At 45.8% G+C, this 144,179-nt stretch overlaps 1 protein-coding gene across 1 annotated transcript; it reads left to right on the forward strand.

Annotated features, from left to right (window-relative positions):
- The first annotated feature begins 34,776 nt into the window (after nt 1-34,776).
- LOC119402008 (potassium voltage-gated channel subfamily KQT member 1) lies at nt 34,777-107,677 on the forward strand. Its single transcript, XM_037669041.2, has 16 exons — nt 34,777-35,137; nt 58,424-58,549; nt 76,674-76,764; nt 78,069-78,195; nt 81,170-81,248; nt 82,015-82,111; nt 83,209-83,349; nt 95,601-95,711; nt 97,926-98,021; nt 98,487-98,600; nt 99,362-99,485; nt 99,963-100,062; nt 100,749-100,824; nt 103,993-104,087; nt 105,545-105,641; nt 107,251-107,677. The coding sequence occupies exons 1-16, from the start codon at nt 34,980-34,982 to the stop codon at nt 107,347-107,349; spliced, it is 1,731 nt and encodes a 576-aa protein (XP_037524969.1). The 5' UTR covers nt 34,777-34,979; the 3' UTR covers nt 107,350-107,677.
- The last annotated feature ends 36,502 nt before the right edge of the window (nt 107,678-144,179 follow it).

Consider the following 144,179-nt stretch of genomic DNA (forward strand, 5'->3'; position numbering starts at 1 on the left):
TCCGGGCAAAAGAAAGGATCCCCTTGATTGGAGGTGTCCCGTCTCTCTCCACCGTGGTTGCTTTAGTAGACGCTCAGGGACACTGCCGTGACGATGACGGCTGCCGAACATGCCAGACCGCACACGCATAACGCGCGGTGACTCGCCTTCTTGAGGCTGAGGGAACTGCGGGCCTTTGCCGTTCTGACGACGCGTCTAATGTGTAGGCTCTGCACGGTGATGATGATGATGATTATTATGCTCCTTGGATGATGGCACCTACCCACTCAGGGGGATCGGCCAAGAGTCGGGCGGATCATAAAGTCTGAAAATTTTAAGGGCTCATAGACGATACTGTATCAATTAAAATGAAACGTCTTTTTTTATTGAATTTCAGTTTTCGATTAGACCGTGTTGCATAATCTGCCAAATGGCCAAATTGTTTATGTCATTACGACAATTTTAAAAATTATTAGCGGTTGATGTGTCGAATAAGACGATTTGATTCGCATATGAATTTTTCGATAGCACTGCAAATATTCCCGTCCGAGTGCCCCAGCACAGAAGCCCCAAATGATAACAGTATAGTTGACGTAACTGGCAGATCAAGGTGCCTCATTACAATTTCAATTGTTCGTTTTCTGAGAGAGGAAAAACGTCGGCATTCCAGCAAGAAATGTTCGATTGTTTCTGCCTCATTGCAAAAGGAACATGTAGGAGAGATCGCCAGACCAGCTCTGTGCATGTATAAATTAAGAGTTGGGATCCTACAGCGCAATCTTGTCATTGCTACTTCTATCTGCCTTGTTTTACACCATTTTCTGCTCCAAGGGAACTGAAGGTGTTGAAAATCTCGTGATGAAGCGAGACTAGGAGTAAGCAATGATAAAGCGTGCTTTCTAAATCTGGCCGCAGCGACGAACGCCGTAACTGGAAGTAGATCAAGGACTGGGCCTGCAAGGGAAGCCTTTGCCGAAGTGTCCGCAACTTCATTCAATACTATCCCTTTATGCACCGAAACCCATACTAACCGCAGGCTTCGCAAATGCTGTGGACCAAGTGCGCGCAATAATCTCAGAGTATGTGATTCAGCTGGGGTTGTTAAAGCAGAACACAATGATAATGAATCGGTTACTATAGGCACTGAAGTTATGGAGCCGGGAAGTTTACGCAGGGCCAAAATGACAGCTAAGAATTCAGCCAAAAATATTGGTGTATGATCAGGGAGTCTTACAGAAAAGGACCAGTCTAGATGTGTGGAAAAAATTCCAACACCGGCCTTTTCCTCACACTGCGAAGCATCAGTTGCTGTCACAACATTCGTGCTAATCTGATTTAAGTGATCTTAAAAAAGTCCATTCAGTACATTCCAAGGAAGTAACTTCGCGTTGTACGGTATCAAGCGCCGCGTCCGTCATTCCTTCTTCTTCTTCTTCTGCATGGGATGGTTGTGATCATGACTCCAGCGATGACACAAACCCACAAGGTGGGTCAAGCTACAAATCGGGCGTTAATAATGAATGAAGGAGTGAATTTTTATGCCAGCAAATTACAGGAAATGGGTCTCCCCGTACAAAAATTTATGTAGACAGTCTATAGACTGTCTACATTTTTGTAACCCATTTTTGTAAGGGTCCAGCGAAAAACTACGCCGGTATTTACTCGTGGACAACTTTTCTAGGCAATGAAAGGAAAGCTACGGTGACGGAGCTTCTGCACACGTACTCCTACGCCAAGTAGTCTGGTATGGTGCGCGTTTCGGACCGTTGTGGAAAACGATGGCTGCACGCAATCAGCCTTTCGTATCGACGCAAACGCCGCTTAGAGTTTGAGGTACACGTAAAAGGAGCAACTTCCCCGCGCTTGCAAAAACGTATTGTGGCAACGTATAACATAAAACAAATACAAATATATCACTGGTTCGAGCTGCACCCTGTCGCAAAGAGCTAGAAATACAAAATAAGGCAGTATTTTTCATATCTCCCGCAGAAAATGCGGGCACACTTGCGGGACTGCATTCACTGTACCCTTACACGAAATCTTATGGAAAAATTATTGAAAAAGCTTTGATCAATGTTGACATATAATATTGAAGAGAAATTGTATGTCCATTGAATAATAATTGATATCAATGTTGAGAACTATGGAAAATTGGCCGATGATATTTTACAACCATTTTATTGAGAGAGAAGTTGTTGAACCATGGTGGACATGTTATTTAAAGTACATTGTGCATTGAGAATTCTTCCTGACTCTTCCGTTGAATAATTATTGAGCTACAATTGAAAGCAGCATTGAAATTTGATAATGTATTGAAAGTACACAAACAGTATGTTTTAATAGTTGATTTTTTGCAGACATACAAGTGAAAGACGCTACCTGAGTACGAGCAGTGCCTACAGAGGCACGTGCCTCAGTACTACTGAGGCCCGTGCCAGAGTAGGCATTGTTCAAAAGGTCTTATACAGAACCTTTTGAAGAATACCTACTAAGACAGGTGGTTACAATATGTATTGCAATTCCCCATTGTATGCCTGGGGTTCATATACACTTTTCGTAACTTGAATAAAAGCTTCTGGGTGCACTTTCGTGGGTGTATATGAGCACACAGCGGTCTACATGTGCACTGCTGATGTATGCTTGCATAAAGAACTACAGGAGGACTGCACAGTTTGAGTGTAATGACAGACTATGCCAACTCAGTCTGGACGGGAAACGGCAAGCTACATGTACCCAAAACGCAAAGAATAAGTTAAATCAGCTCAGTTTACTTTCACTACAGCTGAATTACAGTAGGTAAGGCACAACTGCACGGAGGCAGATCGCGATTTCAATAACTGCAAAAGCAAACACTTTTTATCGCCTGCTATAACGCTTCTATTTAAAATGCGCGTAAACCTGAAAGCAAGGTAATCTGGGCGAGAAATAAAATACCAGGACACGGGCACATAAGTCAACTGAATGACACACACACAGACACTGGGAGAAGTCAACTCTTTTATAAGTTCGGTGACCTTTCGTTTTCTTTCAAGACCCCAAGGAAAAGAAGAAAAGCGCGACCAATAAAAGTCAGTACGTTCTAAAGTGAAGGGAAATCGTAACCTACATTTATATTAGGACAGTGTAATCATGCATGCCGCAAAAATTACGCAGTCACGTACTTCTTAAACATTTTGCGCATGTAGCCCGTGATGCAACAAAACACGCATTTTTCATGGTTTTCGAATACAATTGTGCACAGGTAAAGAAAATGAACTTACCTTCAACAAGGACAGAGGCCTGTAGGCAAAGAATCCACAAATCCAAACAACGGTAAACGCACATCAAGGTGATCGCGTCCGTCCCTCCATCTAAGCAGAAATGAAGATGCGAGAGTCTCGCACCCAAACTGAGACGTCCATTTCTCCGCAGGAAATGTTCCGGGACTAGGCTTAACTTCAGTCCGCGTATAACGGCCATTAACAGTCCCTCCAGAGGTACGTCGTACTTGCATGCAGGTACACGAGTGCTGAACATGCCGCGAAGTAGCTTCTTCACAGCTCCGTTAATAATTTCCGTGAATCACGGCACTCCCAGAGCACGAAATAAAGCGAGAGGAGACCAGCGCGGCGAGCGCGACCCGCACGTCCGAATTCTGCGTACTCGACTGACGTCACACAACGGCGCGGATGGATACACTGGATACAGCACCAGCGCTACAAAGCCCGTCACGAAGTTAGTCGGTAATTGCTATTATTAAGTTACGTAAAGCTTGCTGGTAAACAACCTTCGCACTCTGCATGTTTGTTGACGCAATGCAACACAACAAATTTATTATTCTTTTGGTGGTATTTTCTTCGTCGCAATAAGACATGGCGCCAAGCTCGAGTTCAAGCGTTCAAGTTTCAACGTGTTTTGCATGGAGAAAACGGCGCGGGGGCGTACGTTTGCGACAGCGGGGATTGTAATAAATTAAAATGAAAAGGAAAGATAGTCGCTGGTACATCACGTTCTTCTGATAGATGTATGCGGTGAGGATTGAGATAATGGTTTAGTCGACACCCCGTACAGGCAGGCGCTGTATTACGCGCCGCGGCCCCCACCATCCATAGGTAGATAATTTTACGTCATGCCCGCGATAGCGATAAAGAGCTCGTTTCGCAGAAATTCCGGTGTCGGCGGCGGCTTCTTTGGTTGCGAGCGAAAAAGCAGCGTTGGCCGTGAGCGAAAATTTGAGGTAGATGAAAAAGATATCAGCCAGGGGGCACCGTACTTTGGCTTTTCTTGCGGCACGGTTTGGGTCTACCGAGAAGCGAAGGCAGGCTAGCGATCGGCAAGTCGATACTCACCCGTATACATTGGACACACAAAATATTGTCGCCATAAATGTCCTGTTGAAGAGGGCGCAAACCTTTACCTTTGCAATACGTATTTCGTGTGTGTGCGTGCGTGCGGATATCGCTATCACGTTCAAGCTGAACGGTTTATCAATGTTTTGTTACTGGCATGCCTCCACGGCGGTACATGAATGGTACCTATCCTTAAACACTGCTTATGACCGTTAAATCCTCAAACGAATCTTCCTTTGGGGCCGCCGTGGTGGTAAATTGGTTACTGCGCTCGGGCTGCTGACCCCAAGATCGCTGGTTCCATCCCGGCCGCGGCGGTCGCATTTTTAATGGAGGCGAAAGTGCTAAAAGTCAATTTACTTCAATCTAGGTGCACGTTAAAAAACCCCAGGTGTCTCATATTTCCGGATATGAGCTCTCCACAACGGAGTGACTTATAATCATATTGAGGTTTTGGCCCATAAAACCCCAGTAATTTATTATTTAGTTTTCTTTGTGTATTCAGCTGCAGTACAGTTTCTGCGCACTGTATATTGTGTACTAGGAGGTTACCGTTACCTGCGTTGCTCTGGGTACTAAAGCAAGAAGTCAGCAATGCTTTGTTGCCGCATGAAGAGTTATGTATTGGGTCATTCGGTTAGAGCTAATTAAAACGGGACAGGCTTCAGAATACATGTTGCCGAAGGTAGATAGTAATATAATAACACGTAGGGACCGCCAGACCACACTTGAGGGCCCAATCGCGAGCACACTGGATGGTCAGGGTTTGGTTATTGAGTTCGGGGCTTCGCAAGCCTCATGCGCTTCTGATAATCAGTCACCATTGCTACATCTCTGCATTACTGTACAAGGTTGCGTAAAATGTGGAGTAGTATTTAAAAATAAAATTGTATTTTTTGGAATTTATTACATTACTTGCAGCAGCAAGTTCTGCATATGCTTAAAAGAAAGTTTTCCTTTATATTAGCTGACACATACAGAGCGTCCTTGATGCAAGTAGTGTTGCAGTGTTGATGGTGTGCAAGAGTATTTGTTGCTTGCAGGAAATTAAATGTCATGTATGCCGGCTACCAAAGAAAGGCAAATAAACATACTATATGCGCATGTATACCTGGGTTTCTTAATAAGATGGCAGGAGTGCTCGCGATATTATCTGTAATAAGTTTCACGCCCACCTTCATACGTTGGCCGGCCGGCTCTAAACTCAACCACCGTACAACATAAGATCAACAAAAGATCAATATATCTTTCAACATGTACTTTTTATTGAAAAGAATCAATGACAATTTCGTTGTCTAGTCATTGAGAAGATTCAACGACATTTGACATTTAGTTGAAAAGTCACTGATTCAACCATTCGTCAATCATTTCTCAACAGTTACTAAATAGTCATTTTTATAAGGGCTAGGACGCCCATGTTGGCAAACTCTTGTCGCACGACGGCTTGAATGAGCGATATTGTTGCCAAGTTGTCTTGCGCAGGGTGGCTGATAAGTTGCGGGGGCCATGGGTCCCAGCTCCTCACGAACAATCCTTGTGATGTTGGTAGAATTCGCGAATCGACGCGGCGCCAATATCATAATCATCACCCAGCGCATGGAGTAGCGTGTCAGGCGAATAACCAGGCTAACGTCTCAAGTATTTCAATAAAGCATTTCTTTAAATCTCTCTCTTTCTTTCCTTGTACCCTGTGCCAATCGTGTGCTCGGCTAACCCGACGGTGACTCTGCAAGACCGACGAACGAATGCTTCAGGGCTTCGCTGTAATAAACTAACGAAGCTACGCAGGACAAACAAAACCGCAGCGCGAAAAGTCCACAAAAACCCACGTCAAATCCTCCCAAGTCCCCTTTGAACTATTACTATCCTATATTCTTCATTCGCTCTAACCCTCTTTCTATCTCTCTATCCTCTTTGAAGGAGCTGGCGATCTCAATATCTGGTTCACCTGGTAAAGACGGGTCGTGCTTGTTTGCAAGACAATTGCGCCTGCAGGAGAGGCCAACTTGACTGAGCTAGTGAGATGGGAGGAGCAACGGCGGGGAGCATCGGCGTCACTGCGGAGGGCCTTTCTTGCGAAACGCGCTCTGTCTTCGACCGCTCGGCGAGAAGTCAATAGACCCGCAGTACAGAACAGGTTCACGCGGTTCGCGCGAAATGTGGCGGCTGGCAGACGACTAAGACCCGCGTCGATGGAGTCTCTCCAAGACCAACCTACGCGTAGCTAGCTCGATACGTCGATAAGAGTAGCGGCCACTAACCCGTCTTTTAGATGGCAGAAAAGAAAACGCGAAGCATCGCAATACCCAAGCTGCGGCTGTGTTTTTGCGGCGGCCAGTCAGTCTGCGCGTGTGACAGGCCGCTTATTACGCCTCTTCGCTGCTTATGACGGCAGCTGGCGTGGCAAGTGCGCAGAGGTGCTTTGAGAAATGTCCCGGTGTGTATTGAGCGGTACGTCGACACCTTTTATTAGCTTGTGGCACTTTGGCGTTCCCAAGGATACCTAAGTGCTCTGTCATGTACCGCGCCCTACACTTTGTAGCGAGTAATGGATACATAAAATGATGATGCCTCAGCTTATTTACTGCTAGTGTCTGCCCGTTCTTAACATTGGACGTCATTGTGAACCTAGGGCCCTACTTGTGCAGAAGGCTACAAACTCTGGCATAAATACTCGCAGTTTACTTCTGATTCTTTCAACTTCGAGTGCGATAGAGAGTGGTGAGTGCCGCTAAACTTGGTTCGCTTTTCCTTAAACCTAGCAAGAGCAAAGACAAATTTCGCTGTATATTTCAACACTCTCTCAATTACTGCGCAAAATACTGCATTTAGGGCAATGCCGAACATATTGCGTACCGCACTGAAAGCTGTAGCTTCGCCAATTTATCATTTGCGTTTGGATTATTTCCATTCTAATTGCTCTCGGATAAAGAGTTTAAAAATTTCAGAATCGAGCCCGATCGAGATTTGTCCGGACGAGTTTTGTATGATGGCTGCAGAAACATCGTGGCCGGCAGCTATTTCAAAATTGATATATTTTACATTCATCTTTTCTTCTGACGAGAACTTTAGCTTCAAATGACAACATCAACTATGGAAGAGATGCTAAAGGCAATGCCAATAAGGTAAAAGCTTCCGCTAGTGAGAAGTTATACAAGGCATCGCAGACAAGCTTATTGAAGTCAATAGTAAGGATCCCTTTTTCTTTTCTTTTCGTTGTTTTTATTTTTACTGTCGTTGGGAGGAGACGCTCATAGCACGCATGTTAGGCGGCTGCCCTCCCCATAACCTGCAGAGATGGTCACTCGCCATTGGCCTAGCTTGCCTTGGCCATACGCCGATGTAAGTAGTAACCATTCTGGAATGTTTTCGTCAGAAGTCATTGCAGTAAGGGTGACGAAGGAATTGTTGATATTTTTTAAAAAAAAACAACAGAGCAGCAGAAGCGGCTGTACACCAATTGTGTTTATCGTTATTGGCAAGTGATTCTTGACGTTTTGTATGTGCTCCCCGTCTGTGTTTCTCACTCTCTCACCCTCTACACTCTGCACCTTTAAACTCCCCCACCCCCTTCCCCAGTGTATGGTAGCGTGCGGTTATTCAGATCTGGTTAACCTCTCTGCCATTCCCTTATCTCCTGTTTCCTCCTTTTTTTTTCACTGTCTTTGTTTACTCTTGCAATCTCTCGATCTTTCGGTTCTTTTGCCAGTATTTACATTTATAATCCCATATTGAATGCGTATTTTCATCTGCTCGCACTGATGCTGTGTGGTGATCAAAAGCATTCATCAACAAAAGAGAGGTGTAGGACATATTTAGAGGTCCTTAGAGATTGGGTGGAGTCCCAATTCCGGAACACTATTGGTTGAAGCCGCCGCCCTGGCTCTCTGTACCAAGGCCTGCTGCGCCTGAAGGTCTGAGCAGTCGAGCAGAGCTGCCTCCCAGTCATCTCGTGTAGGGTTTGGGTGAGGAGTAAGGGCTGTGTTGTTTTGACAGGTATGGTGGGTGTCCGCCACCTACCCACAGTGCGGGCACTGTCCTCTGACCGTAGGGTCGAAATGTTCTATTATTGCAGGACATAGCATCCTAGTGGTCTCGCCCCGACAACTATCCCTCCGTGCTTCGTCAGAACAAACGAAGACAAACACTTTCTTCTTTTTTTAATTTTACTAATACGCTGTCTATTGTAATTTATGCCGAATGCTACGTATATAAATGTACTTCGCGAGTTCCCGCAAGGCGCGCCGGATAATTTCAACTGATATGCATACAAGCAAATCACGTTTTCTTTTAACGTTCCTCCTTTGTGTCTTGCATTTCTTTTTTAGACACTCGCACATGTCCGTGGAATTTCTTGGGCCATATGCGAGGAAATTACGCGCTCCTCATTTCAAAGTGCCTTTGGGCTTTGCCGTCTTTTCTTATCTCCTTGGGCGCATTGACGGTAGCTTCGTTTGACGCTAAGTCTCCGGATTTTTGTGCTGCATTCCATTTTAGAAATGAGATGAAACGGACCAGTGCAACGATGAAGAAAGCGGCAGTCAACTGATGGAGACAAAACCGTTTATTGGGCTATCTTGTTCCCAGAAGGCTAAGAAACTCGAAGTACAAGCAAAGCACGCTGTACACTGATGGCTGCAATCAGAGTCGTCGGTCATCGGTGATCTTCTCGTCTGTGAAATGCGTCGGCTCTTACAGATGCCTTATCCGACCTTCCAGCGCTATCGCTAGTGCTCGCGTTTCCTCTAGAATAAAGTCGGTTAGCTCGTATCGTGGGCGTAATCTTAACAGAACAGTCTGAGACAATCGGAAACTTTCTAAACAATGTGGCATGGCATGCGACAAGCGGTGCTAACAGTTTTTGTGGTTGAAAACCGACCACATCAAAACATAAAGGAATACGCGCGCGCAGCAATACCATTTACAAGACAATCTCACATAAGGTACATTGAACGCCGCATATATGTATTTTTACAATGTTGTCATCATTATAAATATATTCTGACACTTCGCTGTAACGCAGTGTAAAAGCAGCATCCAATGAGCTCCCAAATACGCTTGCCGTATCCACAAGTAGCGATAAGTACATTAATGTTCCTGCTGAAACGTTTGGTCCTCAACGCGCTTTCTTCCAAACAGCTCTCCACACCCTAGGTTCCAGAAAAAAATTACGCCAGGCGGATGCGTGCGCTGTCAATATTTTCATGCTGTTGTCTGGCGAATGGCGAACGTCAGAACCACTTAAAGAAGAGAAGAGTGGTCGCTCGCGCGAAAACGCTTTCCGGGGCTTGAATTTTTATGGAAACCATGACTGAGTGCGACCACATCTCGGCTGCGCATCAATACGACAGGGGTTCTAGAGGAAGCAACAAAAGTCAGAAAAGAACCAACGATCAAAAGCCATTGGGATGCTGATGACGTGCGCAGGGCCAAAATTAGCGTGAATACTTGTCGCTGCGATGCTGTTCTAAGCGCTGTCAACGAAGTCGACGTGGAAGCCAGGCTGACCTTTCTGGCTTGCTTTCGAAATTGGTGCTCTTGTCTCATTTGCCAACACGTGGCCGTCTGAAGCGTGTGGGCGCTCAGAACAACTGTACTTCAGTGTGAACCGTGTTTTCCGTCGAACGGAATTGATTGGAGTGGTGTGCGTTCCCTGCAGAATGAAGCAGTTGTGTTTAGCAGAGCCTGCGTCGACTTTCAGATGAGTGTCTCGACCCTCTGGAACACAATTTGTGGGCGCGCGAACTGATTTCGTTTCTCTTTCTTTTTTACATGACTTCTGCGTTAAGCATCTGTTTATTCCACTAGCTTGTGGTGAACCTTGTTCTGAACGAGCCTCCCTGGGGGAGGAGTAGGCAGTCTGGAAGAGTGGGCACTGAACATGCCCCTAGTTATGAGGTTGCACAGCAGCCCAATGTAATTTATGGAGGTCCAACGAAATAGTCTAATGCGGAGGTCCTACAATACCCAAGTGCAAGAACGGCTACTGATCAGGCTATGATATATTGCAAGACGAGATGAATGCAACTCAACCGCCAAACGGCTGCCCTACAACCACCGAGTTCGAGTACACCCCTATGGCGCCCCCTCTTAGTTTACTCACGTTTTTTTGCAGTTGAACTAAGTTACTTTTCTTTCTTAAAGAAAAAAATTGACGAAGCTTGCACTAAGCCGCGCAAGACTTGAAACAGCGAAACAGTACGATTCTGAAGACTAATCTGGTTGCTTATAGGTTGTTTCTAGGCCTTAGATAGGTGATGCAGGTTGTTCCTAGGTTGCTTCTAGGTCGTTACAAAGTTCGAGTTAAACCACAAACAGTCACAGATACGACACGGATGTCCAAACTGCAGAGACAGAACCTCGCACTGAAACCAAGCGTTCGCATCTCTCATAGATATGCGGGCACGCCGTCGTTGGCGTAGGCCTTCCATCACTTCGGGGACTTCTCGCAGCCGCCGTTGCCTTTACCGCTCCCTAGTATTTTCTGGTTGTACGTACTCGAGGTCTTCGGCTCAACACCGTTGCCTTCTTCATTTTTAGTGGACCGGTGGTGAGTAGTAAGATTTACCCAATTTCTGTGGCACATGCCCATTTATGATGATGATAGTTTTTTGCTTCGCCGGACAAGGAAGGATTTGCTAAAATGCTTCACTGTTGAAGGTTGAACCAGTTCCACACTGTGAAAACTGTAGAAGATGCAGAGCAGAGCTCTAGTTGTGCCTCCCTCTGTTGACGCTTGGACTGTGTTTGAGTCGAAGCTGCGAGTTTGCCGGTCTTTGTTGGCGCTCGGCTTGAGTCTGAGTCTTCCGAAGCCGAGGTTTACCCTGCATATGATGGTGTTTTGCCTCCGGTTCTCTCTTCCGTATATGTGCGTCTACGGCGCTGGCGTTTTGTTATGGCTTCGCTAGCTCGACAGACGAATTAGCCCTTCGGTGGCGCTGGCGTTCACAGGCAAGCGCACACTGCCGTTCCAAACGTGCACCCTGATCAGCGTGCATGGCGGGAAAGGAAACCTTCATTTGTGATGCGCTGGCGTCTTCTTTTGATCTATTTTGGTATTGACTTCACCTGTAGCGGCCTCTTTTGACCTATTTTGGTACTTTGGGTGTGATTAGCTCCGCGATTAGCTCCGGCAACGCGCGATGGCGCGCTGCCGGAGCCAAAACGCTGCTTCGCATCGCGTCATGGTTCTCTTTAGCGGGAGATGGTGTGATTTCTTTTAAAGACGATACTCTTTCTTGAGATACTTGAACGCAGTAATTTTGGTCTGTCTTTCTGTCTGTCACACAATACAGCCACCCGGCCAAAGTTCAAGCATTTGCTGCCCGCCCAGCCATATTGACCTGGTAGCTGCGTTCATACTTCTGAACATTATCAATCAAAAAGCAAATATTACGCATATCTGAGGCGCAAAATCAACACGTAAGTAATAGGTGGTGTGTTCCTTTACTAGAAAATACATAGATACATAATTCTAAAGACCCTAGCGTTTTTTAGGCTGCGCTGAAAATGTGACGCTATGCGCGGAAAAGCCCTCTGCCGACGATATGGTGCTGCCACCTGACCCCCTGGGGGGTGGTACTGCCACCCTGGGAACAGCATCACGGATGCCGCGGATAACACCAGGACCACGGTGCAAGATATATACTCTTTAGGTGAGGACACTCGCGAGACGCGATCGACCAGATAAAGTAACAACGCCGAGAGGCCGTCGGACCGCTGACGGCAGCGGATACCTACCGGCAGGATGATGCAACTTCAATACAAAAACGCGTTCCCGTAGCAACTGGCGCTTCGCGGGAAATCTGAATTTCCTAGTCACCGAACGCGGCTACGGCACGCCAGCAACTCAAGTTAGAAACGCATATCGCGTTTTTCACGAGCGAAAAACAAGACATGCAGCGGACGCCGGCGTTGCCGCCGACTGCGTCGGTTGCTATAGCAACGGTGCAGAAAGCATTTTCTCTCTTTAAGTTGCGTCTTCCCGCCGCTAGATACCCGCTGCGGTCACCGGACCAACAGACGCGCGCCGTTGTTACTTTATCTGGTCGAACGCGCTCTGCATGCAAGCCGAGAAGTGTCCACACCTAAACAGTATATATCTTACACCGTGACCAGGACTCATGTAGTACGGCCGGCAGAAGCCTCGTCTTTCGACGAAATTTTCAGCGAAGCACGCAGATACGAGGCCAATTTTAGATGCGAATTATCTCTTGCTCGGGTCTATGTCCCGCGGCGTCGGATTCTGCACTCACACTACGCATGCGCAAATCTCCTCCTTCACTCTGTCCAACAATTGCTCGTTACTCTCTCCACTTCTCTCCTACCACCTGCTTGCGCTTCTCCTGCTTTCTCGCTTCTGCTCTCGCGGCGCATGCGCGACTCTCCTCCTCTAGTCTTCTCTCCTTCAAGTCTGATTATGAAGCGGGTAGAGCGCTGCGCGCGTTCAGTTCAGCGCTTGCTTCGGTTCACTCCGCTTGACACCGCTGATACTTCCGATGAAGTGTGATGGTCCGATGAAGTGTGACGCGGGCTCGACATGCCGAAATTCTCTCCTGCGCAGCGCCGCGATGAGCGCCAGCGCATGCGCGTCCGCTCCCGCTCTCTCTCCTCTCCAGCGCTGCCCCCCTCTCGCGCGCCTATCGACCACGTTCCCCGCTCGCCCTGTGAGGATTAACGGCCAGGCTAGACGGAAGACACAACGCGCGTAGCGTTCCTCTTCGCGTTCCACGACGCGAGGTCTGTAGCATGCCCGAGGTCGGTAGCATGGCCAACGAACGCCAACTAACAAAATCGTGCAAGTGCACCGGCTTCGCATCGCCTCATGGTCCCTTTTAGCGGGAGATGGTGTAATTTTAAATGTGCACGCGCTTCGATGGTGACTGAATGAGAAAACTGTGCGTCCTTCCATCCAGCCGTGCCTCAGTCACCTAAGATTAACCATTAGAAAGAAATATGTCTATAAAATAAAAGTTGGGACCATTCCACTCCGTGCAGGTGGGTGAGCAGCAGAGAGGTGCCCGCCGGCGTCCTTCATAAGCGCGCTGCTCGCCGGGCGCTTTCACAATGAGCGGCTACGTGTCCTCAACAAGGAGGTTAAAAAAATTCCTGGAGTGGCGATTATTGCGCAATAGTGAAGCCGTGCCCACCAAAAGATGGCGGTTGCACCCGCCATCTTAGTAGGGGCACAATAAACCATCGGCGTTTGGCGAAGGAAAGCGAGCGTTTTCCACGCACGCCAGAGAAGTTTAATGTGGCAACTTTTACGGGTCAGATACTGCTGCAAGTGTGTCTTTCTGTTACTAGTTTTCGTAAATAAGCCTCAAAGTTATGGCAAATTTTATTGGATATGAATCGCTAATACTCCTCTCGACGGGTTACTTATGTCGGCAACAACGATCTTTTATTTTATAATTAACGTAGCTCCTACACTAACAGATCAAAGCCATTTGATCTCTAAGTAGGCACCACCAGAAAAGAGCATGTTTCCGAGCTCTTTGGTGGGCAAAAGCTGGCTTCACTTTCACTGGCAAGGCGTTTCGAGAGCTTCCACTCCAGAATTTTTTTAAAATCTGTCCTCAACCCGGAGCGAGCTTTAGCCCTAAGCCGAATATATGAAGGCGCTTCTAGATTAAGTCATGCTGAAAAGCCCCCATGCTTAATCTGGTTATATTTCAGAATTCTACTGCCTATGTAAACAGTTCTACTCATAAGCTGCGCAACAAAACGCATTGCGAAAAAGAAATTAAGATTGCATTTGATCCTTTATTCAAACACTGCAAGGTAGTAAAAATGCCTGGAATGGTGTCATTTCAATATCTGCTACGGACAGATTCCTCTCCAAGCAAGGGGATTGTCTTCAGCCAAAAGAAGCACTGAGAGCCATAGCAATGAATGAATCGAACAAATCAACCAATCAATCAATGACAGAAAACTCCGGCAGATCCGACTGACTCCCTGTGGGAATCGATTTCATGCGAAGCAGTGAGTAAGTAGATCTGGGTGTGTCCAGATAAGATCGAACACGGGGTCCCGGTCACCATTCCCGATTTTGATAAAACTTGCTGTAGGCCTAGGCATTACACCCAGAACAATGATTTCGAAGTTAGTTTCGCGAAAAAAAATTTGTTCGCCTGAAAACAAATATACAAATTTGGCCGCAAAAAACACTTTTCCGCCAAATTCGCGATTTCTGAAATTTGAGCGCACCTAGGCAAAAAACGGTGCACTTCTTGGTCACAATATTTACCCCTCAAAGAACAAGTGAAATACAATCTTATGAGTCTATTATTTTTCTTGGTTGTCGAAACACTTTTGAATAAAAAAATAACAAACTTGGCAAATCGCACAAAATACCTGTGCTTGAGGAATATATTGCTTGAAACATATTAAATTGAGGATAATAAAAATCGGTACATATTAACTTTGATACTTTCGCTCCCTTTTAGAATAATTTTCGTCGTTTTATCGCGCTCTATTTTATTCAATATTTGGGCTGAAACATAAGTTATTTACCGTAAAGGCCGAAATTTGAAAATAGCTTTCTCAAAAAGGCCATTTTTAATTTTTTAAAAATCCCTCTGATCGAATTCAAGGACGTCATCTATCATTCTGCATTAAAAAACGTTGCATTATTTTGGTTGCTAACAAGTTATAATGCGTCAAATGTGACCAAGTCAGTCTAGCGGCCGCGTCGTTCGTTATGTGCTGAAACTCCAATATAAGTTGTTTAAAATACTCGTATGTGACATAATCACAAATTAGCAGCTCCACACCCAATAATACGCAGCCAGGTGTCATGGTTCAGCAAGCTTTGTCATGCGATCAGCCGCTTCACAAACCCGCAGCAGCGGCCGCTCGATGCTGCGGGCGCTCACATTACGTGAGAGCCGCTTCGACTGCGGTTGAGCTCCACTTGCGCGCCAAACTACGCTCAGAGGAAGCACGAGAGAAGGAATGCATCACTGTGAAAGTTAAAGGCTGTTAAGCGCCGAGAAATGTCATAATATTCAAAGAAAACTCTGCCTGCAATTTCGCAGTGCGCGCTTTCAATGCATGCAGCACGCATGTATTTTTTCCCCTCTTCTTATGCCCGCATCCGCAAAATATCGTGATAAACCCTCGGCTTGCGCGGAATATTATATCGGCGGACGCACGACAATACAATATTGTAAAAGCGGTGCTTTCATGAAGTGAAGGACTTGCACTCACTTATTTTCACAGCCGGCTGACATAAGTGTTCTGGCACGAGACAAAGACGAACTGCAATTTGAGTTGTTCAACCATCGGAAGCACGTACGAGATATTTCTTTAGATATCAATGGCTTGCTTTTGTGTCATATATTGCTGATAGGGTGAACCTAATTTTTTCAGGCCATCAGAAGAGAGAAAGCAACACATGAGCGCTCTACTGGAGGCGCTCACTGCAAGATTACCGGCAGAGTTTTCGTTGTATAATATGGCTTTTGTTGGAACTTAACAGCCTTTAACTTTCACAGTGACGCGTTCCTTCTCTCGTTCGTCCTCTGAGCGCAGTTTGGCGCGCAAGCGGAGCCCAACCGCAGTCGAAGCGGCTCTCATGTAATGTGAGCGCCCGCAGCATCGAGCGGCCGCAGCTGCGGGTTTGTCAAGCGGCTGATGGCATGACAAAGTTTGCTGAACCATGACACCTGGCAGCGCATTTGTTGGCGTGTAGCTGCTAAATTGTGATTATGTCACATACAAGTACGTTGAACAACTTATATTCGATTTCAACACATATCGAACGACGCGGCCGCTAGACTGACTTGGTCACATTTGACACATTATAACTTGCTAGCAACCAAAGTAATGCAACGTTTTTAATGCAGAATGATAGATGACGTCCTTTACTTCAATCAGAGGGATTTAAGAAAAATTAAAAATGGCCTTTCTGAGAAAAATATTTTCAAGGTTCGGCGTTTTTGGTAAATCACTTATGTTTCAGCCCAAATACTGAGTAAAATAGAGCGCGATAAAACGACGAAAATTATTATTAAAAAGAGCGAAAGTATCAGAGTTAATATGCACTGATTTTTATTATCCTCACTTTAATATGTTGGCAGCAATATATTCCTGAAACGCGGGTATTTTGTGCGATTTGCCAAGTTTGTGATTTTTTCTTCAAAAGTGCTTCGACAAGCAAGAAAAATAATAGACTCATAGGATTGTATTTCACTTGTTCATTGAGGGGTAAATATTGTGACCAAGAAGTGCACCGTTTTTTGCCTAGGTGCGCTCAAAATTCACAAATCGCGAAATTGGCGGAAAAGTGTCTCTTGCGGCCGAAATTTGTATATTGTTTTTCAGTCCAACAAAATATTTTTTCGCAAAACTAACTTCGAAACCATTGTTCTGGGTGTAATGCCTAGACATACAGTAAATTTCATCAAAATCGGGAATGGTTACCGGGACCTCGTGTTCGATCTTATCTGGACACACCCAGCTGCTATCATGCCGCATTTTTGGGGGCTTTGAGCGCTGCCTTCTGAGGCGGATCGACATGTACAGGAGGGGGTCAAAAGCCGCCAGGCCGCAACGCCTGGCCGAGGAGCAGCAGCTCGCTGCTGTCGAGTCGCTGCCATCGCAATCACGCCTTGGAGCACGATGGCGTCGAGCGTGTGCGTGTAGGGGGGGGGGGGGGGTCTGCATCCCTCTCCTTTTCTTGCTCGCCTTGATAAGAAAGCGAAGTATAAACATGATGCGTCACGTTCCCTCACTATTCGATCTTCGAATTTTACTGCTGTGCAGCGCTATTTATTCCACTAAGATGTTCCAACTAGCCCCAGCACAAGTTCTTCTCAATGCATTTCGGGCTCCGACCGTGTTCCTATGCATCGAATTGGCCTGCGTAGACGTCTGACAGAGCTCCCGCAGTGCCAGTGGAAAGTTACACGCAAGATATTGTTCTCCAGGAAGCCGAAGACCCCGGTAACGTATACGGTGTCTAGCATATGTGGCCGCAAGCATGATGCGTCAGTTTACGGAACACTGCCGCCTCGCTACGGGCCACACAGTAGTAAAATTCGAAGAGCGAACAGTGAGGGAACGTGACGCATCATGTTTATACCTCGCTTTCTTGTCAAGGAAAGCAAGGAAGGGGGAGGAATGCACCCCCCCCCCCCCTCCACGCATAAGCTCAACGCCCGTGTACGCCAAGGCGTGATTGCGATGACAGCGCCCCGATAGCAGCGAGCTGCCGCTCCTTGGCCGGTCGGTGCGGGCTGGGAACTTTTAACCACCCCTGTATGGTGTAATATGAGTAGTTGCGTGCATGTCGTGGGCTTGTCAGTCACGTTGACTACACTGGTGTATTGCAGCCGCGACAAGCGACGCTAGACTATGGCTTGCTGAGTCTTAATTGTACATACGTAATGTTCATTACAATATTTAAAAGTGTATTCCCAGCACTACAACTACAATGCACGTTCGAAAAGCGCAACCACCAAAACATATGTTAGAAAATCGTTGGTGTAATATATTTATTCTGGATCTGTACCGCGCCGTTGGTGGCTAAGGGTCGTTGCAGCACGTTTGTCAGCATTTGGCCGCGACTATAATATCTCCAGCTATATTAAACGATATGTATTTCCCTTATATATAACGCATGCAACGTGTTTTATCAAGTGTTCAACTTCTGTTTTGGCTGTTCCTTGGTTGATATCAATTGCGAATCAGCTGCGGCGCATACCCTCACACCACGAGCCGTGGTGTTCGGGTAAGTGCCACTCTGCGGTTAAGGGTTTCTTGAGGGATACATGTCACGTTTCAACGCTATAGCGTTAAAGAGCTCGTTTCGCGGAAATTCCGGTGTCGGCATCGGCGTCGGTGTCATTGGTTATGAGAGAAAAATCAGCGTTGTCCGTGGGCGAAAATTTGAGACAGATACAAATAAAGGAATAATAAAGAACTTTCGTCCGAGTTGGAATCGAACCTACGACTTCTGTGTGGCAAGCAAGCGCTCTACCACATAGCCACGCCCATGCTCGAAAGTGCTACGAAAAAAAAACCTATTGGATGTTACGTAAGCCGAGGAGTGTCATTAACAAGTGTAATGCTGCGTGCCAGAAGCGTAGAATTACACCATGAGTAAAAAGGTGTGAATTGCGCAACGTGGGATTGGTTTGAAGACCCATCAATTACAAAGCAGACAAGCTTAATTAATTATTATAATCGACAACACCGTCAAAACGTGTACACATGCACGTGATGCCTTACGGAAGCGTAGTGGGTGCCTGACCAAATCGCAAAAAGGAAGAATTACGTATTTCTGGTCTGCTCAAAATTGCACAATTTTTAATACATTAGATGTCATTTCCTTTTATGCTTGTTATTGTTATATATATATATATATGTATATATATATATATATATATATATATATATATATATATATATATATATATATATATATTATGACGTCTCAGTCGTTACGAGGTTTATTTGGTCGCGACGTCGAGAGTGAACAAGCGCCACGGCCACGATGATCAAGAGCACACACCCGAAGACGATGATGATGAAAGGCAAACGCGTGATGATGATTACAATACTACAGAGATGAGGAAGTGCATAATAGATGCCTACAATATATATATATATATATATATATATATATATATATATATATATATATATATATATATATATATATATATATATATATATATATATACGCATTCTTGAAGGTATCAGAGAGGTTATGACACTCAGTCTTGGCCAATCCGCCAGAGTCGGTAAGTGCCATATTTTTGAGGAAGCAAGCAAGCAAGCATGCTTATCCTTAGGCAGCACTATGTCGTAGCGGGCACTTCGCAACTACAGTTGCTGTAGGCAGTCTAGGAGAGTTTAAAACGGTCAATGTTACACACACCATCGTCCCTTTCAACGCGGCGCGGTTGAGGTGTCCACCGAGAAGCGACGCTAGGCTGGCGATTGAGAAGACACGAACGGGGTCCGATTACGCAATCGCGTTCAACTCTTGAAGGCGAAGCTCTAGCGTCCTCCAAGTTTTTGATGCCACGAACAGCGAATCGTTTTCGCCATGCACCCATGTCCTCTTATGCCAATTTTGGTATACACAAAGCTAAAAAAACGACCACAAGAGCACTCAGACCTAGGCACATAGATAGATAAGAACGCTCAACGTGCCGGTATACTACAGTTTGCTAATAAGTGTTTCAGATTCAAAACTGCTGTGTGTACACGTGCGGCGGCCGAACCGTATGCGACGTGCGCCCAAGTGAGGCGGGCAGGTCACTCAAGCTTAAAATACGTTGCGTTGCCGTACGGTTTCGATGCAGCTCGAGTGTAAGAACTGTTGTGTCGTCACAACACTACGGCTGTGAAAGAGGTGGTAGGTAGGTAAAAATATTTTATTGCGATAGCAATTACATTGATACTCTCGGCTGGTTTTTGCCGTCGCCGTCATGTCCCTTATATGTGTATATATGGTTCTATATATATAAAAGCCACAAAGAAATCTAATTCAGAACATTTTTTTTTCTGAAGCGCGGAATTGAACAGGAGACCTCTCGCTCCGCAGCGCGCGGCGTTAGACGGCTGGGCCACGAGACGTACGTCTTTCAGCGTGCTAACGGCGAGGTATTTATATATACCATTTACTTCAGCGTGCTTTCATGGTCACCAGCGAGATGGCGCTAAGGGCGCGAGGAGCGCCCTTTAAAGGTCGTCACCGAGCTCGTTGAGATGCCCGCGCGCCTCCTGCCTCACCAAGTGCAATTTGTCCTAGAGGGCGTAGTCGCCTGCTCGCGCGCTTATCTCGTGAGGGGGGTGGTTTGTATGTCTTCTGCTTTCACCGCGATGTCCGCGCTGAAGTTACAGAGCGTACGAAGGTCACTTCACTCGCTGCAGCGGCCGCGCTTGCGAAAAGAGCGCACTGTTCAAACAGAAAGAAGTAAAAACTGTGACAGTTGTTAGTTCGCGCTCGTACTGTGTATATCTGTGCGTTAGCTTCCTGCGTCATTCTTTATGTTTGAGCAGCGCGCTTTAGGTGTCGAGCTGTGACACTTGATAGTTCGCGCTCGTCTTGTGCATGTTCTTTTCGTACGTCCTTTGCGCTTGAGCGACGCGCGGGAAATTTTGAGCTGCTTTCTGTTCTCCCCGTTACATTCCAATTTGTTGCTGTCGCATTCATTGTTTCGAAAATGTGACCTTTTTTTTCCTTTTCAAAGGAAAGGGACAGCATAGGGGGAGGTCTCTACGCACGGTAGTCCTCCTCAACTTTAACGAGGTGGGACATTGTAGCGTACATTACAATATACTATCCGACATTGCCCTTCATTTCGCCAACACAAGCCAATATTATTCATCATCTTGCAAACAGCCGCCGGACTTAGCCATAATTTATGCTACACTGTAGCTTGTATGACATGGTTACTCGTAGCGGAAACTGTACAGTCCTGCTTTTGTTCTGCAGTAACGCGGCATTGCCTATAATACCGAAGGTAGGAACCCATGCATCTCTGGGGACAGCAGCGCGTTGCCTTGTGGAGTGACGGTATTTTTTTTTCGTTGGGAAATAGCCCTAGAATGGTTAGACATTTAAAAAAGGCAAGATGCAGCGAGAAGAGTGCGGGAAAAAATCCTGGGGCACAGACATTCATATGGGGACGGATTACCAGTGAAGTTTTATCCGCGTTTCCTCTGTGGACGTCTGTTCGCTTGCCCCTCCGTCGTGAGCGACCGCAGACGGTGACGTCCTTCATCGGACTCGAGGTCTTTGGCCGCGCTGGCCGCTTTTGCACGATGCCGCTTTCGCTGTCGCGGAGAGGAGTAGACGGCGCAGCGGCCGTCTACTCCTCTCCGCTTGTTCCTCTGCCGTGAGGAACAAGCGGTGGAACAAGTGGAGGTGCCAGAACTTAGTGATCATTGTGACACTCTCCAGGCTTACTTCTGTGTTGTGACAAGTGAAATTGGACTGGCCCATTTTGAAAGTAAGAAAGCATCGCTTAAAAAAAAAGTGAATAAAGAAAGGTTGAGGACACAACCGACGACACATGGGTACACAGTGCTGTGTTCTCCTATCTTCTGGTACGTCCGGTTTTAAGCACTGTTTTTTTTTATTTTTCACCTTCACGGCATTTACCAAGTAACCCACTTTTTGTCGCAACATTTTCGGCACAGTGACGGTGAGACTTTGGTTTTGAAGCACCTATATCTCATGTAAGAATGGCGACATGCTTACGCGGGATTTCGCAAACACTTTTACATAAAAAAAAGGATCATGTGTATTCCTGACATCTCTGTGCTTCGTGTAGCTGCGGAGGAATATTTTTAGAAATCCTGCTCTAATTATTGTATGCATCGGATCGAGACTGATATTTATGACCCTTTATGTGCAGTATGTTCTGCGCATCTATGTTACTTTGTTGTGTGTGCGCAGTATGCTCTGAATGAAGTTTAGTTAGGTAGTTAGCGCTCGTTTTGCTCATTTGTAACTACCCTGTAAAAGGTACGCTTGTAAAGTCCGTATGTTACAGTTGTTTGCACGTATGAACCAAAGGGCTCAATAACACGTTATCAAGTTCTGTTAAGTTCTGTTAACAAGTTCTATTAAGTGTGAAAAAGGCCTATACCGTTAGAATTCGTTGATGAGCAGATTGGGATGGCGCTATCATTACATTCTAGTGTGATAATAATTGCCGGTGTTTTACGTCCCATAACCGCGATATGATTATGAGAGGCGCCATAGTGGTGGGCTCCGGAAATTTCGACCACCTGGGGTTCTTTAACATGAACCTATATCTAAGCAAAACGGGGCCTCCCACATTTCGCCTCCACCGAAATACGGCCACACCGGCCGGGATTCCATCGCACGACCATCGGGTTAGCAGTCAAGCAACATAACCACTAGTCCACCATGGCGGATATAATTACATACTACGAAAGAATAGTTTAGAAGGTTGGCACACGATCATTTCGTTTCTCTACCATTATTTAAAGGCTGCCTTTCCTAATTGCTCCAGCGTGCAAGTGATAAGGCTGACAAAGGAAAGAGCCCGAGGTATCCTAACCGCTAGTGCCATTTCTGAAAAAAAAAAAACAGGAGAAAACATTCGCGAACAGTGCATTCAGTGTACTTCATCAAAAAAGCCGAAATGATCAAAATACATCCGCAGCGTCCAACCATGGCGGTTTTCATAACTGACTCAGCGGAGTCCGGACTTGATCAAATCTCTCACTTCTCACTATAGCATGCTAATGCGAGCCCGTTGGTACGTATCTGTAGATCAAAACACCGCAAAAGGAAACACGGACTAGTATACACAAGAGGTGGAGGATGTCGTAGGTTGCCAACGAATCCAGCCTTGTGAGATTTGCAAGCAATTGCCCCGCCCGGTTTCCTGCCTTCCAGCTTACGTTGAAAGCATCATTTTCTTTTAAAGCGAAGCGCAGACAGGCTACGAAGAACACTAGACTAGAGCTAGTACTGTGTGTACTGTTCTATGTTTTATTTCGCGCTCTTTTAAACTGTGAAACTGAGCTCTCAATCCCGTGCATTGTCATTGCTGGTAAAATGGCGCGGCTCTTTGTTTAGCGACCCGAACAAAGCCGCAGGAAAATCTTCGTTTTTATTTCTTAGCCATCGCGCCTTTCATCGCCGCTCTATAAAAGACGAACCGGACTTCGGCCGCAAAATGTCAGAGCCTTCGCCGCCATGATAATGGGCTGGATATTACATCGCGGCTGCCTCAAGCTAGACGGCTCAAACAACAAGGCGCCCGGGATGTCACCCGAGACAAAGCCGCGCAAAAAAAAAAGAACGAGAAAAACTCCGAATGACGAGCAGCGTTTGTTTCAAACGTGCGCTTTCACCGCCGGAGGCAAATAATCCTTGCTTTTGCGCCGTTTTTGTTTCCACGTCACGCACCCGCGGCAACGTATGTATCGCGTCTTCATTGCATTCTGTGACTTGCACCGATCGGGGAAGGAAAGCGCATCTTTCACAATTATGATCGGGACGACATCCAGGACGAGTTCTTGGAGACGATAACTAAAACATGAAAAAAAAGAGACATGATAAATCCCTAAACAGTAGATTCTTTATCGGTGTTCCTTTACACGCCGTCTGTATACTGTTTGATGGGCCGACTTGCAGTGTATTACTTTTGGTTATTTACTTTCCTGGTAACCTTATCTGCAGAGGGAAGTCAGGGAGCTCAACCAGACGCCTGTCCAGCTTGCTATCTTACACTGCCGAAACGAGATAAAAAGATAATACAAAATGTGAGCATACGAAGAATTCCCCTTCATTTGAAAGTGCATATTGACACATAAATAATTCGCTCACATCTCCAGAGATCGGTTTCTGAGCTTAGCGTGGTTAGTGTATGTACGACTTTGTATTCCCCCTATGTTTCTTTTTTTAAATAGAAATCTCTTAGTAGTTTAATTCAACGCTGTACCAACCATACCAACATTTCCACTGGCCAAATTTTTCATTCTATTCTGAGCTTAGGTTGCTGTTTCCTTCGTGTGGGGCTGGGCGCATCACGCTGGGAATACACTTGAGGCCTGCAAACCCAGACGAATACTTCTGAACATGCGACTGGCCAGGTTATTATGGTCGCCAGAAGTTCAACGGTTGATCGAATTGACGGATCGATAACAGCTACGTGGAGCTGTTCGTGAAGAGTTGACGTCGAAGTTTAAGCGGAAGAGCTGGCAGATGTGCCCGTGGAATGCTAGAGGTAACCACGCCCCGCACTTGATCCTTACTTACATCGTCACGTTTTTAACTGGCCATACTATTACACTATTACAAAATATACTATTACAAAATTATACTATTACAAAATATAGAGGCGGCGATGTTTCCTCTCATTTCTAGAAGCGAAGGGGTAGATACTGATAAAACAGAGCAATATACTAAATTGGAGACCTGCGAAAATCTGCAAGACGGCTTTCTTGCAAATGTTTTTTTCAACCGAGGACTCTCGTTAACAGACTGCTTTCCTCGCTCGTTTAAAGTACATAAAAATAACTGTAGTAGCGCCATTCGTGTCAGTGTGCGGGCACCTCCTCTCCCGTGCGCTTTGTAGATGCAAATGAAGTTAGTTGAGCTGCGATACTCGAGGAACATGGCTATTGGCCGGAAAGAGGGGCTTGTGTAATTCTTCCTCTATAGCGCCTGAGGGCGCTGCGGTGCTAAGTGACGCAGCGGGAAAAGTACGCGAAAGAAAGAGTAGGAAACGTAGCGATAAATACGACAATGTAATGTATACAGAATCAAGTGGCCTATTTTCATGGTGTCCGACAGCATAAAAATCTACGGTATATAATCTGCTAGTGCGCGAAAGCGCTAGCTCCTGATGGTAGCGCTACTGCAAACTCGGCGGCGCTAAGAAATCGCCAGTTCTCATGAGTGGCCCACTAGTGTTTTGGAAGATAGTGCGAGCGCCAACTTGTTCGTCCGCGTCTGGGTTGTTTACTTGATCGGTGCATTGTCCGTGGTCTACCGCGCTTAAGTCTGTTCGTACGGTGGTTCTGGATGCTTCGGTATGCCGACCTGCTGTGCCAGTGATAGCAAAGACATGTACAACAGCGGAAAGAAGCTGTTTTTTGTTACAGCGGGAGAAATCTATAGTTTCCTGCAGAACACGCTAGAGGCGCTGCTGCAGCTGCTAGAAGAGGAGGCAGAGGCGAAGGGACGAAGTTGGCGCTACCTTATATATTTCAGGAACTGTACGCTCATTGTGCTATTGGCACCCCTAATTGCGATGAATGTACGCGAACACTGCAATTGTTTTTGTTTTCGGAAAGTACTAAGGGATTGTCACGCCTCATTGTTGCCTCTCAGCCTAAACATTATGAACGTGGAACCTCTCGTTCGGGGGACGCACTTTCACTGGAACTGCTGGGAGCGGCAAAAGCAAATGGAGCGAGAAAAGCAGTATGTGAACGAGAGCGCTTGATTCACACATGCACATAACGAAACACAAATTAGTGGCTTGTGATTTTTGTGGGTGCCTCTCTTTTTTTTTTCCTCGCCAGCAATGAGTGGCATTGAATACCGTGATATTAGGGTGAAAAATATAGTTAAACGTTCTCTTCGTTGGTTTAATGACGTCGCGAAAATTTACAGCCGAGCCTTTACTTTTCTTCCTCCATCAAGTATTTCTTTGAAATGGAAGTACCTTACTGAAACATGTAAGGTTCAAGCACACTTATACATAAAGATCAATTACATTTGGCTCGCCTTTCTTGTACGCTACGGAGAGCACACGCCAGAAGACAAAAAAAGCTGCAAAACGTTATTTTATTTTATTCGCAATACAATATGAAAATTTAATAACACATTTCGTTTATTGGAGTATCCAAAAGTCACAACTATACCGTGATATCACAGACGAAACTATGGGATCAGCCATGAGCGTCGCGCTCAAACAGTCATATATTACCATCCACCATAGCGTATCTTGTGTTATGCATTTGAAATCGCAGGGTACGAAGCACTGCTACTGGAAGCAGTGATGTGAAGGTCATCGATATTGTCACGCAATTGTTGCGGGGAAGAAAACCGAACGCAGTCGGTAAAGATGAAACGCATTATTGGGCGCACTAGCGCCCAGTACAAGAAAGACTCAAACTACAAGCGGCATTCGCTGCAGAATGATAACGGCGAGCAGGACGTCGGGCGTCGACTAATCAGCTCGTCTGTGAAATTCGTCGGCTTTTATACGTGATTTTATCGAACCTTCGGCCGTTATCGCCCGTTCTCGCGTTAGCTCTAGAAGAAACTTCGTTACTCGCGTCCTGTGCGCAATCTTAACAGTCTGAAACAATGGCGAAGTTTCGAAACGTCGCGGCGCGACCTGCGACGAGCGGTGATAACAGGTAACAGGCTTTTGTGGGTGAAGCCCGACCCCATTAAATCAAAGGAAGTAAGCGCGCGGAGCAATATAGATGGTTCACCCACTGATATTTCGGCGTTGTTAGTCTGGATAGTGTAATAACATTGCAGACTGCATAGCTATAGTTCTATAAAGCAGCAACAAAACTGAATTTTGAGTGATTTGGGTGACTATGTTGTAATCACCGCTCACGCAAAGCCAAAAAAAAGAAAACCGCAAATTTGACAAGCACGCGCTGACTTGCAATAGTTTACTTTCTCGGACAATTCAGTACATATCGGCTGTAGCTGTCTACACTAAGCATGTCCAGAACGTATTTGGAAAGTTACAAAAGCATACAGAGGTAGCAAAGCTCCACGCAGAGCCTAACGAAATTGCTGCAATCAGTGACACTGAACCGGCTTTCTAAATATCGAGCGAGGTTTTGCTATCTGTGTCTCTTCTTCTAGCTTTCGAGATCCATTCTGAACATGCCCAATTCACTACCGCGATGACAACAAACCTGAACAGAAGAAAGCACGCCTTTGACCATGATCAGCTCCGCCTAGAGTCGGTCGCCTAGTCCGAAGATACGTGCCGAACTCCGATGTGCCTTCACAACTCTGTGCTTTCCGTCGGCGTTACCGTAGTGTTGTTCTGGCTGGAATTAGGCATTGCGCGTAGGCACACGCGGTGAGATAGTGCGATGGTGATACCAACTGAAACAGCGGATTTGCATAGCCATAAACCAAGGTCAAAAGTAAGAAGACGCCGACCAAAAACTTAAAAAATAACAATTTGTTATTTTTTAAGTTCTTGGTCGGCGTCTTCTTACCTTTGACTATGATTGTTCCCGACCAGACGAGTTTTCGTCGAACTCTTGATTTCATTAGCCATAAACCAAGACATATCGGAGTTGGACACGTGTCCTCGAACTAGCCGAGCCTACGTTAGGCTCCGCTGACGGTGCTGAAAGCCACGCTTTCCGACGTCCGCTTTTCTTTTGATCGCGACAGTACATAGCTGTAGCCTATATGTTTTCCTGGTTATACTTAAACGAATTCTGATGTGTTAAGTGTGAAGTTCGTGATATGATTATTAGGCATGCCGTATATGGTGATCTCGGATCGATTTTGCCACCTACAGTTCTCTAACATGCACCTAAACTTAAACACAAGCACCCTTTTTCATCTAACCCTCATCAAAATGTGGCTGCCGTGGCTCGAAATAAAATGTAGGCTATCGAGCTCAGCCGCGAAGCAACTCAGCCACTAAGCTCATGCGGGGGGTTTTGAATGACTTCACGGAAGGAGGAGAAGGAAGGAAAAGGATGGAAGGCAGGCAGGTCAACCATACGCGCGTCTGCTTTGCTACTCTGCGCATAGGGGGAAGGGATTGAAAGAAAGAAAGAAAGAAAGAAAGAAGAGGAAAGAAAGCACTGTCAGGGTGCATATGCGCCCGTTCATTGCTCGCCTACAAGCGGACGCTCAAGCCGGTAGATTTTAAAAACAGTACCAATGCTCGCGTCGCTTTGGTGGCCTGCGACGCGTAGGGCCACGATCCGAGGATCTTCTCTGCGGAAGGCTGTCCGTCGTCCAGGTTGTTCAGCGCAATGCGTAGAACGTTGCGTTCGTTCATAAAAGGATCGCAGAACCATTGTAGACGATCTACCGTTTCGTCACTATTGCACGAGTCGCATTTGGAGGTGTCTGCCATTCCTATGCGCAAAACGTACGCCTTCGAGAAAGCTACTCATAACCACAGGCGGCACAATAAAGTTGCATCACGGTGGGAGAAGTGTGATGGAATTGGAGCTTCCTCGATCAGTCTAGTTTATGCAGGCGACGGTTCCCGACACTGGGCTGCTCAAAAAGGTTTGCGACCTTGCGCCAATGAACGAGCGAAGGCCTCTTGCAGCGTCTGTTCTCGACAAGGGTATCAGAAAAGAAAAAGAAACTCACAGGGTTCCTTATGCGTTCCCCTAAGAGGACTCGAAGGCAACAGCCGCCTTCTATTTCTTTTTCTTATCAGTCTATCCTATTCATCCGCTCGCCCTCGAAAGCTATCTGCACCTAGCCTGGTTTTCGCTGCCTTTGGGATTGCCCCACATATGACCACGCGACGATCTCACGTGATGACGTCATCGTGTGACGCCATGTTATGTTACGCCGCAGTGACGTCACTACGATGTCATGGTGGCGTCATAAAATTTAGATTTGGGATGTCGCGATGATGTCATAGGGTGACGTCATAAGATATTTATTGCATCACTCGTGTTGACAGCGACGGCCACTTTTTGTGTTTTTAGAGACATCTAACGCTTTCGCCTTATAAAAAAGGGAGTTGCGAGACAGTGCTCCGCATTTATGTACGAAGAAAAGAAAAAAGACCACACTGCGTATTTTTTTCCTTCGTGCGCACTGCTAATTCCCATGCATAGGAGTACTAGTCTGCGAAAAGCAATAATGCTTTTCGTTCCAGGGATTGCCTGTGTAAGCTTCTTTGGAGGAGCGAGCTGAGGCATTCGCGCGGTTTCGTCAACGTTGGGCTTGCTCACACACTTTCTTCTTCGCGTGTCCGTCTCTGCCGCCTGCTGTTTGCGAAAGGGCCCGCCCTGGCCAACGCCCTGCAACCAGCACGGCTCGTTGCTTAGGAAAATTCAGCCGTCCTCGGATCAGCGCTCTCTGACAACGGCTTCCTGCGGCAGCCCAGCTCTGATCCGAGAGTGGCCTTTCTCGCGGCTACTGAGGTTGAACAGAAAAAAAAAAGACAGTGTCATCCTCAGGGGCACGAAGAACGTAATAAACACCCCCAAAAAATGACACAAACTGCAAGTTCAGCATGGTGCCTCAGACGCCAGACATTTGATGTCATCGTGGACGTCAATCTCTTCCCGTGGCGCCGCACTTTTGCCTGTTCTTACACAATGCTGTTGTAGCCACTGCTGCTGAGATCTAAAGCTCACAGAAATATATGAAGGCGAAAACCATAGATGTCTCATCAAACGCGAAAAGTGACCGTCAGCGTCAACAGGAGTGATGCCAAAAATCATCACGTAATAACATCACCCTGTGACGCAGTCCCGCAGCCAGGAATTTTTTTCGGGGGGGGGGGGGGGGGCACTTTTGAAAACCTTTGCTATTTGAGAAAAATACCTATTTTTATTATGCATTTTCGGTAAAACAGCCCCCACAACCAAAATTTCCGGGGGTGGGCTAGGTCCCTTCCCCCTGGCTATGGGCCTGCTGTGACGTCACCATGCCGTCACTATAACGTAACATGATAATGTCATTACACGAAATCGTCGCTTGGTCATAGGTGAGCCGATCCCGGAGGCACTCCAAAGGCACTTGAGCTGCGGAAAGCTTTTAATGCCTCCGACCCCGGAGCCAGTGCAAAGCCACTTTGGGGGGAGGGGCGGGGGGGGGGGGACCAATACAATCGGTCTTTAAGCCAACAAAAACCAATATATATAGCGCGTCTAAGTGTTCTGTACACTTTTTTTTTCACGTTCCCACAAGCGGAAGCATGCTACACACTCAGTGTCGATGGAAATGTTATTTTGAAGAAGGGGAGGACCAATACAATCGACTAAGAAGAAAAATAAGGTGGCTTTCACCTTCGAGTCATCACGGTCAAATGGATAAGGGGCCATGTGAGTTCTTCATAACTGGTGTTTTATGCATTTCCGTGGATTATCTGCTTGAATTCAATTTAACTCTGAGCTTTTACGTGTCGAAACCACGATATCATTTATGACATATGCCATATTGAAGGACTACGGGTTAATTTTGCTCACTTGGTGTTCTTTGGCGTGCAGCCTAATTTAACTGCGCGAGGGGTTCATTTTAAAGTTTCGACCTAATCGAAATGTTTCACCGTGGCCGGTAGCCGAGCCCATGTCCTCCAGATTAGCACCGCACACCTCAGCGTCTAAGCTACTACGGCGGATGTAGTCGCTGCAGTTGAGGCCTTTGATCTATACTTTGAAAAAATATACGTATTTCGTAGAATTAAACCACTTTGCGCATGGTCTCGCTTTTCTATGGCGCGCTTGTACATCGCATGTATTTTTCAGAGGATTCTTTCATTTCAATCGCCTCGGCCAAAAAAGTCCGACGTCATGCTTTGATAAATCTTTCTCAAGTGTTACACAGGATGGGATTTCGCCGTCGTCGTTTTCTCTACTGCAGGATCGCTAGTGCAATCCTTCGCATCTGTAATGAACCTTCACCAGCTATCATTAATTCGTGTCGTCCTCATTTTCTTCAGCACTGTAAAAAGCTAGAGCGCACTTACTAAAGCGTGTATACCTCTATTTTTCCTATGTGTAGGTTATGTCTCTCCTCTCGAAGGATATGTTCTTAATAAGTTAGGTTGGCCCTTAGAATTGTCTACATTTTGTCCCGTCGTTCTCTTTTCAGCACACGTACTACGACAGCACTTTGCCAGCCTAGACTTTGACTATTGGTTTGCTACGAGGTAGCACACATAGTTGCCTTCAATCTATTACTCACTGTCATATCATAACAATAACCCCCTTCAGCCGTTTTCGCTTTGAATATCTCCAGCCTAGCATTCGCCTAAGCAAGCCTGCGCACGTACACAGTGTTTATTGGCTCGCCCAGTACGCCACTTTATCTTCAGTTTTTTGGAGGATAGAGAATCAGCGGAAGGATGGTGCTACGGTAGATTAATTGGCAAGTCATCGCAAGCAGTATGTGGAAGACGCAAGCTCTACGGCCATCTATGGCAGTTTATCTTCGCTCGTGAAGCAATTTTATTGATTTATTACAGTTCTGACGTTTTTGTTAAGTGGGAGTACTATTTTCTCTCCTACGCTTTTCCTGAATCTTTTCGTTTTTTTTGTTTGTTTCTTGGTATCGGTTCCACTAACAACGTCAGGTGCCTTTATTCTTACTACTCCGGTGTTTTGGCAGTTGTAGAAAAAAATATAATAAAATGCAGTGTTGTTTCATTGATAATACTTGAAAGATTAACATAGTGACTAAAATTTCTTTGGTTCAAGATAAAATAACACGTATAGTATTTTTATAGGAGGAGAGAGATGCAAGATTAATGATGTTCTGTAGATGTGACCCTGCCCTACTGATACGTTCTCTATGCTATTTTAAAATTAGATGGGATTTACAATAAGTCTAAAAAGAAATGTACGTGTTTCGTGTGTAATTCAGTCAGTACGAGTCGTACAGAATATACACGAAATTATTGGCATGGCAGACGAAATGTTTCGGTAGGGCGGTTGAGCGCATGGTTCGGTACTTGAGGTGCCGGGCTATAGCTATACTGTAAAATGAGCCCATAGACACATGAATAGCATATGCAATCACAAACGCAAATACACAAAAGAGTTATTCAACTCGATTAATGTGGAGATCAGCGCCCTCATCCTTCATAACTGTTTTTTAAAGCTCCAGTTTCAACTGTTGCGGTTGGTCTCGCCAGCGTTTATCCACCGCCATGTCTACCCTATGGGAAATTGGTGGAACATCCATTTTAATAATCCACCATTACGATGGAATGTCTACCATCATGATGGTGGGTATTGTAGTAGACAAGGAACAGGTGAGTGATGCTGTGTTCTACTCCGAGCAGGTGAGAAACCTATACCTCTGCGTCCACCTGAGTACTCTGAGCCGGGACCGACAAGAAGCAGATAATGAAATCAACAGATGCACACGGCAGGCGTCTCCTCTGACCCAGAGAAGGCGTTTAGCGTGTGCGCCTGTTCCTGTGAACTGATGCTTCCTTCAGAGCCCCCCCCCCCCCCCCCCCCGTTCAGGGTTATCAACTCCACGCAGACGCAAACGTTTCCCATTTGTTCAGGGTGGTAGGAAGGACGGTTTAATCCGCAATAATTGTGCATTGAGCGAAGCCTACAGCAACACCTACGTTTACTCCACCGTGTCCACTACAATACCCATCATTATGATAAAGAAAATTCTGTCATAACGGTGGATTACGGTAAGAGATGATGGACAAATTTTCTATTGGCTAACCGTTAAAATCATCACAACTATAACCCCGCTGGCGGCTATGAAACCTCAAGCATAAACTTCGTTAGCGCACTGCGACACGTCCCACAATTAAGCACGAAAATTATCCCCCTAATTTGATTTTACAAGTCCACGCCAGCAAAAAAAAAGACAATTTTTTAGTACCACAGTTGCACCGGTACAACTGCGCTACAACAGGCGAGGGCCGTACGAAACTTTAGCGTTGCATGCTGCGGAAGCAAGGCACGACGCTTCTGTTTTCTGCAGGAATTTGTCTTGTTGATACAAGATAACTGGGGCTGCTGTATAGTTCTCAAGCATTTTGCGCGTTATAGAATATTCAAATCTGCACTGTGTAAATGAAGAGGTCATTCGGGACTAACGTCATGCTTATAGGGGCCCTGAACCACTTTTCCAAGAAATGACAGACGGCGCGTTCCAATACGTGAGTACAGCGCAATTTGCAGAGTGGCGAAACCAAGTTGTGCACTGCATAGAACTAGGTGTACGGGAGGCAATCAGGTATCTTGTCGGTTGGCATCAGCCGGGGCCAGCTGACATAAGATAGGGGGCAATAAGAGATGGCTGTGAACAGCGTTTGGACTGGAGTGAGCGCAGGATAAGTTAATGTTCTCGATTACGCTTTTCGAGTCCCCTCACTGCTCGAGCGCTGTTTTCACGAGGTGTTGTAGTTTAGGCCTCAGCGTTTGGACTGGAGTGAGCGCAGGATAAGTTAATGTTCTCGATTACGCTTTTCGAGTCGCCTCACTGCTCGAGCGCTGTTTTCACGAGGTGTTGTAGTTTAGGCCTCCAGGCTGTATTCACGGCGTCAACATCTCTCGCGGCAAGGCTGGCAGGTCTGCGGCCAATGGGTTTTCCTGCGAGGACGTGTGGACAGCGGGAGGGAGCGCAGTCGACAGCAAGCGTCGCGGATCACCGGAGAAGATTGATCGCGCGGCCCTTCCACGCCTGTGAACGAGGAGCGGCGTATTTGCGTTTCTCGTCACTTGCTTTCAGGGGACGGGATTGTTCGATTGTTCCATCTTGTTCAGCGCACCGTCGCGCGAGCCGACAGGGATAAGGGGAGTCAGGACAGCGACCCGTCGAGGACACGCCGGCTTAATCGAAAGCTCGCGTTGCGGAAAATGGCACGTCCTTCGCACACCGCCGAATGATTGAAGAATTGCGCCGACGAGACAAAGTCAACAAAGGGAAATCGGGATTGTCTTCTGTAATGGAGGGCCCTTGGGCAGTGGAATAGGTTATGTGATATGTTTAGCGTGCTGCATCTCTCAGCCGCCCTGCTCAGCGCAGGATTGGTTGGTAGAATTGAACAAGGGGATAGTCTGCGTTTTTCTTTTTTTTTTCCGTATATGCAGTTTTATTATTTTGTTGCTGTTCCTTTTTTCTTGTTTCAAAAGCTCCTCCTTAGGCAGTGTAGACAAGTGTGTCAAAAATGCAGCAACGAACGTTGTTCTTCCAGAATCGCTTTTTATTTGCTTGTTATTTGCTTGCAGCCAACATTAGATTCACTGACTTCTAAGATGGACTAGTTCAAAGTAGGTCGATGTTTCTTACAGGAAAACGCTAGGTAAGTGAACGTAGGTAACCGAAGAAGTCGCCAACCCTGCACTTATTTAACTATCACACAGCGCCGATATTCGTCAGAACAGGCACTGTTCCGCGGACGTCAAGCCTCTTATGTTGCTGTAATTACGACAAGCAAGCGATTTGATATCAGGGTGGTTATCGCCTGTATAAGTCGTTTATTATGTGGCAGTGGCCTGTTCGCTCTCTTCTAGGCAGATTGAACGCTCCTATAACGGCCGTTCCAATCGTTATGATTTTCACGAGTGACCTACAGTGTTCCACACATAATCGAACTTCTTGATACGCCTCAGCATGTTTGTGCTTGTTCTACAATGACCATCTTAAGCGTGATGTTACAGTTCTGCATAAGTATGCAGGAAAGTGAAAGCCGCACTAGCCACAGGGAACCAGCTGTAGAGCCTGGCAATGATATTTCAATTTGCGGATATGTACAGTGCGCCCGTGCTCATCATGAATGTCTTCTGTTCAGGAGTACATTTAACGGCTACATTACCTACTGCAGCCCGTCGCACAATGTACAAAGCTGCTCAGCTTTTTGCAGCTTGTTTAAGGACACCATACTTGCACAAATGGCTGTGGCCTCCATTCGCACTTCTAGTGATAGGCAAGCAAGCAAGAACACGGGGAAGGAGGAAACTTGAAGTGATGGAAAACTGTTGAAGGATAAATGTCGCTGAAGCCGAAGTTTTGACAAGAGGACATCTCTTCGTCAGGGACAAAGACAAGCCATTCTGTGATAGACAAGTGATACACGGCGTGTAAGAATAGTCACCGGCGTGTATTGGGAGCCTCTCTGGCTTTTTTTTTTCTCACACTCTTCTCCATTATCTTTAAACCTTTCCCTTCGCTGTTCGGCAGTGTTTGAAAGCGCACAAAAATCTCCTCTCTATGTATTTCTCGCTAGATAAAGCATGTGTAGTACGATGTAGCTAACTCTGCAATCTCTTTTTCCAAATGTCTGAACGCAGGTAAGACAAAGTGGAGACCACCTCTCTTCTGCAGCGAAGGATTATCCTCAGTGCAGCGAGGACAACTCGAACAAGTGAATATGGCGGCCATGTTCGCTCCGACGCCATTCTGGTTGACTCCCGGCCAAGTGGTTACCTAAGAAACGCTGAAGACTTCGGCGAACAGAAGGCGCGCTAGGCGTCAGTAGTGTGCGGTGCTGGCCGGAAATGACGAACAAAGTTCCCGGTGACCAGTTGCTGCCCGTTATGGACGCCGGGCTAAGACCGGAGCCGCAACATCAGTACGAAATGGAGGGCAAGGCGTCTCTCTTGGGTTACTCGCCATTTTGCAGCCCGATGGTCGATGACCGCAACTCATACGCCAGGTAAGCTTGGAAAGCTTGCTGTACAATTTCTTTGTTTTCTACTTCTTAGCTATTTGTCCTGTGATTCGAGGTTGGAGGAATAACAGAAACAGCGGTACCTTCATTCGATACACAGCGAACACTTTTGATGTCCTCGCCGAGAAAACTGTGACACCTCAGCGAACATTGATTTTATTTATGGACATTTCATTTGTGTGAATATTTGCGTTTTGTAAACATTTGTGCTGAGTGGATACCTTATTGAACTGAAGAATTAGGACTAAGTGTGTGAGTATTCTTCTATATGCTTTTGTATGATGTTGTGCTTGTTCCCAATTTTGCGACGGCTACTATTACGCAATAGAAGAGGCGCAGTGGTACCAACCTCTCCTTGTGTACATTTAATAAAAAAAGACATGAAACGCTGACAGGTCCAAAATGACCATCCAAATTACCCGATTACTTCGTGACATTGCGAGGTTCACCTCTGCTTGCGAAAGCACCTTGTCTCGGACTCAGAAAAGTAAACGTGGTACCATTCTGCACTTGAATATCTTCTACAGACCAACATCATGGAAACTGAAGCCTAGTAACGTGTCACACAAATTCATATTACAAATTATTTTTTATCATTTGACGCTATCTTAATCGTACGGCTGAAGTAAACGGATTACCGAAATCAGAAATGCTCTTTTATGAAATGTCAGCTCCAATAGATGAAAGTTACATTCTGCACCACACTGCAAGAACCACGACGTAGGTACCAACGACCTAAATCATTACGACGAATGAGAGACATCGGTTCTGATCAGGTAACACAAAAATGAAACCCAAGTTTCGTTTATCTAACTTTATATTGAGTGAGAGGACTTCCAACAACACGTGTGTTTAAGCACTTCCTAAATTATTAAAATTATTCACAAGCTCCCCAGAAGGACCAAGAGCTGTTCCTTGATTAATGAGCGGTTAAATCTTTTATGAATGAATCGCGTGGTCACATGACGTTGTCCGACGCACTGTTCGAGGAAAAATATCAGTTGCTAATATTGAGAACACATGAAGCTTCAATTTGTTTCTTATTTCCGTGGCAGACGGTGTAATGAGGACGTTGTTCATCCATATCCCAGCCGTTGCAAGTCGTTTTGGGCCCTCCTTTACTTCTATTGAACCCATAATCTACTTTAATAAGGAAACTGTAACTAACGCCCCTGCGTGTTTCTTGACTTTGTTATGTGTTTTATGCCTGTGCCCAACGAAAAAAGCTCCATAGATCAGTTGCCATTATTCCGTTGGTAATCGAAAAAGCTACTCAATCACTCGGATTATTATATTATGTAGGGGTGGTAACATACTTGCTTCTAGAAATATCACACTGTCTGCTCACGCTCCAGAATAAGGCGGAAAACGTCCTTATTTTTCAGATCTGTGCCCCAATTTATCTGTCGCGAACATGCGCGTGACATTTGGAATATGAATTGGCTTTCTCTTCATTTCTGCCATTGAAACAATGATTACAGTTAAAGTCAACGTTATTTCAAAACAACGTTTTAATAGAAGTAGCCAGGCCCGAAGGCCTGAAGTAGTCAGTTGTCGTGTCATTGGCTGTTACCGTCATTTCAGGGTTACGAAGCTTCCCACGAATCAAGTGCATTGTATTCCAACCTATGCCACTGCCTTTGTAAATGCGCCCATTGTGATTTGAACTACACTGACTGTGCGTATTGATGTTTGTCACTTCGCAGCCCAGTTGTGGAAGATAAGCCAGGTATCAGGTAACAGGTAGTGTAGCAATGCTTGTAGAGATTGCAGCGCTGTAGTGATATCGTAGTTCACAGAGTCTAGGCCGCTTGCTCATTCTTTAATAAACTAGTTATCTACACAATTCATTTTTCATTCCGCAGCCTGATGCTGGAGAAGAAGGCCTCGGCCAGGTAAAGCACAGAGTAGCAAAAAATACCGTTTAAGGTCAGTGCAGCATATCCGACCACGTAAGATGCAGCTGCCATTAACTTTCTCTCGTTGTCTGCACTTATTACTTACCATATGAAGCTTAACTTGCCAAATATAGCATCTTGAGTGTTTTTTTACGTTCTAGATTTTGAATTATTACTTCAAACTTTGCGTATCACTAAAACTTTATATACCGGATGTCGCTGCCTTTGGACCCTGGTGGTGACGGGGCTAGTCAAGCTGTAGATATTGCGGATTTTACCCTGCTGTCATGACTATAAATGGCACATTTATGATGTTTAAAATGTACCGATGTGGCGACATAAACTAAATCTCAGATCTGAAGCTGCCCGCCAAGGGAGAACCTATTTGCCCTAAATAAGGGCCAGCTAGCTGCTGGCAGTGACACGCAAATGTAATAGCACACATAACTTCCCTTCCTTGAATTAGAATTAAAATCGTTAATTTCAATTATCGCGTTCGTTATGACTAAAATGCAAATATACAGCTTTTTTCTAAGCAATGTATAAGCCAAGAAATGTTTCTAAGTGCGCTGCTCAGTTCGGGCCTGGACAAGCAACTCTGGGCGATCCAGCAGGCCGAGGAAGCTGCTCGGGGACACGGTGTCTCCGTTAGCTCCTAGGTGGGAGCACAGCCCAGCAATCTGCCGGAAATGAATGAAAGCTTCTTCTTCTTCTTCTATACCGAAAAGGGGGTTAAATGCAGTATCGCGAACGCAAGAAACGTTTGTAGTGTTTCTATGCTAGTAATATGCACAAAAATTGTTCAAGTGTAATAGTGATGGGTTGCCTTCTGGCTAATACGTTTACATTCGAGGCTGTCACCTTTCCCTGCACATGACTGGGAGGTCAGAGAACACTCGCGATTAGACAAGCCGCAGTTAAACACTCCGTATATATATACGTTCTACAAGTTTTACGCGCTGTAATACCTGACCTATGCCAGAGTGCAGGTGATAGCTGCTAATCTATGATGTGTCCACATCAACTAGCGTGGTGCATGCCTCGATAGCTGTTAAGATTATTTTATTCAGTTTTTTTTTCTGTTCTGCCATTTAATTTATAAAGTAAAGGTAGTAAAAAGGAAGAATTCATTTATACCCACCAATGATTTTATCCCACCGCTTAATGTAAATGTACTTGCCCTGGGGCACATAATCTTCAGTAAAGGTGCGAAATACCCTCTGCTTACATAGCCTTTGCATACGATTGTAATGAAATAGTTAAGGACCAACCTAGAATACGTATTGCCTTATTCACATTATATCTTGTACATGTCCAGCATGTAAGCCACCTCCATGCTAACTCCAGTTGCCTTGCCCTCCACTGAAGTGGGCGAAGGTAAATCAAAACTTCAGAAAAAGTGAAACTATTAGCATTCCTTTCTCTTTTTCTGTGTACTTTCCCTAAAGGAGTATCCGCCCCTATAACATTTGAAGACCGCCGAGTGTTTAACTCACTGGTGGCCATTTAATAGGGGCGAAGCAATTTAGGGTCTCGGCGTGTCGGCGTGCATCGCGCATCGTCGTCTGCTGTCGCATGTGCATTGTCACCTGCTCCATTTGCTTGAGCACAACACATTGCGCCACCGCCTCAGCGCTCGTCGTGTGGCGAACAGAGCGAGCAGCACGCGTTGACTATGAAAACGCTCTTTTACGATGAACGCTGAACTACCAGCTCGCGGGGAACGAGAACGCGCGCTCGCCCGCGAGAGACAACGCCGACGCAGGCAGCGCCTGCTAGCCACTTTCTTGATTAGAAAAACCGACTGCTCGTGCTGCACAACCGTTCATCGGCCATCCCTTGACCTACAATGTAGTGCCAGTGAGCCATTTCTCTTGTTCGTAGTTGAACAATAAAAGTTCGCAGCGCGCACATTAAAAGCGGACTGTGGGTCTCTGTGTCTAGTCTTTTTTCGGTCTCTCATTGCCCATTAGCAGTTATTTTGCAGTGGGAAACACCGGAAGCACCCTTGCTACATGCTTCGCCCCTCCCAATTTTTTCTTTTGTCTAGGCTTAATAAAATGCGTGATATGAGATACGTTGCACCCTTACTTCAGCAGAACCCGTGAGAGAGCCTGAGTTCATTTTTAAATTTTGAAGACACCTCCCCGTGCGCTGCTTGAAAACAGAGAAATCGTTGCCCCTGCACAGGCTGGGAGGAATGGCTCAAAAGCATTCTTTTAAGAAACAAAATGGTGGAAAGTCGCATCTTCATGTAAAGCTTACGCTTTGGCCCTCCTAATTAAATCGCCAATTTGTTCCCGCGACATACATGCTTCGTACCACTGGAAGACTTGGCTGGTAAATTTGAAAGCCAGGCGGTAATGTGAACATCATTCTTTGGAACGACAGAAAGTTAAGCTAGTTGGTAGTGAGTTCGTTGTAGAAGAAGGCAAGGCTCCTGAACGTACGCAGACACACACACACACGCACGATATGTACGACAAACAACAGTGCGGTATCTTCCTCTTTTCATGTACCCGCGTTTGCGCGCGTTTCCTAAACGATAAAGCAGTATTTGGCTCGAAAACTGAGTTTTACTTTATCGCCTATTGAGCAGCGTTCGCCGCTTACGATTGTATGCCCTCGGTCGTCCTCAGCCGCATGTCACCAGATGCTTTGATCCGTACGACGCCATCAGAGGACGCTGCCCTCCATTCAATCTGTCAATAAATCAATCAACAATTTGCCTAGAGTTGCTAAATATGCTAACTTTAGGTAGCCCAGTAGCGCGTGTGTTCTACAAATAAAAATAAAAATTGTTAAAATTTTACGTCCCAAAACCACAATACGATTATGAGAGACGGCGTAGCGGACGGGGGCTCCGGTAATTCGGACCACCTGTAATTCATGAACGTGCACCTAAATCTAAGCAGTCGATTCAACACAGAAATTTGGGCTAGGCGGTGGGTGTAGAACTTGTGCATCATAGCAAATGCGACAGAACAAACACGGAAGAAAGAGACACGTAAACAGGACGAGCGCAAGACATCAACTGAAGGTTCACTGCCGTAAAACGATTGAAATGTATACAAAGATGCCCAGAACCCACCAAGGGGTGCAGACGGCGCTACTGCATGAGTATAGAAGCTGGTAAATGTGTGAGTATACCTTCACTGGCTTTGCATGCGAAAGAAACAGTTTATCTGAAACGACATTGCAGGTATCTGCGTTAGTAGCGCCGTCTGGACCTCTTGGTGGGTTCTGCGCATCTTTGTACATTTCAATCGTTTTATGGCGGTAAACCTTCAGTTGATGTCTAGCGCTCGTCCTGTTTACGTGTGTCTTTTTTCTGTGTTTGGTCTGTTGCGTTTGGTAAGATGAAAAGTTCTAAATCTAAGCTTTAGCATATCGCCTCCGTCGGAATGCGGCCGCCGCGACCGGGATAGCGCCAGGGTAGTGGCCGTTTTCCAAAAGCCACTGCCAACCGTGCATTGCAGAGATGCCGATGCACGGGCCAATTTCTGTAATTCCTGACGCCGCCGCTGCAGCGAACTAGATAGGCTTACTACGCATGTCCATCGGTGAAACGCCAGGCATGTCGCCTGCAAAAACAGAGTGCGGCTTCGCCACATAGCCATGATTGCTAACCAGGCAAGAAGGCGGACCTACTCGCAACCCTGCTACCGAAAGATGCAGTAACTCTACATTCGACCGGACGTCAGCGCCATATTGTTGGGCCAGGAGGAGAAGGAATGTCCGAATTCAAACTTGTTAGTAGATTCTCCAAATCTTCAAAAGCGCTCTGTAGCTCCTTGCTACCTTTGTGTCAATCGGTTGGCGGGTGTAGCCAAGCTGCAGATATGCAGCCTTTTCCTGCTATCCTCGCCATAGCAAGCGTATTCTACTTCCTAAGCCTAAAATTACAGCATCAGTACTTATGTGCTAATGCACTGATGCGGTGAAACAAGACAAAATTTCAAGAATCTTGAAATCTCAAAAAATTGGAGGCGACCTTGCTCCTTCAATTAGGTGTTCGGTAGTGGCACTGGCACCTGGGCGTTCGTGTGCCCATGTGGATCTCAGAGGCCACGTAGAAAGAAGCACGCTCTTCGCATCTGCGCCGCCAGGTGGCCCGACGATCCCAGCAGCCCTAAAGTCCCTGAAAAATAACTAAAGTAGTGCGATTCGTGTCAGTGTACAGGCGCCTCCTCACACGTGCGCTTTGTAGATTGCAGTTGAAGTTAGTTGAGCTGCGAAGCTCCCAGAGCATCTCTTGGCCGGAAAGAGAGGCTTGTGAAATTATTCCGCTAGAGCGCCCGAGGGCGCTGCAGTTCTAAGTGACGCAATTGGAAAAGTCCGCGAAATAAAGGGTATGAAAAAAAAATCTCGCCATATCCACGAATTCAATGATGATTGAGCAGCTGGCTCAGAGAAGATCGGGAAAACCCGTGAATCTTCCGTCTTCCGTACAAGTCCTCTACCATCATATGAAGAAGTGACACACATTGTTATATATACATATATACACAAGGTTTGATTATTTTCAATTTTATTGAACTATATACACAATTTACAATTATATACATATTGATGAAGCATATATACAAGAAACATCTAAGAGAGTCTGATTCTCCATTGTCGACACTTGCAGACGCAACGCTCCTAATGTTCTTTGAATTTGAAAACTGCCCTCGAGAAGCGCACGACAAAGTGGCCCTAAAAATAGCTGTCCGACGCTCGCCTGGCTGTCGACCGTGTTGCCCGCTCGCCCTGTGAGAATTAACGGCCAGGCTAGAGGGAAGACACGACGTGCGTAGCGTTCCTCTTCGCGTTCCACGACGTTTTGAATGGGTGGATGCAGGTTACGGCGCGGAACTTCGCCCCAGCTTAAGAACCCGGCAAGCCAGCTCCTAATAGCGATAAATGCGGCAATATAATGTATACCGAAGCAAGTGGCGTCTTTTCATAGTGTCTGACAGCATAAAATTTACGGGACATAATCTTTTAGTACGCAAAAGTGCTCGCTCCTGATGACAGCGCCACTGCAAACTCGGCGGCGGTAAGAAATCGCTAGAGTGGCGCACTAGATTTTTAGAAGGTTGTCCGAACCAACGTTACTAGAACAAACTCAGTTTAAAAGCTCCGCCGGTGAGGCGGTCCGCGTGGCGGTCGTGAGAATTAGTGGCGCTGCAGTCACGTCAAGCTCCCGCGTCAAGCTCCCGCGTCAAGCTCAGAGAAGACATTTATTCGATGTAATCGCACACTGAGATTTCATTTACCGAGTTCTCGTAAAATTTTCCGAGTTTGGGTGAGCGTCCCTTTAACCGCCGCGAAGACGTGTCTTCTAAACATTGCAAAGCATTGCTGATGTTTTTCGAGAAAGTGTTTTTCAATAAAATGTAGAAACATGAGTACTGTTTTTCTTGAACCTTTTTACGTACGAATAAGTACGCTTCTTTGTGCACTATAAAGGCTTTTACAAACGTGTTGGGTTGTTCTTGGTCTAGATAAAACGGCAGCGGCTAAAATTGTGGTGGTAGTTATAAAAATTACTCTGAAAACCCTCATTCGCTTAGAAACTCCTATGCTTGGAAGTTAAGCGCAATGCAGACAGCTCAAATATTGTCACAGGGTCGTGACGTCGACGAAGGCAGCAGTCAGCAGGTCCGAGATGAAACTCTTTATTTGGCCGAACTTGTGGCCAGAAACTGAAAGTCAAACTACAGCAATACACTGATAGCGGTGAACAGAGCGTCGACCGTCCATCAACTGACAAGTAGTCAAGCGCGTCGGCTTTTATACAGGCGCTATCAAACTTTCCAGCGATATCGCTGGTGGCGGCGTTATCTCTCGACAAAGCTGGAACATTCGCATACAGCGCGCAATCTTACCAAAACGATCTATTACTATCGCGAAGCTTCTCGAACACTGCTTCGCGGACAGCGTCGAGCGTTGATAACCATCCTTGCTGGTCAAACCCGAATACATCAAAATAAAACAAGAAGTGGGCGTGGCAATATAGACCGAACATCGATTCTTAGCCAATCAATGAACAACACACGCGGGCCAATGCATACAGACGACCTTATGCATATCCACATAAGTATCCACCTAACTAGTAGAATAAGAAAGTTGCGCAACTGCACGGCGGACCGCAGCGTTATGCCGTGGCAGCAGACGACGCGCCGATAGTGGCGCAAGACGGAACTGCAGCGCCGCTAGTTCTCGCGACCGCCGTTCGGACCACCCTCCTCCGCTGGCGGAGATACGGAGCTTTGAAACTGAGTTTGTTCTAGTAACGTTGGTCCGAACGCTATCTTGTTCGTCCTCGTCTGGGTTGTTTACTTGATGGGTGCACGGTGCGTGGTCGACCGCGCTTGAGTCAGTTCGTACTGTGGTTCTGGATGCTTCAGGATGCCGACCTACTGTGCCAGTGGCACCAACCACAGGTACAACAGCAGAAAGAAGAGGTTTTCACTACAGCGGGTAAAATCTGTAGCTTCCCGGAGGACACCCTAGAGGCGTTGCTGCAGCTGCTAGGAGAGGAGGCAGAGGCGAAGGGACGCAGTTGGCGCTACTTTATATTTTCAGGCACTTTAAGCAGCCCACAAGAAAACCGTCTGTGTGTTCAGAAAAAGTGTTACACGATTAGGAGTACTTCGTACAGCACTACTGGAGAGCATCAAGCCGTCCCAGACACCAACCGAAGGTAACCTTCCTCTTTTAAGCAACTGCTCCAGTTAATGCAAGTTGTCATTCGTGGTCGTCAACCATGCATCGTTTGTCAGTACGACCACTGCACAAGCACCGGTTAACGATCCTATTCTCTACAAGATTACGGAATAAATTAACAAGAGCTACACAGGTACTTTCACTACAACGATTATGCAGGGCTATGCACTCCGTTAATTTATTATAGCTACGAACTTTCGTGATGCGTGCGTAGTCGCATCAAAAATCATCTGTGTTGAATCCTGAAAATCGTCCCCCTTTTTTTTTAGTTGCACGAGCACAGAATAGCACGCTTGTTTTTCTGCCAAGCGCTTCCGGTTGAACACTTACTTCTGGTTTTCCGAATATTCGTGAAAAACGTCTTCTGTAATAAACACCAAAGATTATGGTTCAAATTATATTTAATACATATGATATCAAAGCATAGCCTGACTTAAGATGGGGGCTAACGGTCTGTATGAATAATTATTGAAAATAATAGATTGAATTCATTGAATGAGTATGATAACCTGCGATTTTTGCGGCACCTGGCGGAGAAGATCTCAACCACGCGCTTCTGTCTACGTGGTCTCTGTGATACTCTTCGGCAGCGGGCAAAAAACAAGGTTTACCAGAGGAATACACCTGAGCACACGAACGCCGACATGTGGGCACCAGTGCCAGACACCTAGTGGCGAATTCCACTGGGAGATCAAAGATTAAGTTCGGCTCCAGATTGGTTTTTAGGGGCGAAGCTCCTTATAGCGCCACCCGTTCGTCCCCGTCGTAGTAGTGTGTAACCAGTCTTAAAAACGGAGGGGGCGTGCACACATGAAGGCTCCCTAAAGACAATGCGCTGCGACAGTACGTGATATGTATCGCCCTCTCCTCTCCTACGCTTCCCCCTCTTTCTGCTCTCCTACTGTCCCCCCCCCCCCCTTTCTTGCCTCGCAGCGCAGCGGCGCCGACACAGGCAGCGTCGCGAGGCAGCGTCGCGGCAGTGTCTTGATTGAAAAAACCGACCGCTCGCGCTGCACAACCGTTCACTGACCACCCCTTATATATAGGCACTGGATTTTGACCTCCAAGGTAGTGCGTGTGTGCGATTTCTCCTGTGCGTGATTAAACAATGAAAATTCACAGCGTACATGTAAAATTAAAGTGAGCTGCAAGTCGTCATAACTCTCATCGAACCTTTTTATAGGCACCGTTCAGTCGAGTTTGCCAGTCTGACTGCAGCGCCAGAATACATAGCCTAGCGGATAAAAAAAGCAACCTTGAGACGGCCTCAATGAAATTGGAACGCGACGCGCGCGTTTCGCGCCCTGCATCTGTCGGCGGATTGAGGCCGGGATCCGTGGCCGGGATACATGGGGACGCGAGCACGCGTCTATTTTCTGCGAGCCCCTAACGGTGAATGTCGAAGACTTTGAGACGGGGCAGTGTGAGCAACGCAGCTCCATCTGGTCAGTGTGCGGTGCCTATAAACGCGCCCGATCTCACGTCGGTAATGATGTACTGGGCAGAATTCACGGAAGATTCACGGTTTACCGATGAACCTCCGCAGCTTCGCCCACTCATCATCATTCACTCCGTGGATATGCTGTGATTTTTTTTTAGGTTTCAAGCGCTCTATGCACTCGGGTTGTCGGCGTCTCCTGTCGTCGTAGCCGGTCACGATTCCTGTCGTCGCTCGTGACGGTAAAGCAAGTGGAGAATAAGAAAGCGTGTTCGCTCAGGAAAAGCTCGCGAGAACGCTCACTCGCCCGCGAGAGACAACGCCAAGTGCGCTTCTCCGAGTGGCACATAAGACGGCGCGTCGGCTCAGGAAAAGCCCAGTTTCTGCGATGGATGTTGCCTCCGACGCTGCCTACAGCACTGAGAGGACGCTGTCCTCCCATTGCTATCGACGTGTCCCTCTACGAAACACCGGTGCTTCGCACCTCCCCAGGTTTCAGGTCAGTGGAGCTGTTTATGCAACAACCGATTACTGTGCACAGTAGTCAACGTCTACAAGCAATGGACCACTGGAATTTTTTTTGGTGGGGGAGGAGCTTACTTGGAGGGCAAACGTGTCGATTACTGACCGTGTAACAACGTTCAGCAAAAAAAAATACATAAAAATTCAGAAGCGCTTGCCCTATTGCGAAAGTGGGGGAAGCGAAGCTTGCCAAGTGCCTGACGTTCGTTCTTTCTTTCCCGCTTTCTTTCTTTCTTCCTTTCTTTCTTTCTTTCTTCCTTTCTTTCAACCTTTCTTTCTTTCTTTCCTTCTTTCGTTCTTCCTTTCTTTCTTTCTTTCTTTCTTTCTTCCTTTCTTTCGTTCTTACTTTCTTTCTTTCTTTCTCTCTTTCTTTCTTCCTTTTTTTCTTTCTTTCTTTCGTCCTTTCCTTCCTTCTTAATTTCTTTCTTTCTTTCTTTCTTTCTTTCTCTCTTTCTTCATTTCTTTCTCTCTTTCTTTCTTTGTTCCTTTCGTTCTTTCTTTCGTTCTTACGTTCTTCCTTTCTTTCTTTCTTTCTTTCTTACTTTCTGTTTTTATTTCTTTCTCTCTTTCGTTCTTACTTTCTCTCTTTCTTTATTTCTTTCTCTCTTTCTTTCTTTCTTTCTTCCTTTATCTCTTTCTTTATTTCTTTCTCTCTTTCTTCCTTTCTTCCTTTCTTTCTTTCGTTGTTTATTTCGTTCTTACTTTCTTTCTTTATCTCTTTCTTCATTTCTTTCTCTCTTTCTTTCTTTCTTTCTTTCTGTTGCATTACGCAACGCTTCCTCCTAACTGTTGTCGTTCTCAATGCCAGGAATTGTACCGTCATGCACGCGCTTAACAGCGCAACATTTCTGTTACTACCGGCTACAACGGCGGTCATGCGTTCATATCCAGGCAACAATGAAATGTGGCAACGTGTAGTGACAAGTGACCTCGACAAAACATCGAATTGCCGTATCAGAAACGGTTGTACGCCGACATGCCCACGATCGAGAGAGCATCAATTATTTCAAAATGGCGTACACATATACAAACCTGACCGGCGCACCAACGAGTGCTGCATTCCTTCCCACTCGTCGCTTTTTTTTTTGCCGTTCTTTCTTTTCTTTCAGTCACGCCAACAACGGCAAGGACACTTGTGAGGCGATACAGGCTTCGCTTGAAAAATGAAGTGGGCTTAGAGAAAAGAGCGATGACACTCTACTATTTATTCTGCCATGAGAGAGAGCAAGAAGCTATCACTAACCGCAGCCCCACAGGCAGCGCATAAAGGGAAGTATACTCCGCTTCACACATCAGGTGAAATGCTGTGGAAGCTATGCAAGACGTTCGGTCAGCAATAACTTGGAAGACGCTTGAGCTTCGCTTTCAAGAGTAGAATGCGAAAGCCTAAATGGACCGTGTTCATATCGCCTTCCCAATCGCTAGAATAGCTTCGCTTCTCGGGGGACACTCGGAGGAAAGCCAAAGTGCGAGCGGAGCAGGAGCCTACGCGCGACGCGTCGCGACGGGCTTCAAGTGAAATACCTAAATATGAAAGCAACTGGATGCTCAGCGATACAGCTGCATAGTAACAGACGCATAACGGCGTTTGTTTCTTTGCAAGGCACTAAACACATTCATTCACTACTCACCGTGAAAATGAAAAGAAAATCTTATTCTGGTTGGCAACAAGGTTGAACTACTACTTAATATGAATCCGCCCACTGGAAGAAGTCTCGCTAGCTTCATGGCATTGCGACTGATATGTGTGTTTAGAAAAATTTATTATCACAGACGCTTCACATCAATAACAATTCAACGTAACATTTGCTTGCTAGACATACGTTTACGAGATTGACAAAACAAACTTCAGTTACATGGAACAAAACACGAAATGACGGAGGCAACACGTACAATCGATGATTCACATATGTATAAACACACACAAATTTGTCACAAAAGGATGGATATACATATGTACATTACATGGCAAACAAAAAGCACAAATAAAACGTGAATATGTACATTTTGCGTATTTACATGGTATTTCGGCCGGCACCAAAAGAGACATCAGCCTACCAGAACCAGGAAGGCCGAAAGACAAGCTTCACGCGTCTGTCACAGACCAACACAAAAGGGCAAGACCACTGCCTGAGGAATTCCTCCTCCCCGAGAAAGAAGAGCTCCTCTGACAGAACAGACAGAAGCTCCGAGTACAGTCTCTCTAGGATCGGGAAGAGAGCGCGACGGCGACGGCCTGCTGCAACCGCCTCGCAGCGGTTGCGCCAAAGACAGAAAGCACCGGCAACAACGAGAAGGCAGGCGAAGCGGCCTCGAGAACAACGCCCAGAAGAAACGAAGCGAGCTACTCCGAGCCCGCGAAATCCAGCATGCACGGCCCTCCAGAAAATACGAGCAATAACACATTGCTTCAGAACATGCTGATTTGTTTCCTGAAGGGAGCAGTTCGGGCATGTTGCGGACTGGACCATTCTCCACCGCTCGAGGCGGTCGAGAGTGGGAAGCACACCCCACCCCAGGCGCCACACGAAGTCCCGGAGGTGGCCAGGCAGAAAAGATGCCGTTAGCGCGCTCCAAGACACACGACTAGAGCGAGCACGGCGAGCCGGAGGAACTAACGGGAGCAACAAAGCAGCTGTTGTGTTAACAATAGGATTGTTTTGCACATCTACTCCAGGACAGGTCAACTGGACATGGCGAAAAAATGCAACAGCTGTTGCATAAAATGCAGGGAGTGTTATTGACTGAGGGCCCCTGTTAAGATGCATATTAGGCATCAAATGCCGGAGGTGAGTGCCCAGAAAGTAATACGCAAGAGTACGCGCGGGCGATTCTTCCCCTTGTACAAGGCGCAACAGGAAGCGCAGTGCCAGCAGCCGGCAGCGTATAGACACCGAAGGGAAAGCAAAGCCTCCCTGGGCGCGCTGCTGTCCTAGTGCCGCGCGAGAGACCAACTCAGTGCCACCTGACCAAAAAAAGGAACACAATGCCGACTGCAGCGATCGCACGATACGTAAAGGCGGCTGCACCACGTGACAGAGGTACCAAATACGACCGCAAAATACAGTCTGCGCAAGGTACCTTCGCTCGAGAAGCGGAAAGTCGAAATCCCGTGCGTCCTGAATTTTTTGTCTTACTTCTTCGAGAGCGGTTGACCAAACGGAGTCACAAATGCCATAGTGGGTGTATAATATACCTAAAATACGAAGGGACGTGGCCGGTTGAATAGGGTAAACGGAGCTAAGTCTGGAGTTTGGAGAGCCAATGAACAGATACCGGGATTTGGAGAAGTTCAGTACTGCACCTGAAATGTCACCGTACTCGAAGAATAAACGCAGGCTGTGTGAAACACTATCTTCATCTGAAAGGTACAGGGTTATGTCGTCAGCAAAAGCTGTCACTTTCACAACATTGCTGCCAGGAAGCGCAAGACCCCGTACGCGCGAATCCGCGTCTAAAGCACACAAGAATGGCTCAATGCTGAGGATAAATAGCACAGGAGACAATGGACATCCCTGACGAACCCCACGTGTAATGGGAAAGGCAGCACTTTCCCAACCATCCAGAACCAGTGTGCTTTTTATATGAGTGTAGGTATTCCTAATTAATTCCACAAATGAATTAGGAAAGCCGAAGGCTGTGAGCACGTTGAAGATATACGCATGCTCCAGTCGGTCAAATGCTTTATCCTGGTCCAAAGAAACAAGCAGACCACGCGCTGACCGCGACAGCGTATAGGCTATTACATCACGGGTGGTAAAGGACAAGCTGTGTATTTCTCGTCCAGGCACTGATGAAGCTTGGTGATTACCCACCAGTGAGTTTAAGAGAGCCCTCAAACGTTGAACGATTACCGTCGCGAAGATCTTATAGTCAACATTAAGGAGCGTGATAGGCCTCCAATCTTCAGGACTAACAGAGGAAGCGTCTCCTTTTGGGATAAGTATAATGCGGCCATCTCGAAAACTGGACGGAAAGACGCCATCATCAAAACACCGCCGGATAACCGCGGTAAAGGCAGCACCGATTTCATTCCAAAATGTCAAGTAAAACTCAACCGGAAAACCGTCTGGCCCGGGGGCCGTTCCACGTTTCATGGACTGCAGTGCGGCCTTTACCTCTTCGGGTGATGGAGGGGCATGCAGAGAATCAGCGGCTTCTTGAGAAATGCGGGGTAACCCCCTAAGCATGGGCGGTAATATGTCACAGTTTGTCTGCATGGTCGAACATGACATCGCTTCGAAATGCGCCAAGAAAAGAGACCGGTCACGCGTAGGAAGCGGCTGCGCAGGTGGTATCTGTGTGGTCATAGAGGGAGAGGGCTGCGACTGCCCAAAAAACGAATGCCTCGCATAGCGTAGTACTTCAGGATGTGCAGAGGGGTTGCGCCTACAGCGCCATGCTGCCGCCGCCAAAGACGAGGCAGCAATCAAGCGCTGGAAGCGTTCACGTAACTCACGCTGCCAAGCTCGCATCAGGGGAGACGCCGTTTCGGCCCGCAGGGCGATGCGCAACTTCGTTGCAGTAGCGGCCAGCTCCTCAGAAACGCGACGACGCAGCGAACGGCCTTGAACTGAACAGTGTAGACGCCACTGCGTTTTAAGAGCGTCCCAATCAGCTGGGCTAGATGTAGCGAGCGACAGCACGTATTGCACGTGACAAATCCGACCGTGAGCGCGCGTCTTGGAGGACGCGAACATCAAGGCGCCATGGTTTTTCCGAAAAAGAAAATGGAATTTTGAGCTCCAGGACAATAGGACGATGATCAGAGATGTACACGGGAGAAGGGGGAAAGGGCGGAACATGGAAATCGGAGACAAACGCCTCTAAGGCACGCGGAATATAAGCCCGGTCGAGCCTACTGGAGGACGGTCCGCGTCGCCATGTCCAAACAAAGGCATTGCCGTGCACGACATTGTGCGCATCCAATAATGAAAAGTGCTGAACAAGGCGGCACAACTCGCGTGAATTCCATGCAGGCCGACCCCAGCCAGGACCCTGTACATCGGTTCGCGTATTCAACACACAATTAAAGTCGCCAATTAAAATAACGTGACGACCGTCGAGAAAAAAACCATCCAGGTCCTTAAAAAAGTCATTAGACTGCCCGCCTTGTGCTGGCCCATACACGCATAGTATTCGTAATCTAAAAGCAAAGTAAACGCAGTCTAAAGCCAAAACCCTTCCCACGCCGTCGTAGAAAACGTGGTGATCCCTCAATAAAGCCCGATTAAATATGATAATTCCTACTCCCGTAAAACGAGATGTAGCGTAAGAGAAATAACAATCGAGGTTGAACTTTCGTTTGAAGGCCAGCACGTCGGATAGCGAGAAGAAATTGGTTTCCTGCAGGCACAAAACATCACAATTTGCAGCACGGGCTACACTAATCACTTCAGCCTGTTTTGCCGTACTGCGAAAACCTTGAACATTCAAAGAAATTATATTTAGTATAGCAGCCATAATGAAAAGCAAAGACTAACCTGGACGTATAGTTCTAGACGGTGTCAAGGAAAGTGTCCAGGGGACACTTTCTTAACCATGTCACGACTCACAGTTCGACCCTCCGGAAGAGGGTCGAGGTTTTTTGGGCCGTTGGGATTCAGAACGGCCATCGCTGACTTCATCCGAGCAAGAACCAGAAGTATGCCCACGCTTGACTTCACGTTGAGCTCCCATTTCGACGTCAAATTCACCAACACTAGACAGTCCGATGCTACTGTCCAGTCCCAGGCTGAAGCTGTCCTCCGAAGACGTGTCCTGTGGAGGTAGAGGCTGAGCCGCCGGTAAGCTTGGGTCCACATTCTCGATGGTAGCAGCACGTTCCATGTCTCCGCGGGCCGGTGTAAGTAGCTTTCGTGCAGGTGATTTTTTAGGTGCACGGCGCGACGCCGAAGCAGCGACGGCAGAGGTTGCGATATCCTCCTGAGCACCCGATGAACTGGCACCGTCGTTCCGTGAAGCAGATGTCCGAGGGGTAACACCAGCAGCAGCAGCCTCAGAGCCAGGCTCACTTGAACACGGAACATCAGAAAGCACAGGAGGATGAACGCAGACACCGTTATCCGGAGCGCGCGCTGCGTCGGCCAAAGCGCACGCTTCCTGCATCGGCGGGGAGGTCGACGCACATGGCGTCGCATCGACAATCAAGTCTTCATCTTGCGATTCGCTCGGCGGAACGTGAAGAGGCGAGGCCAACACAGTATCTGTCACCTCCTCTCTGTCCCCCGAGGCTGTCGTCGGTACTGGCGCTGGTTTCAGTGGTGGGAATTCACCAGTGGTGGCGTCTGAGTACGAGCGACGGACGGGGCAAACGACAGTGGGGTGGCCGTCCCCACAACGTCGGCACGGGCGATCACATCCGTCGCTTACGTGACCATGTACACCGCAGCGACCACAGTAAGGTGCTGTGTACTGGGCTCGGAGATGATCACTAGAACCACATCTTCGACATACACTCTGGAGGCCACGGTAATCGAACGTGGCACGATGACCGGAGATACGTAGGTAGTTCGGCACAGGATTAGCGGCGTTCATCTCCATTCGAATGTAGCGCGTTCCCGTGAGTACTCCTCGCCGCGCACTCATTAAACCACTGGTGACAGTGAGCACCTTGCCGTATGGAGACAAGGCCTGCACAAGAGCTTCGTTGGAGACGAACGATGGCAGGAACAGGCAGGCGACGTTGGTCACTTGAGGGCCAACGGGGACGACTTGGACACGCTCGCCGCCGATGACCAGGCAGCCAGCATTGACGATGAGAGACATGGAAGCCATGCTCTTAACAGTGACTTGGAAGTTGTGAGCTCCCTGATGCTGTACGCAGTACACCTCTGAGAGGCCGACTATTGAGGCCGTCGCATCAACGATGGTCTCGGGACTAGTCCCCGTAGGGACAACAACGTCGAAGACGAGTGCCTTCGAAGGCGTCCAAGAGGCGACAGGCGCCATGGCTCGAACTGATGGACGCCCCTGACGTGCAACACGCAGGGACGTCACAGAGCACGGATGTCAGGGCACGTCTTATGCTCCGTCATTCGCGTAATAAGGCAATGCGAATCTCCAGTTGTTACCAGCTTCTACTGCAGACGTATACTATTTATTTGTCTCGTCGTCTATAGTTCCCTAATATGGTCGATACTATGGCGCCAGTTTCGTTTCGCAGCATAAAGTTATATGTAGAAACAATTCGACGGATCCCACGCCTTCAGGATCGGGGGCACCTCACCCTTATAGCTATGACACTTCCTCTCTCATTCAAGAGGTGGTATTCTAATCTTTGGAATTGGTACAAAACACTGTTGGGAAGGTGGATGCTTGTCGACCATTTTTTTTTTGTTGTTATTGTTTCCTTCTTGAAGTTACTGATCGCGGGACGCTAGGTTAACTTGCGTCTTTAGGGCAGCCGCAGCGCACGAAAAAGAAAGAATTACTTTACTTTTCTTGCTATATATCGTAAGCAACGGTTTGAAGCCAAGCAATGGAAACTGCGACGTCCAGAGGTCAGACAGCGAGTATCGAGGAAAGAGAGGTCAAGGCTCGCTGAAACAGGCACGTGCACATTTTAGGGCTTCAGATTAGGGGACGCTGTATGAGTAAGCCAATAAAACAGGGCTCATTTCCTCTTCATATTTTTCCATCTTTGAAATCCGTTTTCGCTCGCGTCGAAAGGCAGCGCTGCCTGTCCCTTTCATGCCGAAGTTGACTAGGTCAGGCAATCGGTGCCAAGGCGACGCAGTGTTATTCGCTTAGCAATACGTTTTGCCAACTCGGCAGAAAACATTACGCCTCCGTTCCATCTTTTGAAAGCCTTGAGTCCAGTGGCGCTGTTAGACAAGCGTCACTACGATTTATTATAATTTGTTATACTAGCACCATCCCTACAACTAATGTTAGTCAACCAACATTATCACTTCTGATGTAACACTTTCATTTACGATTTCTACCGCGTGGATGGTTACTGTGGGTCGTTAAGGCACGAAAGTCGGCACTTTTCTCTGGCGATCGACACAAAGCACCTCAGTTCGTCAGGATTTGTCATGTTTGAGTTATGTGTGCTTTAAAACCGCCGATTAGAACATCCGGTATGTTTTAATAGCGGAGGTATTTAGGCTTTTCGTTGCGCCTAGTAGTGCCAACAGAAACTATCGTCATCATGAATCGGCACGTACTCTCTTCTTCCTCTTCTTCCTCTCAGTCCTCTTCTTAATCTTTTGCTTCGCTCCCAAAAGACGTGCGCCGATTTTACCGGCGCGGGATGGAATAGCTTTAATGGGTGAGAGAACGATTACAGCGAGAGAAAAAGAAAGTGAAATAAAGAGACAGAGAAAGAGAGAAATTCGTGGCAAAAGAAAAACTTGGCAAGGCGGGATTCGAACTCGCGCACTTACGATTCGAAGACGAGCGTCGTAACCACTCGGCTATCTAGGCACGCTAGCAGAGCATAGCATAGCCTTGTATAGTATAGTATAGCTTGGTGGCTGGAAAATAAGGTGACGGTGACGAGAAGAGGTTTGAGGATGAGGAGAAGGTAGAGGAGTAGGGGAGAGAGTAAAGCGTAGCATAGAAAGAAAGAGAAATAGACAGAAAGAAACAAACAGGGGGAGAAAGACAGAAAGAAAAAGGAAGCGAGAAATAGAGTGAGAGAGAGAGAACGAAAGACAAGAAAGAAGAGATAGAAAGTGCAAAAAAGACAAAGGAAATACAGAGATATCCGAGAAAGAGAAATAAACATAGGAAGAAAGAAATAGGGAAAAAAGGGGGGAAAAAAGACCGCCCAGCCCCGAACTTCCTTCAGGCTGGGCATAACCAGTGCGAAGGTGCCTTCATTTTCTTCTTGTTTACGATCAGAAAGTGTTTTCACATAAGTGTTTAATTCTCTATACCCGCTATTCCTCGGTTGATGCTTGACGGTGAAATTCTTGAGGCCCGTGTGCTTAGGTTTAAGTGCATTTTAAAGAACACCAGATGATGAAAATTTCCGGAGCCCTCCACTACGGCGTCCCTCATAATCATATCGTGGGTTTGGGGCGTCACACCACAGCCATTATTATTATATACGCAGTCTAAAGATCAACGTGCCTTCACCGTTGGCGAGTACCAGCATACCCCGATGCGTGATTGGTAATGGAATGTAACTGTTTACGGTCTGTATCAACCCAGGAATAGCCTAAATAAACACTACAATTTTTACGAGAATACACTTTGCATAAGTAATACAAAAGAAATACGTTATAGTTGCAGATCTTAGTGTGCACATCACGCAAACAGACAAACGCAAGGAGATCTGACGATTCTCGTTTTTATGTTTGCGTAGTGCCGATCCTCAGAGAAAATTTTAGACTGTCATGATGTAAAGGCACCAAGCCACACATTACGCGGCACTGATCCTAAATGAAAGAACCAGCAGTTCTGTTGGTTTTGTAGTACCAGTTGGGGTAACGTGTTTGTCTAACAAACAATAATTAACCGTGATGGCGCTTGTCTACAATATCGCTGTCCAAATACTTTCACGGGGTGAAATGGAGGCGGAATGTTTAAGACGCTCGTCAGAAAGCGTACACGGCATCACACAATTATTCGACTAAAAAATTGCAATGGCTTAGCTCGGCTATGCCAGGATATACGTAGCGTTAGCAAAGGTTCAGCTGATTATTCTGAGCTTTCCAGATTGTCTAGGATTAGCTTGATTGTCATGCTTAGTGCTGCTCCAATGACACACATTCGGCCACATCGTTCAGAACCGGTAGACCTGGCGGCATGGCCGGGTAACGATACCCATTGGTAACGCTAAAGAGCGGAATGCTCTGCTTAACGAGAAAGTTCTTGCACGTTGTACAAACCCGTGCCACGGTTTCACCCCACTCAGGCGCCGCCACTAAACTCAACGCTTCACGCATGGCACTACTTAGCGGCGTCAAGTCTTTCATGTGCCATATAGTCTTTCACACACATCGCACACGCATCCAAACGGAATGTTTACGAAGTCCGTCTCGAAGGTCCGAGTCGCACTGGCGCTTTCGCTAAGTTTCACAGTATAGGCAGTCGATCGGCGAGCCTTACGTCATCGACGGCGTCTTGTTGCTGCTGCAGAGATGATCGGGCACGTCGCTCAGCATCCTCGCGACGCCGCTTTGCTCGACGTTCCTCCCTTTCCTCCAGTGTCTCAGCAGCACGTTTAGCCTTCCTCTGCTCATTCTTCGTACGCTGAACCGCTAATTGCCGGGCAACCACTTCGGGATCCGATGACATAAGCTTCTCGGCTCTTCTGCGCCGCTGAGCAGCATTCGGGCTCTCCTTCTACATGGCGTTACCCACCTGCAAACGACAGTCAGAGGCGCTATCAAGCGGCACCAGCGCATCGTCAGACGGCGACTGCACAGCGAAGGCGAATAGCTGCGCGCGCCATGGCTACGTCACCCCTCTCGAATGCGCAGAGCAGCAGCGGCGAGTCGCGCGCGCCGGCGCTAGTCTGTCTGCCCGGCCGACGTCACTCCTCTCGCTCTCCGCCACCAGCAGCGGCGGTGGCTGAGAGCGCGTGAGATGCCGGCTCCGCACTCATCCTCGCGCATGCGCAGCACGGCTCATATGACCCACGCGAAACCGGCTCCGGCCAGGCAAGTGTAGCTAACGCTACAAAACGTTGTATGTGACGATCATAAAGCATCTATATTCGACGTCCTTCGTCAAGCCAAATTATTGTGTTTGCCCCTGCAGTTATTGATGAGCTTCTCCTGCGTACTACAAAATAAAATATTCTGTAAAGCGTGCTCTTTGTTTTGTTTTGTAGTATGTAGGAGAAGCTCATCAATTACTGCAGGGGCAAGGCCGCTTTACAGGATATTTTATTTCAACCGTTCTTTCCTATCTGCGAGTGATGATCGACATTACAGTACTGAAATACTCTAACGCCACTTCGACTCAATTCTGTTGAAGTACAATAAATTTAAGTTGCCGCGACTGTTTGCATCCAGGGACGAGGCGGACACATCAAATTAATTAGCAATGACTGCCTACGAACATCTGCTTTATTAAAGGAATTGTGCTCTTTGTCAAGAATATCTCTCTATTGAGATAATCAGAATACTCCGTCATATAGTCTTTAACTGCATGGAGCAAACTGGTGTAGTCAACCAGCCCAATTGTAGAGGTAGTTAAGATTGGGTTAGCAAGATACACGGCTCACTCCAGATGTTGCCGTATTCGCCTTCTCGGTCGCTTTCAAGATTACGATAGCAGGAGCACGTGTTGTGACCCAAGAAACTTCTGGTCCCTACAATTACCACCCTCTAACACCGAAGGAGAAAGCGTGTTTCTTAAGTTGTGCCAGAGTAAGGAGACTCTTTTTCCGCTTTCAGCTACAAGGAAGGCGCTTAATGTTTAGCGCTAACTCTTATAACATTGTGTGTCCAGCTTACAATAATAATTATTTAAAGTATCTGTCCAGACACGGGGAGAAAACGTGTTGAAAATGTGCGGGCTACTCGTTAAGGCTTTTGCCGGCCGGAATTCCTTGAGAAACGGCAGCAGCAAGGGCTTGGCTGATGATGTCCTGTTGGACGTTGGGGTCGGGGCTGCAGAGAAGGGCCTTCCAGGATTCTAGTGTGTGCGAGCCATTATACTGAGCCGGACATGTCCACACCATGGGGACCAAATTTCTGCCTCATCACAAAATTTGCACTTTGACAAGTGCAGCCATCAGGAAAAATCTGGCTTTGCGAAAATTCGATGCGAAACATGAGTTTTGCCTGCCCTCTTATGGCGCCGCTCAAGAGACTGACAGACGCAAGAAAGAAGGCGCAGTGCCGATGGCCCCCTAGGGAAGGTCGACATTTACCACAGACACGCCGCACCACAACACCTTTTCAACAGGTTTCAAAATCGTTATTTCGAACCTAATGCCAGCGTCATGATTCGTGCACAACTGAGGTGTTTTGAGAATTAGCAGGCTTGACGTCTGAAACTGCAGAATATGCCCTAATTAGCAGCATCACAGCTAATTTAGAGATTCTATTTATGAACTCAGTATGATTATACCACTTGCGCTGAAATTAGATGTTTCGAGATTTAGCAAGCTTGACTGCAGAATGTGTCCTAAATAGTAGCTTCATAGATCATTTACAGATTCGATCTAGGAATTTAGTATGGTCACGTGTGGTTCACTCTATTTTTCGCCACCCTCGAAACATAACAGATAATGAATACATTACGAATATATCAGTCTAATGAATTGTGCTTATGACAATGCGAAAACACGTGTAACATTACTGCGTTGTGAAAAACACGTGCTCTACTATTTATTATACATGAGCTCATAAAGGATCGTATTGCTCCAAAGCTTAAGTTTCGTATTCGGCGCTTTTATTCGTAAATTCTGTTTTTGGAGGCATTCTCAGTTATCATCACAAGGACACAAACCTCCTCGCTCCCCCGTTCGCCCTCGCCGCTTCCACCCTCGTCGATGTCTGTAAGAAAAAAAAGCTCACGCGATCGAATTTCCGTTGAAGTCACTTTTTTGTTGTTGTTCCTTTCAAAGCTTTTAATGAACAGCCATTTACAAAGGCTAGAAAAAATTTCTACATGGGCGCTGTACCTTCTCGTCCCCAAAGCCTTAATACATCACCCATGCTTTCCATCCATTTTTCGCTTAAATGCGTCATCTCTATTCGCTTATTTTTTTTTTCCATTATTCTATTTCAGGACAAACCTGGGAGTCTTTCCTTTCCGGGATGGCTGCAAAAAGGGAAAGATGACCTTCCAGGGAAAGGTGTACAATTTCCTCGAAAGACCGACGGGCTGGAAGTGCTTCCTCTACCATTTCTCAGTGTAAGTTTTCCTAAATACTCATTATTCTTGATTAAACGACACCTTCCTTTCCCCGCCGTCGCAGCCTAGCGACAGTGGTGTACTGGTTGGATACAGGATGCGGGCTCACTTCACAGCTGCCGCCATTTCGACGGAGGAGAAATTCAAGAATACCCGTGGAGTTGTATCTAGGTACATGTTAAAGCAATCAAGGTAGTCGAAATTAATCCGCAGGCGCGAACAACGTCACCCTTGTTAAACGATATTGCTTTGTTTGCCCGAAAACCACATATCTTTTTGTGACAATTTTCTGTCCCGAGTTTTGTGCGTTTTATTCGCATATTCTACGAACAGCAAACACTGCTGTGAACAGTTCAGCCAATTATTGTAGTCGTGCGCGGCACGCAGAGTTTACAAGCGGACTGCGAAGTTCCCGCATTCTCAAGTGCCCTCTGTCCACACAGGGGCCCCAACTTCATATCCTTCTGTGGGCGGGGCGCCAGCTGTATATCGCCAAACAGCAGATTACGGCTATTGGATGATACCGGACATAAATAAGTGGCGGCGTTTGGCACGGATGCGCTTCGTACCACGGGGTGTCACCACGTGCCGGCGCCGCGCTCTACAGTGGGCTAAAGTTATATAGCAGCAACACTAGCGCACACAGGAATCGCAAAGAGAGAGAGAGAGAGCGTCGTAGCTTGATAGAATGCTAGCTTGGGCTAGTTGGTGATTCAATATCGACATGCTTGCACAGCGCAAATTGAAGGAGGACAGAGGGGAGGACACAACACAGAATGATCGCCTTTCGTTAAGGACTCTTAAGTTATATGGACTGGACAGATGCATAGTGACGTCACAGATTTTCGTGTTGGCGTATATGGCGACTACTTCATACCACACATAGTACGTACTATCCGCACCCTTAGCTCTCAATTTATTGTAAGCGTCGCTCAATACTAGCATTTCAATAAAGCTTGCAGCCATGCTGGCGTTCTTATTCTTCTTACGTGATCCATATCGCATCTGCAAAGAAGCGAGGTAGCTAAACGTACGAAACTCTTCACCGTGGGTTCTTTCATCATTTATAAGGACAGCTGTTCTGCATATGTAATTGAGAAAAGGTGCTTCAAAGTAGTAACCAATCAGAAACAGATAATTGACAGTGTATCACATATATAAAATACTTTGCAAAGATCCTTCTTCTCAGCTGTGGATTGCACATGAATCTGTTGGACAACGTAATCGGAGCCTTTACCTGTTCTTTTTCTTCATTCTATATTCTTCAATGAAAGCAGCGCAAATCAAATCTCATTCGAGAAGGGCGGCCTCTCAGAAAATCTAGACAGCCGCGAAACAAAAGGAAAAAAAATCACAGGGTCCCTTAAGCGTTCACCTAAGACGACTCGAAGACGAACACCAACTCCTTTTAGATGCGAAGTATCTTATGGCGGAGTTCAATCCGGTGCTGGTGGTGGTGTGCGGCGTGACCACTCTTATTGCGCATGCGCATACCCTCTCCACACACCTCCTCTCCACTACCCCTCACAATTCCTCCTCTCCCCTTCCCCCTCTCCACTCACCCTCTCCCCTATCCACTTCCCCTCTCCCATACCCCTCTCTACTTCCCTTCTCCCCTCCCCCTTTCCACACTTCCTCTGAAACGCGGGCTAGACATGCCGAAATTCTCTACTGCGCAACGCCGCGATGAGCATCTGCGCATGCGCGTCCCCTCCATCTCTCTCTCCTCTCCTATGCTGCCGCCCTCTCGCCCGCCTGTCGACCGCGTTCCCCGCTCGCCCTGTGAGAATTAACGGCCAGGCTAGATGGAACATACGACGCGCGTACCGTTTCTCTTCGCGTTCCACGACGCGAGGTCGGTAGCATGCCCAACGAACGCCAACGGAACGCGATCGTGCCAGTGCTCCGGCTTCGCATCGCCTCATGGTCCCCTTTAGCGGGAAATGGTGTAATTTTTTCTTCTCAGTAAATTTACTGATCCTGCTCCGCTACTCACCGAAAGCTTTCCGCGCCAAACGTGGTTTGGCACGGCCTCCAGGATCAGAGGCACCTCACCTTGTTTTGCTCTGCCTCCGTTATTGGCCCCCCTTCGACCAAGCTACGGCCCCACGCGATGACGCCATCATGTGACGTCATTGTCACGCCATATTTACGTCATCATGGCGTCATGTGGTGACGTAATCACGTGATGATGATCTTTCCTTCACTCGTGTTGGCGCCTACGTTGCGGGATGCCGTTCGATTCGCGCGTTCGGTGAGACATCTAAGGCTTTTTATAAAGTGGGTGCATAGAAGTTTCTAAGAATACGAAGGCGAAAGCCTAGTAAGACCTCCCGTTGATATGCGGTTGAACTTCCTGTTCAACTTTCTGTTCAAGTCTGTGTTGAAATACCTGCACAGTGTTCTAGCGATTATGGTGCTCGACTGCTGAACCGAAGGTCGCGGAAACAAATACCGGCCGCGGCGGCCCCATTTCAATGGAGGCGAAATACTAGAGGCCCCTGTACTTTAATTTACGTGCACGTTCAAGAACACCTCATGGTCAAAATTTCCGGAGCCCTCCTCTACGGCGTCTCTCATAATCATATCTTCGTTTTGCTACTTAAAACCCCAACAATTATTATTATTAATTATATTCCATTGATCTTTCCACTAGGGGTGTTCGAATATTCGAAAATTATGAATAGCGAATCGAATAGCGTTCTATTCGATTCAGTACTCGAATCGAATAGTGCATATTCGACATACCCAAAATTTTTCGGATTGTTTTCCAATAGGTTTCGAGTAACAAGAAAAGACAAAAAACAACAGCATATCCACGGAGTGAATGATGATGAGTGGGCGAAGCTGCGGAGGTTCATCGGTAAACCGTGAATCTTCCGTGAATTCTGCCCAGTACATCATCACCGACGTGAGATCGGGCGCGTTTATACTAAAGGTTCGATGAGTTATGACGACTTGCAGCTCACTTTAATTTTACATGTACGCTGTGAATTTTCATTGTTTAGAAAACCATTGCTTTAGAAAACATGTGGCGTCTTTCGTTAAGCAGCTGGCGTCTTTTCGCTTTGCTTTAGAAACATCTGGCGTTCTTTCGTTTTGCTTTTACAAAACATCTGGCGTCTTTGGTTGGTTTATTTCATCAATCAACGGCGTTTTGAACAAAATTTTTATTGTTTAATCACGCACAGGAGAAATCTCACCAGGCACTACCTTGGAGGTAAACAATGGCTGCTAATGGGAATGAGAGACAGAAGAAGTCGGCTTTTAGCTAACACTTACACTTCTACTTCTACTAACGTTTCCTACTGGAACATGCCAATGGCTGCTAATGGGGAATGAGAGACAGAAGAATTCGGCTTTTAGTTAACGCGCACGCTGCGAATTTTTTATTGTTCAACAACGCACAGGAAAAATCTCCCACCGGCACCACCTTGGAGGTCAAAGCGTAAGACTTGTTACGCACTACTACTACGACTACGACTACGAGGGACGAACGGGTGCCGCCTTAAGGAGCTTCGCCCCTAAAATGCTCGACGGAAAGGGACGTGGGAACAGCGAGGGATAAGTGTTCTTGTTTTCACCATGGAATTACCCAGTTGCATGCAGCCCATGCTCTTAAGCCACTATCGACGCCATACAGATCAAAGATGAAGACGTTTTGCTTAGAACTCCCGTGACGAGCAGCGCGCTTATTAAGAACACCGGCGGGAGCCTCTCTGCTGCTCACCCACCTGCACTGAGTGGAATGGTCTTAACTTTTATTTTATAGACATATTTATTTCGAATGATTATCCTTACACGACTGAGGTACGGGTGGTGGATGGACGGACGCACAGTTTTCTCATTCAGTCGGCTTCGAAACGCGTACATATAAAAACAACCCCCCTATCTTTTTAGAATGAACACTTACCAACTAGCTCAGCTCTCTGTTATTCTAAGGCATTTCATCGTTTCACCGTTTATTGCAGGTTGCGTTTCATCTCCGCCGCGGTGCTCTTCGGGACACATTTGCGCTCTCCCATAGTAGAGCCATGTAGAGCCCATAGTGCTCCTACACTCCGTTCCATAGATGTGGTGCAACGCTGTGGAGACAAAAACACATTTATTCATAAAAATAAACTTCACCGACGACTACGACAATCCCTAATGCTAATTCTGAGCGCAGATTCGTGTTGGGACAACGCCAACTGTGTTAGAAGTGTTGGCTACCCGCGTTTGTAGCAATGCAACATTCTTTATATATTGCCACAGAAACTGATAGTGCTCCAGTGCTACACACACCCTTTTGTGCATAGGAGGCGTCGCGAACCAAGGCAAACGCCAATATCCCGTTACGACAAGCGAAGCCAGCTGCAGTGCACGTGCCAGCCCTGCATTCGCACGAGAGCTCCGAGCGAGGGGCCAGCGCGCGTGACAGAGGAAGAAAGCGAGGTTACAGGCCAGTGGTTCGTGATATCGACAGACTCTGCATTTGCTCTCTTTCGTACTCGTTCGCTCTTTCTGTTACGCGACAACGCCAATGGGGACGCCACGCAACGCAGGAACGGCCGCCTAAGAGCTGCGCTCTAAATAGTGGTTCATTGCAGGTGGGGCCCTTCTTCCAAGGCTTCACTGGCTATAGCGGCTCGCCGGGCCTGACCTAGGGTCGCTAGTTCGCTTCTCAGGGTCCACTCAGCGAGTCGCGGCTCCCACGACCGCGTGCGGAGGCTAGTGAGACTTCTTGCAGTAGATGCGTTCTTACATAGAAATAGTGCAATGATTTTACCGCCCGTAATGTGATTTTTTTTGTTTTAGGCTGCGCAATAAATGAAGGTGCTTTGTGCATTTTAATGAAAAATTAGATCATCTCCCGCTAAAGGGGAACATGAGGCGATGCGAAGCCGGAGCACTTGCACGATCGCGTTCCGTTGACGTTCGCTGGGCATGCTACCGACCTCGCGTCGTGGAACGCGAAGAGGAACGCTACGCCCGTCGTGTCTTCCCTCTAGCCTGGCCGTTAATTTTCACAGGGCGAGCGGGGAACGCAGTCGACAGGCGCGCGAGATGGGGCAGCGCAGGAGAGGAGACAGAGGGAGAGGGGACGCGCATGCGCTGGCGCTCATCGCGGCGCTGCGCAGGAGAGAATGAGGCGCGCGAGAGGGGGGGAGCGTAGGAATTGAAAGGAGGGGGAGGAGGATGCGCATGCGCATTAAGGGTGGTCACGCCCCACACCACTGCCACCACCGGATTGAACTCCGCCATAAGATGCTTCGCATCTAAAAAAATTGTAGTGCGTAGCTCGACTATGCCACGGTACACGTAGCGTGAGCTAAGGTTCAGCTGATTATTCTTAGCTCTCCTGGTTGTCTAGGATTTGCTTGATTATCATGCTTACTGCTGCTTGAATGACACACACATGGTGTACGCATTATGTGCCACATGTACATTTATTTTTTGCTTAACGCCATTTTTCTATTGCCACAAGGACGGCTCGGGGGTCAGTGCACGAGACGCTGCCGTCTCTATGACAGCGTCTCGTACCCGTTCAACACCGCGCAGTGGGGTCGTGCGGGGACCCTGGGACGTACGTGTCCAAATCCCTTGGTCAAATAAAGTTTTACCTCCTCCTCCACCTAGAGAACAGAAGGCCTGTGCACTCCCTCCGTGATGTCACAGACGTTGCCCGACGGAGAGGGACGCTATCGCCCGTGGCGCAGTTTGCGCGTTCATGCAGTCGATGCAGTGGACGCACTCGGTCCGTCGACGCTGCACACGCGACAGGGACGCGATCAGGCCGCCTGCATGCCACGGGCCCATAGGGATAGTGTTCCAGCGTTCCGGTGCGCCAGCTGTGTGACATCACTGCTCCTGGCGCATGCACAGCACGGCTCTTGTAGGAGCACGAGAAACCGCGTGGCCCTGGGAGAGAGAGGAGGGAGGGAGATGAGAGGTCTGCTGCCGGCACGAGACGAGCCGAGCATGCAAGGGAGGGAGAGTAGAGGCTTGATGCCGGCCCGAGACGAGCCGATCGAGCATGCGCAGTTGGGATGTGGACCCCGCCGCCGACGCCACAGGTGCGACTAAGAAATGCTCCGCATTTAAATATCATCATCACATGATGACGTAATCATGACGTCACGTTAAGCGACGTCACACAATGAAGCCATCGCGTGACATCGTCGCTTGGTCAAAGGTGGGTCGATCACGAAGGAAAGGGGAAACCAGGTGAGATGCAGAAAGCTTGCAATGCCTCTGATCCCGGAGGCTGTGCAAAACCACGTCAGGTGCAGAGAGGTTGGGGGATGTTTAATACGTCGAGCGAGAAGAAAAAGAAGAAGGCGACAGCTTTCGGCTTCGAGTCGTCTTAGGCGAATGCATAAGAGACCCGGTGAATTTTTATCGACAGCGAAGCTATTCTAGCTCAGAGTAATGTGTCGTGACCCAAAATTATCATCATCATCGGGAACCCGCACACGCTCTCTTTCTCCTTTTCGTCCCCTTCTTCATCTTCTGCTTCGCTCCCAGTACACGTGCGCCGACATGTCCGGCGTATGCAAGGGGGTAGCACAAAGCGAAGGAGAGATGTGAGGGTCAGGAGGTGGGCGAAATAGAAGGAGAAAAGGAGAGAAACAGAAAGAAAAATATAAACGAAGAGAAAATCTTGGCGAAAAAAATACCTCATGAGGCGGCAGGATACGAACCCGCGTACCCACGAGCCAAAGACGAGCGTTTTAACCACTCGGCTATCCAGGCATGCCGACAGAATATAGCACAGCCTTGTATAGTATCGTATAGCAAGGACCTAGAAAAGAGAAGTGAGGGTGTGGAGGGCAAGGAGGAGGAGAAAGAGTAAAGTGCATCATATGGAAAATGAGAAAGTAGCAACAGAGAGAAAAGAAATGCAACAAGAGAAATAAAGAGCGAAAGATAGAGAATCAAGGAAAGAGAAAGAAAGAAATCGAGAGAGAAGGAGATAAAGATAGGAAAGAAGGATAAGGAAAGAGAGAGAGGTAGAAAAAAAACAGAATGAACAGAGACAAAAAATACAGAAAAAAACAGAGAGAAGAGAGAGAGAGAGAGAAATAGGGAGAAAAAGAAAACTAAGGAGAAGCAAGGAAGGTCGCCCAGCTATATAGAGAAATAGAGAAACTGGTTGCCCGTGCTTCGTTGTGCCAAAGCTCTGTACGACGTAGTGCAAACTTCCCGCATTATTTTGTTATCCTGTCAATAAAGGGCGCGCGTAACCGCGGCCGGCGGTTCAGCGTACGTAGTTGCTGCCGCAGCCACGTGGACCACTCTCCACCCCCCCCCCCACCTTATGGGCCTTTCACAAGATGATAGACGGCCGGCGTGTTTCCTCTCGCTTAAGCCGCGATCGTCGGCTGTGCTGGCACGCCTTTACTCGCACATAGAACACTACTACGTGCGCGGCGATGCTATTGTCCTTGGAGTTTATGCGGAACCTCACGGCGACGGCAACGCTGGGGGCAGAAATGCACCTGGAGTCAACTGTAAGAAAACGCGGCAGCTACGCACTAGTGGAGCGAAGACTGAGGAAATAGCGGACCTGGTGGCCTTCCCCTCCTCCTCTCCCTTACTTCCCTTTCCCACCTTCTAGATACACTACTCTATACAACACTATGCTATGTTTTATCGTATCACCTCCTCCTCTCCCTCACTTTTCTACCCTAAGCTTGCTATACTATGGTTGGATATGCTTGCTCTCTCTCTCTCTTCTATCTCATTTTTGTGTTTGTTTATCTCTTACTCTGTGTCTTTTTCTTTCTTTGTCTTTCTATATCTCTTTCTTCTGTCCCTTTCTTTCTATCTCTCTCTCTCTCCGTACTCGTTTTCTCGCCTTCTATCTTTTTCTTTCTTTCTCTTCTCTCTTTCTCTTTCTGTAACCTTCTTTCTCGCTCTCTATTTCTGTGTACTCGTTCTCTGGCCCACTAGAGTTATTGCATCCGACGCCGGACAAATCGGCGCAGGTGTTCTGGGAGCGAAGGGGAAAACGAAGAGGACGACGATGAAGAAGATAATAATAATAATAATAATAATAATAATAATAATAATAATAATAATAATAATAATATCTGGAGTTTAACTTCCCAAAACCACGATATGATTATGAGAGACGCCGTAGTGGAGGGCTCCGGAAATTTCGACCACCTGGGGTTCTTTAACGTGCACCTAAATATGAATACACACAGACAGACAGACAGACAGACAGACAGACAGACAGACAGACAGACAGAGGAACTTTATTGTGTCCTGGGACGAGGGTTCCTAAAAACCCGCGGAGGGCATCGCCCGCGAAGGGGTCGGGAGCCAAAGGCTCCCGATCGCTTCACAGGCTCCCTGGACCGCCCGGAGTTGATTCGCGAGATCCGGACTTGCGATGCATTTTAAGAATTCTGTCTTGTTGATGTGATGCTTTCTTGTGCAAACGCGCAAGCGGGGGCACCGCCACATTAAATGGGAAAAAGTTGCTAGCTGATTGCAAGCTGAGCACTTTGGCGAAATGTCTGTATACACGGCCATAGTGGCCGGCGACGGGAACGATCTAGTCTGGAGGAGTCGGAGGGCGATCTCCTGGTTCCGAGTTAGCTCTCTGTGCGGATCTGGAAAGGATTTCCTGCCTAGCCTATAGTGTGAAGTGACCTCGTGAAAGGTGGTCAACGGGTCTCCGTCGGCGCCATCGCCACCCCCCTCCCCCGCAGCTTGCGGGGGGCTCGTTTGCCCGGGGCGGAGAATGAGTCCTCGCACACGGGCCTGAAACATTTTCTCCTCCATCGAAATTGCAGTCGCCGCGGCCGGGATTCGATTCCAAAAGATGAAGAAGAGATAGAAGAGAGCGCGTGCGTGTTCATAATGATGATAGTTTTCAGGCCACGCCACGCGGCATAACGAAAAGCTTCAGAGCTCCGCTGTAAAAGAGAAGTTACAGTTAAATAAATTGGTCTTAAATTATGGCAAGTGCAAGTGCGGCAAACACGTTGATCTGTGTGCAAGTGAAATTGATCTGGAAAAGTGGAAAGAGCAAAAAAATATAATGACCTGACGAGGTATTGCCCCATTATCTCTCTAGTCACTGCGCTTTGACTGTGCCCTTGTTGTTGTTGTTGTTGTTGTTGTTGTTGTTGTTGTTGTTGTTGTTGTTGTTGTTGTTGTTGTTGTTGTTGTTGTTGTTGTTGTTGTTGTTGTTGTTGTTACCATTGCTCACTCCAACGCCATCGGAATAAACTGTATAGTCAAGGGCAGGGGTCTCAAACACGCTACCCGGCAGCTGCATGCGGCCCGATCCGCGAATGACTGTCTTCGTCCCCTTTTTTTGCATAATAAGTATGTTCACTACCTCCACAGATGTGACTGGTCTCGAACATTTTTTTTTTCTTAAGGCACCCCATCTGTTGTTGAAATATAATTGTGCAAAAAAAGGCGAAGCATGCAATAAGCCGCGCAAGGCTTCAAACAGTGAAATTGGATGCTTCTGAAGACTAATCTGGTTGTTTCGAGGTTGTTTCTAGGCCTCAGCTAATGATGCAGGTTCGAGGTTGCTTCTAGGTTGTTGCTAATGAGTGGCTGTTGTTTATGCGTTGATTCTCAGCGCACATAGGTGCCACTTAAACCACAGACAGTCACAGACACGACGCGGTTGTCCAAACTCCAGAGACGGAAACTGGCGCTGAAACCAAGCGTTCGCATCTCCCATAGATCTACGGACAAGTCGTCGTTGGCGTAGGCCTTCCATCGCTTCGGGGTCTTCTCGTAGCCGCCGTTGCCTTTCGCGTTCCCTCGTGTGTTCTTGTTGTACGTACTTGGTGTCCTCGGCTCGCCACCGTCGATTCGCATCCATTTGTTGGGCTAACTAATTGCCTTCTTCATTTTTAGTGGACCATGCAGCGGGGAGTAGCGGGATTTACCTCATTTCTGTGGCACATACCCGTTTATGATGATGATATTTTTCTGTGTCGACTAACAAGGAATGATTTGCTAAACATCTTGGCTGTGAAAACTCTGTTTTCAGAATCGGCGTCCGCATTTCCAGATATCAGTCATTCTCGAGATCAATGTCGATATGTTTCTCGAAACCTGGCGTCAGATTCCCTTCAGAAATCACCCGTATGTATGAGATACAGAAACGGCCTTCTGTCAAATGGCAGCGTTAGTAGACGTTAGTAGACATGGCAGCGTTAGTAGACGCTACCCATCTACCATTTTGGACGCTACAATCTACTTGCTTAGTCCCAAAAGCTGAGATTCATTTACAGCTGTCAGGCATTGTGATTGGCTGCATAAGCTATGGTTCACAAATTCGCTTTAAAAAAATTATTGGCAGTATGAAAGTCCTAGGTCCCTATACGCATTGTTATCTATGCAATTAAATTTCCGGCAAATGCGGGACGGAGAGCGTATATTATTACGTTAAATTCCGGGGTAAGCATATGAAATACGTAGAGCATTTCTAGGTTGTCATTTCACCGAAATATGAGCGAAATCAAATGACTCCCCTTCTTACTGCAAAACTAACATTCCTACAAGAGCATTCTACGCTCTCTTCTTTATGTTAGTGTTCATCGTGTTGCCTTTTTTTTTCTATCGACAGCCCAGGGTTTTAAAGTTATACTTTTGTTTAAATTTACCCTCAAGGGAAAGGCGCAATCCTTACAATGTGGTAAACATGTCAGTTCTCATTGTTGTTTCGTTTATTTTATCGCCGAGATGAAGCGTAGTAATAAACTTAACGAAGAAGCAGACGCGCCCCTCCTAGAGCTTTAATAAATAATGCGCCGCGCGCGGCAACTTCAAAAAGCAACACCGCGTACACACATACTAGTCGTTCCGCCACTGGCTACATCTTTTATAACTAAACGTGCGCGAAGCGGCCAAACAATTCTGTCAGACACTAGCAGCGATGTCTTGTTTTCTTTTTCAGTGGAGCATAAATATTTTACTCAGCGGGATCCTTTTCGTATACTAGGAAACTCGCTGCCGTTAGCTCCTATTGTCCGGCGTCGTGGATGGAACGGTTTTCGCGCGCCTCATGGCTTACTCGCGGCTCGAGATGTTGGCTGTTTTGACTCTGACTTTAGAAAGTTCACTGATAGGCTGCCTTGACTCACTTCGAAAACTTGTCACTCCGGACTGTTCGTGAAGTAACTGTCGTTACTGGTTTTGGAACTTGGCGGATTAACTGTCATTACTTTGATATTGTAATGTTTCCGAATTTAGTGTCTTGAGTTTATTGTGGGATGTTTGCGGATTTACTGTAATAACTTTCACTTTGTTAAGTTTGCGGATTGACTGCCATGGCATTTAATTTGGACATCTTGGGGATTCGCTATCATGACTTTGACACTGCAAAGCTTGCCGATTGGCTGCCAAGACCTTGATTTTGGAAAGTTGGGGATTGGGTATCATGGTTGTGCCATTGGAACACTTGCGGATTTGGTGTCAATACCTTAATTTTGGAAAGCTTGGGGATTAGCTGCCAAACCTTTTACATAACAAAGCTTGCCCATTGGCCAAGACCTTGATCTTGGAACGTTTGGGTATTGTCTGTCATGATTGACATCGTAAAATTTGCAGATTGGCTGCGAATACCTTGGTTTGGGAAAGTTTGGAGGATGGCTGTCATGATTTTGACATTAGAAAGTTCCCGGAATCGTATATAACCTGGTGTATCACGCGTGCTAGGAAATGAGGGATGAGAAAAATTAGAAGAAAGCGTGGTTTCGCCGTGTACTAAGGCCACGACAACACCACCAACAACATTTGCGAAATGCTGCATTGAGCATCAAATTGAGCGTTGCGGTCACTGGCCGTATCGACGAACATTAGGGCCGCGTTTCATAGCAGCGAATAAAACTTCGAAGGACACAGAAAGTAGACTGATAATGTCAGCTTTGTGCACCGTAACTATCGCCTAATATTTCTTTTTTCCTCGTTCAAGGTAAACCACCAATCTATCATGTCACACCATGCGATATTACACAAAGCTTCTTCTTTTCATGTGATACCAGTAATATAGGGCGTCCAAATTTGAGTTAGCCTAGGTGCCTTTTTTAATTTATGTGCGTTCAATGTTTTTTAATTATTTATTACGGTCCATGGCACCAAAAACATTTCAAGGCAAATGTCTTATTCTGGAAAAGACATTCATAGGCTTTGAAGAACCACTTCGTTCTTTTAGATCGAATGAACAGGCTGGATATTAGTCTTGAATGTTGGACATTTCGTTCACGGTGATACAACTGACACAATCTTGTCTTTATTTTTTATCATTGTTTCTTTGTAAGTGCGCACGCTGTCTATTGGTGCCGTTTTGTATGGTTATACAAAATGTTTCCCGAATACAAATTCAATCAATATTTATGGGTGGTATACAGATCGCGTCACAGAAAGAGAATCCTATGAAAGCCTATTAACTAACATATCTATGTTCTGCACACACTCTTTTACGTTTACATACACGATGCCATTTTCGCCGACGGCATCGCTAATAGAATGTTAGCGGTAAGTTATATTTGTTTCGATAAAACTTGGCTTGACTTCTTAGGTAAAGCGTGTTCATGCTCCCAGCAGGCAGGTGAAGCCCTCTGTAACTGCGAAGCAGCAAATACTGCCGGTAATTGCTTTCGCGGGAGGCGAGCGAGCGTTGCTAAGCCAAGGAAAAAATGCATTATCTGGAGTGCCGTACCCGAATGGAAAATCAGAAGCTTTCTTGCACGAGCGAGACACATTAACATTCTTCGTGTGCAGCGTGCGTGCACTCTAACGAGAATTCATGATCCAAAAGAACCCTGCTTCCGAAGGAATGCAGCGCAGCTAACTACGGCTTTCGTGGCAACGCAAGATTTCGCGTAATGCTCCAAAGTGCAATGCATTCGTTCGCTGTTAAAGGGTGCTGTTTTCCCACCATTTGCTGCCTTTGAGTAAACTGCTGTGCGTCGTGTTGCATGCGTTAAAAATAGTCTATTTGCAGCCAGGTTTGCGTAATTGCGACTGGAATCTAATTGCTTTCCAAGAACATAAAGTATGGTATGGGACATTGTCACGAAGATGCGCCTGGTTTGATGTCGCCGTAACGTTGTTGCTGATGTTTCATGAAACCCACACACCGCGGCCGCATGTTTGCTTTTCTTGTCCTGTCCTTGGAGCTGTTTTATACTTACGATGCCGCACTCCACACTTAACATATATGTGTTCTAGTATTAGGAGTTCTTGTATTAGTATTCGGAGTTCTCTGGTCAGTTATCGTAACTATGAGGTCTCTGAATGTAATACATATCACTAATGAGATTACGTTGCATGCAAAGAAACAAAATAAATTGACTTGACGTGACTTGAGATGTACGAGCTAGTCAGAGTAACAACCTTAGTTATGACCATATGATGTCACGCACATGATATCTCAAAACTGCACCGAATTTTTTTATAGAATTGCGCGTCGTACAAGACAGATTGCTCCACGGCAAAGCTGCATATGCCTACAGGCAAACGAATGCCCGTTGGCAGGTCATTCCTAGCGCCGGTACATGCCACAGAAATTGGGCAATCCCCGTTACCCACAACTGCTTCACAAAAAAAAGAGGATGTGTCCGCGAGCAAAAACGTAGGGGCCACAGAAACTGGTCAAACCCCACTACCATCGCCGGTCCGCTAAAATGTCGCGAAAAGGAAAATGCTGAAAAAATAGGCACGTGGCTTAAATGGCTCCTCAATATCGTGCACAAAACGCCAAGCTCATGCGGCAAGCCTGACAAGACGACGCATGTCGCGGCAAAAAGACGCATGCTGCTCTAATGAAAAATTTTAAAGAAGCATACGCTTCATTTAGAAGGGACTTGCTTTACCGATCCGTACCTTTAATCGATATTCAGTGTTAGCGCTGCGCCGTATGCATACCGGAACCCTTTTTTTTTTTGCTGGTCAACCATCTCAAGGGTGTAATACCCTTGTCACACGGGTAAGCTTAACCGCTGTTATCCCCAACTGCAGTTAACGGACGTAACCACAGTTACCGTAAACCAGACAGAGGCGCTGTCACACGTTTGCAGCGCTTCCAAGCGTTCTTTAGCTGATACGTGGCTGCGTTCGTGCAACACCGCTATTACACCGCCTTGTACAGGGCTTCACACTCGATTACAGACGCGGCAGCAGCGTGTTTTCATGCGCGTCTATCAAATAGCGCGAAGCCCTGTTCAATGAACGAACGCTGCTGTGTATCAATCTCGTGAAATGCACACGATATTTTTGCAGCACGGACAAACTGGTACCTCAAAGCCGGTTATTTATCTTCCCAAATGCGTATCAACACCTCCATCGTCGCAACGGTCCAGTTGACACGCTTGATATTTCGCTGGGAGCCGAGCTGCTCGCGTCCGACATGGGCTGTGTTCCAATTCTGGACAGCATCGTAGACAGTCTACGCTGACAGCTTAGAAGACAGCATCGAGGTCATGTTGTCCGACAAATGGAACGCGTCTAGAAGACGTCTACGCGACGTGACGCCACCTCGCGTCGAGAAGAGAAAGCTAAGAAAAACAAACGTAAATGTTCTTTCTTTAGCCTCTTTTGTGTTCAAACCTATTAAAAAATTAACGTAGCTTACATTGAGCGCCTGGAAACGCGCCTACTGGTGCACAGACGACCATACCGGCGAGATCCGAGCTACGCGAGCATTGCGCTGAGCCGCCATCTTGTTTGGACAGCAAAGTAGCCTGCATCGTTTTTGTCTTTCTCGAAGCTGTCTATTTTGCCGGCTACGTGAGAATTGGAATGGGACTTAAGATGGCCGCTGTCCACTTAGCTGTCTATTTAGCCGTCTACGGTGAGTATTGGAACACACCCATGGAGACAGCCATGTTGTCAGTTTACGGCGCTAACAGAGGTTGCCTACCTCCGTTCACGAAAACGGCCGTTAGCGGATTAACTGCGGTTAGCGTTGTCGTGTGACAAGGTACAACAGCAGTTAGACTTAACGGCCGTCGTACTTAACTGTGGTTAGACGACCCGTGTGACAAGGGTATAAGATTGGTTATCTTTTATTTACCAGCTTTCTTTGTTTACCATTGCCTATTTGTGCTATAGTGCATGCGTGGCCATCCTTGCCAAGACCACCAAGATACGTATGTATCACTGCGAACCATGAGATACGCAATCATTAAATGCAGCTACTAGGAAGAAACGAATCCCAGTATAAATACTGCCACTTATACGGAATCCCTAATGCACGCACAGTTGGTGCTCTCTTACACAAAATGTCGAGAAACGCTTTATCAATCATCCTGAAACCAGCGTCGTAACTCAGGCACCTCAGGGCACTCGTAAGCCTTTCATACTCAACGGTTAGCTTACATAGTTACTAAAGGTATTCTCAGTCAGCGGTTACAAGACATGGCCTCATTTGTGGTGCGCATTGTTACCAGCGTTCCCACTGAAACTTAGCCCGCGCTTTTGTGAATTAGTGCAGACGTGCCGCTTAGCCAGAAAGCAAACGGGCAGATGCAAATTAGTGGTTGGTTGGCTGGACCTTGGCAACCTGGCGCAACCCACTGCGGGGGATCGGCCATGAAACGGGCGGCACCTTATTTTTGAGATAAAATTGTTTTACATTTCAAATATGTTTATAAAAAGGATATGTAAGGAAAAACTCACACTAATAATCGAGGCTAGAAAAAAAAATTAGTGATTGACGCGTGCCAACAATGTTTTCCTCTTCGTCCCCCCCCCCCTTAATTAAACGGGTCACGGTAGCTCGAAGTGATTATCTCAAACTAATTGGCCTACGGGCTTTCCTAACACGGTATTTTTTCTTACATGATAATTGCTGTAGAGAAGCGCTTGAAGTTTCTCCTTGCTCGAGGGGGACCACATCCATTTTACGGGCTCTTAGTATGTATGTGTGCATTTCTCATAGGGGTGGCGCCCTAGCCTGATGATAATACCCCTAACTTTAAGGCCTAACTGCAGGGTGTAGGCAAATAAAATCAATAAAATACCTGAAAACAAAGACGCGGACAGATGGGACTACCAATTAACGGAATTATGTCGGTCGGAGAACTGTGTACACGAGGAAACATAAAGTTCAAACAAAAATAGCTCGTGTAGTCCGCGCTACACAAGCACGGGTGACCTGATACCCGCGGGCTTTTCGGTAAACGACAACCCGCATCACTTCGGCCGCTCACATTAATTAAATGTTTCCATGTTTTAAAATATCTTGGCTTCCTTTCTGTCGATTTTGTTCTGTATGTGCTTCGACCACCTACACTGAGTTTTTAGTGAGTAAAATCTAGCTTTTTTTTTCTATAATTATATCAACTGTCCTGCGAGCAGTCAAGCTGAAAAAACATGCCACACTGAACGAGACGTAGATCCGAATAGATGGAATTCAAAGCTCCCGACATCGTGTCTATGTTTCTATTTGCAGCTGAAACTTAAGATATAAATGACACGCCTGTGCACCGTTGGGTCTTTGTGGCAAGTCGATGGTTATTACGAGCATCTCATGCATAAAACTGTTGCAAGTTCATAGCCACACAACTGCATATTAATACGGCATCTTAACTTAGTGCTTACCTGCCCAATAAGATGTGTTCAGCAATGCCACTGTTAAGAATTCTACGCTCACTGACCAATCAAATCAGCGAGTTACATTTTCGTCATCAGAGGGGGATGTGACCACCACAACTTAATACTGATACATCTATTCGCGGTTTCATTAGGAAGCAACGATGCAACTTTGGCTTCGTTTTAACGTTATAAATAGTTAGCAATATTTTATGGTTCATCGAATTCTCCTTAGAACCCGGTTCCCATGAAAACACCGCTCAGACGACAAAGGCAGTTTGTCTAAAGTGTACTGTGAAATTTACTTAGCGAAAGCATCGCAAAGATCTTTTAACGAGAGGAGCGTTATAAAAGTATTCACATTAAGACGTGCTCTGTATATGCCTTTACCGTACTTCCTGTAGACTTTAGTTACATTTTTGCCTTCGTCCTGCTTCCAAGTTTTCTGGATATTTTCGAAAACTAATGGCTCTTCTTAAATCTGGCGAAAGGATGCCTACATAACTACATTTCCAAAATAAATTTGATTAAGAGCGGAGAGTTTTGCACGGAATAATAAAATAGCACTTTAATAATAAAAGGAAATACATTCGTTCGGTCAAATGGAACGGACAACATTTCGTCGGCACTTAATGGCGCGCAGCTTTACCTTGCTTGCCACTTGAACTCTCTGCTAAAGTTCATTTTGGTGAGCCATTTTACCTCGTGAGTTGTGGCTGGGTGCCACTTTTTGTCAACGCCTGCGTATTCTCATACCCTGATGTCATTTAGTCAGATCTAGGGTTGCATTTGTTTGTCTTTCTTTAAGTCAATCTACGATTAAGGGCTGTGATTAAGGCTGTGACTGTTACACGGAGAAAAAAGGAGCCCCAGTTAAGTCTGCCTCAGAATGCCAGCCACTAGTTTAGCCTGTTTTTCCCATTTATCTACTGGTAATAGTTAGAAACAAGACGCGCGTGTTATGGTTTCCGAGTCACTACTCACGAAATGCTAACCCGCTGGTGTTTATATGAATACAACTTCACTGAAGCCTCCTGTAAACTCAACAATGCTTGTAAAAGATGCAGCGTCAGTAATATGAATGCTGCAGCACCGCGAAGTTGTGACCTGTGTGATTACCAATCATAAATTTTGTATCAGGTTGCACGTTCAAACCCGCCACAATGGTCTAGCGGTTATGGTGATCGACTGCTGACCCAAAGTGTCCGAAGGCCGCTGGATCGAATTTGATGGAGGCTAAAATTTTTGATGGAGGCTAAAATGTTTGAGGTCCCTGTACTTCAATTTAGGTGCACGTTAATGAACCTCTCATGGTCGAAATTTACGGAGCCCTCCACTACGTCGTCTCTCATAATCATATCGTTGTTTTGGGGCGTTATAGGCCAACCATTATTAATGTTCTTGCGCGTTTAAGAGTAGAAAGGTAAGTGTATTTGTACGAGTAGCATTTAGTAGTAGAGCCTAGCTTTTCAAGGCGCAATTCTTTGATTGCAAAGCTTCGCATTTCCACAGTTCTGAGCTTCCCACTAGATGTACATCATGTAAATAGATTCCTGTTATTTTACAGATTTCTAGTTGTATTGATTTGCCTCATCTTCAGCGTCCTGTCCACCATCGACCAATACAGCGATTTCGCCATGTCATCTTTGTACTACATGGTAAGCTATTACTTTTCCTATTAAGCTCTCGTACGCTTAAGCATATAACATTGTAGAATGAGCGCACAACAGCAGATATCGACGATTGCATTCTAATCTGCTGTAGCTTCAGAAATAAGCGCTTGGATATATGATGGAAACGAAACTCATACGCGCAACATTATGAGATAGGAAGACAGCATGTTGAACAGGGAGCAAGAAGGGTAGTCGATATCCTAGAATTTATTAAAAGGGAAATGTGGACCTGGGCACGACACGTCATTACAAGAACAGATAGCGTGTGAATAGTTAGAGCGACGGAGTGGCGAGACATAAGAAGCGCGGCTAAGGATGGCAAATGGGTAGGTATAAGGTAACGAAGCTGAGACATTTTCAGGCGTAAAATGGACTCAGCTCTCGCAGGACCGGGTGGGTTGGACATCATTGGCAGAGACGTTCATCCTGCGGTGGACATAAAATAGGCTGACGATGATGATGACGATTAGTGTGCACAGCTTAAGTCCATTCCTGCGCTTTTCAGCGAAGGAGTACACGAATTTGATGAATGCTACAGTGGAGATAAGGTGCAAATTGAGGACATAGGTGCGTGTCCGAAATAAGGAATTTCCTTACTCAGCACGAATCACATCAGAATTTTGCGTAGCTTTTTATGCACAGCGTAATGAACATTTTAATTGGGAGCACTTAGCGAGTAATTTATTCATGCTGCTATGAACTTATACAAAACCCTAATATATTACTGCGGCTGCGTGGCGTAGCCTTAGCATAATCGAGAATATTCAAGGGCCATAACACTATCGCGACATCATCCTTTTACCGATGAGTCGGCCACAAGTTTGTGCGGAAGTGGCTTCGGCATTAGCGCAACATAACTTCAACGTGCACTTCGTCATCTAAATTTGCACGTCATGGCGTCATTAGCTATGCTTTGAGAAAAATCGAAATCATGTGTGTCAAAATGGTAGTGCATCTTTATTGACGCTCAAGGGCAGATGGCGACCTGCTTATGCCGCAGCCCTATAAGAACGCGGCGTAGCCCAGCAATTCTAGTCAAACTCGTTTCGCCGCACTGTCTTGCTAGTGCAGCAGCGCTGCGTCCCCTGGTCCTTACTTTCATGTGTTTATTTATTGAAAACAGAACAGCGCGTATCGGGAAACCAGGCGGTACTTAGTTAAGAGTGAAGTTCAGGCAACTATACGTATTTGAGAGGTATAATGCACTGCTAACCACAGTCGATCTAGGCGCCACCTTTTACAAAGCGTGGCTTGCATAACTCAACTTGTGTTTTCCGTTTCTTCTTCAGGAGATTTTTCTCGTAGTCTTTTTTGGAATGGAGTACTGCGTCCGGCTTTGGGCAGCCGGATGTCGGAGCAAGTACCTGGGATTCTGGGGCCGGCTGAGGTTTGCTCGAAAGCCCATTTCTATCATCGGTAAGTAGAATACCATGTCTGTTTCAGGCTTGCAGCAGTCACATCACTCAGTGGTGTATTCTACAATGTCCGTTTTGGAAGTGTGTAATGTAAGACTCGTGTTATACGTTGTGTTAAGGAGTCCTGTAGTTCTCTTTCTTTTATTATCAACTCCGAGTCAACTTTTTTTTTTCTTTTCACTGAAAGGAATAAGCAGGAATATTTCCACACCAAGTAATGGCGCTGGTCACACATTTTTATATGCTAGTATCATGGAAACATGCAGCGACTTACGCAACCTCTGATGGCAAAAGAATGCACACTAGGGAATTGCTACACAGCACGACTCTTCATAATACAAAACGCAACGGCAGAAAATACGGCTCAAGCCGTAAGAGAGTCATGGGTAGAATGTAGATGCGCAATATGTCGCGCGAGAAAATGTGCATTCTACGTAATGCATACACACACTGCATATAACGCAATATATACGCCATGGCACTGTATGCAGTGCCATGCCATTTTTATAAGAAAAATTCACCACCTTCGTATTCATCCCCGACATGAGTGTCCCCCAATAAAAATTTTAAAACTAGCTAGCGGACGTTTCGAAAAAGTAGACTTTATCCACAGCCTAAGCAGGTTAAACTGAATGGCATGCGTGCAAATTTAATCAGTATTGACACAGCTGAGTTTATTAGCTTAGTGTTTCATGCAATATAACAATCTCAGCTTCGTTGTCGCTGAGGCTTTCAGGACGACAAATACGATATATACGCCTTTTTAATGGCTCATTCACACTGGGAATCCGCCGGCCACAGCGACCGGAATTCGCGCCGCCGAAATTCAACGTTGCTCACACCGCTTAGCAAGCGCACCGCCGAAACTAGGGCGCCTAGTTGTCATCGTCCCTTCGCGCGAAGGAACGCTGGCATCGACGCGCTCTGCGTTATGTACGCGTTTCGTTATGGCGAAGCGCATAAACAGGAGCAGGGTCGTCCAACTGCTGGGCCTGCTGGAAAGGAACTTTCGGGCGATGTCTAACGAGGAGGAACATGCGTTCGCCGAACAAGAAACGACGCAACAGTCGTGGTTGGTTCGCCCTGATTTGCAAGACGCGAGAAGCTTGATCGAGCCGACATAATGCTACCCGTTTTGCGAGATCGCGATGGTGTATTGCAGAGATGATAATCGCGACAACACTTGGCACTTCTCGAGAGCTACAGGATGATTACAAAAGACTTCGCTGTTGCTGCGGGCTTCGACGACTGCAATATCATAAGCACGCCGCCAGTTTTCGAATGTTCTACTGGCGTTCCGATTGGTTCGCGGTGAGGGAATCCGGCGGCAGCTGCCGCAAAAATCGGTCCAGGACCGATCGACGCGGAAAGGGATTTTCCGGCGGATCTCGCTGCCGCCGAAGCGGATTCCGCGCGTTCTCGCCGCCGAATATGTCAGTGTGAACGCGCCTTAATGGCTCATTCACACTGGGGAATCCGCCGGCCACAGCGACCGGAATTCGCGCGCCGCCGAAAGTCAACATTGTTCACACCGCTTAGCAACCGCACCGCCGAAACTAGGGCGTCTAGTTGTCATCGTCCCTTCGCGCGAAGGAACGCTTGCATCGACGCGCTCTGCGTTGTGTACGCGTTTCGTTATGGCGAAGCGCATAAACAGGAGCAGGGTCGTGGAACTGCTGGGCCTGCTGCAAAGCAACTTTCTGGCGATGTCTGACGAGGATAAACATGCATTCGCCGAACAAAAGAAACGACGCAAGCACTTGTGGTTGGTTCGTCCTGATTTGCAAGACGCGAGAAGCTTGGTCGAGCCGAGGTAATGCTACCTGTTTTGCGAGATCGCGATGATGTATTGCAAAGATGCTAATCGCGACAACACTTGGCAGTTGTCGAGAGCTACAGGATCATAGGAAAGACTTCGCTGTTGCTGCGGGCTTCGACGACTGCGATATCACAAGCGCGCCGCCATTTTTCGAATGTTCGACTCGCGTTCCGATTGGTTCGCAGTGAAGGAATCCGGCGGCAGCTGCCGCAAAAATCGGTCCAGGATCGATCGACGCGGAATGGGCTTTTCCGGCGGATCTCGCTGCCGCCGAAGCGGATTCCGCGCGCTCTGGCCGCCGAATGTCTCAGTGTGAACGCGCCTTAACTGCTCTATGCAGTCTTCATTTCCTTGGCTTCTAATAAAGAATGTAGTTGTACGTAAATACCCAACACATGGTTTCAGGATAGATAGATAGATAGATAGATAGATAGATAGATAGATAGATAGATAGATAGATAGATAGATAGATAGATAGATAGATAGATAGATAGATAGATAGATAGATAGATAGATAGATAGATAGATAGATAGATAGATAGATAGATAGATAGATAGATAGATAGATAGATAGACAGATAGATAGATAGATAGATAGATAGATAGATAGATAGATAGATAGATAGATAGATAGATAGATAGATAGATAGATAGATAGATAGATAGATAGATAGACGTAGAAACACACACACAAATACGGGAGTGACATAATCGTTCAAAGAGGTGGGCTGCTCGCAGAAACTTTGTTTTGTTTTCTTTTTCGACACTATGGCAGATATCCACTCTGGGGTATTCGCCAAGAACTTGTTCAAAACGGCAAGTTGGGCGAGTTGGTAGTTGACCATCGTTTGCTGAGGGCAGCGCGACCCGGACTGAGGACTGAGAGACACGTACACTTGTTGTTTAAAATTTAGAAGATAATTTGAAAAATAAACAACTGCAGCAGCGTCTTCGTCGCTTTCTGGTGGGAAGCGCGAACGTTCCGCCATTCTAAGATCGATGGCTCAGAAAGCGGCTGGTCTTCGAGGCTTGCGAACGCCACCGGAATTTTTGATGGGCTAGCCTGGCGCGGGGGAGACACATCGTTATTGCATTTTCTTGCTAGTGATGTCAAACAGCTCAAACATTTTCTTTTTTGCATTCCTCTTCGTCTCAGATCTCATCGTTGTCGTCGCTTCTGTTGTGGTCCTAGTGGCCGGCTCGAACGGCCAGGTGTTTGCTACCTCAGCAATCAGGTAAGAAGCTGAACATGTCCTGGTAGCGTGATATATATATATATATATATATATATATATATATATATATATATATATATATATATATATATATATATATATATATATATATATATATGCTCGACACGAGCCAAGGAAGACAGCGCCCTGGTGCGCACGTTACGATCGCCATCTGGTTTATGTTTCGCATGGTTGGCATACTGTAAGTTCATAGCAAAGATGCAGCAATTTTAGTAACCCTAAGTGCACGCGTAGATAGGTTACCAACCCATCCGGAACTTAGTTATTTGACAAAGTACCAATATCGCACAAGGGCCTCGGTCTCGTAAGACGTGGCAGCTTAATCCAGGCGGAACAAACTATGCATAGATAAAATACTTGCATATATATATCAGACAGACATTTTAGAATAAGCCAGGCATAAAACAAGAAAACAGATAAATAAGAGTTTGGTGCGCATCACATGGCAAAGCAAATTGAAAGCGGAATACGTAATGAAAGAATCGGGTCAGCTATGCATTGTGTAAGCACTGAACGGGGGAAATTTTTTGAAATATAATACTGTCGGTGTAATGAAGGTATTCCTTGCATTGAAGTGTCATAATTCTTTCAGGGGCGTTGTTGGAAATAAAGGAACGAAGTATTTTTTTTCTTTATGCATCTTCAAATGCTATAAGCGCCGTGAAAGGGCTGACATTAATACGACTAATAGAACTACACCTATCGAAATGCTATATGGACTTCGTACTATTTCTGTTGCGCACAGGGGAATCCGTTTCCTCCAGATACTACGCATGCTTCACGTCGACCGACAGGGAGGCACATGGAGGCTGCTTGGTTCCGTAGTCTTTGTACATAGGCAGGTGAGTGCGCTACTGGTGAGGCCGTACCTGAAAAAAAAGCACAACCTCTCTCTACATCAGTTGAACAGACCGTTGGACTAATGAGACTTGCCTTATAACAAAATCAAATGAGTGCAAGTTAAGACGGACATGGAAATGCGAGGCGGACAAGGGCAGGTGCTGCTAACAAAAGTTTATTGACGAAACACCCACAGAAATATAAAGCATTCTGTCTCGCATGCGCCGTGACACATCATGAAAACGCCGATCTTCCATCTGTGGGACTTCATCTTGTTTTTTTTTTTTTTCGCGGCATTTTCATGACCTGTGACGGTGCATGAGCAACAGAATCTAGATGTTTACAATCGATTAACTTTACTTTATTTCGAACTGATAAATAAGATGGTAACGGGTAAAAAAAGCCGCAGTACTACAGGTTGACAAGGCTCCGGCCCCCCCACAAACTCGAACAGCAAAATCAGCCACAGTGCAAAAAAACAATTGTGCTTGAAATAAAACATGTTTCAACTGAATGCACTTTTACAGAAAAAGGCAAAATACTGCGGCAACGAGAAACAACATGAAAGAGTCCACTCCCCCTCCCCCTTTTTTTATGCGTCATTATACATTGTGACACACGTTGATGTGACAAATGAAAAAAGAAATACACTTTGAAATTGAAAGTAACGTTGCGTATACAACCGAAGTTGACACAGTTGGTGGTTGTTTTCACAAAGAGTTGTGAGACCGCGGTCGAAGTGACGCTAGTGGCTCTTAAATAGCGCTGACTTCTCCCTATATAACTTATTCACAAGTGTCGTGCAAAGGATGGACCAGTTTATGAATTATAATTAATAAGTATCACAGCGAGAACTGCCAAATATACGTTCACAGGCAGCGTAAAATTTCCACAAAAACATACGTTCTTGGCTACGTAATAAAATTTAAGTGCATATGTCGAAGCGCGAATGGTGTCTCCGGGTTGGTGTCAAACACATCATTCGTGAGTAAGCCATTGAAAACTGCTGGAACACGATTATAAACGATGTTTTTTTATGGCAAAGCTTAGTGTGCTCCGTGATTCTGGTTTTGTGTAGCATGATATTATTCAAACGCAGGAGCTCATCACAACGCTGTACATTGGTTTCCTCGGCCTGATCTTCTCATCATATTTCATGTACTTGGCCGAGAAGGACGCGATGGGCATCGAGGGAAAGTCAGATTTTACAAGTTACGCCGATGCACTCTGGTGGGGAGTGGTAAGTGTTCATTGCGTGACCGAGCTCTTCCTTATGCGAACGGCTGCTCCGCCCTTCGTAACTACTGTAGTTGCATATTGCCTTCATCGTTTAGTCAATGCAGGTCTCAGACGTGCGGACAACTCTTCCGCACGTCTGCTACTGTGACAGCAGATTGTGTGCAGACTGCCTTCGTCGCTTGCTCCAAGAAAGGTCAAAGACGTGCGGACGCCTTCTGTGTACTTCGTAACCATTATGTCCTCAAATTTTCTTCCTCGCTTGACCGATGAAAATTGCAAAAGTGAGGACGCCTGCTCCGCATTTTGTTCGAAAATCTTAACTCCTCTCTCTTCTAATATACTAATATTCAATAATCATATACCTAAGTGTCTCTGGGCTCTTCTTGTGCGACACGAACTGCTATGCCAGCACCTTGTCTTCACCGCTTCTTCAATGGAGGTCGCAGACGTGCGGACGCCTTTTCCGCTGTCAGTAACGATACTATGTCGCAGATTGCATTCGTCCTTTAGACAATGTAGGTCTCAGACATGCGGATAACTGCACACCGGACCTGTCGTCAGGTTGTCATTGCCGCTTAGTCGATAGAGGTCACAGACGTGCGTACGACTGTTCCACACTTCGTAACTGCTGTGTCCGCAGATTGTGTTCGTCTAGCTGTTGGTCATTGGGGCTCACAGACGGGATGACGCCTCGGCCACAGTTATCTACAATTTTCTCAGATTAATCGTCGCTGACTCTAGGGAGCGCTCTGTAACTAATGTCTGCGGGCTGTCTTAATCACTTCGTAAACGTCAAGCACGCCGCGGACGCCTTCAGTGCGCTTCGTAACTTCTATGTCCGCAGATTGTCTTCCTCGCTTGGACGATGGAGGTTGCGGATGTGCGGACGCTTGCTCCCCACTTAGTTCGAATCTTTTAACTCCTCCCTCTTCTAATCTTGAATTACCATACTCTCCTCCTGTGTCACGGCGAAATGCTCACTTATAGTTTGGGGAAAACAGCACCACTTTCCTCTCTTTAGCGATAACCCCTCACCCCATCTCCGCTGCCACAGATTTCGATATGGTTTGTATAAGAAAGCTGCAGGCCTACGTACACCAATGATTGTACGTAACATGAATAACAGTATGCCGAGCCGGAACCCACGTGACCACTTTTCAACAATGAAGGCAGACATGACAGCCTTTCACTTACCTAGTGTTTACGCATGATGAATTATGTTCAATTAAAAATACATTGACTCAGGAAATAAATGAAACCTCATTAATGAGGAATCACATTGTTCCTTAGCAATAGCGCGCGATTTATCAATGTGTCAGCTGTATACATAGCATGCACTAGTACAGCTGCCTAAGGTTTTTCGTGTTCAAGGATGCCTAACAGCCTATACAAAAGCAATAAAACATTAAAATGTGAGCAAACTTTGTTTTTATTTTCTCGCAATGCTGCAAGCTACGAAAGATTCTTAACCTTACTGAACAATGTCATAACTTACGCATGCTTTATTTGTTCAAACGATTTCGCAAGAAAACAAGTCTCGGAGGAATAAAACGATCCACTTCGAGCCCATTCGATACAGTCAGCCACCGAATAAAAAATTTCTCGAAACGTCAGCACGACTTCGCTTTTGAAGGTTGCCAGTGGTGTGGGGGAGGTTCGCGCAGCGGCTGCGTGTTCGCAGTGAATGCATAACGGACAGAATTAGAAACCCTTCGTCACGCCATCTCGCTCTGCCGTGCAGAAAACCTCGATTCACGAAACGCGAACCCGCAGAGTGGCTGCGTCTGCGGACACGCTCTATCGGAAAATCGAACTCCATCTCATCGAGAAGACAAAAAATACCACGATAGGAAAAGAAAGGCATTAAGTTTCGAAGTCGTTCAATCTATTCCAGCGAGCATATGCAATCCGGCCTGACGACAAACATGCCACAGGTTGAAGGCGCCTGTTCACAAGCGGCCCGAAAGTGTCCTTCGCACGAAATATCCATGCAGGGCTTTGGCAAATATAGTAGTGGATATTGATCCTAGGATCACTGAAACGGCTATCCATGAAAAGAGATTTTTTTCGAATACTCTGTATACCAGGACTCGCGTAATGGGCACTCAGTCCTGCATGCACTTAGTGGTGAAACGGCTCAAGTAAACAAGTTCCCGCAAGAAGATATCCATCACTTTGTAAAGAGATAAGAAGATATCCACGTGAGATATCCATGAAAGTTCTCGCACTTTAGCCGTAATGTTTATGAAATCCATTAAATTTTATTTACCTTAACGACAAAGTAATAACAATCAATCAATCAATCAATCAATCAATCAATCAATCAATCAATCAATCAATCAATCAATCAATCAATTTCTTCTTCTTGTAAAGAAGAGAGGCAGAAGTTACAGGTCACTTGGGTTGCAGACAGCTTGTGCTCCTAATGCAATTCGGCCCGTAGGGCAAACGCAACGTGTAAGCCATCCGCGCATGCCTATGTCAAATAAGGGGTCGCCGTATGACACGTTGTTTAAAAAGCTCGAAAAGTATAAAATTGCATTTACCTCAAATACAAGTACACCTAAAGACAATACACTGCAAATTTGTACTCAGGATTCGTTCCTGCGGAATATTTGTAGTAATAAGAACAGAAGTGAATGATTTCTTTGAACCCTCTAGAATTTCGTCGTCACGACTATGTAGACGATTTAGTAGTGAAGGCGACTTATAAGAGAGCAGCTCTTTCCAATGATCAGTTCGTAAGCAGCGTTTCCAAACGGTACCCTGGACATGCTATAATTTGTTTTGTTTACTGCAATGCTCAAGTTCAAGCACAGCAAAGCAAAAATGAAAAACGATACATCGAGGATCAACTTTGTTACAATAGGTGCCTCATTAACATATGTAACGTTAACAGCGCTGTGCGTGCTCCTAATCATCACTAATAGGTATTTAGAAGTGCTCGATGTGCTAGATGTGCGCGGTGTTCCTTACGCGGACTGTTCTGAAGTTTCCTGTACCAGATAGCATAATTCTTGCAATGGAACAAGGAAATATCCAGCAGATTGACATTAGTTAGACGAGTGATGGAAATTAACATTCGATTATAGATTGAGCGGTCACTATAAAGTGGAAAGCTTCTCGTTATACTTTGCCGCATATGTTGCAATTCCTGTATTGTAACCTCTGAGTTAGTGAAGTTATATCGGAAAACAGAATGACGTTTCATGACAAAACATCTTTCGAGATATTCATTCCTACTGTTTCCAACAGAATGCCTTGTGTTGCTAATGATCTGTGTTTAACGATTTTATTTAGAATGCAAGCGGAACAGTAGTGCACTGTTGTCGTGAGTTTGACGCCAAATATACTAAAACTGGTACCATGATCAGAATTTTATCCAAGTAGACGTGTCTTCCATACTGTCCGTCTACGATTCGAACTGTCGAGATGTGCTGCAAAATAATTATTTCAATAGTAAATTAATTAAATTTTGTAATTCGTCACATATGTACATTAATTTTGAAGTGAAAAGACTGAATCATTCCTTTTACTATGGTCGCTATTTATAAAAAGTCACAGTTTCGCCGCAAGGGCGAAGCAATGAATGCGACAGCAGGAAATTGGAATGTCACACGAAGAACGAGAAGCAGCTCGATACTTGCAGTATCTGTCTCAGTGGTTACGTCTTTGTGCTTGAGCACCGCACTGCAAGTGTCGACAATTAAGAATCAGATGCTCTTAGAATTTCTTTTCTTTTAAACTGCGGCGCGTGGAGCGACCCACTGCGTTTCTTCCCACACGAGGGCGTCTGATGCAAGGTGTGCCTGGTGTTCTTTGTTTTTTTCTTCTTCCACATTACGAGTGGGTACAGAAAAGGGCCATTTGTCGTGCGCGTCTGAAGAGCAGTTTTCAAACTGAAAGAAAATTAGGAGCGTTGCGTGATAGAAAACGCGCTCAAGCTCCACCGAGATTTGCTTACCACCAGTGGTAAATGGTGTATATAAATAGCTCGCCGTCATTTCGCCGGCGCATGCGGAGTAGTCTAATGCAGCGGGCTGGGGAGCGAAGGGTCGATGGTTCGAATCCCCGGTCTAGTGCTTCGGAATTTTTTCTTCTGCTTTAGTTTTATTTGTGCCTTTTTTATATATATATACATAGATATACATATCCGGGGCATGATGGCGACGGCGACGGCAAAAATCAGCCGAGAGTGTCCATATAATTGCTATCGCAATAATATTTAACCGATGAACTGCCACGCATGATAACTGCGATATCCTACGGCTTGAGAAATTATTTTATTTTATTTATTTCTTCTTTTGTGCAACAATAAAAGATTGTCATGGTGCTTGCGGCAAAAGGTGATGTTGGAAGAAACGTCACCTGACTAGGTAGGCCTCTAGCACCATACACGCATTCACCGCACAGAATAATCGCAAGCGTGCGGTACATAATATACAAAAAGTACTAGCAGTAATAAATAAACAATAGAAATTGCATGTACACAATGGTGGAATTGTGTAACCTTAATAATTGCCTTAATAATTGTTCAAAGGAAATATTATGTTGAAGCGCAATATTTGAACAAGAACTTAATAAAAAAGATTTTAAAAAGTGTTTCTTTACGAACGCTCCGTCTCGAGCTTCCTAGAATAAGTTTTTCCCTTTCGTTTTCCTTCGATTTTTCTGCTTTCTTTCTTTTTATACCCTGTCACGTTGTGTAGGGTAGCAGACCGGATGCGCTTATGGTTCGCTTTTTGTCGTCTCTCTCTCTCTCTCTCTCTTAATAGTAGTCAAGCTTTTTATCCCTTTTGTTAAGCGAAATACCTTGACAAGAGCTTTTGGCGCCATTTGACATTTCCTGGATCGATTCATCGTATTACAGTTCGACACTTTCTCGGTACTTCATTCTTTCTTTTTGGCATCGTCCAAGGAAAACACGGGCGAGCCTTACCGCACTTCTGAGATGTGGAATTAATCACCAATTCCAAGAGAAAAAGAAAGGGAAAGAAAATGGCCCTGCTGAGAAATTGAAGTCATTCATTATGTTGACGCAGCGAGCAGCACATTCCCAGCAGCGCAGGGAACCATGTTGACCGTCCCTGTCATCGCTCAGAGTTCCGGACAGGCTCATTGGGCATGCAGGAGAAGATGGGCTTCCGCGAACGCACTAAAGTCATTGACGAGGTCACAAGGGTCACCCTACAACCCACGGGATTAAGGCGGGGTAACCAGAAGCAGCGAGGTCAGCATTGTGACAGCTTTCCTTATGCAATTCAGCCAGCATGACACGTTGCGAAATCTTTAGCATTTACGTCTAAATGATTTCACCGTTTTGCTTAATGTTCTTCGCTTTTCGGTGCACTCAACTCACCTGGCTTGAAACGGCTTCACTCGTGACAAGTCAAACAAGATTAGGGGAACGAAACACCGTGAATACCGAGATTATCAAGAAGGCAAAGCTCCAAAATACCAAGCAAGATGAACGAATTAACGAAGGCTTTCAGATTGCGAGGGCATTAGGTCAGAGCCCTTCGATAATTAGATGCACGGAATTAGGATCGAAGGGAATTAGGCGTAAGAACTTTTTTGTAGTTACGGTTATTTCGCAGTATTTCGAGCCTGCTGTAGATCAAGGAGAAGTAGAACTAGAATTTTGGGTAGTATAGGTTTTCTGCGTGCGCACAGTTAGGAACAAGAAAAAAACGAACTACTTTGCGCAATACACTGCACAGTAGTAATTTCTACGTTAAAGAAGCGATTATTTTTAGAGGTATAAATGCAGTAAAACAGGTATATCAAAGTCGTCCTTGCAGGGATTCCTAGAAAGAGGAATAGCCTTTGCCACACACTAGCACCAAGCTCTCCCTATATACATTTCATAAAGACAGCGACTTTCTTCCTGAGGTTCTAGGAGCTGTAAGGAATGGCAGGCGGTACGTTTTTCTTTTTTTTTACTAGCTGCTGCAGAAAGTGCTCGTCAATGTGACGAGTTCTTGTGTAAGTGTAATGAGTCGTGCGAGTGTGATTAGTTGTAAGCGTGACGAGGTTGAGGAGCACAGGGGTGTGTTTTTTTGTTAACTGATCTATGCTGCAGCGGTTGCTCAGGGGTTACGGTGCTCGAATGTTGACATGAAAGACACAGGTTCGATTATGGTTCGATCCGCGGTGGTCGCATTTCGCTGGCAGCCAAATGCTAGAAGCCCGTGTACTCTGCAGTGCTAGTGCACTCTAAAGAACACCAGGTGGTCGCAATTATCCGGAGCCCACCACTACACTCTGAAACAGGTCCCGCTTAAAGTGCTAGTTATAGCCAGGAAACCGCACATTTTTCGTCCGGTTTCCTTGATATAGCCAGCATTTATCCAGGACCACATTAAGAGTGTACGACGCGCCTCATAATAATATCGGGGTGTTGGCACGTAAAACCCCAGATATTGTATAGTGTTCTTACTTTTGCACTCACCATGGTGATCTAGTGGTTATGGGCCTCGGCTGCTTGTCCGAAGGTCGCGGGATCGAATCCCGGCCGCAGCGGCCGCATTTCTACGAGGCCAAGACGCTCGAGGCCCGTGTGCTTAGATTTAGGCGCACGTTAAAGAACCCCAGGCGGTCGCAATTTCGGAAGTCCTCCACTACAGAGTCTCTAATAATCATGTCGCAATTTTCGCACATAAAAGCCCAACAGTTATTACTATTACATTAGCAGTCAAGGAAAGCCTTATCCTGCATCTAAAAAATATCCATGGCCCACTACAACTGCTAGCACACGCCTGCTAGGTGCAAAGCAAGAATTGCGATAGTTTTACACTAAGTTGTGCAAAGCTTCGCACAGCGAATCTGGTCTAGTCTTACAAAAATGTATTATGGCAGTCTATAGACTGTGTACACCCATTTTTAGACAATCTATAGACTGTCTAAATCCATTTTGTGAGGGATATGTATATTCTCTAGTTTTCTGGCTAACGCCAGTTACTTTCTTTCCACCTGCTTCTCTCTCTCTCTCTTTAGTTATTTCTTTGTCTTTCTTTGATTCTCCGTCTTCTCTTTCTTTCTCTTTCCATTTATGCATTATTTGCCTTCTTCATTTTTAGTGGACCAGCGGAGAGTAGTGGGATTTGCCAAATTTATGCGGCACATACCAGTTTATTTATTTATTTATTTATTTATTTATTTATTTATTTATTTATTTATTTATTTATTTACAATACTCCCAGTCTCTACTGAGACCGTAGCAGGTGGGGCACTATGTACAGATACTATGAATACTCATGGTATTGACCAATCAGCAATACATAAAAAAAAGAGTAACGTCAACTTTGATCTCTATACATATGCAATTTACACTGCATAATATATAAACAAAATACGAGTAGATGTAAATGATAGATAAACATTACAAGCTGCATACACGACTACATGCACAATGTCCAAGTACATATGCTTGTTGCATGAATGGTGCTACTGACAAATTGAACATATTATAGGATTTTTTCAATGTCTGACTCAAACTGAGACAGTGACTCAGCGTTAGTGACGAGAGGCGCTAACATATTCCATTCACGGATGGCAGCCGGAAAAAAAGGAATATTTAAACACATCACTGTTGCATTTGTACTGTACTAATGTGTTTGTATCTTTGTGCCTGGTAGCTCGAGTTTGTGAGTAGGAAATACAATTTGAAATGTCTATTTTATAATAATGATGATAGTTCATAATTTTAGAGTAATGATGAGTTCATAATGATGATAGTTTTTTGTGTTCATCCATTTTACCTCCAGCTCGAACATTGAAGAGCATCGCTGTTCAAAAGACACAAGTTCCTAAACTACAACTGGTTTCAGGAACAAAGCACAATGTAGCGGTACAGGAACGATTCGTGATTCCTTAGCGCAGGATAAGAAAAGGGAATGAGCGATGATTCTTCAGAGAACGCCCCCATCTATCTTACGTCACTCGCTCTTTCGCCTACTCGCGCGTTTCCTCTTCGGCATAAGGTGGCCTGAAATCGAACGATCAAATTTTTTTCGCTGCCGGTACGCAAAACATTCAGTCTTTGCCACGTGGGCCAAGCGTGGGAGCATTTTCCTGAAAAGCGGAAAAGCTCCCACTTTTCTCAGACGTTCGAGTTTTCCCGGAATTTCATTGCCGGGCCGCTCGTTCTTCGAAGCGACGTGGATGAACTCGCTGCACATCGATCGAGGATGTCCTATTACCACATTTTTTTTTTCTTGGGCTTTTTCACTATTTTGATTTTTTTGTGTTCTCCATCTCAGGCTTGCGGCCACGAGGAACTTAAGAATATGCGACGACGCGCGCTTCGAGGATCTGTCAAGCGTGCAGCAATATAACGGAATACCCGACGGAACGGATCAATATTTTAACTCATTCTTTCCTTTCGCTTTTTGGTTTCTAAAGAAAGATCTCAAGAAAGAGAAAGAAAGTTTCTCAAGAAAGATCGGCGCGTCTTTTAGATACAAGACCCTCGCACGTCAAAGTGGCTGTATTATATAATGACGTCCACCGTTCGTCACTCTTAAGATGACGTCATTGTGCATTCGCGCTAAAGCCGCTATTTGCGTGTAGACAAAGTACCACATGCTCTCGAGCTGTTCTTTCAAGCTATTTAATTGCGTCATCGTTTATCGAGTTTATGCATGAAGTAACGAAGAGGCGTCGATTTCAGTTCCTAGTGGATGACTGATGCGACGTTGAAGAAAATCGTAGTGCTTCCGGTATGGCGCGCACTTAAATCACCATGACGCAAATTATATTTATTTATATAATTTATATATATATATATATATATATATATATATATATAGGGGGTGTTTCACGAAATATGTCCGAAAGTCCTCGAAAATTAGAGCAATGCAATATTTGTTAAGTGCCTTCACAGTTACTTCTTCTGTAGCCACATGCATCTTAAGAAGGCTGAATACATCATGTGGGACAGTAATTGAGAAAGTTCAATGAATTAACTTTTTAATTATTGGAGTTAGGCAGTTATGTCAAACGGGAGAATGGAAGTCCTTCATGCGAAGAACCCATTGCATCTTCGAGATTTAGAAAAAGCGGCCTCTAGTAATGAAATTGCGAAGTAATGAAATTCATCCCAATTCAGCGCTGAAACCCAAACAGAAACACGGAGGAGTGCAACTGTCATATTGATCTGGGACGTCCAGAATCAGTGAGTGTCGTTATATGAACCATCAACCGACTTCGTTGTGTGACTGCGAGCTGCGGTTGCAATTAGAGCACGCATAGATCACGTGCTACGTGACGCCAAAAAAGGCAGAAAAAAGTGTGTTCCACAGTCGCCGCCATGGCTGCGACTGGCGGCCCTGACTAACACTCCTAAGTTTCAATCAACATATATACCCTATAAAGTGGACGGGGAGATGAACGCCGCCGTAGCTCAGTGGTAGAGCATCGGACACGTTATTCGAAGGTCGCAGGTTCGGTCCCTGCCGGCGGCAAGTTATCTTTTCGTCCACTTTATTTCTTCACATTTATATTCTAATTACCACAAATAACATCCCCTATACTTTCCTTGACATTGCTATCTGTTAGTTCTCATTAATATTGTGTGTAACAAACAAAAACGAGCCCTTAAAAGTAATATTACCTCTGTAATCGTTGTCTTTAACGGTGACGTCATTCTTGTCGTCTGCTTGTTGCGCTCATTGGTGCTTCAGTTTCGGTTTCGCCGTTGAATCTGGATGAATTTCATTACGCCACAATAATTACTAGAGGCCGCGTTTTCAATATCTCGAAGCTGCGGTTGGTTCGTCGTATGAACTTCAGTTCTCCCATTTGATAAAAACCGCTTAACTCCACTAATCAAAAAAATTTAATTTATCTTTCTTAATTACTGTTTCAAATGATATCGTCACCCACCTCAAGGCGCCTGCCGCTACATAAAAAGCATCTCTGAAGGCAGAGGGCAAATATCACATTTTCCTTATTTTTGAGGACTTTCGGAGACATTTTTTTAACATCCCATATATATATATATACAGCCATGAACCACACCATGTGGTAATGACCTCGTACAGGCAATGAAGAAGTGCCGAATAACTGCCGAAGTGCGTATTACCAGCGCTCATTACATCTATGTCTGTCAAGGGAACAACAATGTTCCAACCGTGTTACGGGCCCCGCCCACTAAAGCATCCAGAGCTTCTATCCTATACACCACAATGTCTTTGTATACCCACTGCATTGTAGTATTATATAATACCGTGCCTTCTGTGCAGTGACGCGGGCCTTTTGTATTTCCTACAACAAAGTATCGTGCCCTGTGCAGAAGCTTCTGATTCTTTTTTTTATTTAAGTCCTAACCTCCATGCAACTCACGGGACGATGACCTTTCCTTTATATTGTAGGCTTTCGCTCGCTCCATTGTCTGTTCGTTGAATAGACACTGAACTAACAATAAAGTCCATTCGCACTATTAGCGCGATAGCGTTTACGAGCTAGTTTCGCTGAAATTGCGGTGTCAGTGTCGGCGTCGTTGGTTGTAAGCGAAAAATCGGCGTTGTCCGTGAGCGCAAATTTGATATAGATGCAAATAAAGAAATAACCAAAAGCTTCGGTTTGAGTGGCAATCAAACGCAGGACATCTACGTGGCAACCAGATGTTCTACCACAGAGCCACGCCGGTGTTTGAAACTGTTTCGGTAAAAATCCTATAAGAATGCCATGCAGTGGTTGGAGTTTCCTTAACGCAAAGCGCTGTTGGTGGTCTTGAGGAACACTCGACATACCCAAAGTTTGTGAATGACTCTTTTGTGTATATATGTGCGTCTGTGACTGTACGTACTATTTGTGTGATCGTTGTATAATACCGTAGTCATCACCCGACACCTGGAGTAGCAAGCCAGGCGACAAAGCAGGCTAACCTCTACGGGATTTTCATTAAAGATCATCTCTCTTTCTCTTAAGGTATGTAATATTGCTCGGCAAAAGCCTCGAATCGCACCAGGCGTCAAAACATGCGAATTGCGCAACGAGTGGTTCGTTTAAAGGCCCACCAATTACAAAGAGCACAGGGATAGTTAACCATTATGAGCAGCCGCATCAACAAAGTGCACAGTTACGCGTGTTCTCTTAGGACGTGTAGTGGGTACTTCGCCCATTCGAATAAGGAAGAACTATGGCGCAGCGGGCACTTCGCAAATGTACAAGCAGGAGGCATTGTAGGGTAGGATAGCGAAGCAGGTTGCCCATTGAGATGGGGATCCGAAGGGGGACAAACGACGCTTCCACGTTTCACTCTTCAAGGCGGAGCTCACACATCCTCCAAGTTTTCATTTTTTTATTTTTTCTCACAGAATAAAGCATGACAGAAGTCAGGGGCGTAGCCAGATATTTTTGTCGGGGCGCGGGAGGAGGGCTTGGAATGGTGGGGTACAACCAACTTTTATATATGTTGGTGCGTGTATTTGCATGTGTGCATGCGATATACAGATGTACAATTAAAAAAAAAACTCACAGGGTCCCTAATGCATTTACTTAAGACGGCTCGAAGGCGAAAGCCATCTTCTTTTTCTTTTCAGTCGATGTATTGATCCTGCGCCGACGCCCTTCGAAAGTTCTCTGCACCTAACATACTTTCGCGCTGCCTCCAAGATCGGGGGCACCTCACCTGATTTTGCATAGCCTCCGTGATAGGACCGCCTTAGACCAAGCTGGGATGTAATGCGATGACGTCATATGTGACGTTACGTAATGTGACTCAAAAGTGACGTATTGATGACCTCATAATGACGTCACAATTTTGGCGATTTGTGACCTCATTGTGACGTCATATGGTCACGTTCTCACGGGATGATGATTTTTTTTAATCACTCGTCCTCGACGCCGCGGGCCGCCAACGCCAACGGTCAAATTTCGCGTTTGATGAGGCATCTAAGGCTTTCGCCTTAAAGCGTCTGCCACTGGCGTAGCCTCGACCCCCTGGCTACGCCAGTGGCGGAAGTTCAGGAGAACCTGGAAGCTTCAAGAGGTGAAAGAATCCTCGAACAGGGGTTCTCGTTGGAGGCAACGTTTTGACAAGTTGTCCTGTCTTCTTCAAGGCACAACCTTCTACTAGGTGGCGACTGCTTTGAAGACGTTGCTGACTTGAAGAAGACAAGACCACTTCTGAAAGCGTTGATTCCAGCCACACCCCGTCTTCAGTTATTTTTCACCTGAATATAGCATGTGACTTTCTGTTTTTATGATGAAACTATGTGATGTCTCTCTTTCTTATTTTCTACGCAGATAACAGTTACGACCATCGGCTACGGCGACACTGTTCCTAGGACCTGGATGGGGAAGATTGTGGCGTCCTGTTTTTCTGTTTTTGCAATCTCATTCTTCGCGTTACCCGCGGTAAGTGCTGATTTTTTCTTTGCCACGGAAAAGGTACACTTGCAATGCGTAATTTTATTTCCCATGTTTAATTACCAGTGTATGTTTAGTGAATATTATTCAAACTGTAAGAATACGGGCGTATTTAGGAGAACGGGTATAATACATGCAGTTTCTTTGATAGGGCCCATTCAGTTAAATCAAAAATAAATTTAATCAAGATTACCTTCATTAAAGCAGTTCAAAAAATCTGCACATCATAGTAGAGATGTTGCCAGTGACCTGTTCGTTGCCAAGTTATTTTCTGTATCAGATTGCAACGTTGGGAGAGTCGGCGCATGGCCTAAAGAAATATTTGTGGCATAACGAAATATTTCTGGCGCCCTGTCCTGTCATCTCTCGTGTTTCTCCCTCGTCCTGGGTTGCGCCGCAAATATTTCGTTAAGATATTTTCTTTATTTTCGTTTTAGTTCGCTGTGTGATTTTTAATTTGTTATAGATTTTAGTGCAATCACTGGTTTCTTTTTTCTCTTTCTTTTGCTGCAAAACAGAGAGAAATTGCGTAACCGAGAAGCTATATACCTCGATTTTTCCACAGCAATCAAACTTTAACCTAGCGATACATAATAGAACAGGACCAATAGCCCCTTGTCGCTAGTACATGGTCCGTTACAGAAAATGTATAAGCGTAAACCAAGTATACATGTTAGCTCAACGAGTGAGATTATTCTTCACGTGAGCAAAGCATAGGCGTGCGCAGGGGGCGGCGAAGGTTCGTCCCAGCGCCGCCCTCCCATTATGTCAATGTATGGCGCTGACATTGCGGCCCCTCCCCGAGACGCAGCGCCCCCCCCCCTCCCTATTATGTCAGTGTGTACGGTTGACTTCGCGCCTCCCCCTCCCTTAGGTCAAAGCCCCCCGCCCCCCCCCCCCCCGCCCGTGAGCACACCTATGGAGCAAAGTACACTAATCTCATTTGACATTCATCCACAATGCTCTTTCGCTGCGGAGTAGGTATAGTCTAACAAGATTTCAAACGCATCATGAAAACACAGATTCGATGATTTTATCTAAAGGCACTTAGTCCGTGCACACGCTATTTTTAAGCAGCAATTTTTACGTAGATCTGTTCTTCCATTTTTTAAACCTAAGTGTCCCTTAGTAACAAGGTTTTAGTTTGTTTCGAAAAATCTAATAAATGAAATTGAGTTGTCGGCAAGCAAATGCCTATTTTTACGTCGTGTTCTGCAAGAGACGTGCATCAACTCACAATTATTCCATGAATGCAATTCAACGTTCGAAGTATACTTGCTATTATTAGCTAATTGATATGATTCTGCTGCACATCGGTAGGATAATACTTCTTAATGCACATTACTCATCCCGAACCTAAATATACAGATGTACATTAAAGGTGCGGTGCGGGCACAACAGCTCTCATTGTCTTCACTGTCTTCTTTTGATCTCATTGAGAATGAATAATAGCGTATCTCATGTTTCCCTTGCAGGAGCACGGGCTGCTAATTAACAAACTGTAATTAACATATGATTCAATAAGCGTGAACTGAGGTTGCTTTTTCATCTTGAACGCAGGCAGCACCTAAATTTTGTATTCGCTCCAGCAGATTGAGAATCTTCGAACGGACATTTTCAACGCACTCTGTGGGTTAAAGGTATTGATTCAAAGGAGCACCGAGAAATATATATACAGGTTTAGCGGGGTCAGAGTATGTATTTTTGCGGTATAACTTACTTTGACTCCGAATAATATGTTTTAGGTTCTTGTAGGGCAACTGTTCTTTAGGGTTACGACATCTTGCTCAATTTTTTCTTCATGTTGCCAACGTAAAGGACATTGTAGGCGCATTATACCTTATAAAATGGTAATGACCAGTGGATATCATATTCTTTTGCAATGCTTCTCTTCGACCTCTGAAAAGCGTTGCCGACCTTGTGCTTTTAATATTTTGAATCAATATCGCTTTAGACCTTGCGCTGCTTTGTTTAGTGCTAAATCAAACCATGACGTTATTCGCAAATTGCCCCCCCCCCCCCCCCCCCCCAAAAAAAAAAGCTGTGTATTTATTGTGGCAGGGTCATGTGAAGAGAACTTTTCGAGACCGAGTTTGAGCGAAGTGTATCAGGCGCTTCCCAAATTTTGAATACGCCGTGTCATCTCACGCCTGCGTAATAAAACAATCACCCTCACAGTTGTATTTTTTTTTCGTTCTACAGGGCATTCTGGGATCAGGGTTTGCCTTGAAGGTCCAACAGAAACAACGGCAGAAGCACTTTAATCGCCAAATACCAGCGGCTGCCACATTAATACAGGTAAATAACTCTCGAATGCGCATGAAATTGTTGAGTCTGCTTATGAATTTCTCATGCTAATGTCGCCCATTTATTTTGTACATTTTACTCTGTGATTTCGGTCTTGTGAAGTCATTGCTTTATTTTTTGTCCGATCACCTTGTGTCACTTGGGTGTCTTTAAAAACTACAGCATTCATTCGTATTCTGAAAAACCATAAGAGGAGTCTGAAGTGGAAAGAAATTCACAAGTTGTGCTGAAATGTTTATTACTGAAGTAATCAAATCGTGTTCACTTAGTGCAGGCTTTCGTCGGATTGTTTTAGAGTCTTTTTTTCATGGGTATTACCTCTCCAGTTTCTTTCCCTGCCTGTAGAGAAACTTGCGCAACGAATCGTTACGCTGCGTTTAAATAAAAAGCTATCTTCCTATCTCTCTATATAGAAAGGTTGACTAAACTCTAACGGATCGCTTTAATTCTGTGCAGTGCCTGTGGAGGTGCTATGCAGCGGAGAAAACTTCCCGGTGCGAAGCCACTTGGAGGATTCACGTCAAGGAATCCAACCACGGTGGCCTCAACTCGGGAACACCACTCAGCAGGGTAATGCATTGTTTTGCTTCTTGCACCCTGCTTCTTGCTTTAGCGCCCGGCATGCAAAGAGGAGTGACAACAATGTTTATACAACCTACAAAAGGTCGGCGTAGGCGGCTTGACTTTGACGCAGATGTTCTGTCCCTGGCCTTGACCACAAAAACAACGCAGTGCACTGTACTGGTATTCGTGTTCACATATCTTTAATACACTGGTTTCCTCTGAAAGTGTGTGTGCGTGAGCGTGAGCTTTTTTTTTGTTACATTTGACATTAGCTGTCGACGCTTCCTTCCTTCATCGTCTATGACTGGTGTTACAAGACCTGCCTTTTTTTTTACTGATTTTATGGGCCGCAATCCTAGGGCATTTTTCTTCGAAGGCCTTCTAAGGATAACTTATCCGAAAGCCGTCAAGGGCAACGTTCTTTCAAGACCCTATGTCAACATTCTAACATTCCTAACTTCAGACCACTGGTGCATAAGCCCAAAAAACTCTTTGCTGAACAGGGCCTTTACGGCTGCACAGGCTATAGCTACTTTCACGGCTCCCATGTGGTGGTACACAGCGCTATTTCATACTCGCTTGAAGAACGGTTGTGAGTTAAGGATGCGCCACTAAGAAACGGAGCAACTTTCTGATGGTGCGCTGTAATAGAGTTTGACCGATATAGACCCGTACAAATGGAAAATATTATGCTTAAGACGTTTTGTGTAAACCGTTTTTCCTCATCCCTTGGGCTAACACCCTCTCCCCCAACCTGTCCCATGCAGGTGGCCAAGAGGGCGAGCGTGTTGCGACGGCGCAAGTCGAAGCAAAAGATCGAGGTGTCCAATTACTCGGCCAACACGGCCGAAACAGAAGGCGACTCGCAGGCCGAGGACAGCGGCAAATTAGGTGAGTCGACATGCTTCCCTTGTTCTCTTCTCAGCGCGATAAGCTCTTCATCCAACAGAGTTACGAAAAAAAGATTGATTGATCGTTTGATTTGCCTCACTGATTGACTCGAGTGCTTTCACGTCCTGAAAAAGCGCTTAGATTACGGCAGATAGTGTAATGAAAGGGTCAGAATGGTATCTGCTCATTCGTGACCAGTGGTTTAACTTTATTATGTAATTTAACATATACCACGAATTATTGCGTACGCGTGCTGTTAGCGTTAAATTCTAAGAACCTCAAACATCCAAGTTTACGCATCTATAACCAGTGAAGGGTCAATTTCGCAAGTGGATTAGCATTTCATTGCTTGTGTTTTCACAGCATGTTTGTACAGCGTTTTGATAGCGTTTCCACGGCGTGTTCAACAATCGCTATGCAGTATACCAGCGAATCGCCGTGTGTGGCCTCATTTTCCTTCCTTCTCGTTAAACGCAGGTCAGCGAAGGAAAACGATATCGACACCAAATGCGAACTGTCACGACGCGAACAACGAATTCGTCGAGATCGACATGGACGAATCGCCGCAAGTGACCAGGTAGTGGTAGTAACTTGGACTGCCGCGTTTCGCTGCTCACGTGCATCCTAGTGTCTCTGCAATTATACCCTTCGCACACTCAGTCTCTGCATGTTCTCTCTCTCTCTCTGTCAAACCGTAAATGCGAGAGCCACCGCGATATCGGCTGTAACGAAGAAATATTTGGTTAGCGCGAAGATCAATAATGTAAAGGTAGAGTAAAAAAGCAAACTAAATATTTAAAGACAATTCTCGAGCACATTTTTTTTAACTATTAGAAAAAGTTGCGATAATGTTGCTCATCCAGAGGGAAAAAGCGCATTTGACTGGTTGCGGCAGTGTATGAGCAGAATCGGAAAACGCTGGAAGCTCGTGTGACGACAAAGATTGGTGCCAACTGCGTTTTTGTACCTAGAACTGGTATCTAGGATACTATAGTGCGTCTTTGTATCTGGGATGTCCCCGCGAACCAGATTGCCGATTGGCTAGAGCCGATCTTTATATCTACTGTTACAACGAATATCGGATATAACGAACTAACTTACTATCCGTTGCTACTTCGCTATAACGAGTTTCAACTGTATACAGGCTGCGATTCTTAGAATACCTTACGCGGCAGCAATATCAGTAACATAAGAAATCATAAAATGATTTAATAAAAGGAACTCAATGCACTTTTCATGCGTTCTCTTCTCTGCTTTTTCCAGCCTGACTGAAGCACACAAAAATGCCATTCGCGGAATACGCAAGATCAAGTACTTCGTGGCGCGAAGAAAATTTCAGGTACGTTATGCACTGCATGGCTTATACGGTTTTTACTCATCTTAAAGTGCCACCACATGATTACGAGGCACGCCGCAGTGGAGAACTCTATATTTACGTTGAGAACCTAACCTTCTCTAGCGTGCGCCAAAATAGATGCACCAATATTCTTGCCTTTCTGACCTATTCAACACTAACCCGTAACGGCGTTCTCAACAGCGCAACGCCAATAGCCATTTCCTTACGGCGGAAGTTCACTGCATGTGGAACTCGACGTACAAATAAAATATAAAAAATACAGAGCTGAAATTGACCTGGTGCCAGTTGCTGTTGTCAATGGGAAAATCATAAGGGCGTCACTGACCAGATATAACGCCCATCTAAGACTCCTCCCGCTAGCTAAGGAAATACGCATCTGAAAGTATGCGGCAGCACAAAATCTGCGAAAAGTGTTACTAACGTGTTTCAAATCCGTCATGATCTTCCTTGTTCCTAAACAGCATAACAACTGACCCTGTTGTACCAAAGTACAGAACTAATGCATCTTTCACTTTGAAATTTCTTTTCATACCCCCCCCCCCTCCTCACCAAGAAAAAGAAGTGTGGGGGGAGGAGTCAATTGAAGTTTTCGCTGTTAAGGATCACAAAGCCAGAAAGATACATTTCATCCCCGTGACATAAACAATCTAAAAAGTAGCAGCCATCGGGGAGTCTTCTTGCCTTGTGGCTGCACGATGGAGAGGCCCACTTCGGGCTAGGAAACTAGCGCGACCTATTGGGCCTACATAAAGTTCTTCCATCCGTCCACCCATTGGGGAGTACTGTCCCCGACAATAATGATCATCAATCTTTCATATCTTTCCTTGGTTTGACGCAGCAAGTCCGATACTTTTACGTGGGAACGCCGTGCCCATCGTTTAGCGTGAGACAGAATTCTTCACAGAAAAGTGGCGAGCGGGGTGAGAAAGAGAGAGATATAGTGTAACTTTAATCAAGGGAAAGTGGAAAGGGGGATCTCGGAGCCTCTATGACCTAGGGATGGTAAAATCGATGAACGATTAATCGATTATTCGATTAAAGGTCTACAATTAATCGATTAATCATGATCGATTTCCACCTTTTGATTAATCAAATTAATGGATTAAAACTATTCCATTAATCGATTACGGCACCCCCCACTCCCTCTCCCAACCGCGCCCCTTGGCTGGAACGCATGACTGCGAGGCGCGCTATCCTGAGACGTAGATGCTGCGCACATAGCCTCTTTTTCACTGCTTTCACTACAGCGCATATTTCTGCGCTAGCGGAACGAGCCCGGAACTGGCGGCGGCCATACGCCATACCCCATAGAGAAATATATGAAGTCGCCCTCATCTCCGTCGCGTACGGCTAGTACGGCGTCCAACTGGTCCAACTCCAAGCACTCCCCAATGCTTCAAGCCCCGGCAGGTGGCGACTCCACCCCATCGAGGTAGAAATAAACTTGCCCGCTTCTCTCCAGCTCACAGTCTACTGCTGCTACTGCTTTCACCTCCTCTCCCTTAAGCTGGTTGAGCGTCGCCTGAGTATACGACGGGCTTGCGTTGCTTGCGTGTTATATTGTGTAATTATTACACATTGGTGGTTACACTGCTACCTTTGCGATGTCATAATGCCGGGCAATCGGGAGAGGAGCGAAGTGTGGTCGTTGTTCGCTGAAGATGAGAAAACGAAGACTGCAAAGTGTAATAAATGCGGCAAGCACTTCTCGAATACAGCACTTGAAGCACGAAAGTTGCTGCCATTAGTTGAGAGAAAATGTAACGCAGGAATGCGCACTCGAGAATTGTGACAAGGATCTTCTAGACCTTTTATGTAATCCCCAACTTTACGCGTCGGTTTACCGAACGTCTAGCATCCAGTGCATTACTATTGAAGAAGTGACCTTGTAGCATTTAGTAATACTGTATGGTCGCATATTTAGGGAGAAATACAGCTTTCAGCTAGAGACCCCTGTCTTATGCTCTTTCAAGAAAGAAGGACAGTCGAGAAATTTATGTTGTAATGTCTGATACACTGGATAGCCCTCACAGTTCAGGCTGTACGCACGATTGAAGAGGTGCCAGTGGCACCGTGTTAAGGCAACGATCAGATGAAACCTGCGGAGTATACTGGCGCAGCTGCTGTTTATTCTAGCCGGGAGGCAGAAACTCATGTCACTCTATTTCCTGCAGTTGCTTGTACCGATGGTCTGTATGAGGTCAGTATGTTTCTGTGTAATCTCTGCATGGGTGACCTTAAGGAAAAGATTGCGTCAGTCCGAAATTATAGTATTATGTAGGGCTTCCACAATATCTGACCGACAAACAGAGAAAAGATGCTGTGCTTACGAGAGCGAGCGTCTTATTTAATTCCTCTTAGTCCTCGTCTCTCTTTTACCTTTCTCGGGATTTACTCACCCTCCGCCACACTGCATATTTCAACTGCGACTTTCCAACCAGTGTGGTTCCCGAACGCGCCTCCGGCTTCGATGAGCGCGAGTAGGCAGGCTTTCAGAAAATACGACCTGCTGCCGAATAGCCCAGCGATGATGGCCACACATGCTTGAATCCGCGACACAACCAACGACGACAAGCCCTTTGTGTCCAGTCTGCGAAAGTGAGAATTTCCGCCCACTGGACACAAGGGGCCCGTGTTCGACACTTTCGAAAGTGGGAATTTTCGATCGTCAGCGCGTCTGAAAAAAAAGATTTGGGTCCATATTATACACGAACGATGCCTGTCAAACGAAGAGATATCGGTTTTAAAGCACCCATAAAAAATGTCGATTAATCGATTAATAGATTAAAACATTCCACCGAAAGCAATTAATCAATTAAAGGCTAAATCGATTAACGATTAATCGATTAAAAATTTTAATCGACCATCCCTGCTATGACCGGGTCCCTACGCCCAGGGCTCCACCGGCCTTAGCCGCCTGCCGGACTTGATGCAGGAGCGCCAGTACCGGCTCCGAGCTGGCAAGTTGTGCCTCCGATTGCGTCATACTAGGTATCAGAGTTCGGCATGAGATTTCAAATCAGGCAAGGCAAGCAAGCAAGCCAGATGATGATTATTGTTCTGGGACAAACATAATGACTCCCCGAAACGTGGAAACTTTTCTTTTAAGGTCTACGCTGGTGGAATAATACGCGTTACCTTTCATTTCAGCAAGCACGTAAGCCATACGACGTTCGTGACGTCATCGAACAGTACTCCCAAGGGCACGTGAACATGATGGTGCGCATAAAGGAGCTACAGAGAAGGTAAGAACTGTCTCTCTGCGCAAACCAGAAGGAGAAGCCGAATCTATAGGGTCAAATTATGATGCACAGCTATTGAGCAGTGGAAGAGGAAAGACATTCAGAACTGGTTTCTTTGCGATCACTGCAGTTGTTAGTGCGTGTATAAGAACTCCTCAGCTAAGGTGAAGCGAGAAACAAGTTTACGAGACGTCCAAATATTGTAACAATATTGTAACTGACGAGCAGCAACGCTACACCGATTGTGGGTGCACACTCTGTAAAAAAGAACGAGTCCTGCGACTCTTTTTTGTCTTTCCTAACTTGCCACTTATATGACTCACTTTAAAAGGACACGTGAACTCTCTGCGGGGATCATTATACTGTCGTCGGAGAGGCGTGAGACCCAAAAAAGAGTTAACTCATGACGGTGGCGGTGGATGTTTACTATTATTTTGGCCATAGGCTTCCGCGTAGCGCGTGATCTTTTACGAGGTGACATCTGGCCTAGAAACTTTCGCATGCTAACTAAACGCATCAAACCTGCAGGACCGAGAGTTCAACGAAAGAATCGGTACGTATCAAGAAGCCGGTTTTTGTTACGCTCAACTATATGAATACACTTCCCATTTTTCTATTTTTAAATACGATAGTCTTTCTTGGGATACTTGAACGCAGAAATTTTGGTCTGTCTGTCTGTCTGTCTGTCTGTCTGTCTGTCTGTCTGTCTGTCTGTCTGTCTGTCTGTCTGTCTGTCTGTCTGTCTGTCTGTCTGTCTGTCTGTCTGTCTGTCTGTCTGTCTGTCTGTCTGTCTGTCTGTCTGTCTGTCTGTCTGTCTGTCTGTCTGTCTGTCTGTCTGTCTGTCTGTCTGTCTGTCTGTCAAACGATTCAGTTTCAGCCGCCCAGCCGCAGTTTAAGCACTTGCTGAACGTCTAGCCATCTTGAAGTGGTAGCTGCGTTCATAGGTTTGAGCATTGTCGATGAAAAAGCAAATATTACGCATATCTGAGGCGCAACAACAAAATGTAAGTATTAGGTGATGTGTTCCTTTACTAGACAATACACAGATACGTAATTCTAAAAACCCTAGTGTTTCTTAGGCTGCGCTGAAAATGTGACGCTATGCACGAAAATCTCTCTGCCGACGATATGGTGCTGTCACCTGGCAGTGGCCCTGCGAACAGCATCACGGGTGGCCGCGGATGAGACCAGGACTCATGTAGTACGGCCGGCAGAAGACTATCGTTCTTCGACGACATTTGCAGCGAAGCACACAGACACGCGGCCAATTTTTTATCTGAATACTTTTATACTTCTAATAACGATTGCAACGAACTGCAATGATGATCAGTAATTAAACGACAGCGAAAATTACCAGTTCGTCAATGAGTTATCGCTACTTGTGAAACGCCGGTCAAGTAGTCCGAAGATCGTTTCTCTATCTTTAAAACTATCCTTGTCTGTGTGGCATCTTGTTACAGGCTAGACCAGACGCTTGGGAAACCTGGTTCCTACTTGAACGAGAAGGGAATGAAGCCGATGACTGTGGGAGCCAGGCTACACCGAATGGAAATGCAGGTACCTGACACATCGCACACTGTTAAACAAAGCCAGTGATCACAGTGTGAGGATAGTTCGCAAATTGTGTGTATTCGATTCCGTTGTTTACGTTAACAATGAAGGCCATTAATATTCGCTCTCACGAAACCACAAATTATGGCCCAGTTAAGTTTCAGTTGTGGCTGTACCGTTACAATGTCCTTGTCTATTCTTTTTTTTGTAGCTTTGTGACCTGCTGACTTGTATGTCACGTTTGCAACAATGGCTGAGAAAAAAATTGCTGTGTCTCATACTCTTTCAATCACGGTATCTACCTATAAGTAAGAAATCACATTTAAACTTATTGACCAGCTACGGCCAAAAAGGAAACCCTCAAACTGCCGTTTTACTAGAAAGGTGACTTGTTTGTATGAAATCAGTGCTTCAGATTCATCCTAATACTTATGTCAGAATACGTTCCGCTGTGCATTACCTCAATTGCGTACTAATTAAAAATTGATAATTTCTCTTCAAGATGTAACGCGTCCGTTAAAAGTGATATTTGCAATTATATTTTTTTTCGTAATTTAACAACTTGTCTGATGCACCTTAAGATCGAAAATAATGTATGCGGGGCTCGCTCAGTGTTTACCAGAAAGTTTTCCAGAAAATACATAAGGAGCACGTATACAGTAATGGTGCTCATAGTTCATCATTATACGCTGCTGAAACGCTTCGTATGTTACTTCAATAATTCCATATATTTCCCAACGTAATCCATAAGTTTTTCGTATATTCTCCATAAATTTTCCGTATATTTCCGTAGGAATCCTACGATCCTACGGAAACATATGGAGTTATCGGAATGACATAAGGTACATTTCAGTAAGGTTGAAAAAACCTTAATGAGCCTTTAAGGTTGAAAAAAGTCGTTAGGATAATAATGTCTCGGGCTTAAAGTCATAGGGAGGATTCGCGGCTCATCGGGCACCTCCACAAAAATTGAAGGGGGGTCCCGGCCCCCATTTGACTGCTGATATTCAATGCATGCATGTGACGTAAGAAGGCACGGATGGCTGGTAGAAGCTGAGAAGTAAGAAGTGCTACAAAATAAAAGTATGGCGTCTGTGCCGCTCAACGTCTCCCATTCAAAGCGTCACATGCATATACATAGGTCCCCATCACACAAACCCACATATTCGTACGTAATGTGGGTTGGGGCCCACTTTAAGAAAATCTCCCCATCCCCTCCCCCTCCCCCCTCGAACAAAGAGATTTCTTAAGCATCGATTTCATTTCAGTTCATTTGTTATACTTCTCAGAACCAGCAGCATTACAGAGGGGAAGTAGTAAAATCATAAAAAAGGATGAAAGAAAAAATACAGAAGAGGCAGCAAGTTACCTAGAGCCCGAGTATGCAATTTAGCTCTTTCATTGCGCAACTGCTTACAATCATTAATGTCCACAATGTCTGCGCGAAGGTTGCTCGAGTCGAGTGTGGTACGTGGCGAAAATGATTGATGGGAGTACATTGTATTGCATCAAACGAATCCGACTCTGCGACCGACGATTTCACCTCTGTCATATAGCCTATTTAGAAACGCTCGACTTGTAACCTGATGGCGCATTTGGCTTCTTTCGCTCGCAGCTCATGTCCCTGGAGAGGAAAGTGGACAGGGTTCTTTCAATGCTGGAGCTCATCACCAGTGGACACAAGGGCGACCACGGACAGGAGTACGACATTTGAAAGCAAGACGGTGTGGAGACAGCCAAGCATTTTCGTCTAGCCTCGAACCCAGAGACGCAGAAGATGCGTGTAGCCGCTGATACCGTCGAATGTGAAGATGTCCGAGTCACTCAGGGTCGACGTACAGCGGCCAACGCAGGAAAATACCGCCGTATTCCACCGGCGCAAAAATTACGTCATTAGCTGTCCGCCTCACTAAGCGTCAGCGAACAGTCACTTACGCAAGAGATTTCCGCCATATTCTGCCGGCGTAACAAATAACGCCATTATTCTTCAAACATTCGAAGCCGTTTTACTGTCGATACTTCCTCCGTCTCGATATTTTGGCGTGAAGAATACGCCACATATTTCTCGTGTTTCGGTCTAGTTCTTGCATTCCTTCTTCATGCTTGCTCAATTTCGTTTCCACCTTGAACAAGTGGCTGGTTAAAAGCTTATGTGATGCAGTGAGCCATCGAGCAATGTACCGCTTTTTACACACGGATCTCTGAGCACAGCTCCGAGATCGATGTTGCGCAGACGTCATGCGGACAGTTGCAACGATCCGGCAACGCCCGTTTACTTGACTGGTGAACACATCAGGGAAGAAAAAGAGGCCCGCATTCGAGCCATGTGAAGACTACATGACAGTCTATACTCCGCTTCGTACATCAGGTGTAGCGCCGTGGAGGCTATGCAAGCAGTTCGGTCAGCAATGTGTGAAAGTCCTCGCAATTCGCGCTTGAATTTCGTCGTTGTAAACGTGGCCTCCGAGATTGGCTCCGGCTGCGCGCTACCGCAAGTAATCGCGGAGGCCACGATACGAAAACAAAGAGATGCTAAGCGATCCACGACAACCTACTGACAACCGTATAAATAACGGTGTTTGTTTATTTATAAGGCACAAAGCATCTTCATTTATTACTCAGTCTAAAAAAAGGAAAAATAATCGCATTACGGGTGGTAAAATCGTTGAACTATTTTTTGGTGCGAACGTATCTAGGGCAAAAAGTCTCGCTAGCTTTCACAGCATTCCACCTAATGTACGAAACGGAGTATAAGTCCGCGCTCCAGCGCAAGCCATTTCTCAACGGGCGCTTGGCCCAGCCGTGCTCCCTTCGGATAATTAAGGCGCGCGCATTTTGGAGTGTCAGTCAGCTGAGTTTGGGGAGTAATATTTACACGCCACCCAGTGACATGTCGTGTGGTTATTGGGTATTGACGGAACCGACCCACTCGATTTCATTGGGGTTGACAAGTTATGGATTTGAGTTATGCGTCTGCGATCACAGTCGAACGCTCTATCATAATAAATCAGTCAGGATTAATGTTGATATCTTCACATACCAATGTCACATTTGAAACAGGAAACAGTTGGAAGAGGCTTAGGAGAGGTTAAGCCCGGGCTTCGAAACATTTTATTTTATATTACTTTATATTACTTTAATTTAAGCGTAGTGCAGTTTCTAACGCAGTCTGTTGTTCCTACAGAACTCCACATATAGTCATCGCATCTTCTCTGCCTAAGTAAAACCATTCACGTGCATTAAGGCAAAAAGACGTGACGCAATTACACATGACGTGATATTGAGCGTCACCGTAACGCAAGAGCGAGGTTACGTAGCAAGAGTGCTTGCGTGAATGCGAACTGACCAATGCACTTAAACTGACCTTAACAACTCGTCTAAGGGACGCAAAGGGAGTGAAAGACAGGTGATTCTAAAAACACACACTTTTACTACAGTGATAGAAGCAAGCAGAAACAGTTCACATGTGTCATATATACTTAAACATTCCGTATGCCATTCTGTACCTTCATATGATTTACGTATAATTCTTACTGAAAATATATGAATGTCACATGTGTTTTTGCACAGCTCTACATAAATCTCATAAGGACCGTAAGCGAGCATTGCAATTATTCAAAATCACACGGAATGCTTGAGCATTGATTATGATACGGCTGTACAAAATCGAAATTGCCTTCAGTATCTTAAGATGTAACATAATTATTCCTATTAGGCATCTTTCACACTCTCCATTCTCCATAATAAATCGTGCTAATAAAACTAGCCCATCGCTGCGGTGAGCTAAAATGCTTACTTTATGTAGATAGCATACAACTTTGCACCACAACACATTGCCTCATCAGGACCAAGTAGACAATGTACATCGTTAGACACCAAACCAGTATTGATCCGCACAGGTTGATTATGAACACAGTCATTTCCTGAACCAGGGTCTCGCTCCGAGCTAGTTGGTATGTTCACATCTTGAAAAGAGCATTCCCAGCGGCTTTTCCAATGATATTTCTAAAAGCTTTTCGGAAAAGCTTTTCCAATTGCTTTTCCAAATGCTTTTGAACAAAACCACAGCTACATATCAAAACTTTGTCCCCCACAGCCTTAAAGCACCTTTATCAAGCGCCATACTTTTGCAAGACCTTGCGAGGTCTTATTTAAAATAATATTTAGTGCCGCGGTCTATCGCCCCGCGTAGAAAACACTCGAGAAATTTCTTCTAAAATGTTTCTCTGTACGCTGCAGTCACGTGGTTCGGAAACAGGGTGCAGATGCCTACCTACTAAAGAAAAACGCTTGCTTGGTGTTTCTAGAAGCTTTTGTCAATCTTTATCCTTCACTGTGCTTACTTGAGATCTTTCGTAACGGAGCCGATCAAGGTTGATCGAGCGCGTAAAAGATATAACTTAATTAAGAGGTATCGTTAGCTCAGTGTCGTCTTTTTTTGTATTTTTGTCAGATGCCTGCTAAATGCCAAAATGTTCTCATTGGATACCTGATGATTAGTGAAGCATGTTGTCTTATGGGCACAAAAAGTGATATTTAGCGACTGTAACCAGCAAACTTTTCATTTAGCGCGTCGAATATTTCAAAAATGGCCAAATATTGTAAGGCTAAAAAAAAAAGACGCTCGAAATTTATTCATTCTTAATTCTGCACTAAGAGCAGTGAATTGTAGTTTTATAAACGGCATTTGCTTTTGCATATAAAGATGGAAAATATGATAAATTTGCTTGACATTTTACGTCAAGCTGTTCCTGGGTTTACAAGGCCTAGAGAAAACTTCATTTGCATATATTTACTAGAGGCTTATATAAGTATTATCATAAGGGCGTCTCTCATAATCATATCGTGGTGTTGGGACGTTAAACCCCAGATAATATTATTAAGTATATCATGAGGCACAATGCAGGGAATTCAATTGCTTTACTTGATAATTTCTGTTGACTTATTGTCGCAATGTTGATATATAAAAAAATTTACCTATGGGGCCTCAATTATTCCTGCTATGTATTTTCGCCCGAAACGATTACGCATGATGACAACGCGTTCAATTATATCTATTCAGCGTACATCCCTAGTAGCACGAAATGTTGACACAACGTTGTCGCTACGTTGAAAAAGTTGATTCAACATAGTGTCAACACCGCGTGCTTTTTTTCACATATCGTTCATTCTAGACTTCAGACAGGTATTTCTTCGCGACGGGTGTTTTCTCAGCCAGATTTGATGCTATTCTCGAAAGCGACTACAAGAAACTGCTAACGCAGTTCTCGTCTGCGAGCTTACACACAAACGTGACATAGCTCAGTCACCATCTTTGATTACCGGTGCGTTTGCTTTGGTTCTTATCCAGCCCCTGTCACAACCGTATAGACCACAAGAAGACCGCACCATGGTTGGTGATATTTTCAGGGTGTTCCTGCGCGAAGAATGAGTGGTCCGACAAGCTTGGAAGTATGCGCCTCCGCATTGCGCTGTGATTCTGAGGGAATGAATTAACGCTCGGTGCGTCACACGTCAAGCGGTTTGAATTTAAATACAAAAAGAATAATACAGAATCGGCAAACGCAAGTGGCTCCTAGATGTCGCAAACGCAAATCTTCAGTAGCTTTGCTTTTATAGGGATCACACTTCGAGAAAAAAATGAGTGAATGAAGGTGATACAGGGAGGTGAATTGGAGTTTGTTCAGTTCATCACCCTATACGGTGGGAAGGAAACGGGGATAAAAGTAAATCAGAGAGAAAGCAGGGGTCTTGATGATTCACATAATCAATAGTGCAGCGTAGATACGGACGGCAACTTTCTCCGCTTTCATTTATCACAGAAGTGCTGGTATGGCTTTGGAGGCTGATGAGGCAAGACACCCTGGGTGTCTTTAGCGCTTAAGGCCGATCATCAAGTCTGTTCAAGTCACGCTGCCGACATACTTACCTCGTCGCCGCTCGACATGTTTGGCGAGTCGAATACCGGTGATTAACTTGACTGTCGATGGCTAGTGTCAATCCAGGTCGCTGCATCGGCGGCACCAGAAATACAACAGTAGGCCCGAGTGTCAGCTTCCCCGCTACGCATGGGTGCTAGCAGCATTCGGAAGATAGACGGCAACTCTGCTACCTAAAGGTAGCATGTACAGTAACTCTAAGATAGAAGCGCACGAAAGGAGACTGGCTGCAGTACATGGTTCATAAATAATGGTACTCGGCTGGGGGTGACGCTGCTAACCCCGAGGACGTGAGTTCAATCCACTGTCACAACAGGCGCCGCTCCGAATTTAGCGATAGTTTTGATGCATCACCACATAGCAGCTTGACAGCTCATAGAACTGGTTTTGAAGTAGCCCTCGTTTCTGGGCTCGCCAACAATATTACGTGAAAATCCACTGTGGATGCTCCAGAAGATAACTTAGACGGTGGGCGGGCTATGCATAGTTCGGAAAACCTGTACGACGACGTGACAGAAGGAGTAAGGGCCACGCCAGGCTATAGCCTTCATAAAGATACTGTAGCCTTCATGGAGATTCCGGGGTGAAATCATGGTGAAGGAGGCAGATATAAGGGTAAATTAAGTCATATCCTCACAGGACTATAGACAGTTATGAAAGGGGCTGTGATTAACAATTCTGAAGATCATACCCAAAATTCCAACACGCTCACCAGATATTTTTTTCTTGTATTTTGTCGCGATTTATTTTCTCTGTTTTCGAGCAATTTTCTTTCATTTTAATGGTTCAAAGGATAAGTCGTGTGACTAATGCAACAGAGCACTTGGCAGATTAAGCGGAAGCAACCGAGACCAAACACGTCCTGCATAACGACCGCCGAATCCAACCTGAAAGACTACGTTATTTTGTAGCAAGCACTTTATGATACCCAGAGTGATGTACAAATAGCGCGAGCCACCATATTTCGTCCTCTTTCTTAATTTTGCACGACACGGTGACATTTTCGAGCCCTACGGCCACGACAGGGACGAAGTATCTTCACTTTCCCATTGAAGCTTGCGCAATGCGTGTAGAGTGTGAATCGATCACGCTTTCCTAGACCCACATTCTGCAAAGTGTGACTCTACACAACGTACAGTGTACATCATGCTTGTCTAGAGCTGTCAATCGGCTCATTTGGTCTCCATTCTGTATTAAGAAAGAAAATTCAGGCATTTAGTTCAATAAGAACGCTCATGCTTAGGTGGAAAGCTTCATTCATGCTCTACAGACCATAATAATTGGCTCTGCCACCGGCGTTTAGAGCAAACATTAAACACCGACCGCCGATGGAGCAGGACTTTTTGCGGGGGGGGGGGGGGGGGGGGGGGGAATGGGGGGCACCTATGACAAGTGAGCTCCATCGAGGGCAGGGGACTTACGCGTTGTGTTTTCACTATAACGTAACTTGCTGTGTTTTTTCTGAATGTTTTGACTATATACATTTGCTCTTGGGAAGCAAGGGGAGGCAGGCGAGAGTTTGGGGGGCCCCAGCTCCCTGGCGCCACCCCTGATCCCTAGCTTCACATTATCGGACGTCATTCTAGCATGGAACTGGCCACTCGACAACTGTGGACAAATGTGATCTGCACTGTGCAAACCTGTAGTATATAGATCACTTTCTACGCACACACATGATTCACGCACACCATAAACTCGAACTCGACACGAGTCCTCCCAGCTTCTTATTCGCTGTGTTCTGCGACATAAAGCATCGCCAGAAGTGTAAATAAACCAACTTATTGATATTTGTTGAAGAGAAACGCAAGTGGAACAAATCACGCGAGGCCATTGCCACCATGAAAGTGTGAACAATGATGCTGGACCAATAAAAGATGCTATGAGTGATGCAGTTTGAGACTCTCGTTATTTCGCAAAAAAAAAACATTGCTAGACAGTCTGGTTGCAGCTGTAAATGGTCACAATTCATCGGTTGACGCAGAAGCTGTCACTCATTAAGGGAAGACATTCCTGGAGAATAGGCATGGAAGGGCCACCTATCATGGTAATCAGAGATAAATATTTCAACAGATTCAACGCGCCTTGTTGAAACTTGCATGAAGTAAAGTTCCTTCGTTTCTTTGTGTTTCTCTGACGCGACATGTATGTTCCTGTGCTTTTCGCGCTCACTTCCCGTAAGAGGGCACGACGTCCCCGACGTAAGCGATCATTTCTGACTGATCTCGTCTAGGAGGCCTTTCTTAGCAAGACCATTACCGAAGTTAATTAGGAGGCCGGAAATGGGAAACGGAAGTGAACGTAAGAGTGCGTAATTAGAAGCATGGAGAATTCATAAGAGCAAAAGCGGTTACCCTGAACTACCTTGGGCGGCAGGAAATGGCGTAACGGAAGTGAGGTATGACCCGCCGCCCCTCCGGCTAGCGATGTTAGGCCGGCGGCTGCGATGTGACATTTTTCACGGCCGCCGCACCAGCCACCAGGGTCACACAAATCTGGAGACGTTCCCAAAGAAAACGTCGGTTTCAACCAACAGGAATTCCCGGTCGCTTACTGGTGTGCTCTCTTCAGAATTTCGCCACACTTCGCACTTCTCCTAAGATCTAACGCTCAGGTTCAACTGTATTCGCCTCCGTGGTTTGAATCTTGAGGGAAAAGAGTGTAAAACTTTCTTTTGTACACAAACCCCTCGAAGCCTGGTGGTGGGCGACCGCGTCATTCCTAATAGCCGCGGACTTGTGCTGATAGCCCAGCCCTGTTCACCAGCTGTAGCTTGTCCTCAGGACTCGGGTTGGTCAGCTGCGTCCATAGATCGGCAAAGAAACGTAGCTCATACAGACTCACTCAAGAAATATATTAAGCGCTCAGGGCTCACTGGTACACAGAATCACCAAAATTTTCCTCAACCGAACTCACTCGAACTAAGACTCACTAAACATCTCTCAGCTGGGCTCACTCAGACTCGAATTCGCCAAAATATTACTCAGGTGGACTCACTCAGACTCAGACTCACCTGTCGATCTGAATTTGAGTGAGTCGACTCATGAGTGAGTTTGCCGACTTACGGCTGTGCCTACCGCTGGTCTTCTGTCGTTGACTGGATGGGCGTTGTCTGTTAATTATTGTTTCGTTTTCAGGCCATACGGTAGAGTGCGCGCGGCATATCGAAGAATTTGTCGTCTCTTGTCCAATATAGAATGCCGCAGTAGTCATCGCCCTCTTGAAGTCGGTGCACAATGACGACTTCTTCTCAGGTAAGCTTTGAATGTGGCGCTGCATATTTCCTCCTCCTCTTTTTGTAATGTTGTAGGATATCAAGGTATATGTTTTGTATTCTTTCGACTGCGTCCGGTGGAGTATTCGTGGTGAAACGAAGTATGCACAGACACAGAGTGAGAGGGAGGAAACGTTATTTAAAATAGGAGAAGCAATATTTCCCATAGGGTCGGTTCCTTAGGTCCGGGTCGCACTAGCCCCGCCACAAGCGCTGTCATCAGAACTTGCCAATGTTGGCAAGTGTTGGCTAAACAATGGATAATGTTGACTAGTGTTGGGGCAATGTCAGCTAAATGATCGCTAGTGTTGGCGTAGGATAGCTAATTTTTTAACACGAAAGTGTTTTATGCCGGGGTCCAGCAAGACTTTCATGACGTATTTCCATGAATGCCATATGGCAAAGAAAAAAATTAGGAAAAAGTTCCGCTGACGGGAGTCGAACCCATGACCTCTCGTTCCGCGACTATGGCTGGCAGGCGTTTAGCCCGCTGAGCTACCGCCAAACACATTGCGGAGGGTACATGAACGCTCCTTTTATCTTTCAGACTTTCCTTTTACAGTGCTCTTGGATGGATGGATGGGTGGATGGATGGATGGATGGATGGATGGATGGATGGATGGATGGATGGATGGATGGATGGATGGACGGACGGACGGACGGACGGACGGACGGACGGACGGACGGACGGACGGACGGACGGACGGACGGACGGACGGACGGACGGACGGATGGATGGATGGATGGATGGATGGATGGATGGATGGATGGATGGACGGATGGATGGATGGATGGATGGATGGATGGATGGATGGATGGATGGATGGATGGATGGATGGATGGATGGATGCTATGAGCGTCCCCTTTATAACGGGGCGGTGACATCTGCGCCACCAGGCCTGAAAAAAAAATGGCCGCGTATCTGCGTGCTTCGCTGCAAATGTCGTCTAAAGACGATAGAAGAGGCGCTGCGTGAGATATGGATGCCATCTGGCAATACGTAGGGAAACATGAGTGCTGTGTTGCGGGCTGGTAGTCCCGGCGCAGCAGCAGGCGAAGACCGGCGGTGACCAACGCGACCGGCGGGGACGCCAGCCAGCCCGAACACGCGGTTTGGCGCGAAGCGCTGAAGCAGAAGGAACGTCCGCACTCAACGAGTACTCTCCACACACTCTTTTCTTTACACGTCGCCTGGGTAAAACAGGAATGCCAGAACGGCGTCCCATGGCATTCGTACAGTGCAATACAGAACCGAAACCGAAACACAACAATGAGCTCGTGCAGAGGACACGGAGGAAGGCAAGCTTGAGCGCAGTCGCATTTTCAGCGCAGCTTAAGAAACTAGGGCCTTTAGAATTACGTTTATATGCATTTTGTATTAAAGTAATATACCACCTAATACTTACCTAGTGATGTTGCGCCTCAGATGTGCGTAATGTTTGCTTTTTGATCGACAATGTACACAAGTATAAACCTAGTCAGCCGTTCAAGATGGCTGGCCCTTGGGCAAGTGGTTCAACTTTGGCCGAGTGGGTGAATCGTGTGACGTGCCGACAAGCAGAAAGACAGACCAAAAGTTCTCTGTTTAAGTATCCCACGAAAGACTATCGTCTTTAAAAAACGCGCCGTTGCTACGAGCATCCGAGTCGGCGCGTTTTCAATACAAGTTTGATTTCGTCAACGCTTTAACAAACCGTGAGATGGCGGCTTTAGGCAAAGCCTCGCTCATAGCATCAATCCATATCGAAAAAATAGTTCTCCGACACTCGCCTGGCTGTCGCACCGCGTTGCCCGCTCGCCCTGTGAGAAGTAACGGCCAGGCTAGAAGGAAGACACGACGCGCCTAGCGTTTCTCTTCGAATTTCACGACGCTTTGAAGGAGTGCATATCGAGTATCAGTGTTTATTAACGTGCTTTTTGATGCCATTTGCGCGGGATTAACCATATGCGGTGTCCACGTATATGTTAACTTCAGCTACCACAAGGGTTAAATCATAATCATGGGTGTTAGTCGTCGGTACGGAGATGTGCCACAAGGCGTGAACGTGGATGCGACGCGTCCACATCAACCGGTGCTATATCTGCCAAACAACAGTAGACATTTTACGAGCACTCGTATACCATGCACTATAAACAATAAACTGTTTCTGTGGCGACAGGTTTCACTTTCGTGATATACCGATTCCTATGACGGAGGGATCAGCCATCGTTTTTTTTCTAGGTTTCTTTATCCGCTGTTAAAAAGCAACATTGGCTTCATTCGATTTCAGTTCACTGATAGATTATGAAAGGTTTTTGTATTTTTAAGCAAGAGTTTCCTGAATACCGTTGTGAGCAACAAAAGACGACAAAATCATGCAGCGTACTCTTCGTGCAGAAATCCACGAGTGCGCATATACACTTAATATCATAGCGCCTTAACTCGAGTAGTCGCCAAGCAGTGGCTACAAGTCGAAGATGGGAGGACGTATGTATTTCTCCTTATAATGTTCTTTTTTTTAGATCTGGAACTTAGGCTAACGAGCACTAGGGCGAAACTCCACTTTCAACACGCCAGAGGCGTTTGCCGAGAGTTATCGATTAGTTTACTGAGCTCTATTGGGCGACGACGACGGCACGCCTGCTTTGCCCGGCAGCGGTTTGCCCAGCTCGTCAAAAGGTCCACCGATGTGCCGCGACTGATTTGCCACGCTCGACATGGCTGCCGCGCTGGACTGCGCGCCTATTTCAGGGATGAGTGAATTTCCGGCAGCTTTCGCGCCGTCGCGGCTGTCAACCCGATCACGCGCTTCGCCGGTTCTTCGTCGAATGCCAAGTTCTGCGACCGCACACGACCGACTTCTGGGCTAAAACCGACAGCTGCGATCTGATGTGGCTTTCCTCCCAGGCACTTTCGGCACGTTTCGACTCAGATCACGGCCTTCAGACGTCAAAATTCAATAAATCGTTCCTTATAAACAGCGAAGTAATAACCTATCTTAAGAGGACTGAAGTTTCTAATAAACTCTCGTGCCCAATAATTTTCCACAGCATATTGGAACTTATCGAGCGTGCTCACAATTTCATATAGCCCTAATGGCCGAGCTCATTACTACGATTGAAGGACGAAGAATAAAATTTATTCAGTAGAATGAGTCCGTCCCTAGTCCAGGATGCCGTGGGGCTGAGCTGACGGCTTGGCACCATTCACCGGACGTCGCTGGTCTTCATGGCTTCAGCTTGCCAGCTGGGCCTCCCACTACACGACTTCAGTGATAGGTGGCATTGATGGGTCACGCCAACACTCCCATACCGTATGGTAGAATGCATTGTTAATATTTGTTTGGGTTAATTACGTTTCAAAATCGTGATATGAATATGAGAGACGACGTAGTGGAGGGCTACGGAAATTTCGACCACCTGGGGTTCTTCAACGTCCACACAAATCTAAGCACACGGACTTTAGCATTTCTGCCTCATGAAAATACGGCCGCCGCTGCCGGGATTCGATCCTACGATCTTCAGGTGATCAGTCAAGCACCATAACCACTAGACCACCGAGGCGTCTGCAGAGCAAAATGTGCAGTCGTAACAAGTGACGAATTGTTTTCGCATATACATACCTGCGGCTTATTGAGCGCATGCAGTCGTGCGAAACGAATCATATTTGATGCTATAAGCACCTAACTGCCATAGCGATTATGTATTGGTTTACTGAACTATTGACAACTCCATGCTCAGGTGCCTTGATGTTGCCGTGAGTTTCATTTTGTTAATTAATTGCTGGGGTTTATGTGCCCAAACGGCGGTATTAATATGAAACACGCCATAGTGGAGTATTCCGGATTAATTTCGACCCCCTGTTCTTCTTTAACATGCACCTAATTGAAAGCACACGAGCGTTGTTTGCATTTCGCCCCCATAGAAATGCGACCGGTGTGGAATGGAATCGAACCCGCGTTCTATCTATCTATCTATCTATCTATCTATCTATCTATCTATCTATCTATCTATCTATCTATCTATCTATCTATCTATCTATCTATCTATCTATCTATCTATCTATCTATCTATCGATCGATCGATCTATCTATCTCTCAGCGTGTATGTATGTATGTATGTATGTATGTATGTATGTATGTATGTATGTATGTATGTATGTATGTATGTATGTATGTATGTATGTATGTATGTATGTATGTATGTATGTATGTATGTATGTATGTATGTATGTGCCGTCAAGTAGTTCAAGCATATCACAAATGCTACTATAGGCTATAGGTTACTTTTTCTGTACCTGAATCTACGTTTGGGGGCATCAAGCAAGCTCGACGCATCACACATTTGCGATCGTTTAGCTGGGCAGGTTATATATTATATTATATTATATTATATTATATTATATTATATTATATTATATTATATTATATTATATTATATTATATTATATTATATTATATTATATTATATTATATTATATTATATTATATTATATTATATTGTTATATATTATAGATCCACGTTACCAGCATATACAGCACGCTTATTTTTCCGACCCTCATGTCTTCGGAAGTACCGAACAGCCACTTTGTGTGTCTTCTTGCTTTGCGTTAAGCCATACGTATTATACCTGCTCACAAACTATCTACGCAAACTGCCGTCGAGCCGATTTGTAGGCTTAAGACGGTGGTTTGATCCCGTCCACGGCGGTCGTATTTCGATGGAGGCCAAATGCTATATATGCCTGTCTACTGTGCGATGTCAGTGCACGTTAAATATGACCAGATGATCAAAATTTCCAAAACCCTCCACTATGACATGCCTCATAATCATATAGTTTTGGCACGTAAAACACCGGATATTAATATTATCGATTTATAGGCTTTGCAAACTATTGCGAACTATTTCTATCGTTTCGGTTTACTTTGTTGAAGTCATGGAGTACTATTCCAAGCAGTCATTCACGCTCAAGAAATGTTGTCTTCTGCCAGGACATGTAACTAATGTGGTTCGAACCTTGCTTTTACATCGCGAATCGCATCATTTTTTTGAAGCGTGATCCTTTTTATTCAGAGTACAACACAAACCATAATCAGGCCATTTTTATTTTGTGAAAATCTATATTCTCAAACATGTTATACTAATGCCGGCTAAAGAGCGAAGTAATAAGCTTCACTTAAGGAACGTGAAAAGTCAGGGATAACGACGGGATTGCACTGAATTAATTCTCGGGAACTCCATACATCGGATTAAATGGAGAAAGACACGAGGGAGGGTAATTTTGTTTCATTTGAAGTGAACAAATACTTCCATGAGTGGTTTTTTAAGTCCACAGTCGAACTTTATATCAGTAACACAAATACAGAAAAGAAGATAAAAACATGGCTGATCCCTCTGTCATAGGAATCGGTATAACACGAAAGTGAAACGTGTCTTCACTGACGTAGTTGAGCGTTTGTTGTGCATTCTTTCGCCCCAAGGGCGAATGGAATGAATGCTACAGCAACAAATTGTATTGTCACGCGAAGAACGGCAAGCAGCTCGAAACTTGCAATGCGTTGCTCAAGCAGAAAGGACGCACGGAACGAACATGCACAGAATGAGAGCGAACTGTCACATTTGTAACTTATTTCTGCGTGAGCACCGCACTCCTTCCGCAAAAGCGGCCGCTGCAGTGGGCCAAGTGACCTTCGTGCTCTCAACGCAAGACGTACGAACCCCTGCGATCACGAGATAAGCGCACGCACGAGCGACCACGCCCTGTAGAGGCGGGCGCTCGCCGTACGGCGGCGACTTTTAAAGCGCGCTCTTCGAGCCCTTCGCGCCATCTCGCCACTGATAACGAAAACACGTTGTAACACGGATCTCTGAGTATCGCCATCGGCAAATGCCGTTAGCATTTCGAAGAGCGTGCCGTCCGTGGCCGAGTCGTTTCGCGCTACGCGCTGCGGAGCGAGGGGTCGTAAGTTCGATTCCCGGTGACGGAACTTTTTCTTCTAGATTTTTTTTTTCTTTGCCCACTGTTAGTCTTTATATTTTACAACGTCATATCCGTGACGGAAATGCGTCAGTGGAGCCGTGGTGGACCCCGGCATAAAACAACTTCGTGTTAAAACAGGAAGAAATGTCACCGTACTTTCAGCCGCCATAAGCCGAACCTGCAACCTCCGCTTGGTACGTGCAATACACTTCGGATTTAAGAATGACGCATGATAATTATAAAGAATATAACGATGACGACTGGATGACGGTGTGAACCAAAGCTTTGATTCCTTGGTTGATTTTCCTATCAAATGTGTGTCTCTTCGGACTACGTGTCCAAGGATAACAAACATAATCCTGCGCAAGGGGTTGATTGCCACATAATTACGAAGTCTATTCCGTTTACCGGACTTGACGTCCCGCTTCCGCCTTCGCAGTAATAATACTTGTTAAACTTTTGCTTCTTATTAGATACCGGTCTCTAAAAAGAGCACCGGAGGGCAGGGAGAGGGGTGGTACAAGGTATTGAACAAGTACAGCAGCCTTGATATGAGCCCTCCCCAAGCGTTGCGAAGCGTCAGTGAAGTCGCAGTGAATTTGACTAAGAATGACCATGTTCCTGATTCTTGGTTATCCGCATCACAAATGGGACTGGGGATGCAACTTTTCACGCGCCGGGGCAATGCGTCCGCCATTTTATATTCTCGACCGCGACACAACGAATTTAATGTGGTTAATTGGAGAAGCTGCAGTATGGGTTCATATTTTATCGTAGCCATCAGAAATTAAAAAAAAATGTGGACACTGAGCACAGTACTTGCGCTGAACACAGAGTACTCAGCGCATGTGCAATGTCTTTCCTGTGTGCCGTGATTCTTGGTGCTGCTATACAATGAGGAATAAGTCATTCGCGAACTCACAGTCGGCGCTGCTATCTCTTATTGTTTCATACGATATTTTATTTCACCTTACTTCATGCCGCGCCTAATACCGCCTTGCATGCACCTCCACCGCCCAATTTCTGGCCCATCTCTTATATTGGTTTCACGATAAGAAAAATAGTACATCATCATCATCATCATCATCACATAACGGAGGCTTGTCGAGAAAGTTCTCTGTGCTTACTTGCCTTTCGGATATGTTGAACCGCTGATGTGACACCTTCCTTAATATAATGGCGTCATCCAGGGCGTCGGCTTTAAAGAAATCCGAACCAAACCAGCAAAGCGCTCTATATTTTCCAGATAGCACCGGCTGGCTGTTTGGCAATAGCTATCGTCAGGTCTACTGGCATAGCCAGGGCGCAGTCTGAGGTGTTCCACCCCCGCTCCCCCCCCCCCCCCCCCCGCCTCCCCCGATCTTTTTACATTTTACAGCGAAGCTAGGTTCCGGCGAATCCCGTCCGCGGACAAAACGACGCTTAGAACAACAATAACAGGCGAACCTCGCCACCGCCGATGCCGCTTTCACGAGACCAATCGTTGGGCCCCTTTGCCTCGTGGCGCAGAGATCGCGCTAGCGCTGTTATCAGCAGTTGCCCTTTGGATTCGTTGCGGGACGGACGCGTTTCGTTCGCTCGGAGACAGAACAGCGGGAACAGAAGGAGCGGCAACGCGCACAGAGGCGCGAGTGGGTGCGAAAACGACGTGAAGCCGCTGCCGCAGGACGTGAAGCCGCAGCCACTAGTTTCGTTGGCTTCCTTTTTCGCAGTAGTGAAAGTTCTCAGAATTTTTCCTTCGCGCATATATGCACAGGCCCGCGTGCAAACACGCGCACGAGCATAATAGAGGGGAGAGTGACATACATGTCATGGGGATTTCGTACACCACTCCTGGCTCACATACGGTATACACAGTACTATGTTTCTTGCCACATCCTTGGGGTCGTGTCCCGTCACTAGTATTGGCGCACTGCATTTAAATAAGTCGAAAGATGCAGCCGTGCAAACTATGTAGGCGTAAAGGCCAATGCGTACTCAGAAGGAATGCACTTTGGTAGGAGGTTCTTGCAAGTTAGTTGGCTCATGATTTGAGTGAAGTTAAAGCTCAAAACTTAAAAAACGAGGCCCCGGTGGTAGGAACGAGCGACGCCGAGCGCATAGCGTTAACCGAATTGCGAAAAGTACAGATTCACCATTAACTCGAAACGCTGAAAGCTGTCACATTTTCACAGCTTGTGACTAATCTTACTTCTTTTTATTAATTTTGCTGAATCACGCAAAACGTTTTTTTTTTCTTTCGTTTTTCTTACGTTATGTTCATAAAACAGACGGAAATGAAGAAGAGGAACCAACACTATAAAGAAAGCCGTTTACTCGCAGTTTGAAAGTTTTTCGCGAGAGTTCAGCGGTGAACCGCGGATTGAATTTCAAATTGTGGAGTCACTATTCAGACACACACCGACTTTTTCGCAGCTTGCCCCGACTTTACAGGCGATCATGGCAGAATTTTTTTTCTTTTTTTTACACTTGTCACACACCGCTGACACTTGGGGAAAGTGGCCGAGCTGTGATGCAGAATACGCAAGCAGACTCGGCTCTTATGGGATTCGCGACACTTAAGGGAAAGTTGCGCCTATCTTAGGGCCGTCGAAAACTTCGAAAAAAAAAAACGCTCCTCAGCATATTTCCCACTTTCAGTTTAAAAGGCACCAGTTTAAAAGGTCTCTGAGTTCAAAGACGAGAGCGTCGCTTCTTTCACGTCTGCATTACCCTTCACACAGGCGACGCCTCCTCGCCACTTGTTTCTCCATGAAATACGTGGACAACATCCGCACTAAGCGCTGAGCCTATCGAGATTTCGCGCTTTTCAACTACAGGCTTTTATCTTCGCTTGCGGGGTCCAAAAAGCGAAAATCGAAGGGAAAAAAATTTAGCTCGGCTATGCGAGGATATACCAAGCGTTAGCAAAGGTTCAGCTGATTATTCTTAGCTTTCCAGATTGTCTAGGATTATTAGCCTTCTTCTGTTCATTCTTCGCACGCTGAACCGCTAATTGCCAGGCGTCTACTTCGGGGTCCGATGAGATAAGCTTCTCGGCTCTTCCGCGCCGTTGAGCAGCATTTGCGCTCTCCTTCAGCATGGCGTTACCCACCTGCAAACACCAGCCAGAGGCGCTATCAAGTGCCGCTCCAGCGCTGTGTAAGACGGCGACTGCACAGCGAAGGCGAACAGCGGCGCGCGCGCCGGCGCCAGTGTGTCTGACGCGGCTACGACGCCACTCCTCCCGAACGCGCAGACCAGCAGCGGCGGTGGCGGAGAGCGCGTGAGATGCCGGCTCCGGTGAGCCAGCTATGTGACATCACTCATCCTCGCGCATGCGCAGCACGGCTCATGAGGATCCACGCGAAATCATCTCCGGCTAGGCAAGTGTAGCTAACGCTACAAAATGTTGATCGCGCACAATATTCATGCGACACAAGGTAGAACGGGCGTGTGATTGTGCGGCAAAGCTGCGTACACTCTTAATGAGGTTCCGCTTGAAATGCTAGATATAGCCGGGAAACCGGACATTTCTCGTCTAGTTTCCTGGATATAGCCAGCATTTAGCCCGGACCTGATTAAGAGTGTAGGAGACAATTCACAACAGATCTCCCTCGCATATGGGCTGATCGATAGCTTATTCGCTCACTACGTTATGTGAACAGACGGACTGCTGTTCCGAAAAGACAAGAAACGCCAGAAGAGGACAACGCGCACTTTCTTTGTATTTTCAGAGGGGCCCTTTCACAACCTTTCTTTTCATGCGGACATACCGCAAAGAAACGAATATGCCCGCTCGATAACGCATACGCAGCAAGAGGACAGCTTAAAGCCATTCTCAACACCAGGAAGAAAGAATTATTACCCGCGTAGGTCACCGTCAATACAGTGGTCCAATCCAAGTGTTTTACGTGCCAAAACCATAATTGTATCATATGGCACGCTGTACTGGAGGGACTACCGAATAATTTTCACGACCTGGGTTTGCTTATTTACCGTGCATATATGAGTGCACGGGCGCATATTTTTTTTGCACTTCGCCTCAAATCGTAATGTGGCCGCAGTGGCGGGAGTCGAACCCGTGTCTTAGAAAGAGGACCGGATTAGTGACCCTGAACATAAAGAGAAATTCCTAACTAGCTTGTTTTTCCCTTAAGTAGTGATTGCCACGTCTTTCGTGTCACGATGACCTTTGCTTTTCTTCTTTCGTTAGTTTTTTCTCTGACTAAAGTGTGTTCCTGCCTTCCAGCAATTAAGGCGGTCTTTCCAACGAAAGCGCTGCTTATTTGTAATCTATTGTAAGCTCGCCTTCACGGAAAATCCGCAAATACTCACAGATGACACATATTACGTGTATTCTTTCAGTTATTTTTGTTCAGCCGCTCCCCTTTATTAGGACGCTTCGGCTCTTACAACCTTGACATGACATGACAAGAACTTTATTGGAGTCCTGAGGAACTCGAATCTGGGCAGCCGAAGGCCCCCCGATCAAGTTGGTGGCTCCGCCGACGATGGGACTGGAAGTCCAAGTTCCCTCGCGATGTCGTGGGCCCTCTGGACGGACCCTTAATACCACCCTTCACGAAGGAGCAATGGGAGGAATCCCTGAAGAGCATCGATCTACAATCTTGTAGGTAATTAAATATTTAAAAAAGACTGATATAATGGCTATAGAGGAAAAGGTCATAACCGATGCTTTCTGTGATATTTTCGGGATACGTCCGAGTGACTGTTATGCGCACTAAGCGCTAAGGACACAAGTATGCAGCGTTGTTCGTACAAAAATGCTGATTGAGTAATGACATGAGTTTGGTAAAGAGGCCCACTTACCAGCCGTGGTAACTTCGCAGGCAAGGTGTCGCACTGCTAAGCTCGAAGCTAGGCGCGGGTTCGATTCCCACTCACGACAGACGCTTATCGAAGGGGCGCGAAATGGAAGGACTCTCGCGTACTAGGACTTCAGAAGCACGTTAGAGAAAATCGGGCGGTCAAAATTAATCCAGACTTCAACACTAAAACGTGCTTCACAACCGTATCCTGGTTTTGTCGCGTAAAGCCTCATGATTATACTGTCAGGCGCATTTCTCTATCCCACATGGCCCATATCACGTTTTCTTATTATAATAAAAAATAAATGAATCAGCTGCCGTCATCATTTCTTAGCTATGGCTACCTCTTCCCTCGTGGTCATTAGGATAAAAATGAACTTTAAGAAAGAAAAAGAATATATACACTTATATACAGCCCTGCCTTTGGTGAGTTCAAAAGCTATTGTTTTAACACAGCACACGTACAAGCGCGGTGCACACTTTCAATGTAGTTCGCTCAATACTCATCACAAATATTACTGTCTTTACCTAAGTTTGTCTACTCGACAGTAAGATTTATCCTCTTGCCAGCACTGCACGTGCTGGCAAGAGGATAATTATTTCCATTCCAAACTGGGCAAGAAGCTCCCGCAAGTTCCTGTATTGCTCTGCAAACTGAACCGCAGTTCTCAGGCTTTCTGACCCCTTTCGTTTTCTACACCCAGAAGACGCTCGTTTCAAGTGTGTCGTCCAAGTGCGGTGTCTGAAAGGGAGACACTCTTGGCTAACCGCGTTAGTTGTTGACCAAATATGGAAGCGTGCCTAGTCTGTCTTCGCGGCCTCCTATCTTTCGTTCGACATCGTTGTTTTTTCTTTGCTTTGTGGGAACTTGAGCGGCGGGTCATGTTTACACTTTGCGGAGAGCCCCTAACACGAGGAGGTCTTCAAGGAGCCCGCTTCCTCTCAGCCCGAAGGGAAAGCATGCACTCGACAACAGGTGGCGTGGATCTCTGGAGAAGATTGATCATGACTTCGCGAAGCAGAGGAGCAGAATGTTGAGGCACGTGTTTGTTTGCTCGCTAATACGACGTTCTTTTTGCTTGTGCGTGACTAGTGAGCAAGAAATAAATCAGACCGCGTTCAAGAAGACCCGCTTAGTGGATGCAAACTTCGGACTGCCGATAAGAACTGTTTTTCTCCATACTGCCTGTCATGACTGTAATGGAAGGCATAAGTGGCTTTATGTCATTTCTATTTTGTGCGACGCCGATTGCCGTTACCATTATTCCAGATATTCTCGTACAAAACAGATAGGTCTGGTGTTAGACGTTATTCCATCTCAGGTGCATAGCGCACTAGGGTCAGTCAAAAGAGAACCATACGTACCTTTCGTTGTTACTATGACACTAATTATTTGCTGTACACAGGTGGCACAGATGCCTATTGCATTTGGAGAGCATCTCCCCTATGCTAACGTATGTTTTCTACCGCTTGAAAGTGAATGTAGGAAAGAACTCGTCCGGGTGTGTACGCAATCACTCGTGCAGCTCGCGGCGTACTTCTTCAATAGAGCGAAAAATCTTGCCGCACAGGGATTATAATAATAATTTCTGGTGTTTTACGTCCCAAAAGCACGATGTGATTGTCAGAGACGTCGTATTGGAAAGCTCAGGAAATTTTTACCACTGGGTGTTCTTTAACGTGCACTGACATCGCACAATACGCAGGCCTCTGGGCCCGCGTACTGTGCGATGTCAAACGCGAAGGACAGCATTAAGGCGAAAGCCTTAATGCTCTCCTTCGTGTTTCGAAAAGGGAAGGCTTGTCATGTGAGCAAGAACGACGCCGGTGTTAACATTACGTGTGAATGTGAACGCTGCGCAAGTTGAGCGAGGCAGCGGAGAAACCGTGACGAAGGCGTCTACCAGGCCGTTAACAAGGGGGGCGGCCTTCGTGTTAAGGAATCGCCGGAGAAGACAGCCGCCGGAAAACGACCGAACGTGTGTAACTACGCAGTCGTTTTCTCGTCGCCAGCATTCCCGGGACGGCAATTTCAACGGAGGCCCGACTGGCAGAACTTTATGACGGCGTACGGACGCACGGCCTCCAATATTCCTCTGTGTCCAGTTTCCTCTTGCTTTCGAATGAGAGGCCATGCGGGGGCAATGCGAGTGAAGCCGGCGCTTTGGGTTGTTCCGCATGGCAGGCGAGGAGGCACTGGAATTTATTTTTTCGTGTGTGTGTATTTCTTACGTCTTAGTGCGAGGCTTAACAACGAAAAGTGCTGACATTTACGGGTCGGGAAGCACGCTCTGAAATTGGATTGCTGAAAACTCCGCAAGCCGGTTCAACATGCGTTTATATTGTCACGTGGTTGTGACGGTGAAGTGCGCAAAACCCAAACTGGTACATATGAAAACACTTTATTGGGCTAACTGTGCCCACTAAAAGACAAACTCAAAGTACAAGCAATACTGTTGTACAATGATAGTGGCGAGCGCAGACGTCGGGCGTCGACAAGCCTGATCGATGGCGGAACGCGTCTTTTCTACATGAATGGCCTAAAATTGCAGCCTTATTGCTGGGTCTTGGATTAGCTACCGCACAAACTCGACCACTCTAGTACTGCGCGCAATCTTATCAGAAACGTATAAAACAGTCCCGAAGTTTCCCAAAGGTTGCGATGGGACCTGTGCCGTGTGTGTGTGTGTGTGTGTGTGTGTGTGTGTGTGTGTGTGTGTGTGTGTGTGTGTGTGTGTGTGTGTGTGTGTGTGTGTGTGTGTGTGTGTGTGTGTGTGGTGTGTGTGTGTGTGTGTGTGTGTGTGTGTGTGTGTGTGTGTGTGTGTGTGTGTGTGTGTGTGTGTGTGTGTGTGTGTGTGTGTGTGTGTGTGTGTGTGTGTGTGTGTGTGTGTGTGTGTGTGTGTGTGTGTGTGTGTGTGTGTGTGTGTGTGTGTGCGCGCGCGCGTGTGTGTGGAATGCTGCGGCACTGTTTTTTTTGGACACAGGGATATTTTGAAGTGCTCCGCTCCTTCAGACCTGACATTTTTACGGCGCAGAAACTACTTAGGCTTACTAATACTGAAAATCACGAAGCATTCCAGTAAAAAGAAAATTAGCGCAGTTTGCACTAAGTCGTCCAAGGCTGAGTCACAGCAGAGATGGCCGGCACGTCGCAGCTTCTCTCGTTAATAATCCGTACAGAATTCCTGGGCGGTCATTAACCGCGTGCCCGGCTGTTCATGGTGACGCTAATTTTCTATCTACGACACACGGAAAATCTCGACCATAACAGCTCTGTTCTAAAAAACACGCTTCTTCGTCCGAGGCACTGTGAAAATGAGGGCCAGTGGGGCCGTTAACTCGCATCCAGTGCAATGCAAGGTCTCAAAACGACGGCGAACTCAGTTTAGAGGACAGTGAGTGTTTTAGAAACAGTGTCACTTATTGCGTTTCAGCGAAATTCTCTGAACAGCTCCATTGCACACAGCAACATATCAAGTTACAAGGCCGATTTAATTAAGCATCCAAAAGTGGCAATCGAATTTAGGACCCAGCGACCGCTGAGGACTGCAAGAAGCGCAGCCTCGCAATGTGCACACATTTTAAGGAATTAATTCTAAAGAATCATTTAGAACCGTTGCATCGCCCTTCGACATTGTATTCTGCAGGACTTGAGCAACTCTCCAGAGTCGACAGTTACGGTGTACTAACTGGGCACTTTGACTGCCATGCCGACTCACCCGCCACGAAGCAAGTTCAGTGCAACTCCCCACCTTCCCCCATTTAACTTTAATCAAAATTTGTCGTCACTCCTAGCCCGGGGATTGGGGCAATGACAAAACTAACGGCGCGACTAGGTCTTCACTACCGATTCTCAAACGGCACCTCATATCAGCCTTGAAACGCTATATTGGAGTTCTTGTCGTCCAAGAGACTATACGATAATATTAATAATAATTGCTGCGTTTTTACGAATCAATAAGGTTCATATAATTATGAGGCACGTCCGAGCGGGACATTCAGGACTAGTTGCGACCACCTGGGGTTCTTTAACGTCCCCTTGTATAACTAAGTAGACCGGTGTTCTTTTGCATCTCGCCTTCATCGAAATGCAGCCGCCGTGGGCAGCAATCGAACCCGCGCACTTGAGCTTAGCAGCGCGCCTTACGTGCTGACCTACCACGACGGGTGGGACTATAGCCTCCCGTATGTAGAGAGAGAAAGAGAGAGATCAAAATAATGAGGCAAAGGGAAGGAGGTCAACCAGCATTGTAACATCCGGTTTCCTACCCTACGCCAGGAGGAGGAGAAAGGGCGAAAATATTGAAAGAAAAGCGGAGAGGAGAACGTGTGACGTGATGTGTTCGTTTACATTTTGCCCCCACTTGGGGTTGCCGCCATGGCCAGGAAATCGAACCCGCGTCCTCTAATTTTAGTCGGTAAACTACAACGGTTTTCTATTGCTTCTTGCGCTTACGAAACGATAAGAACTCTTCTCTGCAGCATCTTCCGATTCGTCCTGTTCACCGTAACGCTAGCTTTCTTTCGCGTTTTTTTTTCCTTTATGGCGCAGGACCGGGTGATACATTTGACAGCCCGGCGCGGCGAAGTACCGTTTCCTGTGAATCATTGATGCGTAACGTCTGCGAACGAGAAAGGAAGGCCGCGTATACATACATGCCACTGCGGACGTGTACGTGTACAGCTTTTATGGCCGGACACGCACCGTTTGTACTGCTGTTTCCTTCGTCTCTTTACGGCTAGGAGCGTTATTGTTTTATGTCGCACTATGTAATGTTTGTCTGGCAACGTATACATCTCGGCAGGTGTTCCCTCTCTCTAAGCGCGTAGCTGGCAACGGTCACTTCCTCGCAATGCTCGGCGCGTGGCCTGTGATACATTAATGATATTTACCGAGGATAGTCACCCCTTCGGTAAATACTCCTGCCTGGTGCCCACATCGCAAGCAAATGAAGTAAACGAAACAGCAAAGCTGGTGTTGTTTTTTCGCAGCGGCGCACGATGCTCTCCGATTTTCTATAACTGCTGCTCTATAACTGTTGCAACAGTCTCTGGCGAATCCCTGGTCATTATTTAACGAGTTTCACATCTCAGAAAGTTTCACATCTCGGAAAGCAAATTAACCTTGCTGCAAAAGGAGTAAGGGTGCAGAAAGTTTGTCTGACAAAATGGTTTTTTAAACATCGGTTCATATCTGATTTATCTCATGGTCACTTGTATCATCTTGTAGTTGATTTTGCATTATTACCCGTCGATTTTATCTTCCCGGTTTGCTCAAAATTTTTATAACGTTCTCTTCCAGAAATCGCAGTAACAGATTTCTCTCTCGTTTTTTTTTTTTTTTTTTTTTGGGGGGGGGGGGGCGTAAGTGCGTGAAATATACCGCCAGAACGTTTTCCTGGTGACGACACGCGAACGTTTTCTTAAGGCTTTCATATTAGGTAGGGGTGTGCGAATATCAAATTTTTCGAATACGAATCGAATACGAATACCCACCTTCGAATATCGAATCGAATATCGAATATCGAAGGAAAAATGCCTCAACAGTACCAATATTTTATTTAACATGTAGCTATTTGAAAAAAAAAAACATTAACAGCCTGACTGGCAACACAACATACGCTGCTATCTCCAGAACACATGTGTCCAGGCTAGCACAATGCACATCACAACACAAGCAAATATCACGGCACAATGAAAGTAATGACAGATGTTATCATGAAGAAATATGAGTTGCTCCACATGATCAGGCAGCAGGCGCTCCCTTGTAACAGAGACACCCCCCCCCCTGCCACTGAAAAAGCACGCTCGCTTGGCCAGACTGGCGTATCTGAACAGTCCGCCACCAGTCACGTGGGTCACTGTCTTTCTTCAGAAGTGGTCCCGCATAGTGAACGAGTGGTAGTGCGGCACGTTACGGCCGCATAGCACGGTTACAGCACTGCACGTCGGAAATGCACCAGCAATAAATCATACTATTGGGGCGCTCGTCGCAGGCAGATATCGTGCCTCCGTGTACTTACGATGTTTATCGCTCCTCTCGGCAACGTTTTTAGCTATACGAACGCAGCAGAAATGTGGAGGACGAGTTATTTTATGCATGATAATCGAATCGCATATTCGAATTTTTCGCATATTCGAAGTTATCGAATATTCGAAACTTTTCGAATACACGATTTTCGAATCGAATACGAATATTTCGAATGTAATATTCGACGAATATTCGAAACTTTCGAATATTCGCACACCCCTAATATTAGGGCGAGAAGTTTAGATGCCTCATTAAACCGGAAAATTGACCGTCTGAGTAGGTGGCATCAACACGAGTGATGCGAAATGTCATTGCGTGATGACGTCATCATATGACATCGTCGTTTGGTCAAAGGTGGGCCGATCACGGAGGCAATGCAAAACCAGGTGAGCTGCAGAAAGCTTGCAATGCCTCCGCGTCAGGTGATGAAAACTTTCGGTTGAGTTGGGTGAGGATCAATACATCGATTGAAAAGAAACAAAGACACATACATCTTTCGCCTTCGAGTCGTTTTAGACAAATGCGTGAGGTACCCTGTGAGTTCTATTGTGATATTTTTATTCTCTGTTTTAAATACACTTTTGGATATAAACAATTCAAGATCGGGTTTCTAAAACAAAAACCTCATATTAACGCGATACCCTTAAGAGGTCGTTTGGTAGAAATTCCGGTGTAGTCGTCGGTGTCGGCGTCGTTGGTTTTCAGCAAAAAATCATGTTGTCCTTGATGGAAAAATCGAGAAAGATGCAAATAAGAGAAATAATAAGAAAACGTAGGTTCGAGTGAGAATCGAACCCAGGCCGTATGCGTGGCAATCAGGCGCTCTACCACAGAGCCTCGCTATTTCTTTTTCTTTATAAGGGCCTCGCTATTGCTTTTCTTTTTGGAAGCAGCTTCAAGCAATAGCCTCGATAATGCTTCAAGCTGCTACGAAAAACAAACACTACATAAATGTCGTGTATTGGAAAGAGTCTACATAACGCATATAATATTGCGTGGCCGAAGCGTAGACTCGCACCAGGCTAAATAACAAGAATTGCGCAACGAGTGGGCGTTTTAAAGCGCCCCCCCCCCCCCCCCCCCATTGCAAAGCGCTCAGACATTTAAGCATGATCAGCTGCAGAAGCATTAACAAAGTGAGCAGCTGAGTAGGTTCGCATGTTGCCTTACGGATGCGTAGTGTGCCCTTCACTGAATCGCAAAAGGAAAAATTATGGCTTATAACAACTGTACTTGCAGTAGGCACTCTAGGATTGTTTGAAACGGCCATTCGTTTCCTTACGGCACCGTTGAGACATGCATCGAGAAATGAAGCAAGGCCAGCAATTGAGAAGGCGATGCGCACGGGTCCCGATTACGCTATCACGTTCTACTCTTGAAGGCGAAGCTCAGGCGTCCTCCAAGTTTTTCAATCCACATCTCATCCCTTTCATACAATGGGGTCGAGGGAAATTATATTTCTGAGGCATCTGGTATACGAACGTCACAGGAAGAATAGAACCTTTTTCTCTTTTTTTTTCTTTTTCTTTGCCAGCCTCGATCGTAATCTCCCGTCCAGCCTTCAACTCAACAGTTTGTGGTCTGAGATACCTCTGAATATATAAGCGTCAGTATCCGTCAGAGACAAGAAATTGATCCAGAACCGCTTGATATAGGCAATCCAGAATCGATTGCGTATATCAATTACTTCAATATGTAATTTTCAAGCATGTTCGTTCTTCTTTTACGGATTCATACATTCAAAATGCTCATTGCGTGTTACAGTAAGATGTAATACATTCGATTTCAGCTATTTCGTGGCAAAAGAAGCTTCTCGAAACAAAGTTAAGGTAATTGTTCTTTTTTTTCTTTTTTATCAACTAACAAAGCCGTTCCCGATCTTTCACAAACAAACGAAGACCTTGCAGCCCGGCCAAACCGCGTAAAATAAAGTGTTAGCAGAGCAGCAAACTTTATGGCGATGCTCCAGCGATCACCTCACACTCGCGAAACTTGTGATTGGGCACTCGGCTTTGCGGGGTACCAGTGCTAGCAATGTTGCGCGTGGACTTTGCAAGGCGAATGAAAATGCGAAAAACCTGAGCACCTCCGGCTGAAAGCCGGTGCAGCGCCGTGAATACAAGATTTGCCGATAGTTGTTCTCCCGAAAGTCCGTGCGTGCACAGTGGGAAAAGCTGATCACGTGTAAGCGGCTGCTGGAACGTGAAATGAATGGCAGTTTCGCTGCGACAAGGTCTTGACATGCGGTGCTTTTTTTCTCGTGCTCTTTCTTTTCTAATTTTGTCTGATATTTCTTACTTGGAGGTGCCAAAGCTCCGAAACGAAAGAGCCCCCTTGTAGCACAGTTTCGAAGGGCTATGGGGTACTGAAGTATATGGCATCGCTACAAAATGTTTGGTTTCCTTTTATTGCCATAGTAAATATATCGACACTCTCGGCTGGTTTTTGCTGTGGCCGTGGCCCTCGCGGTCATGTGCGGGATATGTACAGCCGCCCATTTTTTTTTAACCTGAACGCGCGAGCATCGACCGCCAAGTTGATAAGCGCCGTACAACGGAGTGCAGCGGCGAAATGAACGAGAATACAGCTTGGACAGCTGCCGTCTGCGGAAAAGCCTAGCCGACGGCAGTTGCCCACGACTGCTCATAACGCGCATGCGCGTATTCTCGTTCATTTCGCCACTGCGCTCCGTTGTACGGCGCTTATCAACTTGGACGGTCGATGCTCGCGCGTTCAGGTTAAAAAAATGGGCCACTGTACATGCATGTATACGTAAAGAACAGCCACAAAGAAAAACAATCAGAAAAGAAAAATTTCCGACGCGCGCCACCGGGATTCGAAACTGCGACCCATCGCTCCGCAGCGCGCTGCTTTAAACAACTCGGTCACGCGCCACCGGCTCCTTAGCATAGCAACAGCGAGCTATTTATATACACCATTTAACGCTAACGGCACGTAAGAGCTCGGAGATGCTTCAGCGTGTGCGGTATCACCCGCGAGACTGCCCGAATTGCGCGCTTTAAAGCCCCGCTCCTACATTTTCTTTCAGTTTCAAAGCTGCCCTTGAGACGCGCACTAAAAGGTGGTTCATTTCTGTACCTAGTCACTATGTGGAACGCAGAGTAAACAATACGTCAAACGCCACCACGCTGCAGGAGATGCGGAGAGGTCACTACACGCACCGCAGGTTTCAAGAAAAAAAATCGAAGAACGTGGGGTTGTAGCGCGCTGCTCAAACACGAAGAAGCAACAACAGGAACAGTTGTTAGTTCGCACTCGTCCTGCATGCACGTGGTATTCCTTGTGTTCGAGCAGCGCGCTGCAAGTGTCGAGCTGTGACCATTGTCAGTTCGCGGTCGTCCTGTGTGTGTTCTTTTCATCAGTCCTTTGCATTCGAGCGGCTTGCTGAAAGTATCGAGTTGCTTGCCGTTCTTCGTGTGACATTCTAATTTGTTGCTATCGCATTCATCGCTTCGCCGTTGCGGCGAAACTGTGAATTTTTTCTATGAAGCGCAAGCGTAAAACCAATCGGTCTTTTTTTTTTTGTTACTTCGGCGAGAGTAATCTCACTGCACACAGGCGTCATGGCACGCTGGGCATGTTGGACCACCATAATAAAGGCCTTAGACGCAGTGCAACCGATGCATCCGTTTCACTCTGTCATCTCTTCCTGTCTTTATGTCCCGCTTTAGCGAACAATGTCTGAGGATGCATTAGCTTATCGATTTTTAACTTTACGAATTCTAGCGTAAATTTTAAGCACACAGGATGTGATATCTGGGTAACCATTATTTAATCACTCTCAACTTACCACAACGCACATAGCAGCGTTTATGACACGCTGATAAGCGACATTTCCCGTTTGTGCACATAAGAGTGTTGGTGCAAATTCGTATGGGTGCGCGAAGAGTGAATATTAAAACCGAATCGAATATGAATCGAATGCCATTCGAGTAGTTTTCGAATAGTAAAGCCACCATTTTCCAAGCAGCCCTGCAATCGTAATGTAACCATTTTTGAAACAGTCCAAACAATTTCACAACATTTTACTTGCAACAAATATTCGCAAGCTTTGACTAAGGAACGTTATGGTTAGCTTTAACCGATAAAAAAACACTACAGTTATGTAAACTCAGGCAAACTGGTATATGGCAGCAAATTTAGCCTTAGAAATATTTTGCAACTGCAGGTTGGAATACAGTCCTAACAACAGTATTCAAGATGGCACTTTGCAAACAGCTCTTAAACAAAACTGTTATGTAAGTATCAAACAGCGTTCATTAGTCAACATCATCATGAATTTAATGATAAAAATAGTGAATTGACGACTCTGTCGCTTCGGCGACACCGGAGTTACACGCAAAAAAAAGACACAGTTTCGCCGCAAGGGCGAAGCAATGAATGCGATAGCAAGAAAAGCGGCCCGCGATGAACGCGCTGCGACGTTGCAGAAATATCTACCCCCGGCAGCCACTACCGCGCGAGCAGACAGCGGAAGGGCAAGGTTCTTCCTGCGCAAATATTAGAAAAAGGGAGCGAGCTGGCTGACGACCTTTAAATGCGCCCGTTGCACTCCTCGCGCCATCTCGCTGGTAATGAAGAAACGCTTATAAGCGCCTGCCTTCTCCGAGTCCTGCCAGCGGTAAAGGTTGTGTTTATAACGCTCGCCGTTAGCTACCCCAAGGGTCTGCGCTTTCTGGCGTAGTGGTCGCTAGTTCGACAAAGAGGTCGCTAGTGCGATTCCACGCTTCGGAAGCATTTTTCTGAATTATTTTTGTTTGGAACTTTATATATATATATATATATATATATATATATATCCGATGGTCATTAAGGGTAACTGACTGGATTCCAAGAGAGGGCGAACGCGTGAGGGGAAGACAGAAAATTAGGTGGGTAGATGAGATGAAGAAGTTTGTAGGTATAACGTGGCAACAGAAAGCACAGGACCGGGTTGATTGGCGGAACACGGGAGAGGCCTTTGCCCTGCAGTGGGCGTAGACAGGCTGATGATGATGATGATGATATATATATATATATATTTTTTTTTCTGAATTATTTTTGTTTGGAACTAAAAAATAATTCTGAAAAATAATTCAGAAAAATGCTTCCGAAGCGTGGAATCGAACTAGCGACTTCGCTGTCCGCATCTTGGTAATTCGGTGCCTAAAACAGACGACGTTACCCTTCTCTCATGCAACGTTTCATGATCCTTTGAGGTTTTCTCATCGGAGCTTGCTAATGGAAAAATATTCGAAAATTATTCGGTCGTTCTATTATATAGTATTCGATTCGAGTACCGAATCGAATGAGTGCTGATTGATTTGTTATTCGAAATGTTCGAATATTCACAGAATCCTACAGGTTTCTGCAATATTTTTTTCGACAAGTGTATATTTCATCTTGTTCGTTAGTCTATGCATGTATTCAAGTATTAACGCTCGCTATAATTTTATGTATAACTTGTTCATGAAAGGACGTAAGAATGGGCTTGTAGGTGGTGACACATGGTTAGACTTGTGGCGCACAAAACAAGACACGACAAAGAAAGTGAAGTGCTGTAAAACTGAGAGCTGAGCGAGTTGGTATGAATTCATGTTGAAACTTTTTAGCGCGCACAAAAGACTGAGGACACAGAAAGAAGGTACAAAACGAGCGCCTACTCACAACTGATTTATTTTTTGAAAGGGACTAAACATATAAGCACAAATAATCATCACAAAGCATGCGCGCGTCAAGTCATGAGGCATATTAGCGTATTAGTCTTTCTTGAACTGTGGTTAAGTTGTTGTAATCTGCTAATATGCCTCATGACTTGATCCGCGCATGCTTTGTGAAGATTATTTGTGCTTATATGTTTAGTCTCTTTCAAAAAATAAATCAGTTGCGAGTAAGCGCTCGTTTTGTACCTTCTTTCTGTGTCCTCCGTTTTTTGTGTGCTCTAAAAAGGTTTCAACATGAAAGAAAGTGAAGACTGGACGAAGCGCATCGTCCGGTCGTCACTTTCCTTATCCGCGTTTTTTGTGCGCCACAAGTCTCACCATGTAACTAGTTCAATTTCGTTCACTATGTTCGCTTTTTGTCCTCATGTGTGGTCTTGGGACTGCAGTGTGTACTAAATAAAAAAAAACTAACAAAATAATAAATACGAATTTTTTAATCGCTTGAACCATCCATTTCCGGTGAACTTCTGTCTTGTAGTTATTTTAAACCTCACCATCAGCGGTCATAATTGCGATGAAATTCTTTTATTATTCCTTAGTGCGGAGGGGTGTTCGATTTTTTATTTTTTATCTATATAGCCACGCAAGCTCTGTCTCTAGATGTACTCCGCCCAGCTAGTCGTATACGTGCTCCATTAACCGCTCGTTAGCGTTAAATAACGAGCTCGTTGTGTTAACTACACCCCCGTTCCTGTCAGGCTCTGAATGGTTTGAACCGTAACGGCTCGAGTGGTCTGATGGAAAGCCTCATTAGAGGGTCAACGAGTCTGGTAAGGACCGGATGCCTCTTATGCACTGCCTGCAACTTGCACTCTTGATGGCTGTCTTTTTTTCTTATTGGTATATCAGTGGGTACGGAATTAAGTCCAAACCAGTAGCGCTCTTACGCGGGTTTTCGACAGCTTATCGCATGGCCACCGAAAATCATGGTTTTCTCAGTGCCTGTTGTCGTCGTCAGTAACATACTCGGGTTCTCGTTTCCCGCCTCTCCTTTTATCCCCTTTCCAATGCTATATTGTCATTACCTATACAGCTGTAAATGGACCAAGCTAAAAAGAAAATGTACATATTTGAAACATTAGCTTGTGTCCATTCACGAAATCATTGTTTGACTTGCATGTATATACCGAAAATGTAGATTAGGCGAGTACGAAAATGTAGACATAGATAAAGAAACAGCTTGAATCATCGTCAGTTTTTATGACATCACTGTCACCATCGTCATCGTTATTATCAGCCAGGTTTATGCCCTCTGTAAGACGAAGACTTCTCCAAATGGTCTCCTATTTGCCCTATCTCGTGCAAACGAACTGTATTCCTTCTCTGCGAACTTCTTAGTTTCATCGCTACATCACACTCGCAGCTGTCCTCGGCTGTGTTTCGTATCCCTCACTATCCATCCTCAGAAGCCACAACCAGCTTCATAAGTACCACTATCACTATCTATTATCAGTGTCACTATCCTTCTGTGCGTCCACTGAACGTTGAAGCGATTTCCTATTGACTCCCACTGCAGTACAGCATCCAAACGACAAAAAAAAGACCGGTTATGCATTCGCCTAGGACGACCCGAAGACGAAAGCCACCTCCTTCTGTCTACTCAGTCGATGCATCGACCCTCCCCACACACCGAAATATTGCCGCACCTAACGTGGTTTGGCACTGCCTCCAGAATCGGTGGCATTGCGAGCTTTCTGCACCTCTGCTACTTTTGCGCTGCCTCCGGCATTGGCCCACCTTCGACCGTGCGATGATTTCGCGCGCTCACGTCATCATGTGACTTCCAGATGACGTCACAATGACGACGCGAATTCTGGCGATATGTGGCGCCATTAAGCCGTAATCGCTGATAACGTGATCTTTTTGCATCATCGGTCGTGGCGCCGCCGACGGTCACTGTTCGCGTCTTTAAGCCAATGTTTTCAAGGCTTCCGCCTTGAAAACATAGGCTTAAGGTTTATTATATACCCCTGTGGCGGTTCACAGAGCACGTGCCTTTTCACATATTCGCTATATTGGAGTCAGCAGGATAGCGTTAGACGATCTTTTTCCAGTGGTATGCATGCGATTGAATCAAGCAAAAAACGAACAAATATGACATTCAGAGAGCGACCCTGCTTCGGGCAGATTCATGATAATAAATGATACCGTACAGGTGTTTTGCTTCTTTCTGCCTCCTAGCACATTTCGAAAGCACCTCTTCTCCACAGCAGTGATGATAGGGAGGGGCAGGGATAGGCCTGGGGACGAGCCGTCCTGGGAAGTGATGGATGACAGCGTCTAATGGAAAAATACCGTCACGCGCAGCACAACGTCGCGGCGCATAAGTGAATCTGACAAGCAGATGTCGTGCGCTGCCTGAGCGGCGCCGGAAAAGATACCGGAAACATTCGCGGCCTCTTAACCGCGAAAGTTCTCCTAAAACCACGAATTATCAGGGCCAAGCATACATGACTCACGATGTATCACGAGACGGAGCAGAACATTCTTGAAAGTATAAACAGCAAGGCCCTCGCATGTCTCCGAACATTTGTATGAAACTGAAGCCGTCAGAACACCGCATCGGTGGTCATGTTAGTTAGAGTTTATTTTATGGTTCAGCGCAAAGAAACGCGTGGACGCAAAAGAAGACATGAGACCACAGCGATTCATTTGCGTACGCGTGTTTCTTTGCGCTAAATCGTAAGGTATGCAATACCAGTTAGCCCGACAGGTGGCTTTATTGAACTTTGAGCGCACATCTCCAATACAGGAGGTACGAAGTTCGACTGCCAGTGCCGCGGGCCACAAACCCGATTTTCCAATGGGGAAAGGTGTACCAAGGAGTGCCGCTCGGCCTTGCAGGTACTCGTCTCTCGAGGACATGGTCCCTTCTTTCCTCTCCCTCCTTTAACTTGAACCGACGCGGCATCGTGCTCCCTTTATGGTTACAGATATAAGCGCTTTTACTATCCTCATGTCATTGCTACTACGTCGGAACAAAGCAGCACAAGGCTAAACAAGATTACAATAAGGGGAGACAGTCGATTCACCCGTTGTAGTCAAGTTTCATTATAGTATGTCATAGTATAAGTATGTCATTGCCACCTAAAGAACCAGGGAAGAGTAATGATAGCCTAGCGCGTGAAATCATGGAAGCATATTACATCCAAAAGGAGATAGATGTGTAAGTTGCACATCTGTTGTTCTTTGCGGTGCTGAATTTAGTTTCTTCGAATCTTTTTTCGATTAAGACGTTTTTGTCATGCGTGCACTTTGACGAGCATGTGAGGCGATATGCGTGCGCATGGTTGCTACCACTATATATGTCGCTGATGATTCTGAGAATAAAGTTAGTTACGAGTGACGCCCCTTTGTGTCCTGCCTAAAATTCTTCATCGATGGTACACGTCTTTTTTTGTATTTCAGTAACCAGTAGACTGCTGTTAATGACACTTGCGTATAGATGCGTACTACGTTTATGCATGGCGATGTTTACGACGGTGTTTGCACGGCGTAATTCGCGTACGATGTTTATGGCGATGTTTTCATGGCTTGCATGGCCATGTTAATGGTACTAAAAAAAGGACTGGCTGTTGCTGCGGCAACCAAAAATGTATACATCAGATAACTTTCTTACAAGTCACACCTCAGTCGCTGTTTTCAGGAGGACAAGATCAATCATGCTGCACCTGTCGCTTGGTGTGCGTTAACCCATAAGCGCAGCACAAAGCCGCGCTAGCTTTGCCCATGAGACCTTGAAGTGCTTTCAAGAAACGCTAGATACTTTTTTTGTTGCAAACATCGTTCAACAGCAATACCATACAAAAAATAAATAACAAGAACACTTATCCCGGAGGGCTTGAAAATTGCCATTTTCGTGGGCTTAGTGCGAATATTCCATCAACTTGCGTTCTATTCAAATGCGATAGTATCTTAGCGGCAGGCAATCGAATACGCTCTTTCGTGTTTCAAATCTAAACAACCATATGCACAAACGCACACCACAAAAACTTGATAACCTTCATTTTTAATGACTGCTTTTCGACTGTCTCCCCCGTGAACACCATTTCTCATAGCTTGCAGCGCAGAATTGATGATAATGTTCATTATTTGAATGTTGACTTTTCAAAAAGACGAGATATCGCATGCCGGACAATTGATTTCCCGACTAACTGCGTTGTACGGATATAACTTTGAGAAGAAAAGAACTTTCGAAAGCACATTTGAAAATATCAGACTCACGCTACATAGGCCTTTTTTTTGTTTTTCGGAGATAGCACGTCCCGTTTTCAGGTTGGCAAAAAACCAATATTCATGTATTCATGGTAAATCTTTGTGTGGAACACAAGTCGAGAGACACAAGTCTCTCGAGCCAGCAATGCGGTCAAAGCTATTTAGTCATTACTTCAAGCGCATATGACGACGAAACTGCATGCTGCAGTGGACTGCAACCCTTGGGCGTTCTTACGTATAGCGTAACACAAATGTAAAATGCCTAAAAGTCTACTGAGCGATACAAACTGAAACAATGAAGTATAAAAGGTTTCCACACGTTTCTAAACTTCCATTTTTTTGGTTTAAGTGAATGTTCACGCGACTTTCCCTGGGGAAATCTGCTCATCTAAATATTTGTAACCTACCCACAGAGGCAATCCATATCAGCGTTGTTAAGTTCCACAGTGGAAGAGAAATTGCACAAAAGAGTATTTTAATATTTCATAGCTTTCCTTCTTTACAGACAAATTGTTAAAAAAGGCGACGAAATCTAGCGATTTTCTTTTGTGATTGCCATACATATGGTCTCTTATTAATGACAAAGGATCAAATTCCCCATGAAGTGAAAAATATGACGCCGGTCCGGCCAGCAGTATTGGCACCCGATGACGGGAAAACTCACATCTCCAAGAGATTTTGCGATATCGTGAGATGTCATCACGTCAATATGACGTGATATGGACGCGGAAGTAGTACGGACATCGAAACAGGTGTTAGAGCAACACAGGCCGTGTTTCTGCGTTAAATGATGGTTACGAAACTTTGGTTGCTTTGTTACATTATTTTAGTGTGTTTGTTGTGCAGCAAACTTAATCTTGATATGCTACCACGAATACGTTACCAAAATTCCTTCCTCTGTATTACTTAATAAAATACACAGCCAACAAAACAACACTAGTGTGACGTGTATATTGTAACGTTCATGTTTTCTCTGTTATCATTACAGCAATGGTCTAAGTTTGGTCCTTTAACTGGGCTGTATTGCTATTTGTGTAGCCTATAGCACTTGTGCAATTCCAGTAATCGCATTATATTACATGAAATCGGCGCTGGCGAAGCGAAGCCTACACCTATTAATAATGAGTTAGAGTGACTGTGCTGTGACCAGCATTCCATTAGAACTGCATGAGTTACGAGCTCGCCAATAATAAGCTTCCGTCAAAAAAACTATACCGCCTAGAAAGGCATAGCTGCCATCATACACCATGTCCTACGTACGCAAACATCATTTTAGGTAGGCGTGCGTGAAACCGAGCGCCGAATAAAAGAGCCGGTGTAAGAAACGCTGCCGACAAAATACCGTGGCTATTTCACAAGAATAGCTTTACTGACTAATGTTAGAACCTTAGAGAAGAGATGGATTAATACTGAAGCATTCAATGCTCATTTCCATCGGAAAACCGAGCGTCCGTCCGTGCATAACGTTACGCTTCGCGGTCCATGGGAATAGACAGGATCTTAAATGATTCATATGGCAGTGCCAAATTAGTGCAAAAATGAGCCAGGGCAGTGCAGTTGCGGCAACAAGTAACCATGCCATATACATTCTGCACTGAATGTATATGGCATGTATTCTGCACTACAGTTGCCGCAGCAAGTATCAACACTACGCAATAGCGTTGGTTCATTGACTCTCTGCCTTTTTTTTTTAATCATTCTCAAAGTGTGCTGAACGTTTCAGCGTCATTTCAATTAGATTCACCGGTGAACATTCAGAGATGATTTTAGTACGCGACAGAAACGCCAATATATCTCGTGGCATAATTTAGTACTTCGTATAAATAGGTCGTTCACTCTCGAAATTTCTGTTCGGCTGACACGACTCCCCTATGCTCTGATTCACTTTCACTGTGCGACCATTTTTTTCTACAAAAGAGTCATTTCGTATGTGAATTAGAAAACCTGATTATTAATTAACCACCCAGGCAACGACATTTTTCATACAAGCGTTTGAAGTCTTTTCGATTACATGCCCTGAAACGGCTGAATAGTGCAATGCGTTGCACGTGTGTGTGTGTGTGTGTGTGTGTGTGTGTGTGTGTGTGTGTGTGTGTGTGTGTGTGTGTGTGTGTGTGTGTGTGTGTGTGTGTGTGTGTGTGTGTGTGTGTGTGTGTGTGTGTGTGTGTGTGTGTGTTTTGTAGCATTGAAAACGCATATATTGTCCGAAAAAGGAACGATTCACGACAGATGACAGGCACGATCGAAAAATAGAGAACTATAAAAGCCAACCATGTGCGATAAAAAAAGCCCGAAATAAATAACGAACCAAGATTATTCTTCCATGTGTGGAGAAACGTAGGTTAAAAAAGAAACGTTTCAAATTATTCTCGCCCACGCTAGCAAGCAGTGTCCTCTTTCTAATTGCTACACAACAAAGCGAAGAACAAAGCGAAGAAACAGTATTAAATGCGAAGCATTTCTTAGCGAACTTCTGCGACTTTGAGCGTATCTATCTATCTATCTATCTAGCCGCCTACGACTTTGTGCTCTCCTGCTCGTTTCGTTAATCGAATGTACACCAAAATTGGTGTGGCGTAACATGACTGTATGACT

Source organism: Rhipicephalus sanguineus, chromosome 8 (genome assembly GCF_013339695.2).
Source record: "Rhipicephalus sanguineus isolate Rsan-2018 chromosome 8, BIME_Rsan_1.4, whole genome shotgun sequence".
Lineage (NCBI taxonomy): Eukaryota > Metazoa > Arthropoda > Arachnida > Ixodida > Ixodidae > Rhipicephalus > Rhipicephalus sanguineus.

Coding starts and splice junctions, on each gene's coding strand:
- LOC119402008 (XM_037669041.2), top strand. CDS start 34,980: ATGACGAACAAAGTTCCCGGTGACCAGTTGCTGCCCGTTATGGACGCC. Junction 35,138..58,423: donor GACCGCAACTCATACGCCAG/GTAAGCTTGGAA, acceptor ATTCTATTTCAG/GACAAACCTGGGAGTCTTTC. Junction 83,350..95,600: donor ATGCACTCTGGTGGGGAGTG/GTAAGTGTTCAT, acceptor TTTTCTACGCAG/ATAACAGTTACGACCATCGG.